A 144,179-nucleotide genomic window follows, 5' to 3' on the forward strand; every position below is an offset into this window, starting at 1 on the left:
GTAAAAGATCCTACTTCATTTATTCATCGCAAAGAGCAAAACATCTAACTGGACCCCATATGGAAGACCAGCTTTTGCAGCTGAATATGGGTTATCCAGTCATCTTCTTTGATAGAAAATGAAACAAACAAACAAAAATTAGGCACTGTATAGGCCTACAGACGAGCATAATACGGAGGGTTGGTTGACACTTTCGAGGAAAAAGAAACACGATTTCGACTATTTTGAAACTGATACATGAGCATTTTATACGTGTTGTTTGTTGTGTATTGCTGTCTTATTGATTTAATTTTGCGGGACTATGTGAGATCATTGTGTGTCAGTTTGTCTTAAATTGATGAATTGTCATCATGTGGTTGGTGTTGGGGCATTGCAGTATCATCAAGAAATATGATTACTAGTCGTTGTGTTGTTTGGATGCACTGCTGATTGGACATTGCAATTTGAAATTTATTGAGATGAATAACAAAGAATACATGAACAGAGAAAAATGTAGAACATGTAAACAATCCTAATTACACTATATGCAAGCATTCATTGGTTGTGTTGGCCCTTTTTCCTTTCTTAAAAGTCTCCTCCATTTTCCTCGTTAAATTGATTGCACGAAGTAGGAACTTGATCGCCTAAAAATGAATTTGAACGCTTCAAGCAAGCTCATTGGGGCTATCACGTGACTATCGCATGAATTTGAATGCACGAGTAGGAAAGTCGGTGCTCGCATTTTGAAATTGAATGGCCAATCGTGAATTTGATTTCACGAAAACGAAATAGAACGCTCATAAATGAAACTGATCGCTCGGATTCTGAATTTGAATGCCCCAATATTTTCGCGTGCGTGCGCTGCGTGAATTTGAATGCACATTAATGAACTTGAGTGACAAAAGTATAAAATTGACCGGGAAAACCTATATTTCCCCATAGAGATGTGTGTTAAAATTCAACATTCAAAAAATTCTGTAAAATAGCTGGGAGAAATGAGATGTTTCATCTTCGGTAACCTGAAGAAGTGAGATACACCCTTTCATCCATCAAATTTCCAAGGGGGGTCCTTCAGCTCAAACTCTGTCCAAGGGTTCGCAAAGCCGGACTTCGAGTTCACTGCTTTTTACTCAAAACATCACATAAATCATTTCCTGTACATGCACCCAGTCAAATACAATCCCTTCAAATTCCATGAGAAAAGCTTTCATCTTCCAACCACAATGCAGTTTCTACAGTAATTCATGGTCAATATCAACAGCTATTCAGTTTTTGCCAAACTGCATTTCTGATTTTTAATAGATTTTTTTTTCTTCATTCATTTTTAGTATCTTTTTTACGATTTTGTGATGCAGTCAGGGACATTCCATTATATTTACAGGTGTGAGCCCTATACTCAAGCGTGCCAAGTGATCGTATTTTTGTCCGACACGACAGACAGTCTCTTTCCACCTCCCTGCTCTCAATAGATCATGATCACAAGCGATGTTGCTATTGAAAACAGCGCGTGTCATGTGTTTACCTCTCTTCAATCTGACGTCATCGCTGGGATATTCACCGAAGATATACATACCAGCATAAAAAAAGAAAGAAACGAGAATAGAAACATGCATGGTATTGTTCATCATTATATCAAGTAACACGAAAACATGTAAGTTGATCTCAGTGTACATGTTATATGAGAGCGTGTGTTCTATACTGTCTTTTGTTAATCATATTGATACTTAATTTAGCAGTGATTGAAATTATGACGTCATTTACAGAATCTTGGTTTGGAAAGTTTTCATTTTATACCCATGCTATCTGAGCCTGTAAACATTATCATAAGAATAATATATGGCACATATCTAGATATTCATTAGATCACGTAAGTGATATTGAGGGTGTTATAAATCAACACAAGTCAAGTGCACTTACATTACAGATATCACATAGTTTCTTTGATCAGTCCGTGAAGAAAATGATCGGCGTACTTTAACACAGGAATGATGTGTTGTTTGATAGTGCGGAGAGGAAATGCGACGGAAATGAGCGGCAATAGATTTACGAGTGCAGCTGATTTTTCAAGTACCTCGCGTTATTTTATCTGATAAAGTCAAGGAGAATTTATGCAGCTTTAGGCGCTAAGTAATTTTTAACTTTCAAAGGCCTTTAGTCGTGATCCGACAGTACTGATACTTGAGGACGCAAGATGGAGGTGGCCGTAGCGAGCAGTGTTTATGTCCAGTACAAGAGTTATATTACATGTAGAAAACACTTTGATCTTTCGCTGCGACAGAGAGTGTGCAGGATCAAGACATATGTATCTATTTTGATCGTACACTGTATTTTGTTATCTATTTTTACACCACCATAAGCTAACTTGTTATATTATGTCTGAATCATTGTTAAATTTAAATATCATGAGTTGACTCTCTGTCCATTTTTTTATCATTTCGTGCAGTACATGGACAATAAAGCAAAACTAATATGTGACGCTATCGTGTTTGGCTCTTGTCTGGTTGTTGGTGTACGATCCGTGCTTGCTTACGTGTTTATGTGTTGTGTTGCCCATTTTAAGATGTGATTTGTACTCCTTCGATTACAGGTACTTATATACGTACTAAAAGCATTGTTATACGCGGCCGATTATGTTCTCGTATTTGTCGCAGTTCTGCATCTTTTTTTTTTTTCTAGTGCCTGTTTTGTTGAAAATCATACACAGCAAAAAAACAAACAAACAAACAAAAAACAAACAAACAACAAAACAAAACATAACAAATTAAAAAAAAAACCAACAACACCAAAACGTTCCCACGGAGCTCCATATCATACCGTTCACAAGTTCAGGAGTTGGAACCATACGGTTTATGTTTTTTCTTCTCTCAACATATGACTCCAATTTTATACGACGCGAGCTTTGGGAAATGGTGTAGCTCAATCAGAATGTGTAATGCCTGTGTCTCGCTCTTCCTCTCTGTCTGTCTCTCTCTTTTTTTCTCCTGCCCCCCCCCCCCTCTTGGCTCTATTGAACGAATATGATTCACTATTCCAAGTCATTGAAGCTTCTTCATTATTCTTGCACACGTCTGCCTCCGTGAACCTGATGAACACGTACACTAGCAGCAGGAGTAAACATGATTCACCAGAAAATTGTTTTCATTTCTTGTCCGTCATATTTTGGTTTGTAAGGAAGTCTGATACCTATCATGTTTCGTTTTCATATATAAACAGGAAGAAATTCTAGTTTAGAATGAATTCAAAGTTAATCCTAACGCAATGCATTTGTCTCCAAATAAATTATGATTTTGATTTTCCTATCATTATTCAACTATCCTTTGTTGGCGGCGATCATACCAAACTGCCTGTAAAAGAATTACAATGTGATCTACGGGATCGACTAGCCATTCTGAAAATAGCTTAATTCTATTTAAATAAAAAAAAAAGCTAATATAGAACTCCACAAATGTCATTCTTCGTAAAAATTATGCATTCGGCTACTTCTTAGCAGGTATCACAAATTGTTGTCGTCTTTACTAAAATCGAACGTTGAAGGCACATGGATTTAACTATAAAGGTCAAACGTCAAGTGAAAATATTTTTTCTTAACATATATCTGTATGGGAAATGGTTCAAGGTACTTTCATGGAACTAAGTGAATATGCATGTATTGATGGGCAGAGATTGTTTTGGAAATATTAGGGTTAAAGGGGATTGCTAGTAACTGATCAGTGGGAATCTGTGGGAATGCTGAGTGATGATTGTTCCAATCCTTGTGGGATTCATTTAAGAGTACATTATATATCTATTCTTGTGTGAAAATTATTTGCTTCAGAATGGTCTCATATTCAAGTAATGTGCAGTTTAATGTTTCCAAGTAAGCGTCCCTGGTCAGTGACGGGGCATTAATCTGCACATTACTTGAATATGAGACCGTTCTGAAGCAAATAATTTTCACACAACAGTAGATATAATGTACTCTTAAATGAATCCCACAAGGATTGGAACAATCATCCCCAGCATTCCCACTGATTCCCACTGATCGGTTACTAGCCATCCCCTTTAAAGGTCAAACATTAAGTGAAAATGTTACAATTCCAATTTGTTTCCCCTCATATATCCGAAAATGGGTTAAGGTACAATGTACATTCATGAAACTTAATGAATATTCATGTACTGATTGGCAGTGATTGTCTTGGAAACCATATAGGGTCAGCGATCCACGTCAATTCAAACTTTCATTATTTTTTTTTTTTTTGTGTATGCAGGGCCTGAGAGTTTTCTTTCTTGTTTGAATTGTTGTTTTGTGTTAGCCTGCGTGTTATTTTGATTTTGTAATTTTGCATTTGTGTTTTTATGTAATACTGTGTATGTATATTTTTCACTTTTGTAAAATCATTTGTAATTCAGCCTCTGGCTGCGATCAATGATTTGTTGAATAAAGATACCATTAATAATAATACTGAACTTTAAAGATGCATATATCGTGACTTAGTGTCGTATTTTGTGGCTCCTCAGATATATCGCTCAAAAACCATCTGTTTTCAATTATATAAAGTTTCCCTTGCAAATCGCTGGCACTATCATCTCTTAAGGCACAGAAGATCATGAACTGTTGATAAATTACTGACCGATAGAGCTGTCATAGACATTTACGACCTCGTTTTTAGTTTGAATTATGCGTTTTGTGGTCAGTAGAGTAAAGATATTTACCAATGACATCAGCAAGGATTAACTGGAAGGTACCACAAAAAAGTATATGATACATATAAATACACAAAATGCCGTTTTTTTACCTATCTCACATCTCGATGTTCGAGGAAATTGCAGACAAACATGTGGCCGGAAAAATTCCATTATATTGTTTGCACTTACGTTATAATTATACGCTCGAACGCGGTGAGATCACCGCGACCTCCAGTCTCTACCATTACAAGTGTCTGTCATGAACAATTTGCATATCAATAACGATCAGTTCTGACGCGGACTGGTACGAAGGTCAAGTGTATATTGTCGCACAAAAACCGAACCAGAATTTTTGTGTGTGCACACTCTGAATGTGATTGATCATGCAGTCAGCACTGTGAAGACAAACGCACACTCATACCAGAGCTGACGTGTCTCTCTGATTTTGCAGTAGGCTTCCAAGCAATGTCAAAATGTCTACATGTCTGAGTGAGATGAATATCAAAATCTCCCTGATAAGGGTATTGTTTTTGCCCATTGCCCATTACCCGCTGACATACATTTAACATTCAAATGTATCCCTGATTACTTTGTAGAATCTCCCCGACTCGTTCGAACGTGTGAATGTTGGCGGTGCTGTCGTATACACACACGTACAGAGACATAATTTATGCGTCTGTGCACCGGGAGCTGACAGAATAAAAGGTTGTTTTTTGGGTTTTTCTTTTCTTTTCTTCACCCCAAATCATAATGGGGGTTGTCAGTGGGAACGCGTTCTCACGGAGAACCTCATTATGTTGCCCTTTACAGTCCCACTCCGGGGGAGCTTGGTCGTTCCATAATGGTTCAAAAGGAGACAAAACTAAATCAAAACGTCCTGACAAAAGACCCTGACGTCACGCCTTTACGGGTGATGAACTTGCCTTTATTTCATGGCAAGCAAAGCATGAAAAGAGACTCAGTTTGTCACGCGATGGTACAGAGATACTGGGAAAGAGCCCCTCTCAGCTGAGCAAAAGCAAGTCTGTTGTTTTCGTCCTGTGCTATTCTCGGTCAATACGTCATCATCTAGTCTACAGACGCAGTCCCTTTGATCTCTGCAACTGACAAAACAGTAAGAGCCAAGCTGAAACGAGTGCTTGTTAAATAGGCCTATATAGTAATTGACGGTCATTTCCTTTGATTAATGCAATGACGGAAAAACATTTTCAAATCACAGAAAATTCAAGTAATATCAGAAATACGAAGGGGAAGTTCTCATTTGATGCTAAGTCTAATAATTCTGAGTTAATGTCAAACAGATTCATAGTCCTTTAAGAGCTTTATGAAGTTAAAAACAAACTTAAAGGACAAGTTGAGGAGACTACTACAGCTTGTGAGTCATATGCGTACAACAGTATAAAGAAAATGTAAAGAAAATTCAACACATTTTCACTTATTTCGCATAATAATAGAGCACTTGAATTGCCTCTTTCTAAAGGCAGGGGGAATAATATTACCCATAACATTTGTCGGTAACGAGTCGGGGGAAACTTTGAATGTACTTTTTTCAAAAGATGAAATTTTGTGAAATTCTCTTTATATTTTCCTTATATTGTTGTACGCATGTGACATCTAAGTTATTCACACACTGCAGTAGTCTTCTCATCCAGCGGTTACTGCACAAAAACTTCATAAATTCATAACTTTTGAACGGATTGTCCGATTTTCCTCAAACTTTCAATGATGTGTTCTACTAATATTGCTACATTCTCTCAATCCTTATGTTTATGAAGGTGAACTTGTCCTTTAAGTCTGAAAAACAAACACACACAGAGTTATGTATGATTCTTAAGTTTGATTTGGACTTATGTTTCACTTCGCCAAATGTTTTACACAACAGGGCCCTGAAAACTCCTGCAAATATGCACAATGATTCTGTGCCTTCGATTTCATTCTTTTAATTAATGTACACATTCATTTTCTTTCTTCGAACCATCTACTTTGTAATGCGTAGGCCTATATTGATGTTTTCTGTAATATTATAATAACTATAACAATACATTTGCTATATGAATGAAATAATGTTGAAAAAAAATAAATTGAACAAAACCAACAAACCATCTTCATTGAAAAAAAAAAACACAGACAAAGATTAGATCTGCATACCGAGAGGTACATCGAATAACAGGATATCAAATATATGATTATGTACATAATACCAATATAAAATTATATATGTGTCCGTCCGTGTGTGTGAGTGTGTTTGTTTGTCTGTACGTAAGTGTCAGAACGAGAGAGAGAGAAGGACAGAGGGAGAGATGGATGGGTGGGTCGAAGGAGGGAGCTTTGCGACTTTTTATTTATTACTGAAAACGTGCGTGTTAAAGGTCGCCACGGACTTTGTGGTGAGAAAGCTTTTCTATTCATCTTTGTGTAATGGGTTTCGCATATGAGACTAGGTTCTGTTTATGGCGCTATGCAAATTAGAACGTACCATAATGCAGCGCGATCAATTCAATGACGTCATCACTCTTTCCCAGTAGAGCCTGGACACTAGACTTCCTCGATCGAAGCGCCAGCGCTAGTACTGTTTTGATGCAGCCCAGGTCGGCCTATATTATTCTCAATCTGCATCATCGATTAGCGACATCGCTCAAAACCTTGCAGTCGTTTGTCTACAGTAAAGGTATGTATTTTAATTCCCATTCTCTTCTATTCTGCTTCGCTCTGACAGCAGTTCGTGATCTAAGTCTTCCGCATACAATGTACAATGAAACGATAACAAATATAGTGCTCTGGACGAGAGGTATTTATGAGGTATCTCTACATGAAGAAGTGTGTCTCGATTAATGATGATGTGTCCTCTTTCTCTTAGTTATGATACCGACATATGATCAGGGTTCTATATATGTATATATATATATCATATATATATAACATTTGTAAATGTATATGTACAATGTACGTACTGCATTATTATGTGTGTGTGCTTGTATGTTTGTCAATGTAGAGAGAATAATATAAGATAGGTTTAGAGGATCATAATAATATTATGTTGACATGTAGGCTACGTCATATCATATGACTCCCCTGTTGCATGTACACTCAAATAATCATTATTGGATTATGTTTCTGGTTGAAGTGGAACTGCACCCCCCCCCCCCCTCCTCGTGTTCATTGCAATTAGTTGATAAACGACTACAGTACTGTTGATACGAAATCGTTTACATGTATTGATTATACTGTATGTGAGAAAAATATGAGAGGGGATATGATTGCGCATGGAAGTTAATGTGATCAAGACTTGTGAAATGAGAACATCATCTTTGTATTTATCAATTGAATATGTCCTTTCGATTTTGTCACCTTGCTGTGCAAACACGGGAAAATTTTGTTTATTACATTTTTATCAAGGTCCGATCAAGAATATGTTTTCACCATTTACGTGCATGCAAGTCAGCTTCATCATGCGACTAACTGTATGTTAGATACATACTTACCTAGAATTATACAATACAAGGCTGATGTAAAAATACTGACTTTCATGTCATCCCCTCAATACTTTTCCTACCTGTCAAATTATAAATAACACTCCCAAGCCATACACATTTCCTTTGCCTCTGGCATCAGACATGACTGAACGAAATGAAAAGAAGATGACTATTCTGCGAAGATAACTAACGGTCTTTTTCTTCCTCTTACAAATCATTGAAGAATAAATATATGAATTGACAAAATGTATACTTTGCATAATATGAATTACTTTTTTGTTTTGTGTGGATGAAATAGATTGAATTGAATTATAATGAAATGAAATGAATCGGAGTGAACAATTGAAAGAATTGACTTGTATTTGAATAAATGAATTGAATTGAAATGAAATGACGTAAAAGTAAAGTGAAATGAAATGAATTAGGGTGACTAATTGAAAGAACTGATTTGCATTTGAATAAATGAATTGATTTGAAATGGAATTGAACTTAATTGAAGTTGGATTGGATTGATTCTAAGGTCAGAAAATCATTCCCATCACAATTGAAACAACGCTAGATTGTTTTCTTTCTGTTCTTATTAATGTCTCATTATAATATATGCAGGCAGATAACTGATCGGAAATGGAGGACAAACAGAGACTTGTGGAGGATCCTCCGTCTTACGTGACCTCCGAGGTTCCAGTTAATACTCTTCAGCAGACAGGAACGAACATCCCAGTATACCAACCCCAGCCGGGTTACACCATTCAGGTAGCTAATCTATATTTTATATCTGTTATTTTTCACATGTACTTGTACGTTCTCACTTACATTTTTGTATTCATATATTGTAAATATGTTTGTACTCTCATACCCCGAGAGGGGGTCGATAGGGTCAATAAATAAAATCGTACAATCTTACAATTATGTCGCTCTCACATCAATCTTTCTAACGTTCTCTTGAAAAGAGCATGCACATCTGCATAATTATTCAAATATTTACATAATGTATTATTCTCTCAACATTTTCGTGACGGGAGGTTTTGGCGACGGCATTGTTAAGTTCAGCCACCACTTTGCACAGATTTTTTTTTTTTTCTGGGCCGAGTTACAACCGTATGTACATTTAACATGCAGGGCATATACACTGAATGTAATCATGCTTTAGCTGCGCTTCCATTTGAGTGTTTCAATTGTTTTAAGACATAACGAGCGGAGTCGGAGAGTTAGGTGCATGGTGCACGTTTCCGCACAGCAACAGAACCTATACATAAATCCGGCGGGCCAATACATGCCGTTCGCTTCGCTTACGTATGCAGGTCATGCGCAGTATGCTGTTTGGGAATTCGCCAAAGCCTCACATACATCATCTTGCCAATTATGAGGACAGCCTCATCGTCACATGCTGTCCTATGATCAGCAAAATAACATGAACTGCAGGTGTTTATCGGTATCACACCTGAAAGGGAATTATGTCATCCATTAAAGCTGATTATCCCGATGCAATACCGCAAATGCCGCAATTTGAAGACACAAACAAACAAGGTTTTCCTAGAATTTAGAGACGGCGACCTACGTACATTGTATCATGTTTTATGTCGGCGGCGATTAACAAAACATATTTATGCTGCTTTTAAGCATTAAATCAATATCAATGAGGACTTCGGAGATTGGGTATTTCATGTAATATATATCATATTATGTTATACATGTATATATATATATATATATATATATATATATATTATATATATTTCCTTCCATTAAAGAGCCTACCTCAAACCCTGTACCATCTTTAATTCTACGAACATGAATTCAACAGGGTTTTTTTTTTCTCCTTAGCAAATGCCGAATGCATGAATCATTTCTGGTTAACATATTTCACTTCTTTTATCTCTTTTTTTCACGCCCTATTTGTGACATTATCTACTGGCGTGAGACCTACCATACGATTTTCCCTATAGGTTTTGGGAACATAGAATATACACTGTATGGCCAGGTATGATCTGGACCTGAGAATATAGTATAGTGATAACTCAATAAAAAAAAAAACACACATTTTTCTATAGATTTTACCTGTCGATTTTGAAAAATTATCATGATTTCAAAAATTTTCCTAAAAACGATGGACTGGGTATATAATCATTTCAGAGCACTTCCAATTCCCTTTTGAGCGATTGATTTTCACCAAACTTAGCATTTATTTGTGGAATGCACCAACACCATAAGCAAGAGTAATTTTGTCGGTGATTATGATGAAATTAAAGGTAAAAATTGAAAGTCACATCACGACCAAATGACTGAGATCAATCTTTTTCTTTTGCTGGTAGTTATATTATAGGTTTATTAATCTTGGACTCCACGAAAGAAGAGATCTATCATGTAGGCCGAGATAAATCTGAAATGAGCTATCCACCGTTAACATTGACACGTGTCATTTTTTTCGTTTTGTTTTGATACTTCACCATTTATTAATGTCTCAATTATGTCTTGTTCAACACTGTTCATTTTGTATATGATATTACAGTTTCGTAAACAAAAACAACCAAACAGCAATCTTGCTATTCCGAAAGTGAGTGCTCGCTAGTGAAAACCGATAAAATCGAAACCGAAAGTCTTTGTAGGTGCTCAGGCCGCCCATCGAACAAATCTGAAAGGATAGATTTGGAATTCATGCACAGTCACATTGCTTAGGTCTGAATTTGAACTTTGAAACCATTAATATGGGTGTCTTAAAATAAATATGAAAGCAGTATACAGAAAATCGTGTGACTCAAGTCATCCTAAGTAGTGCTTCAACGCAGGAATATGCATTCGCACAAAACAAAAGTGGATGATATTCTTTTTCGAAATATTGGCCCGAAGACACACCCACACACCCACACACCCACACCCACACACACACACACACACACACACACACACACACATATATATATATATATATATATATATATAATATATATATATGTATATAAGTATATAGAATGAACAATATATCAGGTTTAATGGGCAAAGACTTTTTAACATTAGATATGGCATACATGACTTGTAGAAAGAGCTTTAATTTTGATCTGACGTTTCAATCGGCAAAACTCTCCGGGATTAAAACAGGACAAAGAAAGTAAAAGGTGAAGATGAATAACCGACAAACAAACAATATCAGGCTTCCTTAAACACAAATGTCTTCCCTGTATCTTCTCCCCACACCCCAGAATGTTGCTGGGCCCGCCCAAGCTCCGGGATGCTGTGACTGCTGCATGGGCCGCTCGGACAGGTTCTCCATTATGTCCGGCCGCTTTACTGGTCTCATCCAGCTGATCTCCGCGATCCTGATCGCCGGCCTGTTCGCCGCCGCCATCGTGGTCTCCGAGGAAGGGTTCTATGCCGAATACCCTGGCTTTTGCGCCGATATCGCAGGCGCGGTCATTGTGAGTTTGGCTGTTTCATTTTCTGCGATCATGCTAGGTTATACACTTGCATAAAAAGGGGATTTTACCCTGAAAGAGAAAGAGCTCCACATGATCAAATTTATTTTGGAATAATTGTGATGAATCACGAGAGCAGCCCAATATACAAAGCAAAGTGAATGTTAGTATACTACATAATATATGTTAATGGCCAAATTTGAAACTTTAGTGACGAGGGAGATTCCGCCCACTTTACGCCTTTGATAGAAAGGTATAAAAACATTGATCATCATCGTCATAACATCTTCATCGTTCAGAATACCCTTTGAAAGGAGTCAGTAATTGTGAATTTCTAGGATCATCATTTTGAAGAATATATAGCCGACACAACAATATTTCTGTTGTCACACGTTGTAAATTTGTGCGGTCTGAGCTCTGTAATAATGAGAAAGGTGTGTTACACAATATCACCCCATCTTTTCTCTAAATGGGGAGGAAAAGGACAGAGAAAGAAAAAAAAAGATTGGAAAGAAGGTGCGTAAATGGGGGGTTATGCTAACAGTAATAAGGCGGGAGTGCTGAATGACGTTGTCTTTTATCCTCTGACATTGTGTGTCTGAAAGGGATGTTTACTTTGTGGATAATATAATAGTCTGGTGAGAATTAGAAGGCCGTTATCACAATTATGGCAGTTTGGAATGTTAGTATGACAGTGTAGAGCTCGATCTCATCTGCGTTATGATGCCAATCTTAAATTATTTTCATTTCAGTAAAACATCAAACCCACAAGGGTGCTATTTTTACCCTATATCTAGAACGATGCTTATTAGTATCCCCACCACCAACAAGATAATGTGGTCGGTCTGCACACGTATTGGATCATATCGTTTTCTTTTCCTTCTTTGCCTGTTACCGTCTGTACTTTTTTTTTTCAAAATCTTATTGATTGTTATGACTACGAAAAAACAATGTACAATCTCTCAACTTGCTTAATACATAGACGATGCCTGACTACTGTCTTTGGCTGAATACCAATCTCATACAAACATGTCTAGCCAGCATGTCGCGCACCCATTGAAGCTTTTCTCATAATTTTGTTTGTGCGGTGTGTTTTTTTTTTCTTTCAGCTGTTCTTGCCAGCTGGCATCATCGGCGTATGCACAAAGAACAAGGGCAGCTGCGCAGTAAGTATTTCATGATCCCTCCTCAATTCAATCCAGTTCAATTCACATAAGAATTTATTTCCAATGTCAAATTCTTTCAGATACAAACAATTACAACAAATCAAAGAAACATGATTTGAAACATGAAATAAAACATACATCTGCAAGCGGAGGAGAGAAATTAGCAAGTGCATAATCTGTTTGAAACTATTTGTCTAAAATCGTTACATATTGATTGAAAAAAAAGTACGTAGAGTTTATTTTCATATATTATTTTGTCAAAATATCATGTTGCACTAGCTATATATTCTTTACAGTCGTAGTCCGTCCGAAAGTTGAAAAGAAAGAATTAAGCAAAGTTCTTCTTCTATCTTTAATATTAAAGTCCGGCATCCCTAAATAACCAAAATTCTGAATATCATTAAGTGTTGAAGAAATGAATTCTCGTCATGCTATTTTGAAGAAAAACAAATATCGGAAACTCATGTGGGCTATTATCACATAAATCATTATTATCATCAATTAGCTTTTGTTGTTGTAATAAGTGGTATATTGCAGTGTAGTTGTAGCAATAATATTTGTAACTATATTGTAGTAGCAGTAGTAGCAGTAGTTGTAGTAGTATAGTAGTAGTGGTTGACGCAGATGTAGTACGTGTAGTGTGATTACTTTTTTTTTTGTAACTAGGAGCTACAAGAATGGTATTCTCGTCTAAAGAAAATTAATTCACTTATACTATAGTACTTCCTTATAACATTAATCCATTAATTTCAGATCGTAGCCTACCTTGTGATGTCGATCCTGGCCGCCATCCAGGGAGTCTACGTCGCTCTCGTGCAGGGATCAGCGGCGGCATGGTACTCGTTCCACAATGTGTGCCCGGATTACTCCGATGTCGTCTATCCCAGCTCTGAATTCGAGAATGGACGTATTGTGGACGTTGGTTGGGGATCCTGCATGTATCAGCTCAATGTGGTGGGTATCTATGTTTGATTTGCTCAATTCGTTTGTTTGTTTGGTTACTTTCCTGACCGATACCATAACGTATGGAACTCATTCATAGATTAATGATAATGATAATAATAATGATATTATTATTATTATTATCAATACTAATCAATCAAAATATTATTTTTCATTATTATCATTATTATTACTACTACTACTACTACTACTATTGTTATCACCATCATCATCATCATCATCATCATTTTTAGTAGTAGTAGTAGCAGTAGTAGTAGTTCCAGTATCATTATCATCATAATTGTTATTATAACTATTATGATTATTATTCATCTGCAAGAAACAAGAGCCTCAACTCGCATTTAACACTCACACACAAAAAGCTAAGAGCACACTCCGTTATTTAAAGAATAACCTATTTCAAGCCAACAGAACGAAGTAAATGAATATTTGAGAAATAAGCAATCATGCAATTCGTCATCAATGTACTGGCAAAACTGTTCCTTTGGGGAGTATATTCTGGTTAGCAGCCCCCCTGCTACATTTGAAGGGTTTAGGACAACACGAAGTTACGTTCTACATGTTTAATAATAATATTTGTAAAGTAGCATAGCAGGAAAAGGAATAAACAGAATAACGCGGTATCGAGATTATCCGAGGTTTCAAAATTTGATTAATTCAAATGAAACACAATGTTAACACTTTTCACCGAGCGCTATAAAGATGTCAAAAGAGGCACTAGCTATGGAGAGCCAAGTTTAAGAAGAGTAAAAAGAAAAAGAGAAAGAATAAGAGAACAAGTTAATGATTGATAGATACGCAGATACATGGATAGATACAAAATAGCTGATAATACGGATAAATGTAGGGAAAGCTGGAGACCGCCAGAGCAGGAGACAAAACTACATAGAGAAGAAGTGGGAGACGGGGGGGGGGGGGGGGGTGGAGGAAGACAATCAGGCCCGAATTCACGAAGGTGGTACAATCTTTGCCCATGTTTTAAAGCGTGGACAAAGACGATAGGTGTGTATGGGGGCGCCAAGTGTCGCATGGCCTATTTTGTCGACGAAATGAAAACATTTCGTAAAAAAATGGGCCATGCGACACTTGGCGCCCAATACAAAAACTACGGTCTCTGACCATGGTTTACACCATGGACAAAGCTTGTACCAAATTCGTGAATTCGGGCCTTTGAGAAAGATTTCGAGAGACTAATAAGAGGTGATCTTCTTCGACATCAAATCCGCACAAAACAAAGGCAAATCGACTAAATAGTGTAGAGATGAATCAGGCAAACAAGATAAGAAAAGTTCCATGGTAATCAGACTTGGAATGATTATTAGAAAGGTAATTATGGAAGTTGAAAGTTTCACAACATTTTATTTGGAAACATTTTACATGCAACTATGAGGACGTCTGTTGAGAATGAGAAGGGCGTTTAGTTGTCTTGAACACTAATATGGCTTTAGTGACAACTTACCGCCCTTATCATTCTCAACCGACGACTGGAGGTACTGTCCTTACCAGCAATCCTTCCATTTACGTGAAGGCCCACCAGCCTACATCCGCCTTTGGGAAAATTTTCCTCTATTTTAGTAAAAGCGTTCTGTGAAAGCATTTTTTTTTTCTTGAGTGAAAGCAACTCGCAAGAATTTATTGTACTTTTTCTAATAACCCGAAAATAATGACTTCTCCAATAAAAGGAACTGTAGTTCGAAAATTATCGACTAGAATTATAAATTGCAAATTTCGTGCACAACCATTAAACGTTATTTTGCATGTTGGCACCTTTTATAAAACCGATAACGACTGCGTACGAACAATGCTGTGTAACGCAGATACACTCAAGAATCCACGCGCGGGTCTATAACTATGGCAACGATCGAACTGGAAGAGTGATTTCATACGAAGAGGATCCTTATGTGTCATTCACGAATTTATTCCGCGCCATTAACTATGTGCGTCTGTCATTCTCTGTCTCCCCTCATCTTGTAACTACCGAATCTATAGATTTGCCTATGTGATTGCCTTCCTGTATAGTTCATGTACACTGTACCAGTGAATCTGCCTGCTTTTCTATGTAGAGAATTTGTATGTTTATTATTGACTCGTTAATTCTTTCGTGTTTTTGGTCATTTTAATATCTTTCATTTTTTCCCAATATCTTTTCCGCAGTGTCTCGTCGTGATCCACTCTCTCAGCGCCCTGCTCGGCTTTGTCGTGTTCATCGCCGCCGTCGTCGGCGCTGCCTTCTCCTGCAAGGGCCTGACCTGCTGCTGCTCCGGACAGCAGCAGCAGCAGCCAGCCCAGACAGTCCTGGTGAGAAACAAGCCACTAGTTCAACTTTAAAGGCGTTATTTAAAAATTGCAGATGAAGCAATAACCCAGCTTTAGTGCTCCAGTATCCTAAAATGTGAGTTAGGGATAAAAACAAGCAATGGAAAAATGTTAATCAGTATAATCAGTGCTAAGTTTATTAAAGATACAAAATTTGAACAATAGTCACAATAAAATTGTTCATAGAATAAACTGTCTGCAGTTTTGGTTTAATGATGATAATGATATCTCCTTATATTCTAACCTTTATTGTGAAATTCTTATTATGGTAGGATGTTTTGTAACTGACCTATACACATATTAAATGTAATAACTTGAATATTTTCTAAATAACTGCTCCCAAAGGTACACAACTCTCATTAGGAATGAAATTGCAGAGACGCCCTCTCGTTGAAAAGTTGAACGTACAAGATCGTTTCAAAAATGGTAAAGTTTAAAGCTTTTGCACATAGAAGGCCATAGGGTCCCTACTCTATTATGTTTGAACTGGTGAATCTTTGTATTTAGGCCGCTATGTGACTTTCGTCATATTATTTCCTAGTCCGTGAGAGTTAATAATTTATTATTTTTCCTTTTCTTTTTGCCAAAGGTCTACGCCTATGGTTCTGCACCTATCGCAGCTCCAACCCAAGGTAAGAAATCAGAATTGGCGTTATATTATACATTTTCTTCTTTTTCTTTCTTACCACGCGCCTTGATATTGCAGTTTAACATAATCGAATCAAATTAACTGCATCAATGATCATGCTTAAAGAATTATAAATTAATTCATATATTGCAAATATATATATATATATATATATATATATATCATATGTATATATAATATGTATGTATGATACATTAATGTCCTTTTGATACAATAATAAGATTGCTGAGAAAAGACACGGGTATTTGATTAAATACATTTTCTATGATTACAACAGTATGTAGAATCGTTTGCCTCCTTATTCCGATGCATTGAAACACCTGTAAACTTAAAGGGTGTGTACAGTTCTGGTCGAGGTGAGGATTTAGCTTTTAACGTTTTGCGAGATATTCAGAAACCACACTATAAGATGTCAAAGAGCATGCAATTCTAAGGGGTATCAAAAGTTTATTTGATGAAAATCGGTTTTGAAATGGCTGAGATATCCCAAACAAGGTGAAACAAAGATATCCTAACTAAAGGCGTGGCCTGTAGTCTTTTATTATCACCACTTTTTTGGATATCTCAGCCATTTGAAAACCAATTTTCATCAAATAAATTTACATGCTCTTTCATATTTGGTAAGAGGTTTCTCATTATCTCACTTACAAATGTAAAAAACATGAATCCCCACCTCGACCAGTACTGTATAGCCCATTTAAAAACCTATAAATGTACTAATGTTCATATTTATGTTAATATTTCATGTAAATGTCTATGCAATTATCTTGTTTGTAATAAGACTAATATACATTATCCATCTTGTCTTCTCAGACTCCAGCCCTGATGCCTCCAAGGCCTAAACCGGAATCGTCGTCAGCTTCGCAGGAAATCTTCTGCATTGTTAGCTAGCTCGCGTGTAAATGGCTTTTGTAACATCACGATTCTGACATAAAATACATGATTGCAGTTTTGTGCCGTTTCGGGTCTTTTTCTCTCATGCACGCAGTGATATCTATACAGTGTACTTCTCTTTTGTCTTAAAAGACATTACACGAATGTAAAGCGCATCGTATGTATTTGGTAGTCTCTGCTTCATTTGATTCTGTGATAGGATAATGTGATAGGATAAAACTTATACGGCCAATAGTATAACTTCCACTAACAAATTACTCTTATTAAATGTATTGCAAACCATGTCTTTCTTTGTTGTACTAAACTCTGTTGATAGACAGCTATCACTTTTTATGTATTGCTGATGTATATGCTTATATTGCTCATCGTTAAGAAGCACAATCAGGCACAGTACATTCTCCAAGCGGAGAGATAATGCGAATCTTAAAAATCATTCCCATGTTTTTACATTATGTATGTACTTTCTTTGTGACACCACTAATTTTCGTTATACAGTTTCGTCATACAGATTTGATAAATGGGTCGCTTGAAAAAAAAACACACAAATTGAACACATTTTCTTTTAATTTTTATCAAATTTCAAATTTCAAATTGCGCATTTCTATTGGCGTGCATGTGCAGGTCTTAATGAGCTCTTCAAGTTAATATCTTAAAGTTTAGAAATTTTTATGCAGTTCATTCTAATTTTCGTACATAGATTCTCTTCACATTGCCCACAAAGAATAAGAGTTGCAAAAATGCCGTTTCTAATAGGCGAAAAGGCTGAAAAGTTGAACCAAGTTGTTCAGAACTTCAAAGTCAAGGCTGCAGTTGAAAATAGTGCAAACAACGCAGTCAAAAGTGAATTTATCAGCGTATTGTCAGTTTAGTTTAAACAATCATTACTATAGAGTGAGACACTAACAAACAAAACCTGTGTAAGGCAAAGTAGATTAGAAAAATGATTATTGCGCGGGATCAAAAACTATTTACATAAACCCAAAAGAGGTAGTATCAGAACAGTCGTTATTGCTGTTTAGCAGGTAGAACATTATTCAATGGTAATGTCACAAAGTTTTTATTATGTCACGAAGTTGTAAAATGTAAAAAAATAGTTTATAGAAGAAACCTTGATTAATTTGCTTCATTCAAAAAAAAAAAGCTAACATTCCGGTTTCTCATATTGAATTGTGTGTAGGATTGTAAAATAAACATTAAACAAATTGTGTATGCTTTTTGCTTTGTCATAAGTTTCAGCAAATAAATTATATTCGTATATTAAGAAATACACCTTAGCATTTTTTTTCATACGTTGTAAACTTACTCTCATAGCGTGTCTTTGTGTGTGTGTGTGTGTGTGTGTGTGTGTCATGGCGTGTACTTTAGACAGTTGCATACCGAACATCTTTCCAAGCAAAGTTTTTTTTTTCTTTTCCGAATGGTTTGAGCATAATTATTCACATTGCTTAAAATAAACATGTGGGTTTTTTTTTCTTCTTTCCTACCGCGGACCAATGCAAATCGGACGAAATGATGATCCTAACATTATATATATATATCATATATATCTGATATTGATACTTGTAGTCATCTTTCGAAAATGTGTTTGCAATCTTTTTTCTAGACCAAATCTAATTTCTTCTGAACTATTCTGTTACGATTGACGTGCTTGCATCACTCTTTAGAAATTAATACATCTCTTTATAACTGAAATGTTACGTGACATCGTTCACTCCGGCAATACGAATCGATTTCTTTATTTCTTGGATACTATTTTGACATATTCCTTTTTCCAAGTTAACAAAAGGTGTTCATAAATTTCATCTGATAGAACTATTAAATGACAGATTTTCCACTGTATAAAAGTGAATACTTCCTATATATCCAAATTTTTCTCTGCATTTCTAACAAAGTCACTTAGGCTTTACTTTTGACAAACTCAAAATATTGCTTCCACTTTAATGCCCTCTGCGTTTGTTAAAAGTATCTATACAAAAACAACACTTCTATGTGCTTTTTTATACACCCAAGCAAGTTAAATTCATCATCTTGAAACCACCATGCATGTACAACAATAGTAGTTTATTTTGTGTCATTCCACTACTCCATGAAAATGATACCAAGAAAATCGTCTATAATCAGACATTTTTGCACTGGTGTAGGGGAAGGGATTGTCAGATTATGTTTGAAAGATTATATAAAAGGTGATACAAAAACAATTATGATTTTATTTCGTATCATCCTTCCGAATGGAAATGATATTGAAAAATCGTGTATGTGAATAAAGCGAGTATTTTTTTATACCGATGTAGGGGATTGGGTCGGCAGATATATTCCGTAAGAATAAAAATATGTTTTCCCATTATTGTTTCTTCCAAATTAATGTCAAATTTTTGTTTCAACGTTTTTTTTCTTTAATGTCCTCACTTTTATTTAGATATCTTATACCTAATGAAAGGAATAAATTTCATGCCAGGCATGATTCTAGATTTATCTTAGTGTTTGACATTATTAAATCACTTATCGTCATCATAATTAGGCCCTACGTTTTTTATTTGATCTTAAATTTCATTTTAATGTTCTACATGTCAAACACAAATACAATGATACAATCGATAGAACAGAAGACAAGGTCTTTATCAAACAATATGTAAGAAGAACGTTAAAAGGAAAGAGCTGAACGTCCAGGAAAATAAAGCAAGAAGACAGAAAGAATTAAAGCAAGAAAAAATAAGGAAAAATAGGTAAGCATCATAACATACATCATAATTACAACATATAGATATTAACCTATCATTCACTTTGAAGATTCTTCGTCATTTGAAAAATATATTTACATAACAGTATACAAAATGTACATGATATAATATGACATTGACATGAATAAATCTGTTTATAGAAGAACGAAAAGCGAACCCAGAATACCTAACACACAGCAAATCTAATAAAGGAAATACATCATGGGTTCCTAAGATTTGTGTTTGTTGTTCGTGTTTTTAACTGAGGGCACTGCAAAACATACAAGATGTGTTTATCTTTTTTATATAGTTGTCCTTCCATTTCCAACAGCTCACCCATTGTTTAATAATGCCATATAACTTAAATGAAGTCTAAATTCTGCTTCTTTTATCACATAACGATTTGCCTACAGATATCAATATTTGAAATATTATGTCTTCATGTAATCATGTTGTGTTTATGATTGTATATAATTTTGTTGGTTATATGAAAATAAATCAAAGGTAGTTGCGTTGTGTTCACTCGGCAAGTTTCCAGGTGTACAGGTTGTTATACACGTGAGGAGATGCAGGGATTACCAAATAAACTTTGATAATTCCTTTATTTTCCTTTGCATAAATAATGTACGATGCAGACTATGTAAGATGTACGATGCACGATGCAATGCTATGCAGGGGTCTAGGGCAATTACCCCCTGGGCAATTACCTCAGGCCCTTCCCCTGACCCTAACCCTAACCATAATCGATACTTTATCACCAACCAGTATTTAGCCGGGGGTAATAGCCCTGATACGTTTCGCAGTATTCAACAACTGTGTCGGTTACACCTTTTCAACTTGCATAAATGATAGAAAAAGCACTCAGTTCAGAAACTTTGAGAGCGAGTATGTCATCTCAGTAGACTCGCTGTGTGGTGCATCATAAGACCTCGCCAGATGCAAGATAGTTTCTTCACAAGCAACGCTAAACATTATGAGGAAATTATGGTGACAACGCAGTGTAACAATGTATCATGACCACGCGCTGATGACGTGAATGCATTAAAAAAGATATGGGTATAAACTATAATGCCTATAAAAAACAATTCCTGCAGACAACAATATGTAAACACTGCACTTTTTGACTGGTGCTGGGGAACAGACATATCATATGTAAATGCACAAAGGTATCCTTAAGTTTTAACATTATAAGTTATATCATGACATGCGTATCAACGTGATAACAGTCACGTTGCTCGCATGTCGCTGCTCGCACCCCTGCTCTCACAGTCATGGCTCAACCGGGACCACGCAAAACTTGTTTGTCTCAGTAAGAAAAAAGCTACTTGTTTCCGCATCTTACGTCTTGGTGACTTTCCTCTGACCGTAAGTAATCAGTTAATGGTCAAACTTCAACGCCATCCTAACACTGAGTTGGTAGGACTTCTTGTATAGGGACATTCGGAGAAAAAAACACTGTTGCATCAGTTAGTTGGAATAATGATAACATTTCGCATAAAGGCGAGATGATTATAAAATGTTGGGATGCATCGTCACGCGACCCGACTCGTGGTTTTGTTTTCTCTTTTAATATTTCTGCTGGTACAAAACTATAAGAGTTTCATACCGAGGTACTTTTCTGAAAATAGTTTTGAGCAATTCAGTGAAATTGAAGAAATGCCGGGCAAAAATATGGAAGATGACGTCTTTCACACGGGATAATCTAATTGGGGATCGGCTTTAGACAACTTTCTATATCCAATTGTGCAGAAAACCTCTTTTCATCAATATCGGACCGGGAATGAGGAAGTTTTCGAGTTTCAACATTTTACATGCTTTTCGCGTATTCAAATACAGAGATTTCTATCGTCATTACCACTACACATTAGATGAGATGGTGATGATGCCACTAACGTGTCTAACAGTCTAATGTGGTCATTTGCTTTGAAATAGCGTTATCTGAGGATTGCTCGACAGCTGTACGAGGTATTGAATACAAATATCAATTTTCAATGACAATGAGGTTTTCCGAATGTAATCAATAGTGCATAGGTTAAACAATGCCATTTATACTGTCTTTTCAGATTGCCGTCGAAATTACTGTTATTCAGCATGTTCAGTGGAGCATAATCATCGCAGGTACTCCGTTGTATGAGGAAATCACCCGACTTGCAGACGAGTACACCAAAAAATATGGCCACCATGTTAGATAAAAACATACCCTTAAAACGTATGGACAAAGGGTCATGACTCTGGTACCAACTTATATGTTTTTGGGGTCAAGGATTCCCATAAATTCAACTGTAAGTGAATATGAATCGCTTCATCCTACGTTTTGGCGGCCATTTTAATGAATAATGGCTGCCATACAACAGAAAATAAATATTGTATATCTTCGAACTCAAAAGATATATAATCACGATTCAAGTGTAAAAGTATAGTTTGGGGTGAAGGTTTTCAATTTAATGATGTTTTAGCAAAGTGAATAGGTTCATCACATCCTTTGTTTAGGCAGCCATTTGATAAATATGGCCTCCCTCCAGTTATATAGCATACGAGTGTTATGAAAGCGGGATGCCCATTGTGGATTGATTCTGGTGTAAACGTTTGTTTTAGAGTTCAACAATTACTTGTTCACTCATTTTTAGTATTCTAATGTGGAACATCTGGGCATAGTTAACTTTGGAAGCATTTTGGAAAATATGCTCAACTTCCTTTATAGGATTTCTGTGTGTACAGTATATGTGAAGGTTACAGCTCGTTATTCCGAAGGTTAGTTATTCCGAAGGCTCTCTATTCCTAAGATTTATTATTCCGAAGGTTCATTGTTCCGAATTTCCTTTTCGGATTAACCAATCTTCGGAATAACGAACCTTCGGAATAACGCCACAAATTTTCGGATTAACGAACCTCTAGGTATAGGGAATTTGCGTGTTTCGGATTAACGACCCTTTGGAAAAACGAACCTTCGGAATAGCGAACCTTCGGAATAACGAACAGCACCCATATGTGAAAAACATGATCTTCACAATTTCATGTCTGAAGTACATATTTCTCAAGATTATAGTTTCTAGAAATATAGACTCTCGCTTTCTCTGGTCCCTGGACCATGGAATGAAAATCATAGTTCCCAACCAATATAGTACATCTGTTTTCTTGGAAATATGACACTAAATTGAGAAAACTTCTAAAACTTATTGGGTCACTTTCATACATCAAATGTAAACACACTACAATAATGTATGTCTGTAAAATCCATGATTGACCAGGCTGTTCTGATACTTATAACTACACTGAATCTTATACATCAAACGATAAAGTAAATATAATAGGTATTTCATATACGATACATGTTTATAGGTTTACATCTAATTGTAATTTGCAGCGTAGTGGGTAAACAATCGGCCTCATGAAAACAAATCAGATCTTCTGCCAAAGTTTTGTATCCTATACCAACATTATTTCTTTTAGACAAAGCTGGACATGATAGGTTTTTTTGTGTCATCATCTTGACATATGAATATGATATGTACTTGGTCCAATCTGTTTCTTTCCTGGGAGCTGGTTTCTCGGTTAATGAGCTTTGCTTTTGAAGCCATGTTATCCTACAAATAAACCCAATTACCAATTACTTAAAAAGATAATATTTTATGTAAATGTGCTTCACAGAGGTAAAGCAAAAAACTTATGTGTACATTTTTTTCTAGAAATGTGACAAACATTTTCGTTAAATGGATTTGTGGTTGTGAATTTTACCTTTTGATTTACAATAATTTGTAAAGAACAAGAACAAGGAATTCAGATAATCTGTTTCTATGTGTAGTTCTACTCTGAATACATTACTTGTTATAGTTGATCTATGCATTAATTTTTATCAACAATTTTAGCCTCTTGAACTTAATTTCACCCTACCCCTACCCCCAAAAAATTATACAAATATATATTTGATGCATTTGCCATTTTCATATGGAATAAGGATTAAGGATTCATAATTCAAAAGCAACTTCTACAGGTAAATGGACAGTGGGCATTTCAACGCAATTTTATAACGTAACAGCGCCCATCCAAAATATAAAGTACAAGAAAAATTATGCTAATTTATGAATTTAAGGAAAATCTCAAAGAAATCCAAATTTTGGGGTTCATAATTATTGGAAGATAAAATTGCAGAATGAAATATTCAGTATATCGATCTTTCTACTTACCGGCACCAGTAGAAATACTGACGACGTTCTCTAAAGCGCACCTGCCTCTACATAATTATGCATTAACGTTCATCACCGCTTATCAATGGATGATAAGGAACAATAATTGTTTTGGAATGTCAGAGCTCATTCGATTCCTTTATATGATTCCTTATAATTTTGTGTAACAGATTTGACAAGGTCATACTATGAAATAATGAACAAGAACTGAGAACTTTAGAAATCAATAGGTCTTATAAGACTGCAATAATCATGTTTTTGTGGCTGAAAACTATGACAGTACACTTATTGTACTCTCCTGTCTATGCATCCAAAATTGGGGGGAAAGTCTTCTATCCCATTCTCACCATTGACTCTACCTAACTGATATTCAACATAATTATCTTTATAGTATTCCAGGTAAGCAACAATTGTACTTATGTGATGTTCAATACCTATACTTGAATGGTGAATGTGATAGAGGTATGGTCAATCAACAACAATCAATGAACAATAAAGAACTAAACGCCGCAACAACAAAGGAGGTTCATTTACCAATAATAGGTGAACGATTCTTGTCAATGGGACAATACACATGGCAAGTGAGGGTGTACATATTTATATAATATATATATGGTGGCCCCTCAGAAAACGGAAACGAATATTTTTTTTTTCAAAACCAAAACGAAATTGTCCAATTTGGTTGAGTGCTTTTCTTTCTAGACATGTTTTTGTTGATCATTGATTTCTTACTTTATTTTATCAAAGCTCAGCAACGGAGACTACCCAACAATTGAAGATGAATTTTCGACAATAATCTTATTCAAGCATTCCACATTGTGATGTGCGGCCTCAATTCTTTGTTAGTCTCCCAAGGAAGTGGCTTTTGTTCGATGCTGAAATTTGTTGAATTGAGCTAAGAAATTTACGCTCGACCCGTCTTTACAAAAACATCTGTAGAATAAAAAATACTCAACCAAATCGGATGATTTTGGTGTCATTCTTCTTCTAGATAAATTCTCTATGACTTTATGTCATTCACTTTTGCATAAAGTAATGCAAATGTGCAAATTATTTGCGAAAACTCGCGTTTCCATTAATTCTAGGCCACACTGTATATAATGTGCGTGTGTGCGCGCGCGCGCGCGCGTGTGTGTGTGTGTGTGTGCATACTCTATGTAGTCCGGCAGTCATATCTATCAAATTGGACCTGAAAACGAGATGTGTTCGTTCTATTCATCAGCAAATGCTTGTTTAAAATCATTGACCCAATTAGTTTCAAAGACGTACAGTATGGTATATATTGCGGTGGCCATGTTTTAAAATGGCAGCCAAAACGTATAGGATGTGATGGTTGTATACACGAAAAGATGTATCCATTTAAATAATTGAACCTCAAAAACATATTTTTCTACCAGAATCATAAAGATGCATCCATTGGTTTTAAAGATATATGAATAGAATGTAGAGCGGCAGCCATGCTTTTTTTCAAAATGGCCGCTAATAAGTAGGTTGCCATGGTTTTATCCTCTCAAAAATTATTTTATTGGAATCCTTGACCCTCAAAACCTATACTTTGGTACAAGAATCACGACAATCGGACTTGTAGTTTCAAAAATACTCAGCTTTGCTATATCACATGGCGGCCATTTTGAAAAATGGCCGCCATGGCCGCCACAGGCAGAATCAGAGCGGCTTCCATATCAGATATGACTTGTATTGGCATCATGTACATGTGTACCAAGTATGGTGCTTTTACCATAATGTGCATGATTCAGCCTATATGTGCTCTATATCCGCTGGACTATACCACAAAGTGTCGGCTGAGATGGAAATTAGATATTAACAGTTCTTGATTATTAAAAAAAAAGATTTTGTGGTCAAAGGGCAATCAATGGTCAAAGATCAAGTGAAAATGCTCACATTATGGAATACTTGCTCTCTGAACGACTTAAAGGAAATCAAACCCCAAAGAGAAATGTGGATTGAGTGAGAGCAGAAACATTCGTAAAACACATCAGTGAAAGATTGATAAAAATTTGATAAGCGATGAAAAAGTTGTGAATTTGTAAAGTTTTGATGATAAAATCGCTGGATGAGGAGACTACGAGAGGTTATAGTTTTGGTCAATTTAAAGAAAATATAAAGGGAATTTCACACACACACACAAAAAAAACATTTTTCATAAGAATTACTCATTCCATCAACTTGATAGGGTATCAATTATTCCCCCTGCTTTCTGAATTTTTTTTCTTTTTATTGTTATCCTCACAAGACATCATAACCTCTAGTATAAGTCTCCTCATCCAGCGGTTCCAACACCAAAATTTAAAAAATTATCAATTCTGCATCGATTGTCCAATTTTCCTCAATCCTTCACTGATGTGTTTCTACTAATGTTCACTCAATCAACATTTTATTTCCCTTGCGTTCTGGTTTCCTTTGAGCAGTCCAAATGAAATCTGGTTCAAGGAATGCATAAACGCTAAAGACATTTCGAGTTTTGCCATTCAACTGTCAAACATGTCATTTCAATTTTTTTTTACCAATCATGTGAAACTGTTGTCTCACATTGTCAAGATGTACTACAGACGTATGGTATAGGAGAATAGTACGATATGACGGAGGCATATCCCTACTGAAAGAACACAGTGTCCCATAGTGTGTTCACAGTGTGGTCACACAGTCGACTACGTGAAAACGCTCTAATTTAACAGTATGGATATGATTTCACATTTTGGTTTGGTTTTAACAAAGTGTTCACATGGTAATGATCTGTGTCACACTGTAAATTGATAATTCACAATGTGTTCACACTGTTAAAGCGCAAAAATTCAAACAGTGTGAAGAGATTTCACATTGTGTTCACACTTTGATCCTCACACTGTGGACACTGTGTTCTTTCAAGCAGGGATATCAGTCGCCACAGTTTTTTTTTTAGTTTTTTTTTTTGAACCATTATACCTCATGATACAGACAGGCAACTCTTAAAATGGACGAAGATCGTAATTTTCTGGAGGATTACCAGATCAAAGTTCGTAACGATTCTTTGCAGCAGGGAGGGAAAAACACCCAGATGCGCAGCCCCGGGCAGAAGGTCACCTTTCAGGTAATAACCGTTGGGGTACCATAACAAGGAGCGTCACCTTTTGTAGCTCCTCTTTTGGTCCATCCTCAAGGATGATTCAAGAGACCTATTCGGAGGGTGCGGTATTATGCATGTGAAAGCTCATTTACGCCCAAGACAAAGTCCCTGAATTTATTCTTCAGGTTTGTCCATGTTGTCATGCCAATTTTTGTGGATTCATTAATTGCACAAGCATTGCCTCTTTGTGCTGTCGGTATGATCATCTACCAACATTGACTGTAGACTGTACATACGGCCTATAATAGCGGATGATGTTCTGGCAAAAATCTTGAGGAGTATTGCATCTTTTTGGACACGAGATAATTGTTACGTGGTTGTTACCACTGGCCTAATTATTGAATCATAAAAAACATGTATCTTCGATGTCTTCTCTGCCACACGCAGAATGCTAAAGTCCCTTTCCATGACGCAGTGTGCTGCAATTGCTGCGTAGGCCACTCGGAGAGGTTCTCTATCCAGTTCGCCCGACCAACCGGAGATATCCAGTTCGTCTGCTCGGTCCTGATCGCCGTCCTCTTCGTTGTCGCCTGGGGAGTATGCCCTGATTCAGGGGAAATGTTTTTCTACGACGTCGTCTTCGCGATTAGTGTGAGTTTTTATTGTTTGAAGACACTATTTTATCAGTGTGATGGCTCAATGGATTATTGTCCTTTGCTGATTGAGATGCATGATTATTTTGAAATACATGAAGAAAATCCAGGACACAAATGTTGAGAATTATGTTATCCCTATATCAAGATATCGATATTAAACGAACAATTTTTAACGTGGTATAATCAGTGTGCTGATTGGTGTAGGTTTCGAAGAGTTAAAGTGTATGTTGCTTCTACAGGAGCGTCGATTGGGGCGAGGGAAGGGTTAAGGTAAAGGATAAGGTAAGGTTAATACAAAATAAATATGAAATCAAGTTTATTTCAAAGGTCCGTTATTCCACAACACGCAAATTCCGCATACCTTGAGATTCGTTAATCTGAAAATGAGTAAAGTTTCTTTGATACGTTTACATTTGTGGCATTTTCCCGAGGGTTCGTTATTCCGTAGCTGTGGAATTCAAAACTTCTGAATCACGATAACCCATTGCAAAACTCGGATTAATGTCCCTGTGTGAATGTCACTTATTTCACAATATTTTTCAGTTACCGCTCACAGAAAGCCAGATTATGCATTTTCCTGACTGGAATAGAATTTATTGAATTGAAATTGAAATTCATATATCGAATTGGAAACTCTGCTACTATGTAGGAACATACCATACAACCATCTTTTTTTTCGCTAAAATTCCTGTTGATGCAACATAAAAAGGATTCTTCATATGCTCACTTTTCGGATATACAGATTCTTCGTAAGAGACGTTTATTCTAAAGTGCCATGTCAGTAAGGCGTTTACATCTAATAATAGAACATCATTGAAAATAAAAACACACGGATGAAAATTGTCATAAGCTTTCAAAATAACTGCTTCTTTGAGAAAAAAAATATCTTTTATCACCAGAAAATGTCCAACTCATTCTACCTAATATAACATATAATATAAAGATGAATACCAACACGTCTTCACTGTGCAAGTTATACGTGGCATATATCATTATATCGTGTACACACAGTAGGAACTTTGGGTTACTGCATTTTACGGAGGCATACGCTGCACACGCTCAAAAAGATGTATCGATTACAGTTAGAGGGAAAGAGAACAAAAGAGAGATTTGAAATGATTTCATTTGATTTGATTCCCTGTAGGAATGGACACAGTGTCCCACAGTCCCACAGTGTGAAGCACAGTGTGGAAGTTTGTGTTGTTTATTTTTCCCTCCATAAGCTGTTCCTCCCTGCTGGTATCATCGGCATGTGCACGAGAAAAAAGGTCGACTGCGTGGTGAGTACTATGAAATCAGCTTCTATGTTACTTCTATCACACGGACTCCTTACATTTTAATAAGGAACAGGGCAGACGATTTAAAATATAATTGTTTCCTACCTTTTAACTGGCTAAATAAGTGTGTGAAGTGGTTTGTGCCTCACTTTTCTCTGAGAATCAATGTGTTTTTCATCGCTAATGCTGACGCGTTATGTATTATGCTATATTGCATTTAATTGCATTAAATTCTCTGTATATACAGAGATCAAGAACGAGAAACGCAATGTTAAAACCAATGCAAGAAATTCTCTGGAAGAAAAATCTAACCAAATCAGAGCCTTTCGTGGTTCAATCACAAAGACAAATTATACGTTAAGACGTTTCAACTTATTTGCGGAAATCAAAATGAAGTTGTAGATTTAATTCATTCATTAAAAAAAGATATACTCATTCATAAATCTCGTTCCTGGTATGCATAACGGCTGGCAAAATATAAGTGAATTCATTGTATTTGTTAGCAAATTGTTTTAATATTTCAATGATCTATTTTTATTCATATTCGACCCGATGTTCGCAATACTGATTGCTGAAATAATGCAATTTCATAGATAATATCTATTTGCAATATCCTATTTTACATTTTTTTATTTCCTAAATCAGTAACAGAAAGAAGTTATTCTAAAAGAAATTATTCTAAGTGGTTAATCATGTTAATTGTTTAACAGTGGGTGCAAAAGTGGGTATGGTACCAAACCAACCGGTGTAAAACTTTTATTACCAGCACACATAACCCCTCGTTTAACACTTGTATCATACCATTTGGAATGAAAAATGCTATTAAGGACTGGTCCTGTTTCTTTTATCATAAAAGTGATTATATTTTGTTTAAAAAGTTTCCATTTGATGCCACTTCTAACCTGTATTTCTACAATTTTCAAGAAATTGGCATTTGATTGACTAATGTTTTTCAACAAAGTGTAATGCTCCGCATGGGAGTCTGGATATGGTCCTTGTCATAACTGTTGTACAGACTTTGCTGTTATTGAAGCTGATGATAGAGTTGAGCACAAGTTATTGAAGAAAGTTTCTAGAATAGGGAAAGCATGACGTGAAAATACAGTTAGATATATATATTTGCGTTAAATACTGTCCCGTAACGCTTTATCTGGTCATATTTGTTATTGTTTTTCTCAGATCATAGCTTACCTGGTGATGTCCATACTGTCCGCCATTACTGGAATCTCATGCGCTCTGTCGCATGCACTATCTATTGCACTGAACTGCTGCCGGAATCAACGTTACATCTGCTCACATGAGGTGGGAATGACTGGGAAAATTCCCGAAATATTTGTTTGGTTGTTTGTTTGTTTGCCTGCTTTGCTCTTTAATTTATTTACTTGTACGATCTCAATACCCGTCCATTAGTATTTTTTGTTCGGCCTCGTAGACATAGATTTTTATTTGTCTTAAAAAATACAACAACAAAAAAGAGCATCAAGTCACAGTACCAGTCCTATATACAACCTATGGTCCCAAACAAGATATCTACGCGTGACATCTCGGACATGGTCGCGGCTCAATCGACATGCCAATGTGAGCAACATTATTACTTTCCTATCGATTTATCAGAGCAATGTGTTCACAAATAAAAGTATATTACATGAGTTCAAATTTATATTTCATGATATTATGTTGCTTTTTCTTTGTTTTTCCAAACATGATAACCCTTCAAAGCAGACTAAAAATTTTATATCCAAATGCTAAAAAAAAAGACAAAAGTTCATGGACTCCTAGTGAATAGCAGCCGGTTGTTCTCTCCAATTCACTGCGTTGAAAACGACCTTTACTCATTCTTGCGGGCTTCCGAACTTCCACCAGACTGTCCCTGGTTGCCTTCAGTTCTTCATTCTTCTGTATATTTTTCTGATATGATATCTTTTCTGCAGCGCATTTTGTGGATTCAGTTTGTCATGGTCGTGGTCAACATCATCGAGTTTATCGCTTCAATCGTCGGCGCTGTCTTCTGCTGCAAGGGCCTGTCCTGCTGCCGCTCTGGTTCGGACCGACCAGTCCTGGTGAGAAACGGGCCGTGAGGTCCTCTTTTATTAAAGCAAACACAACCAAAGGTGTGTGGAGTGAGGGACGCTGAATTGATAATACGGTCTATTGCTGAGTTGCGTAAGGTCACGGGTTCGAATCCCATTTCGCTTCATCAATGTGTAATGGTTGGTCGAATTTGTTTGCGTCCTTCATTTCAAACGATTGTAAAAAAGTAAGGTGAACACGAACTCGGAAGCAAACATTAGATCTTTGTTGATAGCTACCTAAGGAAAGGGTGATTCATTTATCAATATTGTCCTCTCACAAAATAATAATAATTGCTGATGATGATGAAAATAATCATGATAATGATAATGATAATGAAAATGAAGACGATAATGATTATAATAATAATAATAAAATCTTTCCAACGCAGCTACCTCAGCAAAGAGAGGTACTCTAAGGCGAACACAAATAAGTCATCGCTTTATTTACTTTCTGAGAAATAAGAATTGTGATCTGACCTGAATGAGATCTCAGCAGTTTGTAAAGAGAGAAATAGTGACAATAGGGGAAAATATTTCTCAGAGTAGACTGTGTATCAGATGACCATTCAGTCCATACAGGATAATAATTACCAAAATTCTAATGCATTATCATTGAACCCTTGAATCTACGTTATTTTCATCAAATATTCATTGTTCCAGGAAGCTAATGTTGATGTCATTACTCAATTAACATTGTTTTTTAAGCTTCAGGGATACTCCTGTAACTGTGCACATGCCGGAGGTTCTGTGCAAGGTAAAAATTAGAGCTGATTACTTATACATCTAATCCCTTACCATTTTACTTTTGGGTACCCGCAGTTGATGTTGATACCAAACGTCTTGCTACGAAATGCGTTTGAGTCAAATCAAAAACATCAAAGTATCGTAGAAAGGGGAAAGAAACAAAACCATATGTTTTAGATATGGATATGTTTATATTTATGTGTATATACATAAAATGTATAGCAATCCTGATGATGTAAATATTTTGAAACTCAAGGACAATGACTACAGTGAAAGAAAAAATATGATGGTACTTCTCATTATACGATCGATCCTTTCTGCGATTACAGGGTACTGGGGACCCTTAAACTTTTACCTATATCCTTACGTCGATAAATCTTTATTGACTAATGTTAAAGGAAACCCAAACCCAAAACGAAATCCACAAAAATGTATTTTTCATGAAAACTACACATTTCATCAACTTGATACGGACATATGTTAAGAGAAGCAATTATTCCCCCTGCTTTCAGAAAGCGGTTAGTCAAGTGTTCGTTCATTATGCTAGAAAAGTGAATTTTTGTGGTATTTTCTTCATGTATTATTTTCTTTATATTCTTGTCAACACATACGTCATAACCTCCAGTAGTCTCCTCATCTAGCGGCTCCAACACCCAAAATATATAACTTGTGCATCGATTGCCCGATTTTTCTCAAACTTTCACTGATGTATTCTCCTAATGTTGCTGCTTTGACTTAATCCACATCACTCTTTGAGTTTGGGTTTCTTTTTACAAACTTTGTATTTGTTTATGTTTTTGTATAGGCCTATCTGCGTTTATGTCGATTTATGTATAATGTATGTCATTCGTTCTCTGTCTTTTATCCTCTTAGAGTCTGTCCCGGTTGAGACCGTTGTCTGAAGAGGAATTATCATTTTACTTATATTTTTCTAACAATTAATTCAATTTACATTGGTATTTTTGTATCCCTGGAACCCGCGATTGCAAGCTTAGCTTTCGTGGCTCCCTCATATTTCACGTGTTATTGAGAATATGTATATGTGTTTGCTGACACACTTCCTACTCGCGAACCGTATTACATCATATTTTGTATCTTGCTTGTTTGTATCTTTTTTGTTTTTACTTGTATGTGTATAGATGTCAAGTGAAATATGAAAATAAACGTGCTGGAACTGTTCATAGTCGTGTGTCGAGTGTAAGCCCAGTGCAGTTTCACTTATTCAATTCAATTCAATCATCAGCTTCACAGTAAACCCTGCTGAAATCTAAGTTATTATCGATTATGCTTAAATCGTTCATGTTCAAGTTCAAGTTCAAGTTCACGTCGTGCGTTATGAACGCGAATGTTTTAGTTTTGGGTCTTTGTCCTGAACACATGCTTTAAACTCGTATTAGATTTAAGTATCAAAAGTGTACAGTGATTGCCAACTTTGAAAAGAGAGACAGAAAGAAATAAACTCTGAGTGTTTCAATTTTTTGTTTTTGTTTTGTTTTTTGCAGGCTAAAAAAATGTATACGGGTACCTTAACAATGTCGCATTGTAAATATTTTGTAATGTATAGATAAATTATACATTATCTTTTTCATGTTACCTCCAGCAGTTTATTCAGTGAAGGCATAAGAACGGCATTGAAATTTAGCAAGTATAAACAAAGATGTTTATTCTGAATGACCTGAGAATTTTCTAAGCGTGTAACAAAATGTACTCAGTGCTAAGAGTAAACAGAAAAAAGACAACAGGTATGAATCTTTCTTTTTTGCCCCTTGGTGAGTTGACCATTGTGTCAACCCAGTTGATGAGTGATTATTATTTCACCAGTGGTGAATAGATTGTAAGTTGACCACCCTGCCATGTCTTGTTTACCTCAGATATTTTTTTCCTTCTCTTTCTCTTCATTTTGGACGTCTGGCGACTAATTTATCGCGTAAAGATTATTTGGAATTGTAAGTGAGAGCTTAATGCGGTTAGAAAGAGTCACAATTATTGCTATTCAGCAGTTTTATCATAGGGTCAGTCAGTATGTTATTTCACGGTGAGTTCATTGTTCGCCTGTAGGTTAAAAAAAATAAAAATGTCGAGTTAACATGTTTTGCTTCTTTATTGGAAGCAAATACTTTACTAGAGGCAGTTATCGTAAATTCATTAGGACTGATATTTCAGTGGTAATAAAAAAAGAATGATAATTTCAGGAAAACAAAAACATGCCAAATCCACTGCGTGGACGTACGATTATGTTCCAGCTGTCGACAATGAGATTACAGATACACAAAATTGCTCTCGATTGTAAAGGGTCCGACTCTTTAATCCTATGCTTTCTCTTTTTCAATGAGTATTATAGATTTATCAATGAGATTAAAATGAGTGTTTTCACGCAATCAATGTGTACATGACTGTTGCTCCTGTTTTTAGTTTGTTGGTTTAAGGCTCTGTGTGCGTGGAAACAAAATCGAAATGTGCATAAAGTGTCAATGTATGACGCATACGCCTTAAAAATACATGTACTTATGCTTGCGTTTTCACCCGCAGCTGCAGGTACCCACATATTTTGTGTTGTGTGCATGACGGTCTTATTGGCTTTCTTCTATATTCTTCATTTTCTAATATCTGTTGCATCCTGGTGTGTGCACGCACGACGCTATAGGTGTACTTACCTGCATGGAGTGTGTGTATGCATCATTGCGTGTGTCGATTTCTTGTCTTAAAACGTATACCACGCAATCCTCTGTTGTTGGTGGTGTTTTTTTTTTAGGATTTCTCCAACACATATTTTGATTCAATACATTTCACTATGCCTATAATGTATTATATTACAAGGGTTAGTCAAATACCGGTTTGTGATTGGCTAGCTGAACATAGTCATGTGATGGAGGTACATTCGTTATGTTCGCCCATGGGTGAACATTCTTGTACTGTGCTCCCATGGGAAAATATATTAACGTAACAAATGACAGAAGGCCTAGGACCGCGCGCACAGTGAATTTGGCTCTGCGCGATCGAGCGACGCGATCGAGTGCGTTGTGCCGGTGGGTGACGGTGACGTGTTTGACGTATCTGACTCACCCATATAATATAACAGATTATGACTTTTGTTGTCGGGAACATGTACCAAACTTTCGTCTCGGGATTGATAACTTCCCTCAATAGCATTGCAAACCCTTCGGGTGGAACATTCGGTATGTTCCCTCCCCCGCCAGTCATCATCTATATAATATAGGTTTTCCCGGTCAATTTCATACTTATGTCACTCAAATTCATTAATGTGCATTCAAATGCACGCAGCGCACGCACGAGAAAATATTCGGGCATTCAAATTCAGAATCCGAGCGACCAATTTCATTTATGGGCGCTCTATTTCGTTTTTGTGAAATCAAATTCACGATTGGGCATTCAATTTCAAAATGCGAGCACCGACTTTCCTACTCGTGCATTCAAATTCATGCGATAGTCACGTGATAGTCCCAATGAGCTTGTTTGGAGCGTTCAAATTCATTTTTAGGCGATCAAGTTCCTACTTCGTGCAATCAATTTAACGAGGAAAATGGAGTAGACTTTTAAGAAAGGGAAAAGGGTCAACACAACCAATAAAGGCTTGCTTATAGTGTAATTATGGTTGTTTACAGGTTCTACATTGTTCTCTGTTCATGTATTCTTTGTTTTTCATCTCAATAAATTTCAAATTGCAATGTCCAATCAGCAGTGCATCCAAACAACACAACGACTAGTAATCATATTTCTTGGTGATACTGCATGACGACAACGCCCAATCACCAACCACATAATCATGATAATGACAATTCAACAATACATTTAAAGACAAACTGACACACAATGATCTCACAAAGTCCCGCAAAAGTAAATCAATAAGACAGCAATACACAACAAACAACACGAATAAAATGTTAAAGTATCAGTTTCAATATAGTCGAAATTGTTTTTTGTTTTTCCTCGAAAGTGTCAACCAACCCTCCATATTATGCTCGTCTCCATAGGCCTATACAGTGCCTAATTTTTGTTTGTTTGTTTCATTTTCCATCAAAGAAGATGGCTGGATAACCCATATTCAGCTGCAAAAGCTGGTCTTCCATAATATGGGGTCCAGTTTGATGTTCTGCTCTTTGCGATGAATAAATGAAGTGGGATCTTTTACGTGCATGAGTTGTGACTCTCTTACACGTGGGACCTCCATTTTATGTCCAATCCGAGGAACATGTGCCTGTATATTCCTATTTGCTATACTATAAGCGCGAGTTCCAAATTGTCAATGAACAGGTGGACCTCTACTGCAAAATAAATAATCATCATAAATCCCAATATATTCAAAGCCAAATGAGAAACACATGCATACACGACCCCAAACTACCTAAATTCAGGACTTCTTTTAAATTGAATGCAGTTATTTGGAACATGGTTACCTATTCACGAATTTGAATGACCGACGAGATTCCGTCGCCAGCTTGACATGAATTTGACTGCTCATTGATGAAATGCGTGCTCCTCTCGTAAATTTGAATGCTCCGATAGTGAAATTGAATGTTCCGATAGTGAATTTGAATGCTCCGATAGTGAATTCAAATGCTCCGACAGTGAATTTGAATGCTCGGATAGTGAATTCGAATGACCGGATTTTGAATTTGATTGCTGATTCAGTGCTGCGAGCGTGGAATGCGTGAAATCGAATGCTCGGAATAGGAACTTGAATGACAAAAGTATGAAATTGACCGGGAAAACCTATACTAAAGGGCCAATGCACGCTCACGTAGTTTATGCGCGCCCGTTTGTATGGCTTTGAATACTGCAGCTTGTGAGCATGTTGGGAGTGTCCAAGTTTAAGTTCATTATTAGTTTTGTTGTTGTTTTTTGTGTGTAAATGATCCACATCTGAAAGTTATTCACGAATAAATATCCGCCTCTGGGCTTGAATATCGGCGCATACTAAACTTGGTGAAACAGGGTCCATCTTTTTTAATTGCAGTTTATAACATGATTAAATGAAGTGAAATTTATTGTTGGTTGGGATGAATTTTCTGATTCGTGGGTGTCAAACTACTACTATATTTTATGTGAAACGCAGCCATCAAGACACCTCAATAGTAGCTGAGTTACAGGATTTGTCATGTAGGCCTTTGATTGTTTCCGACACGATATAGCTCTTTATCACACGTCGTATGATAGGTGTAGCTATTAGCTTGGAGTCGGTGCCCGAGAAAACATTATGGAGATTTTAGTTCTTGGTTTAAAAAAGACGGGAATTAAATCCCAAACACCGTGAATGGCGTAAGTGCAGGAATTCATATAGTGTTTTAAGGTGATCGCCCTTTTTTATTATACTGTTACGACTATTGATCATCCCCATAGTTATCTTTGTCATCATCACCATCCTCATTCCCTACACCCGAATAATCAATACCGTGTCACTCCCGCCTTTCTCATGGAATGCTACATTCTATGACTGCGGTGAATACTCACGTCAATTGTAAATCCGAGATGCACCTCCTTCCCACACACACACACACACATACACACGAAAACACCTACACCAGAGTATAGCTTTATGAGTCAAGTTCCAACAGGCCGTAATTGTTCAAACAATTGTCAGTTTTCTATTGATGTAAAAAGAAATTTTACAGATGCATTTCTGCCCTTGATGGTCGATGTTCGATGCCGCCGCACGTCTTGCTCAGCAATCTGAAGATTTTGAGCGTTTGCATGACGTTGACTATATTTTGTTCATTTATCTGTAATCTAATTTCATGACAAAATGTAAACAAAAGAGTCAATTCCGTCCAAAAATCCCTGCAAAAGTGTAAATCAGTGTTGTACAATGTGAAATTGATCAAAACCGTACCATCCTGGATAGCCGGTTTTCTATTATTTTCGCTTCATTCCATAAATAAAACTGATATGAAATAATCATCTTCACGTATATTTCTTTTTATCGATAGACATGATAGATATATCAGATTATTGCCCGGGGATGACCAGTAGAGTCATTTTCATTTCTATTTCATCATCTTTTGCGAAATTTCTGTTTGCGCATCTCTGTGTCTTTACCTTTATGTACCACCATCATTATCATGATTAAGGATAGCGAAATGTAACAACCGTCACAAGACATATCTTCCCTAAAAAATGGCTGGTGATTTACAATGCAATAAGTCACGATTCATTTGCCTTCCTATCGTGCGCGGGGATTCCAGTTTGGCACACATGCTTATCTTCGAGTGGCGGCGTCGAACATGTAGCAAAGGAAATAAGACGGTTGTGACTCCACTTTCTTGAGCCTTCTTGTCTACACACAATATCATCTTTCTCGCCGCTACCCGAGGTTTCAATAGAATAAGCAACGGCCCCCTGGTACCTCCGGTAGACAGATAAATGACATTCACTGAAGCGTTTATCTCACGCGCCGATAAATCTCCACAGAAGATCAGTGAGACTCTCATCAGAATTGGGGCTCGTGTTGCATGCTGCTGCTGTGTGTATTTCTTCTATACGGCCCGTGTATCTATTGCATTCGCAGCGAGCAATCAACGCATCACGATTCGGGCGTGGGCCCTATAAGCCGATCTGTTGGAAAGTAAATTGGCGACTCAGTACCTTTCGCGGAAGGCTTTATATTCCAAAAACAACGATCGTAAAGTGAGTACTGTGGTATAGATATATTTGTAGAAGTTACAGTTTCATGATCCATAATAAGAAATGGAGTATCACACTTTATCAAGGTTATGTCTAGTCTCTCAATGAGAAACGCAACAAGAAGAGTGTACAATCAGGGATCACCACCCTGATACAATTAATGTGCGGTCGATCGTGGTTGCCGTACGTGTATGTAAATGCTGTTAAGTGTAGGGGTGTATAATCGGTGAGAATCATGTAATATGCAATCAGATCTTCCTGCATAGAGAAGACTGTGGATCCTCTGTTAATGACTGCAGCTTAGCTCAGTCTGTTTTAGATTATATAATTGTGACGTCATCCAGATCTACTGTCAAGTGTCAGTAAGTTGTACAAAGCCTAATGTATATATGTTCATTTTGTTCTCATCAATGTATTTAAATTATGCGTACCATCGACGTAGATGTAATTATGGAAAGAGTTCCTTATGTCCCCCCCCCCATTAATTTGCACAAAATAAATTACAATTTTTTTTTCTAATAATAAACTAGATAAAGGTTATGCTAGGGTTATGTCTCAAAAGAAGTCTTCCCATAAATGGCATAACCTTTATTTAGTTCATTATTTGTAAAAAAAAAAATAGCAATTTAGTGGGGGAGACATAAGGAACTCTTTCCGTGATTATCACAGTACTACATTAATAGGCTCTGGCTCTCAAAATTCTGAAAATAACGGTATTCTTATGACTGAGAAACATTTCCTCAATAAGCCAATCGTGTGTTGTAGGTCATTTACGAGCACTAGTTTTGACTAAACTTGGGGCGGGGATTCCTATAGGCCTACGTAGATAGGTTCATAAAGGGGCATAGGCCTAAATCTAAGGTTTGTATGTGTATTTCTGGATACTGAAACGCGAACATAGACGAGAACAGAACGTTTGCGCAAGAAGTTTGATATATTGTTGACGGGAGAAAGCATAAACATCACACGTTCCCCTTGAATCTTTTCCAAAGAACGGTTTCTTCTTTACATTTCTTTAACACTTAGATAAATTATGATGTTATTATAATTTGAGGCGCGTCATTCACATGTGAATATTTGAATATATAAACTGACATAAAAAGACTTTTGTCAGACCCCGTGGCATATATTCCACGCTGTGCAATATTTGTGATTTGAATTTATCGCTTCACAACACACCATTAACATCATTAATGGAGTATAGTCCGGTATTGACTTCATCAGCTTACGCATTCCGGAACTATTTCGTGAGATTTACCTAACATTTACCAGTTCATCCTGAGGAAAATGGAAAGTTCAATAAGTTCCATAATCCATGTCTTACAGCGAGCGGACTAAAATGTCATCCCCTGCGTTCGTCTGGTTGTACCAATAACAATAATTGCTGAACATTTTGTAGAATGGCGTCCTGGAGTTACGAGGCTAACCAGGCGCGGATTCTGACACCACAGAAGTCTTGCACATTATTTCGTACTCCGTTAATTGTTGTTTCTCTTTGTAAGTGCTTGTGCTTGTAGTTTTGGCCTTTTTACTTTCAGAATGTACTGTATGCAAACATAGTCTCGTCTACTCAGTGAAAGCTGACAGTCTCGAATAACAAACCCTTGCACGGTATAGAATATATGCGTAGGCAGTATGTGAAGGTCGGCATCGATCCAGCTAAGATGGCTTATCGGAGCGGAGGGTGGTACTGTGCTGTATACGTTATTAAAGCCTATGGGGCACACACACAAAAGGGTAATTCCAATGAATGGAGATTAGTGAGAACTCTCTTTCGAAGGCAGCGCTTCATTGAATAGGTAACAGACGTCTTTCCCTTACAGGCCGTGTCACACGAGCCTTGCGTGCGACTTGCAAAGAACAATTTTGACTACCCGGAGGTCCCCGTAGATGATCCGCAAATGACAGTAGGCCTACCTAGCATGTATCTCAAAAGTAGTCGCCCAGAGGTGCGCACGCATATTTTTTTTTTACCCGCAACCGTGTTTAGGCCCTGTCACACCTTTCCGGGCAAGCTACTCGGGCTTGTTACGTGTAGGGATTTTCTAGCATACCGGACATTCCTGAGGGCGGAAAAGGATTTGTGCGAGTCAGCGCATGTGTCTTACTTGCTGGACGCGTTATACTTGCGAGTATACTGTGTGACCTTTGTACCAGTCGCGTGGGGGCTGACAACTCAGTGAAGGAATTCCTCTAATGGAATGGCTGAAATCTCACAGAATTTCACTATCTTGGCTGCATACGGGACTGCGAAGTACCTGCGTGGGAATTGCCTGGGAAGTACTGCCGCTATTAAAGGGTCTCCTACTGGCGTTCTGCGAGGACCTCTACGGGCATTCCCGCGACTCACCCGGAAAAAGTTTTGGTCAAGCTCAAAACTTGGCTGCGGTTAAATCGGACTTGCGTGAGCACCTCCGGGCAACTACGCGCTATATACTGTCAGGTGCGGACCAACTGCGGAGAGCTCCGGGGAGTAAATTTGTTTTCCCCGCAAGTCAAGCCGCAAAACTTCCCCCCTACGGTATGACAAGGCATGAATGAAAATTGCAAACATTCTTGTTCGCCCGCTGAAAATCTTCTACGTGCTGGAAACTACCTCCTCGCCACAAGCCCGCGCAGCTTGCCCATAATGGTGTGACACGGCCTTTAAATAGTTTTTCCTTCAGTGATCCGTGACTGATTTCATTCCTTTTTTTTTCCGTACATACTTGAGAGCGTCATGCCACGAGGGTAGCCTAACTTTGTTATGAAAATACACGAATGAGAATTCATGTATTTTTGAGATTTGGAACAAGGAAGCTCAAGTTGATGGAGGAGGGGGGGGGGGGGGAGGGAGAGGGAGAGAGATGAAGCACTTGGCTCTCGACATGCACAGTTGAGGTTTAAACGTGGTGGTCATTTGTTTGGGTGTCCGCAGAATTGACATATGCGCTGTTAAAAACATACCCCGATCTCCTCTAGTTTAGAACATCTTATTACAAATTTATCGCCTCTTCATGCATACTTATAAAAGCTTATGCATTATGTCTTGTATGTGATATTCAAGCCACATGGGGTTTACAAAATGTACGCAGTATACTGTATTTCGGTCAACCTTAATCTCTCAAGTTGGAAAGGACAAGGGAATCTGAACCTTGTGTATTAAACAATACCGTTGTCGTTACGAATTATCAGTATCATTGTCACCTGGTAAAGAAGAACTGATAGCTGAATAAAGTAACAGAGATGAAAGATAAAAGGTCAAGCTCGATTGTGATTGAGTATTTAACTACAAAGATTCAATATAATCTGGTCATAACTTCTACAAGGAAAGTATACAATAGGATAACTATGTGCTATGACGTGTGCAATAAAACGAGATATATTCCATTATCAATCGGAGACCTTGACAAGCGCGTATCCTGTCTTCGTTCATCCCTGGTTCATCTAAATACACATGCATGAAGTAAGTGAAGGGGATAGGTAGGAGAAAAACAGGTAACAGCCCGTTATTCTCAAAGTTCGTTATTCCGAAGGCTCTTTAGTCCCAAGATTCGTTATTCCGAAGGTTCATTGTTCCGAATTTCATTCTCGGATTAACGAATCTTCGAAATAACGAACCTTCGGAATAATGCCACAATTAATGTTCGGATTAACGAACCCTTTTTCATTTTCGGATTAACGAATCTCTAGGTATAGGGAATTTGTGTGTTTCGGATTAACGACCCTTCGGAATAACGAACCTTCAGAATAACAAACAGCACCCGAAAAGCAGAGCGACTGCCAGGAAGAAATAGAACCAGTCAACTTGTTGGGTATTGGCTGTTGGGTAGATTTGATGGGTTTGCAGTGCTCGACCTCAGCGGTGACCCGGATGCCACTGGCCAACTAAAAATCGAGGCGGAAGTACCAAGTGAAAACGCCGACGAGGCAGCCCAGATGTGACTGCCTACTAAAAAATCTCGGCTGGCCTGATGGGTAAAGTTGGTGGATTTGCTGGGCTCGATCCTATACAGCGGTGGCCCTGGCCTCACTAATCACCTGAAATTGAGGCGGGCCACCTAATATCGGCTGCCCGTGGGGTAAATTTGGAAGTTTGTGTTGCATGACGAAGGACGCGATCCTTTTGCAAGTTGTGTCAGGAACGATCGCGTATAAAGGCGCAAGGGTGAATTGCCGGAGCACCACACTGGGCATTATATCAAGCACCCATAGTCATAATCTCGTTTTGTCACGTGTGGCCATTAAAAAAAAAAACCTATTCGTAAAATATACAATAATATTGAGAAAGCGAGATATCACTAAAATTTCATTTATTTATCGCTTCACTATCATTTTAATGTAAGTGATCGTAAGTCAAAATAATTGTACGATACTTATTTTCATTCTTCACAATGCGCTCTGTAACGATGAGAGAAATACGCTATATGCAGGCAATAAGCCATCCTTTGTTATCTTATGTTATTCTATATACGTATATTTGATTTGTAAATCATATCTCTTAATGAAGTAAAGTAAATACATGAGTTAACCAAAAGAAAGTGAGGGTGTGATGTGAATACCTCAAATAGTGATTCATTTACACTCAGTCGGAAGTCTTGAAAATGGTTTATCGTTTAAATAACTTTCTTTTCTTTCTGCAGTCGAGCAAAATGTCCCAGGCTCCACCAGCATACAACGTTAATCAGCCACTGCCACCACAGGGGCAGCCCAGTCCATACCCACCTGCACCACAGGGCCAGGGCGTGGCCTACCCACCACCTGTCATGCAAGGTCCTCAGACGACGGTGTACATGCCCCCGCAGCCCAGCACTGTTGTGTATACCGCACCAGCTCAACCAGTGCAGACAACATACGTCTACCAGGTTAGAACTTTAACATTATCACGTATTTCGCCACATTACATAAGCATCACTTAATTCACACTCATCGTCATTTTATATGCAATTATATGTATATATCCTTTGCTCAAAGTTTTCACCACTATGTATATATCATATATATATATATATGTCTATATATATATGTATATATATATATATATATATGTGTGTGTGTGTGTGTGTGTGTGTGTGTGTGTGTGTGTGTGTTTGTTATGCCATAAATCAGAGCGGCTGTTCTGGGACTACAGCTGGAAAGTTGGACCTTTCGACACTTGGTCTTCTTCAGCTTTATTGTCTGCATACAAACACGGATGGGATAAAAGCTTTGAGCACTACATGACACGAAATCAACCATAACGAATTAATTATAAGTGATTTCAACATAACGGCTTTAATTGAAAATAATAAACATAAACGATTGAAGTAGTTATGCTGTCAATAAACTTTGTTCATCTATAATATAAGATAAAGAATATTAAACACAGTATATATATATATATATATATATATACATATCCTCAGCAAAAAAGAAGCAAGTAATCACTTCTGCAGGTTCATGATTCTCTTAGATTATTTGCTTAGTAGTATTTTATTTACCATGTTAAGGATAATGTAATTGGCTGTCAACCTAGTAGGTTAATTACCTAGTAGGTTAATGAAAAAGGAAAATTTACGCATGAGTGAACACACTCGTCTTTCTCCTCCTTGGCATAAAAGTAAAACATGCAACAAAAATATTATCCAGGAGTATGTGCTCTTCCATTTAATAATGAAAACAAGCAGCAAATTGAAAATAATAAGAAATACAAATTAATTTGCCAAAATCAACCTATGATCTCTATAATGTCTCTGTAACCCTCTACCATTAAAGAAAGATAAAAAAGTGTGGAGGAAAATGAAATATCTTCTGTCAAATCCTCAAAAGACATAAGAGAAAAACTTATGCCAACAAACATGGTAGAAATTCGAAATGTTATTTCCAAAGTAATGAAATTTGAAGTAATATTTGGTTCTTGATTTTTTTTCTCATGCATTCTTAAATTCCTTAATCAGAGGATGAAACGAAATTTTGTCAATTTTATCACCTTTGCAGCTTACTCCCTATGTCATTTAAAGCTTGAGTTGAAAAAATTCTTATGTTCCTTTCAGTTTCCTCACTATGTTTTGTTTGAGAACATAAAGAGAAACAAAGGAACGGAAACTTGTTTTTCTTGCTATTTCATTCAAGCCTATCATTGCGTTAAATTGGTCTTTTGTTGTCATTGCTATCTTTAAGAGCATTTGCAAATGAATGTCAATACTTTCCTTTATATAAACCCACCAGATTGAGGGCCAATTTGATAAATTTTAATATCGTATATGACACAATAATTTTTTATCAAATCTTCTATGAAAAATGTTAACTGGAAAAATGTTTACTTTCATTGTTGCTGAGTATATATATATATATATATATATATATATAGATATAGATATGTATATATCGTAAAGTCCATACTCTCTTGTAAGAAAGTATCGGTGCATAATTAACCCTCATAAAATTAGAAATACACTCGGGTTTAAATTATTTTGTTGGGTAGATGGTTATAAGGTATTGGTGATCATGTATTGTTTATGTGTAGTGTGGGACTGTGTACTGTGAATGTACACGTTTCTCTTATGAACACGAGCTATGATTAGTTTCAAATTGACACATGATGGTTGCCTATGGACGAGAAGAACAGTTGTATTTTATCAAAAACAATAATACAGGGCAGCAACGATGGATGCTGCTCAGGAGAGTCGGAGCGGTTCAACGCAAAGGCCGGGTTGGTTACCGGAATCATCCAGCTTGTTGTAGGGGTATTGAGCATCATTCTCACAGGCGCCTCCTACGCTTTTGCAACGTACAACGCCAGCTATGGCATCTGGGGCTCTATCATTGTGAGTGTCGTGGTCCATGTTCTTTGTTTGATTGTGCAATGTGAGATGAAATGGGATGAGGTGAAGGCAAGAGAGGAGAGGAGAAGAGACGAGATATGGGATGAGAGAAGACGAGGGGAGAAGAGAACAAATGAAATGATCTGGAATGGGAAGAGATGAGATGAAAATAGATCAGGTGAGATGAGATGAAAGCGAGGTGAGAAGGGAAAGAATGAATTGAGATGGAATGAGAAGGGATATGGTGCGAATAGCTGAGGTGACATGAGATGAGTTGAGGAAAGATGACATGAGATGAAATGGAATGAGAAGAGATGACATGAGGTGACATAAGATGAGAGAAGAGGAGAGGAAATGAATTAAGACGAGATGAGATGAGGTCAGGTTAGATGAGTTGAGATGATATGATATGAGATGACATGACATGAGAGAGGAGTGGAGATGAGTTGAGATGATATGATGTGAGATGAGATGAGATAGGGCGAGGTGAGAAGAGAAGAAATGAATTGAGGTGAAAATGAGAAGGCATTAGGTGAGAACAGCTCAGGTGAGGTGAGATGAGTTGAGGAAAGCTGACATGAGAGGAAATGGAATGACAAGAGGAGATACGATGAGATGAGATAAGGTGAGATGAGTTGAGATGAGATGAGTTGAGATGAGATGAGATGAGATGAGATGAGATGAGATGAGATGAGATGAGATGAGTTGAGTTGAATTGAGGTGAGATGAGATGAGATGAGTTGAGTTGAGATGAGATGAGAAGAGAAGATGAGTTGAGATGAGATAAGATGAGTTGAGTTGAGATGAGATGAGATGAGTTGAGGTGAGCTGAAAAGAGTTGAGATTATACGAAAGAAGAGAAGAAGTGAGTTGAGATGATATGAGATGAGAGAGGTAAAGAGAATATGAGAGGAAATGAGATGACATGAGTTGAGTTGCGAAGAGGAGATGAGTTGAGATGTGATGAGGTAAAGTAAGTTAAGTTGACTTAAGATGAGATGAAATGAGAAGAGTTGAGATGAGCTGAAAAGAGTTGAGATTACATGAAAGAAGAAAAGAAGAGTGCCAAGAGTAATAGAAAATCTGATTCATTTCATGCTATTTATGCCAATGATTAATGTTAATGTGAACGAATTTCTTACACAAACCTGTGGACTTGTAATTTGTCTAGTAGCCAGAGTGTTAATCGAATCTACTAACAAAAAGTTTCGCAGAATCTTTGATTAAGAAGTGTCTTCTTTTAGATGCGTGTTTGAATGTCCCCAAATATTAGATCAGTAATTGGTTGAAGGATTTTTTTTTTCAAGAATACGTAAACGTGGACAAACCTTCCCATTTTACTTTCTTTTTTTCCTACAGTTCTTCATTCCAGCTGGAATACTTGGCATAGTGAGCAAGGGCAGAAGGACCGCCTTGGTAAGTTAGATCGAACTCACTCGAAGTGCCTTTTGTTTAACAGACTGTTTTGATCATGTTTCTTTGTGCGTTATTGTTGTTGCTTTTAACATTTCTTTTCCCATCCTCCTTTGAAGATTTTCCCCTCGATATATCATAGACGGAAAATGATTAACGAATACATGCGGTCATGCAACGTAACACATTTTTCATCAGGGTAGGATTCTGTTTAAATCAGGAAATTGATATCAAGATAATGTGGTCCATACAGAGTTCTCTCTTTTTCTTACAATTTTCAGTAATATTTACACTTTTCTAATTTTCCGTTTGTCTGTTGTTGTTTTTTTCTGTGTGTAAATTGATGACCCATCTGTCTACCTGTCTGTCTGTTTTTTTTTTCTTTTTCTCAGATCATTTCATACATGGTGATGAGCATCCTTGCCACCTTCAACAGCTTTGGAATGATTGCGTACGAGTCAGTGGCCGCCGCTGTCTACGCGTACATTTCCAGCTGCTATACCTACTTTAATGGTTTCTCGTGGATCAGTAATTGCGATAGTCAACTGTCCACGGTGAGATTATAAATTGTTGTCCCTGATCTTTCTGTGCTGTTGCATCTTTTTTTTTTCCACATGCGAGTCTTCAATAGATTTCAAAGTCAAACTGGACTGATATCGCAAGTGAAAGCTGGCGACACATCGTCTGTATCAATGAAAGTATTTACAACAATCAAAGTTATATTTTCTTTTTTGATGAGGTGAAAAATATGTTTGCACGATTTTCACATAAGTATGGTCCACCTCACCTCATCCCGGAAATAGTGCTTTAAAAAAGAATCGCTGTAGTTATATGCTTTTAACGTCACTTGCAGAGAATCCTGTGTGTGCCCTAAAGGTCACCATCCAGTCATATCTCATCGATCTTCAAAGAAAACAAAACAAATCCTCCATGCACCTGCTTATTGATCTAAGCGATATTACCAAGCTTTAGATCTGTGACCCGAAAGGTAAGACAACACTACTTAGACAACATATATATATATATATATATATATATATATATATGTTTTTCACATGCGCGAAACATTGTCCAACATGGGAGAGTACGTCGTCTTAGCGTCCCCGTCTCAAATTTAAGATCGCTATTCACGAGAAGGGTGCATCGAAATGACACGTCGGACAGCATTTTCCTTGAAGCAAACGTCATCAGAGGAATGAAACTTTTGAAGGGACAATCGAGACAATTTTCATGATTTCACATCATGTAGGACATAAACCAACAGCTCCATATAGATTTATGGAATTATAGTGACCCTTGAGAAGAGAAATCAATCAAGACTCTGAAAAATCTTGAACAAATTAATTGGAACAGTCTTGATGACATGAGCCTCACATATTTCGGAAAAGTAGCAGTTTAAATCCATTACAATACTGCTCGCTAAACAAGTTCACCTGTGCAAAATCTATGCATGCCTTCTTCTTTTGTTCTGTTCCTTGAGCCCCAACTCATGCATTTTTATGGTGAGGCTGCCATTTCATCGTCCTTCGCAATTCATCGCAAATCGTTCACTGCAATTTGGTATTAATTTTGAAAACATTCTTATTCCTCACTCCAATCACAATAAATTCTGAAATACTGTATTCAGTATTACAAATTTATAGATGTTCTAATGTGAAAGTGTGAAAATCATCCGGAAGTCTCATTTTAAAAAGTTATGGGCCTGAAAATAAAATGACATTTCTCTTACTTTAACTGCTCACAATTTCACTGTGTAGATGTTTGAAAGATTTCGAAATTTGAAAGAATATTTCGAAAGAAAGAAAGAAAGAAAGAAAGAAAGATTTCGAAATTTGAAAGAATATCATGTATTTGAAGTTTGTTTATCGACTAGCTGAATTCTGCTGTATAGATGCTTTGTATATCTCAAGCTTGGGTGTATCTAAACTTCGAAGCCGAGTTTTTACAAGAGTAGGCTCCTTTTGTTTTTTGCTGTATTTCTCGTAGATGATGTTAAGTAGATGATGTCCGGTGATCAGGAGGTCGTAGGTTCGAATCCTGCTCGAGTATGTACGCCCATGATTTCTATCATGGCTACTACTAAAACACTTATCAATTCAGTGCTTATTTACGTCGAAGTAGGGCAATTTGTCAATCAGCTGCAATGAAAACATTTCGACGGAAGAATTTCATGAATTTGAAATTATACATGGTTTTGAAACTTATTCAGTGGCAGGAAGTATGCAAATAAAGAAATCGGAAAATTGATAATTTCATTGCTGTTTTACCGTAGGATGTACAGTTGTATTCATTTTGTTTTCTTATGAACTAGGATTTATAACCAACTGAGTGACTGTGAATGCAAATACCTGAAATGTCGGGATATTATGATATATTTTCTTTTAAGATAGAGGTGGGTGGCAACCAAGAAGGTTGATGAGGTAGCTGTTATTTCCTTTATTTCGTCCTGGACGATAGTTTTATGTCATGGCCGAAGAACAGCTTTCCTAAAGCAAATTGCCGTGATTAAATGAAATAAACTGAACTGAACTGAACACAATTTCCTGTCATTCATTCTTTCTTCCTTGCTTGCTTGCTTGCTTGTTTCGATCAGGGAGCCGTCGCCGTCCACGCCGTGCTCGCCATCCTCGCGCTGGTTGAATTCGTCGTCTCCATCGTCGCCTCGGCCTACTGCTGCGGAGGCCTCGCATGCTGCTGCGCTGGCCAGCCTTCCACCGCCACTACCGCAGCCACGGTAGGAAATAATATAATCTCAAAATTCCGCACGCCAAATTTATAATTCTGTCCTTTTTGTCACGAGATGACGTGCATCGTTTGTATTTCATAAGCATTGTAAAACCATACTGGCAATAGCACGTTTTCATGCCCTAAAAAAAGCGCCTTATTTCAGGCCGCGACAGGAATCGCATCCAATATTTCGAAACTTCTACCATGTTTACAGTGTGAACAAAATACACACACACACACGCACACACACAAACAAACAAACAAAACAAATTATCTTGCGCGATTCGGGTCGCGATCCAAGTCGCAACAATTTGTGTGACGCACCGCGACTTCATAAGCACACAATTATTCATGTCCATGCACAGGTTACCCCTTCGTTAATGATTGCGACCAAAGATCGAGTTTTAAGATAGAAGGATAAATCAAAAAGATGCGACCCTGAACGCAACCCAGATTTTAAAAATCTTACAGTGAGAAGTATGACAGCCAATTTGAAAAAAAAAAATCACCCTCGTGTTACTGATTATCCATGGTCTTTCCTGTCATTGCAATAATTCATTATCATTCTTTTCATTTAATGCAGACATACCAGGCTCGGCCCCAGGATGTGGTCGTTACAACTGTGCCAATGCCAGGTAATTACAGCTTATAGCTAATGGATTAAAAAAAAAATAGCCAAAGGGAAGATAGGAAAAGCACATTATTTTGTGAAACTCCTGGGCCCTGTTGCATAAAACCCTTACCGCTGGATTTACCGTTCCTTTCTAGCGGTTTGTCTTCAAATTAGCGGTAAATTGTATAATCCTTGATGCTGATTGGCTGTGACGCCTAATTTTGACGGTAGTTACCATTGAAATTCAACGGTAAGTTTTATGCATAGGGCCCCTACACAATCATGTTTTTTTATTTCTTGGCACATGAGTTGTTTTACCCACAACCTTGCAGTGGCGGATCCATATAGAGGGTCTACCGGGCGCGCGCCCCCTCCTTATTTTTTGGTTAAAACAAAAGAATGAAAATGAAAGATTGGATGGCGTGCCCCCTCCCCCCCCCCCCCCCCCTTTAATTTTGCAAAGGCGCTTCCCATTGGCTTTACGGAATTCCTGGGTTGGCCCCTGCCCTTGTGGACCATGTTAGCGACATTTCTGTCTCTTGTTAAGTGTGATATGATGGCATTACGAGCCAGCCTCACACCCATGTCAATATGTATGGAATGTTCCGAGATATTCATTTCACCGCAAAAGTGACGTAGAGGGTATCATAACACAAATAAACATGCATTTGGATTTCAGGGCCCCTTTAAGCAGCGTACTCTGCTATTCGTATTACATTCACTGGGTCTGCGTTTCAGTGAAAATATTTTGTAATCGTTGCAAACTGGGTCGATTGAAGATACCATAAGCTGTGAGTTCTACGTCCACTGGCTATATGTCAATGCAATCAATTGTCAATTTCCAATGATTACAAACGTACTATGAATAGGACTGCAACATCCTTTGCGCGAAAACTTTTTTTCGCAAAAAACAATGGAAATAAAATAATGCACATCACAAGTACGTTGTACAGTTTACCGCTGTCTGATGATTGCTGGTTTTCCTTGGTTCATTTCAGCGAACGACCAACAGTACGCCAAGCAGTAATTGTCTTCGACCAATCGGATCGGGCACTCGGATCGGTCGGGTTAACAACATTACTGTTTTTTCCCCCCGCATCGTGTCGTCGCGATATCACTTCTAATGAAACCACAAATACGATTCATGGGAAAACGGACCACATTCAGGGAGCAGGAGGGACATTATTGTCCCCTTCTTTTACTAACCTTTCAGAATACAGCCTACTTTTCATATTACGCAAATATCGCTTATTTTCAGTTATGAAAATCATTTGGAGTGTGACTTAATGTAATTACATTAATGATACTAAAACAATTATTGGTATGATATATTATAAATGAGAAAATATGATGTTACAAAACTTTACAAGGCAAGAGGGAATACTTTCGGCTTTTTGGAGACAAGTTCCCATTTACGGCGTTGACCACATTAAAATTTTGTATATATATTATACATATTGTAATGCTGTGACGCTTCTTTCCTGTATGTGTAAATGATGATATCGTAATGCAGATATCATGGATCATAATAATGATCTATTATTAAATCTAGATTGTTCGTAATCTTTGGGGGAGGTTCCTCAGGTAACACAAAGTGTGTGGCAAATATCGTCTGCTGTCTATGATAAGTCATTTACATCGGGAACCACGTGTGGTCGGTATCTCTCGTTTTCTAGCTGTTTTGATTATACTTGTCAAATAATACCATTAGCCTATACTATGGTTATCATACTTGATCATTGTAACCGATGTAATGCGTGATTATTATAACATGTGCCATTATGTTTTTATATTCAGCTGTAGCATTCGTCAATGTATTTTTTTAAATGCTCATTAAAGCTTTGAGTCATTGATTAGACAGTGAAGAGTGTATATACGCAAAAAGGGTTATATCTACTTGTATCAGTTTCAGATGTAAGGGATTAAAGTTGCTAAAAAATAAAACAAATCAATTAAAACGTAACATGAATTCTTCATATGATAATTGTGATAATATTTTAAGAAGGAAACAAGGGCAGTAAAATTGAAAATATTATATTTTTCTATATTTGATGTTGATCTTTTTTTTTGCATTCAAATTCTTCAACCGTTCATTTTAGACTTCCATTGTCACAGGATGTGGCGTTACGCTATAGGAGCTGACGTCACAAACATGACATTGAATAGCTTCTGACGTATGGTGGTGGCAGTTTGGGGAGTAATAATGTAACACTACAGTAACGAAATTACAGACAAGCCATCCAAAGTCTGCTGTTATACTTGTGGTGTCATTTATGCAGGTAAATTAACACAATATGATATATGTCTACCCAATATTTTGGATGTTATGTGTATTTTTGTATACATTATGTACCGCGTATCATTAAAGATTTTTGATGTGGAAATTAAGCTTTATATGTCGATGTAAACGGTCATTCGGAATTAAAATTGCCATATCATTAGTTTCCTATTCTTATCAGCCGGTTTTCAAGTACAGTGATGTACGATGTATTTCCTAACAATGCTGGGATGTACAATGTGTGATGTGTATGGTAAGTGCTTTTTCAATGGCTTTCAGCCTGTTTCTTTGATGAATTTTTGTAGTCGCGAGTTTCTCAACGTTGCGAGTTTCTGATTCAAATGGGAACCCAAGAACCAAGGATTCGCTCGGACTGATCAATTGACAGAAAAAAAGACATCGTTAAAATAACGAAAGAATGGTTTATGTAATTATAATACACGTATAAGTCATGTCAAAGAGAGTTCCGTCGATCCAGACGAAGCTTCTTTCAATTCCTGAATTTATTCCGTGCTCTTAACACTAGAGCTTCCTCAGAATATCAGACAGTGTGCTGGTGACAATGGTATTGTCAGTAATAAAAATGTTTATGTAACGGGTACAAAATTCATGACATATTGCATAAATACAAACATGTTCACGTAGATATGGGTATGGTTTATACCCATGTTAGATGATAATACAGTCACATGATCAGAGTATATAATCACTTAAAGGCTTTGGAATGATATAAAAGTCATACGTTAAAGTTGTTGGTGATGAGCTGTGTGGTTTTTTTTTTTTCCACAAAGAAAATTTATTCATAAATACATTCAGGTACAAAATAGAATAATGTCACATGCAGTACATAAAGACAAATGATCGAAAATTGACAGGTTACTGCGAAACAGTTAAATAATGTAGATACGATTCCAATTAGTATTAGATACACAACCTTTGGTTTTCTCAGACATATATTCGTCTACTTTCTTTGCTTGTTTTAAGAATTGACAAAATTGGCTAAAATGTAACGATTTCTTTTTATTTCTTACAGAAAATATGAAGTATTTTGCGTACAAATAAACCACGTTGTAACATTTTGGATTTTCAGTCGAACCGAGTATAAAGGAACTTTTAGTAATTTGAATTTCTACGAGCTGTGTGTTGGTTACATGGCGCGCCATGGCGTGACTGAGTGTGTGGTTAGGTGTCGTTTGTGGGTAGAGGATGTACCTGTGGGTTGAGGGGAAGGGATTTTTATACGCGTTATTCTTCCACATTAAGGCGTCGGGACAGAGAGTTTGGATCCTATAGGATCATAAGAGATTCCGAGTGTATAAAAGTAGAATACAATTAAAAAATAGGGTGTGAGGTGAGGTGGGGTCTTGATCAAGTACAGATAAACTGACTTTTGAAGATAGAAAGCTTCTTTAAAGAAGCATTTTGAACGTGTCCGATGTAGTAAACAAAAACAGACTCCAGTGTATTTCTCTGCGAATTCCTACGAATCACTTTGAATATAAAGAACGTCAAACACGTTACGAGCTATTCTATTAATAGGAGGCCCAAAAGATAGCAACAGATGTGACCGTATTTTCAAATTTCGAAATCGTTGGGCATCCGTTGGCTCGGTGCGCTCTATTGTCAAGTGACCTTTATTGATATGATGATGAATACAACTCTTCGTATAGAAACCAACAACGGTCTCCCGCATTGATGATTTTGCCCCAGCGGCGCTGTTTAATAGGCGGCATGAAAATGTGGCATCAGGCAGATGAATCGCGTGTTGCACGTCACATTCATCAACTTCTTTGGCGGGAGAAAAATGAGGAGGCCCTGCGCGGTGTATGTCGTAGTCTATTGTCATAGCTTGGAATATGGAGCCAAGTAGGAGCGTGGGTAGCAACAATAGTGTTCATATTGCTCGGTGCGCTCTATTGTCAAGTGACCTTTATTGATATGATGATGAATACAACTCTTCGTATAGAAACCAACAACGGTCTCCCGCATTGATGATTTTGCCCCAGCGGCGCTGTTTAATAGGCGGCATGAAAATGTGGCATCAGGCAGATGAATCGCGTGTTGCACGTCACATTCATCAACTTCTTTGGCGGGAGAAAAATGAGGAGGCCCTGCGCGGTGTATGTCGTAGTCTATTGTCATAGCTTGGAATATGGAGCCAAGTAGGAGCGTGGGTAGCAACAATAGTGTTCATATTCCGGGCCTGGTAAAGCTGTTTAGAACTAGTTTCCATGTCAATGAATGTCTATGACATCGCGCTTTGGTATATGGTATTCGATACGTGTAGACATACACCCCTGGATGTGTCATGTACAAACGTGAAACTACAGTCACCACTCTTTAGTATCTATTAAACTTCATATTTATCACAGGGAGAGAAGAATAATACGTGATAGTTGTTTTTTTTTTCTTTTCCCGTGCCTTCTCCACAAAGGACCGGGTTTTCCTCCACGTATAGTTCTTTTTGGTAACCTTTCGGAGAGATTCTCTCTCAAAAATTTTGAAGAACTAGGAAGCCACTTAATCTTGTTGGTGGCATAATACAAATCATATCCAAAGTATAATGTAACAACCCATCAAAACGAGTCATCGCCAGTCTGTAGAAGTCTGCAGAAAACAGCAGGTGAAAGGTCACGAAGGTATAATCAAACTCTTAAGGTGGAAAAAAAAAGAAATCCGCTTCTAAAACAGATTTGCCGATGAGGTTAAACTCTTCTAAGATGAAATACAGTTTGTGTTATTTAATCAAGCTATACATTCAGACACTCTGAATTAGAATTTGGAATGCTTACGACGTGCGACCTTGTCAACAATGAATTTTTGCTCTCCTTTCGTGACAACTTCAGCACTTATGATACAGGATTCACTTATAACGCCTCCCTAGGTCAATTTACTGGGTCGCATGTTACTGTCCTTATCATGCATAGTTCGAAATTCAAATGTGTTATAATCAGGGCAACTCTCACTCATTGAGAGTGAGACTCACTCATTTTGGTCCTTTCTCACTCTAAAACTTTATTTCATTTGCATGCATTTCTATTGATCTCGCTCATTTTGACTCCTAAATTATAGCATTGGCCTATAGGAGTCTCACTCTCGACTAGTTTCCAATGTTGACAGCCCTGTATAATGTGTGTGTGTGTGTGTGTGTGTACATGTATGTGTGTGTGTGTGTGTGTGCTTCATTTGTTCCATTTTATGTGTGTTATTAAGGAAACACTAAGGAGCTTATGGGCAAGCTTATACTGGACCGACTGGGTTAAACCCCTCCGAAGGACTTATACGTAATAAGAATAACGTGCCCTCCTGTTCTCGTGTACAGATGTGTCTCGTCACGCTGTATTATATTATATCTTGATATCTTGATACACACATCTATCGGCTAATGCTTTTTATCAAAACACACAAACAGAAACCGAGAATATCAGTTACCTTTTGATTTTTAATTGTTCCCAAAACAAAAAGATAGGGAAAACACAATAAATTGTACACAAGGGCACTTGAGCTGGCGTATTAAACTCAGCTGACGAAATGCACACAGTAAAACATTTCAAATATCATTACTGAGTCTTGACATGATAGCTTAAACCCAATGATGATGATGATCTTATCAATTAAGGACAGGAATGCAAGAAAAGAAAAAGAATAATATTTCTAAACGTTTCGCTTCCAAACAATATCTCACCTATATAAACCGTACAAACACAAAGACACTTTTCACGAATGTAATACAGGTTTTTTGCAGTGTTTAGATAAACAATCTTGAAGCAACATGAAAGAGAATCGTTTAAACACTCACAGATCTAAGGCAAACCAGTGAAATAGGGCAAGTACCTTGCATCAGATACAGTTCACTTTTCAAGTGCTCTAACATATTAAAAATCACGTACATCATACTGAATTTGTCGAACAGGTGATTAAAGGTATTTATGATGTATGTGTTTAGTTATCGAGATAGTGCATCAAAATCGTGAACTCCCTCATTTTTCTCCAAAAATCCCAAAATATGTACAGATTATCACAAATGATTGCTATTTTATGCTAAGAACGGCTATTGTAGATTCTTTGATATCCAGTACATATACATACGTACACAAATAATGTTTCTGCATTGAATGAAATGTGAATAATGGTCAATACTATTAAAAACAGTGCGGAACTGATTCTGTTCTTTGATTCCTTTTATCTGCTTATTTAACGCAATATGTTTCAGGTTAGATGTAGGTCTTTTTATCTCAACGCTCTATGACACTTTTCATTCCCTGTGTAATCTAGAAATTTCTTTGACTGGTCTTTGACTGAGAGTTTGTCTAACATCTGTCTACACGAGGAATTGATTCATTTCTACATCTCCATGGTCAGCATCAGTGAATACATTTGATTGGATAAATCAAGAATTAACTGGTGCTCAAGATCTGCTGAAATATTTTGAATTGAAATAAAGTAAAAAAAGTAATAACTAAAGATACACTCTACCGCAAGGAGAACTTCCACACTGATTGGTCAGCCAAATTCAAATGCAGCTAGTGAACCTTCCAAAACAAAACATGTCTACCTGTAGCTTTAAAAAAAAATTGCTTTTCTAATGCCGAACAGAATACATAATATCTATTCCATTGAAGTATGACCAACTTTGTTGCATTTGCATTTCTTATCGTTGAAGCTTATTGGTAACGAATACGAATCATTTGATCTACTTATTGAATGTCTGTTACAGCACGTCAGGCGATGACATGATGCCGTATAAAAACCAAGATTGTTTTGTTTACTTCAGCATTGAATGATGCTAGGAACCTATCTGAAAGAAGTACACGCACGTCTAAACTAGCATGAAATCATAACTTTTTTGTGTACTTATGCTTACATGTATGTAAGAAAAAGATTGAGGAACCCCCACGACTTTATCATAAATATAGAATATACAGGGGAAACGGAATGTTACAGGAGGTGGAAAAACAACAACAATGTAATTGCACACTATGTATGTACTAGGAATGTACACTTTAAAGGGACTGTACAGTACTGGTTGAGGTAGGGATTCATGTTTTGAACATTCCTAAGTGAGATAATGAAAAGCCTCTTATGAAATATGAAAGAGCATGTAATTTTAAGAAGGATTCAATGTTTATTTGATGAAAATTGGTTTTCAAATGGCTGAGATATCCAAAAAAGTGCTAATAATAAAAGGCGACATGCCCCAACTTTATTAGTATCTCTTTGTTTCACCTTGTTTTTGGATATCTCAGCCATTTCAAAACCGATTTTCGTCGAATAAACTTTTGATACCCCTTAGAACTGCATGCTCTTTGACATCTCATAGAGTGGTTTCTGAATATCTCATAAAACGTTAGAAGCTAAATCTTCACCTCGACCAGAACTGTACACACCCTTTAAGTAGTGTATTTGGCCCCTTACTTTACAGTGGCCTCAATGATGGCGAAAAGAAGACTTTTTAACTTCGTATATGATAGTGGCGCTAAACACATTTGATTGAATAATACCCCTGTAGCGGTAAATAGTCATTCCTGAGGGACCTTTACGATCTTCAATAGAAAATGACGAAGTAACTGGAACAAAGACGAACATCAACAAGAAAATAAGAATTGTTTCCCTCTTTACGTAAAAGTAGCTATCGGATTATGTATAATAATGTCGTGATCTTTGCCATTATCATCAATAAGAAGAAGCTCTAAACACAAATCTGCAGTCATGCAGGTTGGCCTGTTTATTTGACCACTTTCATTGACAAATCTTATCCATTTCAATGAGACATTCAATTTTCCTTCATAATCACTTCAACTTGGAAAAAGTGCAACTTGTCATTGTTGTCTTTAAATATTATGTGCTCAGTCAAGCATATAACATTTGTCAACACAATCGGGTACAGACGGAAACAAGAGTTCTCCTTTCATCAAAACCAACATTTCGCTGTTCATAGTTGACAATTTATGAAATAGCCCTCTACAACCTTAAGTTGGTTTTCCTTTTTCTTTTATGCCACCAAGTTTTGACCGTAGGTTTAGAAAAGATTACTCTTCCAGATAAGACAAACTTTAAAGAACAGAGTAGGAAAGCCAACTGACTAATTTGGTTCACTACAGAGAATCCTAGTTTGCGTCTTTTTTTGCTGGTTTGTACTGAGCGGTCACATTTATTTTCTACATTTCCTGATTACTAACACAATTCAAATCAGCGCTACTACTACTACTATTACCATTACTGATATAAGCACAATTGTAAGAGGGGAAAAACGTTCTGTTCCGGCTGGAGTAGGGCTGACGCTGGCTCCGATCACAAAGTCTAATGGAAAAATATAAGACAAGTGACGGACATGAAATAAGTAACTTTTAAAGTATAGGCATCTGCAAATACTTATTGTGTCAACTACTTTCCGTCGTGTATAAGTTGCCTTGACAATTGTGGTCAACCAAAATTAAGATGCGATTAAGTATGGGGTATGATTGCTCTTTGTACTTTGGTGTGACTGCTTTTTATATGTTATGTGTTCAGAGAAAAGTGAGTTCAGGATGGTATCTTTTAATAAAGGGTCAATAGCAAAAAGTTATGTTAGTGAGGCGTCGGCAGTGACGTCATAAAATGTGTCTGATTGGGTAGAGAATGTACTCAGCTTCTTCTTCTTCTTCTTCTTTTTTCAAAATTTCGCGTATTTTGGGTCGATTTCCTAGTATCAACCGACTACGTTAAAATGCACATAGCGTAAAGGTGCAGTGATGTTCTCAGGTAATTCAAAGGATGAGCACCTCTACACTAACTTTCCCTTTAGGAGGATTTATTTTTTGCATGCAATATACTTCAGTATTTAAGCTCAAGTGTTTAAGCCTTAGCATACTTAACGATATGTAAACTGATATATCAAAGCCAATTTATGCTTGGGATTTTTATGTTGTGGCATATAATCGTGTTTGAACAGAAAACCTGAAAATTTCAAGAATTTAGGTAGTAACCATATGGCAAGTTGTAAGGCTATGACATCATCAACTCGCTATTTGCATAATTCATATCGACTGTTCTAGAACTATCTTCGTTTAAAAAAAAATCCTTCCCAATTTCATAACTTCTTTATTTTTCATCTGATTTCAATCAGATTTTCACTCTTGAGTTTGTTGAACGTCACTCCGTCTTTTCGGACTAACGTTTGTCTTGTCCAAAGTTCCCCTTGAAAGATTAAGGTCACTCAAGTGTGCTGTTCACAAATATCAACCTAAGCCCTAACCAAACTTTAACCCTATAGCAAAAGCGACGCCTGTACCCAAAATATGATCTAGTAAAACTGCTAATACAGTTGCATTGCAGAAATATCAATGAAGACATGTTTTATTTCCCAGCGAAAGCAACACCTGTACCAAAAATATGATCCAGTAAAACTGCTAATACAGCTGTATCTCAATTTTGGTTTTACTTTAAACCAGCCGCCAAATTTTGACAGTATAGAATGAGAAAAGATTTCTTTCGCAGATAAGACAAGCTTTGTAGAGAACTTGAGTGTGTAAACCCATGTGACTAATTTTTTTCCATTATTTATCTGGGCGGTCTTGTTTTTCTTTATTTCTTTTCCAAGGACCGATCTGAATTATACTACCGGAATTCCCATAAAAGACGCTGCAAATAATTACTGCTACTACTACTACTATAATATTTAAAACGATTGCAACAATGCACAAACTTTTTGTTTGGGCTGGAGTTGGGCTGACGCTTGACCCTATCACAAAGTTTAAAGGAAAAATATAAGACATGTGACGGACATGAAATAAGTAACTTTTAAAGTATAAATGCATCTGCCACTACTTATTGTGTCAACTATTTTCTGTCGTGTAACTTGCCTTGTCAATCATGAGCAACCAAAATCAAGAGGCGATTGTGTCGGCAGTGACTGGGGTGGAATACTGATGTACTCAGGTTTTATTTGTTTGTTTGTTATTATAGGTTTTCCCGGCCAATTTCGCACTTTTTTCATTCCAATTACTAATTGCTGCATTCAATTTAGCACAATTTAGCCTAGACGGCATGTTCGGTATTTCAATTTTATAATTTTTTCACTCAAATTCATTTTGGAGCATTCAAATTACCTTTTACATCATTCGAATCAGCACTTTTTCAGTTCAAATTCGTAAGACAAGCACCATGTCGCAAATCGTTCATTCAATTTAGCACGATATAGTCACGTGATCACGTAAACGCTGCGCTCGTTCATTCAAATTCATTCTTGGGCATCCAATTTCGCATTTGCTGCAGTCAATTTAGCAGACACGTTTAAGCTTTTATTCTGATATCACCTTTGCAACAGTACTTTCAAAATAAGTGTATGTGTTTATAATGTTCGATAGCATTATTTCATTCACGGATACATTGATCTTAAGTTTGTTTTGTCAATAATTGGGAGAAGGAGGTGTCAATTTACATGATTATTTCTTTCATCTGCATGTTTCATTATTTTCATTTGGTGGGTGCTAGATTGCGTTAATTATCATTAGGAATAAATAAAAGTTCTTGGATCAGCTCTAGCCATCAATTTGTCAAGGTTATTACCCTCAAATGCTTCTATGATTCTTTCCCTGTTTTCTTGAGAGATACGCCTGTATCTAACTCGTGCTGCCATGACTGGACATAAGAAAGTGAAGTGAATCTATGGTACTGGTGCAAGCATGGCATGTATAGTTCTGATAACATGTATGGAAGAAGAGGGGCGTTACAGAACAACAAACTTGAGTTATTTAGGGTCAACGATACCTTTACTATATACTTAACAGTGTGTGGATGAAACAAAAATTCACATTTAAATACGTATAAATCACGGTTCTCACCTTTTCAAAATAGAAATAACATTACGCCAATTTGAATGAACATGTTTGGAATTTGACTGCCCATACGCGAAATTGTATGACTGAAATACCATTTTCCGCCAGTGCTGGCGAATTTGAATGACTGAAGAGCACGTGCCAATTTGAATGCCCGTTTTACGAATTCGAAAGGCACATGTGCGAATTTCATTGACCGAAATGCTAAATTGAACGAACAAGTTGCAATTTTGAATGACAGAATGTGCAGTGACGAGGATTTTCGCTAAATTGAATGAACGTTTTATCAAATGGACTGACAAAAGTGCGAAATTGGCCGGGAAAACCTATATTTTTTTTCTACTATCGCTTATTTGGGTCGATTACCAAGCGTCAACAAGGTTGGCTAAAATGTAATTACAGACCACGTCGAGGTTCTATAATGATATCAGGTATAAGTTCAAGTGAGGAAAGATCACCTCACCACTGACTTTCTCTTTGGTATGATTTTCTTTTTTTTTTATGCAGCGTGTTTGGAAAGCGTTATTGACTGTTTTATTTTGTAGCTTTGATCATTGATAAGGCATTCTGAACACCATGATCTTCTCACTTTCAAACATATTTACCTATTTCAAAATCCCATAATGGTGATATTTTTCAGAGATCATGGGATCTGTTGTTTATATGCACACGTTATATTTACGAAAATTAGAAAACCATCTCATGGGCACCGTTATCAAAGCCCCAGTGCTATTTGCATGACAAAATCAATGTTTGTCTTGCTTTTGATAGGGTTAACTGCGTATAGCATGATGCTTAACATGGAACTTTATACTAACTGGCATAAACATGGATTAGGGAGGACTGTTTTGTATTGAAAACAAGCAACAACGAAATATTTAAATCTTTCAATATAATCGGTAAACGACAAAGAAGTAGGGCAAAAATGCGTTGTCCAACCCTTGATAATCATAAGGAGAACCATAAATCTTGCGCGACATTTTACTTCAAAACTATATACATGTATTTGATTTGCTTTTTTTTTCTCAAACACATAACAGTGCTTAAGAGGAGAGAACGACAAATTATACGCTTTAATAGGGTTCAAAATATGATACCATCAAATCAAAATTTTAAACACCCTATTGGTAAAAGAAGCAGCCCATATAACCTATGGTAAATACATGAAAAACAAAATAAAGATATATTAATGTTTGCAAATAACTTTATGAAATGTTTCCGTACTATTAAAGAGTGGATATTGTTATCACCGTGTTTTACTTTGTACACTTCAATTTCAGATTTATGAGAATATATTTTGTATCGAGACTCTTTTATTTGGAGACCTTCTGGCTGAATGTATACTGGCAAGAGTTACTGAGGTCTCATACGTTTGTTTTCCTAATATAATTGTCATATTCGAGCAAATTTCTCAACAAAATGGACTACGGAGTTAAAACTTCAATAAACGCAAGAAAGGATCAAATCTAAAGGCCGTGTCACACCGTTCCGGGCAAGCTACGCGGGCTTGTGACGAGGAGGTAGTTTCTAGCACGTAGAAGATTTTCAGCGGGCGAACAAGAATGTTTGCAAATTTCATTCATGCCTTGTCATACCGCACGGGAGAAGTTTTGCGGCTTGACTTGCGGGGAAACAAATTTACTCCCCGGAGCTCTGCGCAGTTGGTCCGCACCTTACAGTATCTAGCGCGTAGTTGCCCTGAGGTGCTCATGGAAGTCCGATTTAACCGCAGCCAAGTTTTGAGCGTGACCAAAACTTTTTCCGGGTGAGTCGCGGGAATGCCCGTAGAGGTCCACGCAAAACGCCAGTAGGAGGCCCTTAGCGGCAACACTTCGCAGTCCCGTATGCAGCCTAGATAATGAAATTCTGTGGGATTTCAGCCATTCCATTAGAGGAATTCCTTCACTGAGTTGTCAGCCCCCATGCGACTGGTAAAAATTGTTCTTTGCAAGTCGCACGCAAGGCTTGCCCGGAAAGATGTGACACGGCCTTGAAGGCTGTGTCACACCTTTCCGGGTAAGCCTTGCGTGCGACTTGTGAAGAACAATTTTTACTACCCGGAGGTCCCCGCACATGACCCGCACATGACAGTACTCAGCACGTATCTCACCGGTAGTCGCCCGGAGGTGCGCACGCAAATCTTTTTACCCGCAACCATGTTTAGGCCCTGTCACACCTTTCCGGGCATGCTACGCGGGCTTGGTGTGTGTGGGGATTTGCCAGCACAACGAACAATTTCTGAGGGCGGACAGGGATTTGGGCGAGTGAGAGCATGACTGTGTTTTACTTGCTGGACGCGTTGTACTTACTTGTAAATTCTACTTGAGGGTATACTGTGTGACCTGTGTACCAGTCGCGTGGGGCTGACAACTCAGTGAAGGAATTCCTCTGAAGGAATGGCAGAAGTCCCACAGAATGTCATTATCTTGGCTGCATAAGGGGACTGCGAAGTACCTGCGTGGGAATTGCCTGCGAGGTGCTGCCGCTAAGGGCCTCCTACTGGTGTTCTGCGTGGACCTCTCCGGGCACCCCGAAAAAAAAAAAAAAAAACTCACTCGGAAAAAGTTGTTTCTTACCTGCTAGACGCGTGCTACTTATCTTCTACTTGCGTGTATTCCGTGTGACCTGCGTGAGAGCATTGAAACCGATTCGTTTTCTGTTACGAGCGACTTACGGTTACTGAGAAGTACCTGAGTTAGAGTAGCCTGCAAGGCGCTGCCAATATTAAAGGGTCTCCTACTGCTGTTCTTCGTGTACCTCTGCGAGCGAACCCCCACGACTCACTCGGAACAAGTTTTGAGCGTGCTCAAGGCCTTGTCATACCGTATCTGGGGACGTTTTGTAGCTTGACTAGCGGGGAAACAAATTTGCTACCCGGACCTCTCCGCAGTTGGTCCGCACCTGACAGTACCTAGCGCGTTTCTCTCCTGTAGTTGCCCGGAGGTGCGCACGAAAATCCGATATAACCGCAACCAAGTTTTGAGCATGACCAAAACTTTTTCCAGGTGAGTCGCGGGGATGCCGGGAGAGGTCCACGCAGAACACCAGTAGGAGGCCTTAGCGGCAGCACATCGCAGGTAACTCCCACGCAGGTACTTCGCAATCCCCGAATGCAGCCAAGATAATGACATTCTGTAGTAATTCTGCCATTCCTTCAGAGGAATTCCTTCACTGCGTTGTCAGCCCCCACGCGACTGGTACACAGGTCACACAGTATACCTGCAAGTAGAATTTAAGTAGAACGTGTCCAGCAAGACACAAAACATGCACTGACTCGCCCAAATCCTTGTCCGCAGTCAGAAATTCTTCGGTAGGCCTATGCTGGAAAATCCCTACACGCAACAAGCTCGCGTAGCTTGCCCGGAAAGGTGTGACAAGGCCTAAACATGGTTGCGGGGGGAAAGATTTGCGTGCGCACCTCCGGGCGACTACGGGTGAGATACGTGCTAGGTACTGTCACCCGGAAAGGTGTGACATGGCCTTTACTTTAATTTAATAAAGTTAAAATTTGGCTCCGTTTTAACTTGAAATTTAAGTCTCGGATGGCATCGCCGTTCAGTCGCGGAGCCCACTGATCTCCATATTATATATAACTATCAGTGGCGGAGCTTGGTCGAAACTAACCCCAAAAGCTGCATTGTTTCTTCAATGAGACACATTGAAAGAAGGTGTCCATGTCCATTACCGGCCTTCTACGGGATATGCCATTTACATTTGCTTTGGCAAATGTTTCGGAAAAAGCGGTTTTAGCAACAGCAGAGAACGCAAATTCGACGGGAATCACTCGACGAATAAGAACAGAGTTTATAAATATTGAATGCATTAACCTTTAGATTAAGATTAAAGTTTGCGTGTACCTTTTGCAACCATGAAAAGTATAGATTCCTTTCATAGGCTGGTATATTGCCGAGGTAGGTAATTCAGACATTTCCTCAGGACAATAAATTTTGAAACTTCTTTCTAATGGAGGGACAAATAGTGCTGTAGATTTCCAGTAACTTATTCGGACCTCAGAAAAAAAATCCGATATTCTCGGTACAAACAGGTAGGTGCTAGAGAAGGAGATGCAACTCCTGCTCTCCTTTGAAGTCATGCGCGGCACCGCCGAGAAGTTATGCGCTTAACTACAGGTGGAAACCAGGTGCTTTGACAAAAGAGAGCATCAATAATCAGGACTAGCGCTCTAACATCTAGAAATACCTACCCCTATTGCAATTCGCTCTCTCTTTTATAGTCCACGGGCCAAGACCCCGAAAAATGGGTTATTGGTACTGTTTCCAACGAACTATCTCCCGTGCGCTTCATCGCGTCTTTGAATGTGCGAACGGCACGTTCTGCTAGGCCGTTAGACGCTGGGTGATATGGGGCCGACTTCGCGTGTGCGATTCCATTTTTCTTCAAGAAGACGCTGAACTCCGCGCTAGCGAAGGCGGGACCATTGTCGGAGACTACTTTATCTGGCAATCCGTGCGTTGCGAAAAGTAGCCGTAACTTCGCTATTGTCGACGCTGTCGTCGTCGAACCAACTGGGATCACTTCAAGCCATTTGGAGTACGCATCGACCACGATGAGGAAATATTTCCCCATGAACGGCCCAGCGTGGTCAATGTGCAGGCGTGACCATGGACGATTTGGCCACTGTCATGGATGAAGCGGTGTGGGTGCCGGCATTGTCTGATTTTCCTGGCAATTGCTACACGATTTCGATGTACTTTCGATGTCGTGATCCATTTTTGGCCACCACACAAACGCTCTCGCGAAACTTTTCATCCGAAACACGCCTGGATGTCCCGCGTGGAGCGTCTCCAACACTTGCTTCCTTCCCTGCCTAGGAACGATCACCCGATTTCCCCAGAGCACACACTCATCTAGCATTGATAGCTCATCGCGGCGCACATGATACGGCTTCATGTCGACATCGACGTCCTCTCGCTGCTCAGGCCAACCGCGCTCTACGTAGGTTAACACGCGAGACAAGACCGGGTCACGGCGCGTCCACTTCCGAATGTCGGCTGTAGTGATGGGCGATGATTCAAGCGTGTCGAGGAGGAGCACTGTTTCCGCCGGCAACGGCACCGTGGGCGGCACATCGGCGAGTGGTAGACGACTGAGAGCATCGGCATTAGCGTGTAATCCTGTCGGTTTGAAACGGAGTGTATACTCATAGCTCGCGAGAGTGAGGGCCCAACGCTGAATGCGAGCTGATGCTTGAGCAGGGATAGGGCGGTCCTCGTTGAACAGGCCGAGGAGGGGCTTGTGATCGGTGACGAGCGTGAAGTGGCGCCCATGCAGGTAAGAATGGAAGCGTGTTACCCCAAACACACAAGCTAAACCTTCCTTCTCGATTTGCGAATATTTCTTCTCGGCTTCCGCAAGTGTTCGCGAGGCGAACGCAATCGGCTTTTCTGACCCGTCTTCCATGCGATGCGCGATCACCGCGCCGTATTGCGAGGCATCACAGGACACGACCAGCTCTCGGGTTGGATCATAATGTACCAAAACTTGTGATGATAACAGCAGCTTCTTGGACGAGTCGAATGCCGTTTGCTGAGCTGAGCTCCATTTCCACGGTGTCCCTTTCTTGAGGAGGGCGTACACAGGTGCTAGCGTGGTCGACAAATTCGGGAGAAATTTGCCGTAGTATGTGAGCAGCCCCAGATAGGCTCGCAGTTCAGTGACGTTGCGGGGTGCAGGGGCATTCGTGATCGCTGTAACTTTACCCGAAGTCGGATGCAGGCCTTGCTCGTCGATGGTGTGACCCAAATACTCAACCGACGGCTGCATGAACTTGCACTTGCTTCGCTTCAAGCGCAGCCCAGACTCCTCCAGCCGCCCGAGCACCATGTCGATTGTCGAAAGATGGTCGTGGTCATTGACCCCGGTGATGAGGATGTCATCGAGGTATACCGTGACGTGGGGAATATCGCGTAGCAAATTCTCCATTACCCGTTGAAATATGGCTGGGGCGGACGACACCCCAAACGGGAGCCTGTTGTAGCGATATAGCCCCTTATGTGTGTTGATCACTACGTACTGGCGTGAGTCATCGTCGAGCTCGATCTGCTGATACGCTTGGGACAAATCCAGCTTCGAGAACTTTTGTCCCCCTGCAAGTGATGCGAACAGGTCCTCAATTCTCGGGAGTGGGTACTTGTCTAATTTCGCTACGCGATTGACTGTCATTTTAAAGTCACCACAGATACGAACTGACTGCTTATCAGCTTTCATCACGGGCACTATGGGTGCCGCCCATTCCGAAAACTGGACTGGTTCGATTACCCCATCGTGCTGCAATTTCTCCAACTCCTTCTCCACCAGGTCCCGCATCGCATACGGCACCACCCGTGCTTTGCAAAAGCGGGGCGCTGCATCCTTGTTCACGTGAAGCGTGGCTTGCAGACTTGTGAACTTGCCCAATTCCTCACGAAATACCGCGTCGTGACGTTGCAGGATGTCGTTGACGTCGGTTGTGGCTGCGGCGTTCATGTTATGCACACTTGCCCAATCCAGCCTCAGCTCATGCAGCCAACTTCTACCAAGGAGGCTGGGACCATCTTCTTTGACCACGATGAGCGGGAGCGTTTTCACCTGGCCATTGTGAGCGACGTGCACCTCGACCATGCCCACGACTTCCAATTCGTGGTTGGTATAAGTCCGCAGCTTCATAGTTGTTGGGCTTAGTCGTCGTTTAGGCCAATATGTCCGGAATGTCGTCTCCGACATGAGCGAAATAGATGCACCGGTGTTGATTTCCATTCCGACCTCTTGGCTGTCGATATTGACTTTTACTTTCAGTGGGGGCACATTTGACTTGCCGTCCACTCGATACAGCCTGAGATTGCCGTACTCCGCTGGTGGTGGAGCTGAACTCTCGTCCGCCGATTCCGTGCCGGCGTCATCGTCGTCCGCTTTTAACGCTTTCACCTGGCCACTGCTCTTGGGCGGTATTCCGCGTCTTTTGCTTAGACACACGCTGCTAATGTGTCCCCTTTTTTGGCAATGATGGCAATTGCTGTCCTTGAACCTGCACTTGTCAGATGTGTGTCCGCCCTTTCCACACCGGAAGCACGTTCTGGCCCTGGCTTGTTTCGGCTGAGGCGAGGAAGCCATTTGGTGTACTTCCTCCCTTGGAGCTTGCGCCGTCTGGAGGTCCCGAACATTATTGGCAGCCATTTCGATGCTGGTGGCGATTTCCACCGCCTTCCCGAGATTTAAGCTCTTCTCCGCAAGAAGCCGACGTTGGATGCGGTCATCCCGCACGCCGCAAACCAGGCGATCACGTAGCATTACATCAAGCGACGTCCCGAAATTGCAAAACTCTGCTAGAGAACGAAGTGATGCCATGTAGCCCGCTATCGTTTCATTATCCATGCGAAACCGGCTGTTGAATTTACATCTTTGCACTATTTCGCTTGGAATCGGGCAATGATGTGCGTTCATCGCTGCCACGAGATCGTCATACTTCATGGCAGAGGGCTTGGTTGGGGCCACCAGGTTCCGTAGCAATTTGTATGACGAAGGCCCAATGACTGTGAGCAGTGTCGCCTGCTTTTTTCCCTCAGATGTAATGTCATTGGCTTTAAAATAGAGGTCCAGCCGTTCGACGTACTGCGACCATTCCTCTCTCCCCTCCAGAAACTCCTCAATTTTCCCGATGAGAGCCATCCTATACAGTACATGTATAGGTGCATTCGAAAAATATCCTCGTCGCCAGTGAAGTGACCTGCTATGAGCACAATCAAATAGAACACGATCGACACACTCGGAGTTAAGAGAGAGATTGACTTTATTGGAAGAGCTGCATTCAGCCAACGCTCGAGACAGACTGACCAAAACACTGGACTGCCTGGTCATAAATACGTCGGTACATTGCTACTACCAGTATGGTGGTCCACCATGATGTGAGGACACCTGTCTCTTTAATCCCTCCGATATACGAGTGATGTGATATTAAGCCCTCTGGCCGACAGAGCTCAGACACCCTGTCTGGTCCGAGTCTAGCCTGATTACATAATATACTACAGGTACCACCCGAGGTGGCAAAACCTTTTGGTGTCATTTTGTTTGTCGGATATAGATATGCTTATCAAGCTATGATAGCATTTCCAAATGAGTAGCTTAGTCATAATAAATGAATTTTTAACCAATTTGGTCTCGTTTTTAAATCCCTATACTTCTGAATCGAAACTAAACCGCTATACAAAAAAAAGAGCACTGTCGTCTGTATGTCCACAGGTGTTCTGTTGTAAACGCGGTGCGCTTAGTCTTTATGCAAGGCAGCGAAGGGAATATCCAAAGGGTTAAATTTTAAACATATTCCAAAGCAGAAAGACAAACGTGTTAATTATAAAACCCCTTCAAGGCTTCCTTCGAAGATCCATGTGAGTTCAATCAACAACACCACCAAATCGCATTTAAGTTTCATCCGAGAAATGAGGAATACAGAAGACATGTCATTGTCCTGATTTAACGGATTTTTTGTTACATTATTTCTTTATGTTAGAGATACTGACAATGGCTTGAAAAACAACGTTGAATGTCCGTAATAGAATGATAAAGTTTAGTGGTAATGTGCACAATAAATGTCATTGCTGATTTCAATATAATAATGCTGTGAAAAAAAAAAATTGCAGTTTTGTGACCCACAGTGTATATTAAGTAATGGACTGAAGAATAAGACCTATTCGTATCTATGCATGAAAAGTAAGATAATTTCTGATACAGTTACATTTTGCTGAAAAAATTGCTTTAGATAAAATCTTTTTGCAGAGATATTCAGCATCAGATCACATGCATTTTCTAATGTCAAAGTCGTCTCTAACTGGTATGTTAAGGGTAGCAATTACTTCCCCTGCTATCTGAAAGGCGGTAAGTCAAGTGCTCTTTCATTATGCTAGAAAAGTGAAATTTTGTGGAATTCCCTTTATATGTTCTTTATATTGTTGTCCATACAACGTCATAACCTCTAGTAGTCTCCTCATCCAGAAGTTCCAAGACCAAAACTTTAAAAATTCAGTACTTTTGCATCGGTTAAATTATCCGATTTTCCTCAAATTTCACTGATGTGTTCTACTAATGTTGCTTCTTTCACTCAATCCACATTTCTCTTTGGGTTTTGGTTTCTTGTAATATTCAGAAGACACTTTCATATCCTTGATTGTTGGACTTTGGGCATTTTGTGTTCAGGGAACATTGACCTTGGAGTACGCAATAGTGCCTCCCATTCTCACCTGAGCAGGCGGGCGTTGTTCCTGTCCAACTGGCCGTGTTATTCGTCCGCCGACAGGTCCTAGATGATGATCCGTTATGGAGCTGATGACCGGTGAAGCACATGTACGTACAAGTTGAATCCACATTATTGATGTCGGAGCACGCCACGTGTCCATTATATGGTGCCGACAGAGATGGACAACGAATCACTATCGCGGAAATAACAAACAAACACACAAACACAAACACAAACACAAACAAAAGAACATAAAAGTGACTCGAAAGAAAACAGGATGTTGGAGACAGGGCATTAGACGGGGAAAACATCCAGAAATAGGTAAACATGTCATACGAGCATTCACATGTACCGAGATTGCTTAAGGTCCAGTTTACCCTTGGAAGCAGTGATAAAAAAAAAAAAAATGTTCAAGATATCGCCTTTCATGCATATATGTATATTGTAGGTCTGTTGTACCACAAAACATCCTCTCATATAAAATTTTCACGATATAGCCTAAAATATAAGATGTCAGTATTTATTTAAATAAACCGTAACTGTAGACGGTTTAGTCTAAAAAATTTTATTATTACTATTGCTCACATTTTGTATATTTAACAATACTTAACATCGATTTTACTGATTCCAATTTTCACAGTGGTTTTTTCTATCCCTAACTCACATTTTAGAACTAATTTAAAGTACTAATGCTGGGATTTTGTTTCATATGCATATGCTAAATTATGCCTTTAATTTAAAACACGATTGTAATTAAGCGACGAAACGACCGTGTGGATATAAATCAACTCCAACCGTGTTTTGGAGGTTGCGATTTTTTGGAACACGTGCGGACAAAAGAGAGACGGAGCAACCATGGCCTTGACTGGATTCATAGACGGCAAAAAGCAAACAAACAAAAACATGATAACATAACACCCTCCTGTCAGACATGGATATGGTCCCTGGCGAAAGACTATTCGCAATCCGCAGAAAAGGCTAGAAAATATCACGGCATGACCAACGGCTGTGATGTCCACAGCTGAACCTTCGAAATTAAAGGTATTAGCCCACATTTGTAAACCTGCAGCAATTGGTCTCATAGTTAGCATGGAGTTTGGGTATGATTGTAGTAACACCTGTGCAAAATTTCGTTCCAATTAGTCCATTACTTTCATAAAAATAAAAGAAAATGCACCGTATGCATGCGTATAACGCTCGCTAGCTCCGGTCCACGCACGTACTACATGCATGCGATACATGTGTAAGTTACATGTACGTAGCTAGCCTGCGCTCGTAATTCGATTTTGGGTCGGGTTGACCCGGTTTGAAAATTGATTTTAAAACGATGATTTTCTCTCTTTTATCGAATGGTATAGACAAAGAGCAACATGTGAGGTATGTTACTGTTATAACTTGTACTTGAAGTCATATTGGACCTATTTTATGCAGTTTTGATTTTCGTGGGTTTGCAAATGTGGGCTAATACCGTTAAGGTGGTAGTTTTTAATAATATTCGTAAATTCAGCTTTTATCCCTGGGGACCCCACGTCATGTTCGTATACACGCGGATGTAATCTCATCCAAGTCTAAAGATCCCATAAACAATACAGAAATTTTATACTTCAAATTTATAAGGTGAAACACCCTAACGAAATTCTTCGTATGTAGACTGACTGTTTTAATTTTACTTTAGGTTTTGGTCCCACGTGCAGATGCGGATTTAACTCTTTTCAACTCCCCTTTGTTCCCCCTTTGTATGTTTGAAGAAACAGAATAGGGTGTCTTTTTATTCATTGAAATGCCATCATTGTCACAAACAAACAAACAATGACATGTAATGGAAGCAGTTATCACACTTACCGACCACCTTAAAACGAATAGTACAGTTTGCGTAGTTGCCTTCATTATCCGTAGCACGATACTGAACTTCGTGGGAGCCCTCGGGAAATGTAGAACCGGGACTTTCCCCCGACACTCGACTGTTGAAGTTATAAAACAAGATTAGTGTTCGGTTTTCGGGAAAAAAAAACACAAACAAAGAAACAAACATGATACTAGTATGATCATGATGATAGTCAGCGAAGCGTGAAAATGACAATAACCTTTCAACAATGATTCTCAGTTGACATTGTCTCAGCAGCTTTGCTGTTACACGCAGGGGCGGATCCAGGAATTCTGTAAGAGGCGCCTTTACGAAATAAAAGTGCACACTCGAACCTTCCCCTCCCCCATTTCTTTCTTTTTATTACCTCCGCCAAGGGGGGAGGTTATGTTTTCGTTACCGTTGGTTTGTTACCTCCGCCAAGGGGGAGGTTATGTTTTCGTTACCGTTGGTTTGTTTGTTTGTTAGTTCGTTCGTTCGTTTGTCCGTGTGCAAAATAACTCAAAAAGTAGTTAACGGATTGAAATTAAACTTGCAGGTAAGGTTGAGAATGACACAAGTAACAAACGATTAACTTTTGGTAGTGATCGATCCGAGAATTTTTGGGGAACTTATGAAGGATTTTTGATATTTTGGCAGGTAGGGTCAATGAACTTGGGAGTTCATGCTGTGCGTATTTGAGGTTTGCATGCGCGCACTAAAGCGCGTGCTCTATTGGTTTCTGCTAGGGCGAGGCGCGCTGTGCAGCTGAGGGTTTATGACGTAACAAAGGCTTTTATATTGGGAAATCGGGCGGCTTTCAGCACACAATGCAGTACGTGTGGGTGGATATCGCTGATCTCTGTGGAAGAACAAGATCAGGGGCCCGTTGCATAAAACTTACCGTTGAATTTCAATGGTAACTACCGTCAAAATTAGGCGTCACAGCCAATCAGCATCAAGGATTATACAATTTACCGCTAATTTGAAGACTTACCGCTAGAAAGCAGCGGTAAGTCCAGCGGTAAGGGTTTTATGCAACAGGGCCCAGTGCGGGTGGAAATGGGCTGCATGCTTTGCGGAGGTCTGCGCTCAGAGTGCTTCTCTAGTTTAGTTGGTTGGATTGTTCTTTCGTTCGTTCGTTTGTCCGTGTGCAAAATAACTCAAAAAGTAGTTAATGGATTGAGATGAAACTTGCAGGAAAGGTTGAGAATGACACAAGTAACAATCGATTAACTTTTGGCAGTGATCCAAGAATTTTTTGGGAATTTATGAAGGATTTTTGATAATTTGGCAGGTAGGGTCAATGAACTTGGGAGTTAAGGTTGCGCGTATTTGAGGTTTGCATGCGCGCACTAAAGTGCGTGCTCTAGTTTCTGCCAGGGCGAGGCGCGCGGTGCAGCTGAGGGTTTATGACGTAACAAAGGCTGCTATATTGGGAAATTGGGCGGCTTTCAGCACACAATAGCCGGGTTCACACGTACAAAATAGCGGGATGACGATCGCGATGCACATCCCGAGTTTTTTTGCGAGCGTCCACACGTACCAAATTAGCGGGATAGCGATCGCGATCGGTATCCCGCTAATTTGGCGAGCGTCCACACGTACCGAATTATCCCGCTAATTGCCGATAGAGATAACAGCAAAGCCTGCAAACTGGGTCACACAGCGCCCTTCTCTATCACTGCCTGCGCGCACTTACCTTTGTCCATTGTCTTTTACGCGTCAGTGGTGTGGTTCGCGCGCTGTTGTTATTGTGCTCCAAAGAGGGGAAGGACCTCTTCGCAGAGGTCTCGCTGTTGTGATGTGCGCATTGCATGATGGTATATAAAAATTCGAGATTCTAATCCCGACCGTTCACACGTACCAGCGCGGGGCCAATTATCCCGCTAATTGACGAACCAGCGCAAGATTTCTTGGGATTAGCATCGCGATGCTTATCCCGCTAATTTTCGGGTTTTTTTCTGTCCACACGTGCAACTCGGGATGACGATCGCGATGCAAATCTCGAGATTTGTATCCCGCTAATTGGTGTACGTGTGAACCCGGCTAATGCCAGTGCCGTATATAAAGAGAGTCTGGCGCTTGGGGGACTAGCGTGTACGCGCAGGCGTCCCAAAGGCGCAAGGGACATCCTGTCTGCAATGCTTGACCTTTTTTTTTTCTCAGAGAGGGAGAGAGAGAAAGGGGGTAGGTTGGGGGAAGGACATTCTTTCATTCCAACCATGTTGAACAAAGCCAACTATCATGGCAATCATTCTTACACATTCAAGTAGACACAAACACAGTGGTACATAAACATGATAAATAATAGGCATAATTCCTTTATAGGAATATTATGATAAATTGCAGTAAAAAAAGAAGTTACAGTGAGCCGTGTCATTAACTGTCACCAGACTGTATGCTATACATTATATATTAAGCAAGTTGTCCAGGTAACAAGATTGCTGTATAACAAAATGATATATAAATTTACAATTCTAGCTGTGCACAGACGATAGACGAATTCCACAATTGTTAATGATTCGCACGTACATAACCATCAATTACCATCCTATTTACTCCTATGTATAAAACTGGCATGAAGGCCTACTAGTAATTCAAAAGGAATACACCTATGTACAATGTACAACATGACAACGTCATCGATAAGGACGTATTAAGGTATGTAAAATCATCTCAAATTGTTTAAACATAATTTAAAGAGAAAGATCTGAAATTGAACTAAGCACAAGACAGTACCTGGATTACGTTATGAGGGATATCCTCGGTGGCATCCGCACCAAATTAGAACTATATTGCCATGATCATTGAATAGATATTAAGTAAGTAAAAAAAAACCCAAAACAAATGAAAATGTCCTATACTCTTAACAGGTCTGGAGTACGTCTTTCCAATGTTACACGACAGTTTCACATACTTGGTAGAAAAAAAAAATGGCGGGTTTGTCACAAAATTTAATGCGTCGAGTGTTTAATTCCTTAAACTAGGTGTGAATGGATGGACTTTTATTGTTAAAGACTCGTAGACTGAGCAAGTATTAAGGAATTTGAGCATTTTCACTTGACTAATCTATTTTTATAACAATTCAAATACTTTGAGCGGTCATTTTAAAAATATGGGGAAAATCCTGTCATGTTAGTATTTCACTTGACCTTTGACCATTATAGCCAAAATCTTTCCGTACGTGTCATTGTGGAGTGATGGTGGCATGCAAATACTTTTTTTTTAATGCATTGGGTAATCCCCAAGGTATGGAGGAACTGTGCAATAATATTTCAACAATAGATCACACTTGTAGATAGGGGCCTAGTAGAATTTCAACATTTTCCTGACATGGATCCTTTTGACCTGTAAAATGAATCTCGCCTGGAACAGACACAAGTTGCTACTCGATGACCAGTTTTCTGGCCGCACTCTCATTTCCCACTTTTTCCTTCCTTTTGGATCTGCTTTCTCGTCGCACTCCGATTTCCCACTTTTTCCTTCCTTTTGGATCTGTTGGAAAGCGGTGTGCCATTACACTTGTGCCAGGTCGTTTCATGCAACGCCATGCTGCGCAGGAAGGCATGACGAATCTTCAGTTTATCGCGGTAAGATAATAATATCAAAATATATTTCGTGTATACCTTCTACTTCAAGAAAGTAGGCAACGGCAATGACAATTATTATCCCCACTGCACCGTGACCAATACTGGGGACGTCCTAAAGGCAAACAATATTAGCGCGTAGCTGCGCGAAATGAACAATGGGCACTGCGTGTGAGCTATGCTCGCCCCGAGTAATTGACTTTGGTAACGACATGGCGCCTGTAGATCATGGGATCAGCTTTTGACCAATCACAGGCTTCAAATCTCATAAGCCGAAAACCGAGTTGGCCAAACTCTCTTTATATACGGCACTGCACAATGCAGTATACGTATGGGTGGAAATCAAAGACGCTTGCTACTATCTTTGGTGGAAATCACTGATCTCTGTGGAAGAACAAGATCAGTGCGGATGGAAATGGGCTGCATGCTTGGCGGAGGTCTGCGCTCTCAGAGTGCTTCTCTAGTTTCTTTTGTTTTAACAATTTAAAATCCTATTTGTTTAGCAGTGCATTCTGAAGACCAGTCCCTTTTGAAGACAGACTTTCATGCTCTTTTTTTTTTCTGCTTCTTCATCTTCTTCTATTACGGTGTTGTACTTGCATCTTCAGTCTTTTTGCTTCGATTTAAAGCGCCTTGAGCATTTAATTAAAGTGGAGAATGGCGCTATAGAAATTGTATGCATTATTATTATTATTATGAACGGAAAAAAATAATAAAGGGGGCGCGCCCGGTGCGCCACCTTCAGGATCCGCCTCTGACGCGAAAATACACACAGCATAGTCGAATAATAATAATGCTTCGGCATAACACTTAAAATTCGATTCTGTTTTTCCAATCATATCAATTGTGTCAATATACTGTAGATTCCTGTTGACGGAGCAAATCGGATGGAGGGGTCTGTCAAGGGCAACATCGTCTTCCAATCGTAAAAGAAAGAATAACAATGACAAAAGTGTAGGTTGTGCGATCCCCTGAGACAGGGCGGAGACTAACTTGATGTGATCATCTTTGTATCCTATAAAGCAATATTTTGCACCTTAGATTTTGTTGAGGGGTTAGGAAATAGTAGATACAAGGGTCAGTATCATTCCCATAATTTCTCTTCCTCCCTTCCTCACTCTAAGCCATGTGAATTAGTGAATTTAAGACAAAATGTCCCCAAGTTATGAAAATGCGTTCAAAGTGTGTTCAACGTTCATTCCATGCCTATATGAATTAGGGAACCTACAGCTTCCCAAGCGTATAGCTTAGGCCCCATCATATTTCTGATATTTACTCGTGGCATTCTCAGATGATATGACCATACATTGTGTCAAGTATGTTGTGTTTTGTTTGTTTCTTTTCTTCTTCAATCAACAGACATTATTGTATATCTTGTATTCTTGTTTTACTGTCAAATCATTTTGTAATCTCATCATTGAGAGAGTGGAAGTATAAAAATAAACCTGAACTTGAACTTGAACTTGAACGTGGCCTTAGATATTTGATAGTTTAAAAAACTTATGCAAAATTGATGTACCTGTATGCTATGACAGGTAGGGTGTCCTAGAGAGATAATGGAAGTGAAGATACTAATGATAAAGACAATGCTGACAATGATGATAACAGTAATCAAAATATTCGTAAAGAGTGGATAAAGACCGAAGAAGGAAACAAGAGAATGCGCAAATGTGGTCTTCAAACCTGACAGAAATGAATTCGTCCTCAGCAGTTGGTACACTCCAGGTCACAATTTCACAGGTGCGTGTGGTGTACTGATTCCCGATGTTTCCGGTACAGTTCTTGAATTTTGGACTTGCTCGGTCTGGTCAAAGAAGCAAAATATGCAAGTAACGAAGAATTTAAGTAAAATGCCCCTCTTTTCAGTTAGATTTTACATGATACATGTAGATTTCTGAGTTAGCAATTATCATTTAATCTATTGGACTCCATTCCCACCAGCGAAAAGATTTGTAATGTTTGGGTGGGAAAAATTTGGAGTGACAAAAAAAAAAAAGATTAAACAAATAATCATCAAAAACGAAACAAACATAGAAATAAACAAGAAGCATAAAAGAAGTAGGGAAAAACAAGACGTATGTAATTGATGGATTTTTTTACAATTGATCGTTTTGCCTTCTAATGATCTACCTAGAGGAGTAATGCTATCATAGTGAGATGTATAGATCGACAACTGTCATCTGACATGAGTAAAATTTTAAAAAATGTATGATTCAAGATCCAAATACGTGAATGTTTGACAATGCAACCCTTCCTATCTACTCTTCAATTGGGTCCAGAGTTAGGTATTTATTTGGTTTTCAGTGCAAAATGCTTTGTTCACTTGTTTTGAGTTCCTGTCTTTGTCACTGGCATTAAATACATATAACGTGGGAAATCAGTGTTTGGGAAAACTGAATCATCACTGTAACGATAGAGGGAAATTTTGACAATGTGTAATTGTTCGGAATTAAAATTAACACACCGGGAAGTCCCGATGGATTGTTTACAGCAGCCCTATTATGCAATAATTGAACACCATGTTTGCACCTCCTTAATTTCGGCGTGAACGGTTCTACCTGCCAGACCCGAGGTGGCACGTAACTACTGTCACGATGTAAGCCTACATATTTAAATGGTGGCGGGAACTGGCATGTGCTTACTGTGCATAAAATGACAGGATGCAGTGGTTGACGGTAGGCCATTTTAAAGAACGATTTAGGCTCTCCAAGCTATGTACGTACATATGACATGTATGATTTCAGTTTATTGATACCTCTGGAAAGGTGGTGTAATCATGACATAAATCTTCGTACTGGTAAAGAAGGCAGTATTCAAGTCAATATGACTACTGTGTTATGATAAAATCGGGCGATTTAATAGGCGGCGGTTGGAGATCCACTCATACACTCTCTGATGCCATGTCAGTCTCGATGTAAAAGTTAAATGGTTATAAACCTGGCTAAACCGACTAGCTTGCATGAAGTATATTCAAGTTGCGATTCCTACTTTGTAAAGAAAAAGAAGCCATAGATTATACGCAATCTATTTTCGTAAATATACGCTCTCCTTTTCAGTACGATTATCTAATTTCCGAGAGTGATGAATATCTCTATCCATTATTATTATCCAAAGGTGGCACGTTCATGTACAGTATTTAAAAAAGTCATAACCGTTTAAATCTTCAGATGCACTGAAGGAAAATGAATTACATTTTTGTAAGTTTGGTAAATATGTACTTTTTAAGTGAACACATTCCCAAGCTCCTGATGCAGCTCAAAATCACAACTTCCTGGGACATTTCTTCGCTATATTCATGGATACATATCTGAAATATGAATGAAAAAAAAAACCAACTCAACAACAACATGTGTTTTCGTGTTATAATCCATCCGACTGCGCATGAGAGGGACCAAAGGGCCAATGGTACACCCTCCTTTTTAAAATCCTTTTTATTTCTGAAGACTGCGGCAAAACTTCCCCACTCAATATTACAATGCCATTCACTCTGTTTGTTTCTTCGGGTCGTCTTCTGATCTGATCCCGCCCTCTTGAAAATCCATGAGTCTTTGCGGCCCCTGTGGATTTGTGCATTTGTGTACATGCTAATAGGGGTAGGGGCGCTACGGCATAAGGGGCTGTACATTGTTTGGGGCCCACTTTCGATCTAAAGAATAGATCTACTAAATAGGCCTTTGCCTCATGAATGTCTGGTCTAATTATAGACTAAGTGAAGTCTAGACCTTTCACTTTTAAACAAGTTACACAGATTTTATATTACTTAGATCTAGACTACATTTAGATCTAGACATCTAATACTTTATTACTAGGCTATTAGATCTTGGCGACTTTTGTCTTTGTGACACGAAATTAACACGTCACGGATGATATTTCGGCGATGTCCAACAGGATGAAGTTGATATACTCGTAGATAACACATCAACTTGTTAACGTACGTTAGAGATGGCACCATATACACTAACCGGTGACACTGACACTGACAGATCTAACGACTACGTTTAGACTAACGTTTAGACTCGCCATCTCGGCCAAAGACAAAGTCAATACAGGGCTAAGTCAGTGTTACTGTTATGTGTACTAGGACTCAAGAGTCCTGATTAAATCAGTCGATGGACATTTCTTAGGAAGTCCTTCGATTCCAAGAATAAAAAGGGTGAAAGAACAAAGGGAAAAAAGGAAAGAAGAAAGGACAAAAGATTATGTATGGCTGCTGTGGAAATCGACAGCGCCACTGTATCACTATCAATCACGCGTAATTATGTAAACGCCATTTGGTTGGGCCGCATTCACAAGTTTTAGGGGGAAAAAGCCCCACCGCTGTGCTTAGATACTCCACTCGAATTAACGTTAGACATATCTAGACACAGTACGGTACTAGGGCTGAATTCACAAGTATACTATAACACTGCACTGTACAGGAAAGCCACCTAACCTGTCATACTCGTAGTGTTTAGGTAGTAGCAATCAGTCACTAGACCACATACTGTCATAGATGACATCTACACCAACGCTGCACACTGGCACTGGTCCGACGGTCCCTGACCAGGAAAAATCACTGTTGAACACTGACCAGTAACTTTTTCAGGAATGGACAAGTAAAAATTGGGGGGAAAATGGGTGGACTCTACCTACTATTAGTATTACCACTAGTCTAGATGTAGATCTAGAGCTAGACTATAGGTGTGGCGCTCCGACAAAATGAGTCATAAGTCGCACGGGGAGTTTTCCCGTAATGAGCCGAAAATGAAGGGGAAGCACTGCTCGGGTCGAAATTTTTTTATGACGGATTTTGATTCCTTGATGTTTTATCTGTTTGTACAGAAAATTTCAGCGTGTAAAAATGAGTACAAGTGTCCCAAATCACAGTTTTTCTGAGACAATTTTTTTCGGTTACATTTTTTTCGAACGCTCGCCTTTGCGTTGCGTTTCGCACCTATTGTTCTTGCCCGATCGAGACTCCGCCTCCGTTGCCAGGGTGTATGCTAATAAGGCATTGCTCTTGACCCCATTAAAGACAAAACATTTAACAAAGCATGGTGCGCGCGGCGGCGTCGGCGGCCAAGCGGCGAGGGCTTTAGAATTACGCAATAATAGTGAGCTGACCGAGGCTATCGATTGCATGACCAGCGAGTTTCGTGTGATACATGCACTCCATTTCATGAAGTGGTGATTGATGTGACGCACAAATCGCGCTGAAAACTGAATTTCAACGAACGATCACGCAAAATTTATGATACTTTATCTATGAGCTAATACAATTTTCACATATCGAACTTGAAACCTCTTTATGCGTGTTTGTACTCTTACAACGGTTATTAATTGGCCTCATTAATGACTTCATTCAAATAATCATAACTTTCGTTCCCTGGTATGTGACTTGCTGTTTTAAGTTCATCTCTGGAGATATAGTAAGGCCTAAGTTGTCAATTATTCTCGTTTTTATAAAGTCGACAATGCGTGTGATAATTCGCAAAATGTATGTAATGCGTACTATTATTTCCCTGGTTAATAAAACTTATTGCCCTATTTCTTATGATGGTTTGGGCCGTGACGGCATGGAGAGAAATCGGAAGACAAACATTATTAATGCCCAAATAGCTCGTGTTCCCTTTGGAGGATATTCTCACCCTTGTCATCTGTGTATTTATTAGAAGTAGGATCTATTTGAGAAAGGGACAGAAAGCTGTGTCGCTACTCAAAAGTGTGCTTCTTCATTTTTTTTAATCAGAATGTTTGTAATGATAGCTGTTTGTCGTGTATTGCGTGTATAGCTGACATGTGAGAGGTCAAGTCTGCAAAGAATTTGGCTAACAGCTTTGCGAAGTAGCAGCGCTAATTGCCCATTGAATTTTGTATTCTGAGGAATTTCGAATGAAAGAACGCGGACGACACTGTTCACGCTTTGTATCCGAGTAAACCCTGCATCAATAAAGCCTTAAACAATGAAAGGTAAACTTCCTGCTATCAAGGGGTGGATAATCACGCAACCAGTATTCTTTTTTCGCCATTGATAGTAGAATCAGTGACGGAATGGAGCAACAGTGCTGGAGGATCGGCATTATGTCTGCTAATTTGTAAAAGAATTTTTCAGTCCCCTTTTATGTTCAGAACCACAGTCAGGGACGCCAACTTCCCTATCTCCTATAAAGCTATCGTTACTATCTTAAAACGTGAATTTTATGAAAGGTTAAAAGTGATCGCGGAATCAGTTCTTCTGCTTGACACATGCAGGCTTTTATAATAGTATACCAAGCTTACCTGTATAGAAAGGGCGGGGATACACACTTATCGCAATCATCCGGATTTGAGAGTGATACACTCTACTACTTTTCTTCATCTTTCCCCCGACAAAGACCATGGTAGTTCAAAACAAACAAACAAACAAACAAACAAACAAACAAACAAACAAACAAGCAGTTGCATTATATCAGAACGTACAGAATTTTTGTTTCATGTATGTATAGGTCATCTCTTGATGTATAGTAGGCATTTGTTGTCGTTTTTACAGCGTTTTCTAATAAATGCCTATAGCGAAAACCCAACACAACTTTTATCAAGGAGGGAAGGGAACTTAAATTTAACTGTAACATAGTTTACACAAATCAGACATGTAAATAAGGCAATCATATACATCCGCACGGCCGAGTGTAATCTCTTACTTTGATTATCAACATGATCGCCTGCATTTACGTGTTTTTTTTCTAATTTCTTGAACTTTGCCTCATTTTCTTTTTTTTTTTTAAACAATTGCTCGAAACATTTAAAAATCGTAACACAGTCTGCTGTCCCACAACATAATATTCCATTTGATTTGCCACTTATTGTTGGTCGGGTGACGCCAAATGGTGGAATCTCGACCGATGATACACGGCATTTTGTTTGTTGGTTTTCGTCTCATCGCTCAAAAGAATTTTGACTACGATTACAGAGGTATCATCTACAAGACATAACTGATGGTTTACAGAAGAGATCATCAATTCAGTAAAAATTAGTCAAGTCATGAATTCACTTTACCCATCATGTCTAATCGACCTACGACATTGTTTGGGTAACCGCGCTTTTTTATTCTCGTAGTTCAAACTAATTCTTGACATAATCAAAACAAATAATTCTTTATAAAATTTCTCAAAATACTCAAAAGATGGCCCAAGTCAAAACTTTCTACAAAGTTCCCCCTATGACGATGACTTCGATTGCGTTTTGAACTTGTATCGAACTACTTTCAAAACAGCTATTACCTTTATAGTTCGATTAATAAACAGGTCTTTTGAATTCATAACCAACATTCGTAATCGTAACCATACAGTAACATAATACTGCATGTCAATAAAAGTTGAAAAATGTAAATGCTATAATAGTAGCGCAAGATAAATGAGTAAGGATTATCTTCATACATTCTAATTGCTAAGTGATGTCGCTACGAAAATGACACACGGTTTGACGACTGCTTCAAGCAAATTAAAAAAAAAAGGGAATGGGATATACTTCTAATGATAGTACCACGCCGTACAATGCATTTCACTGTATTTGGTAACGTTTGGTTACGTTTCTGTGCGCTTTACGTACGGAAAATAAAAGGCAGATTGATGCTATTAACATGCTAACACACAACGCATTCAAAATGTTTTTTTGAAATACACCGTGTACTAATGTTTTAGTATACGGTTTGAAACTTTTAATTTGCGAGTCCTTTATAAAGTTATAAGCAGGGTTATTACATTATCAAGCAAAAATTAAAGTATTTAGGGATACGGATTAGCGCAGAAGACTAACAGTCCTATATATGGCGATCGTTCGCAACAGAAACAATCCTCTTCAATAGATACAATGTAATTCTGTTTTCATGAATTGAAAGAGAAACGAAAAGAAGTCAACTTTTTAACTTCATTTAGATTTCTCACCAATTGAACTTGATTTGATCTGCCACGCACGATCGCTGTGTGTTCTATTAATTTTATTAAAATATTATTTAATCGGCGTGCTTGTTTTTTTATGCAGAATGTCACAGGTAAGTTTAATTCATTAAAGTTCATAATGTTTGTACATATGGCGTATTCGTTGTTTTGTATTTGTATCTTTATAATATATCATGTGTCCATTATCTGATTCTGACCACGAAAATATGGCGACTGTTTAAATGCGGAGCATGTACTGGAAAACTGTAATGTCTCCTGCCAGTATAGACAAACTAATTTCTAGTCTATCCCCGCTTGAAATGGAAATGAAATTTAAAAAAAAAACGAAGTTCGACTTTCAGTAGATTTCAACCGTTTTGTATAGTGCCTGATTCATGTAATGGACACAATTCTTTATCACATAAGCAATCACACAACTTTCGGGAATAGATGTGCGTCTTAATGATTGTATCTCATGGAAGAAAACTCGTCTCCTTGCCTGAATTTTAGCTTTTTCCTGTTCAAGCTTGCGTGAAAAGAAATAGTTGAACATCAATCGCAATCATTGAGAGAGGCACACCCTTAAAAATAAGTACAGGAGTACTGAGACGCACTACGAAATAAAAACGGGCCTTTTATCACTATTGACAACGCATGACATTGAACTGTTTTTTTTTTCTTGGGGGTGGGGGGGGGGGTAATACACTTGATTATTCTGAAGGTTCGTTAATCACAGAATGAAATATGGTTCACTATTAGCTTAGGCTCGTTAACAAGAAAATTAAATGCGGTTCCTTTCCGGTCATTGCCGGTGGTTCCTTTACCTGAAGTAATCAAGCAATCATTTTTTCTAATACGGTTTGTGAATACAAAACGAAATGAAGAAGGCCCAAGTATTAATTCCGAATATTTGTCAGTATTATTATCTATACTCCACTTCTCAAATGCAGAAAGATTGTAACTGCAAATGTGATGTTAAAAAAAAAAACATTCAGCTTAAGCTACAAGTTAATAGTTTTTTATATGCTATGGTATTACAAAAGTGACTAAGAATAAGAAGTATATTTATGATACAATCATTGTAAACCCAACGTGAAGCTGTCAAGCCTATACATCAACCTTTGCTTCCGATACGTATAATATGTGCAGCATTGGCAAGCGTGATAAGCGATAATTACTGTGCACGCAACGCCTATAAAGGAAATGTGCCTAATATGGCGGGAATTCAGAATGTTACGGCTGTATACAGCTGCGGCAGAACAGACGCGAAAGCAGTCTTTGATGCTCTGCAACATTACGACCATGTGCGTAATTTGAGGGTTTTTAGTACACGCAAAGAACACGATCTCAAAAGACGACTATCGTTAATTAACTTCATTGACTTTTTCTACCGATGCTGTCTTTTGAACCCCCGCCTACAATAGGTTCTCGGGTTCTATTTAGGTATTGGTACTTGCATACTAAACGCATCCTCTTTAGTTTCCATTGACAACAACATTGGAGGAGAATGGAAGCGAACGCCCTCGCTACAAGACGCTTCTCGTAAGACGCATTGCGTGCCCGCCTACAATAGGTTCTCAGGTTCTATTTAGGTATTGGTACTTGCTAAACGCATCCTCTTTAGTTTCCATTGACAACAACATGGGAGGAGAATGGAAGCGATCAACGCCCTCGCTAAAAGACGCTTCTCGTAAGACGCATTGCCTGCTTTTTTTTTTTCTTTTTACTGTTTCCTATTGTTTGTGAGTTAAAAACTTGCGGCAAACCACAACGCAGCCGACACACAACGCGTACCGACTCATTCATGCGGCGGCAGCGGCACGGACACAAACGCGCCGAAGTTTACATTCGGGCTGCCGTATTGGTCAGAATCGTTAATGACAGACCTGTCCTGCGATTGGTTAATTATCTTACATACCCAAGCTATCGCCTTATATGGTAGTGCGTGCGATGGAGCGTAAACGCCGTCGCTAAGCAGGACTGCTGTATTGTTTCGTCCCGTGAAAGAAACAGGTTGTGAGCTTGAACGTAGCCTGAACTTTGAGAGCGATTTTCTCCGTTATTTAGAAAATGGACTTACATCATAAACGTAGTTTATATTCGTCTTTATGATCTATAGGGATATCGAAATGAGTTGTATTACATATCAGTGTAAAGCTTAGAGTCTGTAGAATTCACATATAGGCATAACTGCGATTTCATTTTTTGCGACTTTTGACTCATTCCGACGGAGCGCATCACAATTAGACTCTAACTGTGTTAATTTGACTTGGTCTTAGACTTCAGCTGATCTTAGTTTTTAGTAACTGGTATTACAACTTTTACAAGTAAAGTCTTAACTTAACTGTTAGACTTCATAGTTAGACTTGAAAGTTAAAGTCTAACATGTCTAACTTTATTCTTTACTCTTCCTTTGAGTTTTACTTTTAGACTTTTTACTTTTTTTATAGTTTAGTAGGCCTACTTTGTCAATCTCATGATTTCATTTTCAACTCAAGTCAAGGCTTAGCCATGAGTGTCTTCGAGACTTTGACATCTTGCATGTCTTGCACACAGACGTTACGACTACAGTACTCAGTAGTCTCAGAAGTAACGACATAAGTTGAAAAGAAACTATGAATAATATTATTTGGGATCTAACACCGCTAATTTGAAATTGGATGGCGTTTACAGACTAGGCTTTGATAAGCATCACGTGATTGGATACATGGGACTGCACTCTACCGCAATTAATGGTTATGGTAGTCCAACTGAAACTGTTATTTTGAGCATGATTTTAATAGGATTATAGCTTACCATTCACTTCACTCGTGGACAGTGGGCTGGCTTAGGCCGTCATTCATCTTTCAGAAGGTTTGGTTCTCACTCTAAGATCTGGATTAGGGCCAAAACCTAATTGTAGGCCAGTACAGTAAGTTGAACAAAGCTCAAAATAATGCGTGCGACGGTTCGTAAAACCCGCATTGCACCCACGTTATATCAATTCGGGTTTTACGAACCGGCGTATCTTTATTGCGTCGGTTCGTGAAACCCCTTTTTCTCAATTTCTCGATATTTCGGGTACTGTCGGGTTTTTTTCTTTCTTTGATAAAATTAAGAATAATTGATTTTATGACCTAAAATTTTGGGATTTGGTAGAGTTTTGAAAGCACTTTCATTTGGTACTGTTGTAGTAACGGTAGTACTTACCGGCACTACTGGTGAGTTGCAACTGTAACTTGTCTTGTAGCTCAGTCAGTATGTCTTTCAATCAGGTTCCAGGTCACAACTGAGGGATGCGCGTACAGGCAATCCCTTTTATACCTCCCCTGTGTAGACAGGGGGGTTAGGGTGAAACCGCTAGGGGGCGCTACTACTACATTCCCCCCCCCCCCCCCCGTTTTATAAAACAAGAGGCATAATAGGAAAAAAAACAGCCCCGGCCAAAATAAAGACCCAACTATAACCCCCAAATCCCGCACAACCGGGGATCTCGCAGAGCCCCACCCATGGGAATGCACAGTCTGACCAGCCCTCGGGGGTCTGCCGAGGGCAGTTCAGCGGGCCACCGCCTAGGTCACTCATGTACTGAGTGGAGGTGCAAGGGACCGTTGATGTTGGGAGGGAGTAAAGACCCTATAGCCCCAACTAGCATTAAAAACAACACCTTAAAATAGGGGAAACACCCCTCTCATGGGATGACCTAAGTCCCAAAATATAAGACTGTTCCTATTACAAGGAACACCAATATACAAATAAAAACCGCCAAAGAAAACCTTCTTAAAACAAAGACGTGCATAGAATGCAGCAGAAGCTTAGTTGGCGAACCATAACAAATATGTTGTTTTGGCCACCAAAACTCTCATAAAACCTTAGTGTGTGACCAAAATGAATTAAACACTTCCCTAGCCTAGCATCTGTTTTAAAAAATAAAACTAATAAACCGAAAATACTTAATTTTTTTTTTTTCAAACAGATACCTAACCAAATCTTTCTTATCCTACAAAATCCTATACAAACTATACTTTATCCTTGCGTGGGGGTCTGATCCTCCCATTAGGTTATAAGACTAATATCTAGTGGTGGCAGCCACCACTCTCTTTACAGGTATTGGGCTGTATCAGCTCCAAACGGGCATGGGTGTACTTCTTACACCCAAGAAAGGTGATGGGATCTTCCTCATCGCCTAGTGTCCTAACCACCAGGGAAGCTACTCGCCCAGCATGCTGGGGAGCTATGCAGGGTAAACCCCTACCTGGAAGGTGTGATAAATCCACCTTCCACAATCACAGGAGAAAGCATAGAGGTGGTTTGTTACACCTCTGTTAACACCTTACAGGGGGGTGGCCCTGATATCTATGCATATCCCATCCCTTTCACCTTACTGCATAAGTAGCGTGGGATACTACCAAGCATACCCTGGGTAAACTTAATCCCAAGATCTTTCTCTGGCTGGTGTATCACACCAGTAGTCCTCTTCAAGGTGTTTGGAGGGATGATTGCGCGTTTCAACAAGCACACGCAAGAAGCTCGTCCATATGGTGACTGTTCACCATGCATCATTGGGATGCGAACATTCCCAATTTCTAGCCGTGAATGTTGTAGGTGCAGTATAATTCTATACTTACGGAGGAGATCTAACCCTAACATCATTTCACCTTCGATAGGGGCCACATGAACCTTCGTCAAGAACTCACAACCCCCTAGTTTGATCCGAATGGGGTCTACAATCATACCAGGCATCCTCAAATCACGGCCATCTGCGGAAATAAGCACATCCCTGATCTTTTGTGGACAAGGTTGTAACTTTTCATACACCTGGTGGGATATGATTGATATTTCCGCCACAGTGTCCACCACTGCCTTTAGAAAATGGTTACCTACCTTTATAGGTACTGCAAACAAGGGAGTTGATCTCACCTTGCATACAGCCACCTCATCTAGGGGTGTTTGAGGGTCCAACTCCCTCAAGGGACTCACCCCAAAGGATTTATCTCCATCTCTTGACTGACCTGTATTTCCTTTCTGACTTGAGGGTGCATTGCCTACCTGGTTTACTCCCTCTCTGTCTGGTGACAATATAGGAAATACTGGGATAAATTCAGGCTGGCTACTGCCATCCTCATCTCCAGCACTGTACTGGATATCAGTGGAAGGGTGGCCCTCAGTTGTGCAGGTCGGAGCAGGGCCTAATCCTCCGACCCCGAGGAGTTTGACTCCTCGGTTTTCCTGAGTGGCACCTTCTTGTTGTTAGGTCTGGACATATTTGGGCAGTTCCTTTCAACATGCCCTTCCTTTCCACAGTGGACGCAAAGGGTTGCTGTCCTGGAGAGTTTGGAGCTCCCCCAGGATTACGGGGGTTCTGTCTCTCCATTTGTTGATTCAACTGTTTTCCTAAGGAGGACAAGTTGTCTAGCTTCCTTCCCATGGATCCCAATACGTTTTCCATGGATGCTAGGCGATCCAACCTCTTACTCAGTCGCTCAACAGAGCCTTCTAAATTTGATAATCGGCGCTCCATTGTGGGCAAAGGTTGGCCATTTCGTGTACCTCCTTGACCTAAATGGAAGGGGGCATTTTCCACCCTACAGTCCTGGGCTTCTCCCTCATCTTCTGGGTTGAGGGCCATGGTCTTGACTTGGCGTGGCCTGCCATACACTACTATACGGGAGTGTTGATACCACCGTAAGGCTTCCACTGCGTCGTCTACATTCAGGGGGTGTCGGTCAAGGGCATACCACCCTGCCTCCTTGTCAGTACTCCCCTGGCATAGACGGAGTACCAGCTGTTGCTGCACCGCTCTCTCTGGGACTTCTGGAAATGCGCGACTAGCAAGTTCGTTCAAACGATCCGCCCATTCGCAAAGAGATTCCTCCGCGCTTTGACTGGCAGTGCTGAACTCTAATTGCGCGGCCTCCGCTGGCTCCTGACGATCGAACCGTTTTGCAAAGCGGTACACGACTTCACAATATTTGAGCTCCGGCTCGCGACTAATCAGGAACTCAAAGAAATTGCTAGCCTTGCCCAATAGGCACCAGCATAATTGATCCAAACGCTGGGCCGGGCTCCAGTTTCTCGCATTTGCGAAAGCCTCAAATTTGCGGCAAAACGCCCTCCAATTACCTGTTCCATCGAAGGTAACAGTCTTTGGGAGGTATTCGTAACCCCAGTGGTGTGGTGGGTCCATCCCAGGCCTATCATTGGAGAAGTCATGGGAATCACTTCTCCTGGCAGAGCTAGGAGGGTACCCCTCCTGCCTACCCCACTGGGTTTCATTGTAATCCCATTGCGATGCCCTGCCACCCATACGTGTGTATGAATGCTCTTTGGGTAGGGAGTGAATATTCTCCCTATCTCGGGAGTACTCCCTATCATTCCAACTCCTCCCTCTGGGAGTTCGTCGCTGAAACCTTTTCTGTCCGATTGCTACACCCTCAAATTCTTGGGAGTCGGAGGCAGAGGTGTCATGATCGAAAGCACCTCCATATGACTTCCCACATAGGGTGTCTTGTCGGGATCTATCTTGCTGCACTGAGCAGTGACGCAACTGCCCTGCATGGGAAGATGGGGTCTTCCCTGTTTGATCCTCCCTGGGGGGAGGATATGCATCATGGGGGTACGGGGAAGTCCCCCGAGATTGGACTCCTCCCCTTGATGTCTCAATGGGATCAGCAGTCGCAGTGTCTGAAGGTAAAGACTCTTCAGGCTCTAACTGCGGACAGAACACAAATTTTGGGATGAGATCCTCGATCCCTGGAATGTCAGAGGACTCCAACACGTCCTGAGTGACATTCCCATGCTCATTCCGGAGCTTCAAAATGTCATTGACTTGGATTGACGACAATCCAAGACGTACAAACTCACTACGGGATAAATAATTAATGGGCATCGCCATGACTAGCACCCATGCAAACAACCTATTCACTCAGCGAATATGTTTAAAACAGGTACCAATAACTAAACTAAATCAACATGTACTAATGAAGAAAGGATCTTAAACATATACTCACTAATACTGACCAATGATATGCCAATTACCCCAAGCTGTAATTATCATAATCAGCAACACATCATTTGACACACAAACTATTACTCACTTTAGTTTTTACTACTCAAACACTCACAAAATACTATTCAAAACAAACACCAGATACAATTGTAAACATATATGGCTACTAATTACGAACCTAAAATGGGAAATTACAATTCGTTTCTTTTGCCTGATGTCACTTGAAAAATAATCACAGCTGTTCCGATCTCACTCCTCCCTTATCACAAAAATAGGGAGGTCACAGTAACAACTCAACTTGGGTAAGAGTCAGGAGTCTAGGACCTACAAATATAAAACCAAAACAGAATATGGCAATGCTAGAGAAATAAATCTGTGCTTGCAGAAAACATATATTTATGAAAACACAATCTCTTTACGCTAAAAGTTACCGTACAAACACAAAGGCAGAAGCAAAACAATCAGTCCCAATTAACTTTACCACCAGCACAAGTGAAAAGGACAACACGCAATAAATGTATCATGGGACACACCCAACGCACAGCAGCAATACAGCACACGTCATAAGCAGTAGAAACTAGGCCCAAGTCAAATGTGGTTACGGATACAGAACTATTTTTGTATCTGCAAAACAATCCAAAATGACAGTAAAAGCATGAAGGTTTATACACTACCGATATTCAAAACAAATAGTTATCCGGATAAACAAATCAAAAGTTAACGAAGTAATGTATCAGATACAGTGTACTCACCGGAATGATGTCCTTCAGCACCGCAAAATGATGCAGAATGAATAAGCCAAATTGTAGCACCAGTCAGGCAAAGGACAGTCACACAAACAATTAAAAATTATTGTATAAACGGTTGCAATTCCGCACAGCAAAAGGAGAAATGCAATCCAATCCTCCTATTAAGTAAGGAGAAAATAATGACAGGCCCTCCTCACCAAGAGGAGTGAATGGTGCCCACCAACTTTCTCCCTCCTTGCCAATCGAAAAGAAGGACGTAGCACTCCCTCACGTACGTAGAGGGGGATACCTCCCACAAAAAGTGGGGAAATGCACAGACTTCCGCTGCCGCTAACTAATCGCGGGGCAAAATACTCCCGCGAAAATAGAAAAACACGAACGTTCCACAATTAACAGCTTGAGAGAGAGAGAGGAGAGCACTTGAAAGGGCAGAATAGAGGTAGCAAGAACAGTCAGAATGACAGCAGAAAGTGAAAATGTCGACGCAACAAACAAAGAGAGAATGAGCGCGACAATAGAAAACGCGATCGAGAAAGGAAGGTGATCACGCTTCGAATCTCGCAGGTTGCGAAAAGTAGGAGAGAGCGCGATAGAGAAAACAGAAGAAGAACACGAATAGCCGCGCTATACGAATACACACTGAAAGGGGAACGCGATGCCGGAGAGGTCCAGCACAACAGGCGCGCAGCTCACCGCAGGGAAATACCCTCCCTCCTTACACACGATGGAAGTGGAGAACTGTGCACGCCAGAGCCTGAACACACTGGAAGCTTTGACAGAACGGCTAGCGAGTGCAGTGAATACACCCCGCACACACGAGCTATCCGTCAACGCTATCGCGCGAAATATCAGGCAAGTTAAAACTCGCCTGAACTGGGACACACAGGTATACACAGGGATACAACACGCAACGAATACAGTGATATCACGCAACGAATGGGGCAAGGGAGGTCCACCTACCCAAGCCACCGAGACACACGTGTGGAACGAAACACGTGAAACAATTATGACAACTGTAGATCTAGCACGCAGACGACCACCACGCAAATACACGTAACGCGTATACAGGGCTAGACCGAGATCTAGACCTGGGGCCTGTTTCATAAAACTTGTCATCAGTGACAAGTTGTCATAGATGTGACAAGCTACTGAAATCCTTGCATCTGATTGGATGAGAGCAAATTTGTCATAGAAATGTGGCAGTTGTCACTGATGACAAGTTTTATGAAATGGGGCCCTGGACCACGTTTAAAAAGAAAAACGCACCACGCAAACAATGACAATCGCACTCACAAGCTGAAATCACGCCGAAGAATAATTTCAGCAAACACCATCGACAATCAAACTAACAAACGAAACACGCTTGCAACTAGAACAATCAGGAAAAGATGATATTTCAATGAATTTGGAGCTCCCTGAATACAGGTGGGCCTGGTCTAGTGCAAGATGTCACAAATCACGCACTGTCACTCAAACAATCAACACACTCCTCCTCCCCAACAAGCAAAATTACCAATGAAAACGATTACACCAAGACAAGTAGACAAAACAAGCACAAAACGAGTTACACTACAGGAACAATCGACAAACGTGGACACCGCCAAGCTCCCTCGCGCTGCCAAGAGCTCTCGCCTCGGCTCCGTCGCATGTGCTCCACCCTTCGCGTATCGGTGCGGTATAGGAGTGCAACGCCTGTTGGCGAAAATAATAGCGGCAGCGGAGTCAGCTTAAATTGCGGCTCTATGTCCACGAAAACAATGGCACAGGAAGTAGGACAATTGTCCGTGACGCCACTGTCGTAGTAACGGTAGTACTTACCGGCACTACTGGTGAGTTGCAACTGTAACTTGTCTTGTAGCTCAGTCAGTATGTCTTTCAATCAGGTTCCAGGTCACAACTGAGGGATGCGCGTACAGGCAATCCCTTTTATACCTCCCCTGTGTAGACAGGGGGGTTAGGGTGAAACCGCTAGGGGGCGCTACTACTACAGTACCAATATCTTGATTTTGAAAATTTTGACCAAAATCGAAATAGCGTCGGTTCGTGAAACCACCGACGACTTTATATATTAGAATCGCTCTGCTTTGGATGTCTCAGTCATTCCAAAACCCATTTTCATCAAATAAACGTTGAATTCCTTATGGAATTACATGCTATTTGATATTTCATAAGAGGTTTTTCATTGTCTCACCAAAAAATGTTAGAAACCTGAAATTAGGTCTCAACCAAAACTATACGATCCTTGTAATCTTAATCTTGCAGTACTAAACTGCGTCTTTTCTCTTTATAAAGCAAAGCTTTGTTTCGTGACAACGCGGTTTTGGAACCATTTGCAAAGGACTAGGCCTAAGTATAATGTTAATTTTTAATTGGACGGTAAACAGGTTCTGAAGCGTAAGGTTTCCGTGTTAAGCAAAACTATGAAATCTGGCTACTTTGATTCCTGTAGGCCTATGGGGTTTTTATTCAGAATCTAGCAATAGGCAAGTAATTTAGGCGCAGAGATATTGGAAATGTTGATACCGATTATCAAGTTTAGTCGTTAAGATTTCTTTGTCACATTACGTTTTTCGAAAGGTAATACTAATAGACCCAACATGTAGAAGTCATTTCATTGCGTAGATGTCAGCCAAAGCTAACGAACGTTGAAACTGCAAAAATAGATTAACTAACAAAATGTCTTCTGGGTATTCCCCGTCTCCTTTTTGATGTGCAAATCGCGCAAAAAGCCCCCTTAATTCACTACGTTCTTACCAGCACTATTGAATACCAGTGGAAGCACAAACATGACAATTCCCAAGAACCTTCCGATTGAGGAAAGCACTGTCTTTCTCGACTTGGGCATCATCACAGAAGAGGCCTCTTGAGAAAATTGGACTTGACTAAAGAGCTAGCTGCTGTCACCCTGCGTTAGAATAACAGAAGTGGTCTAGATCAGCGTTACATGCAATGCGTCTCCCCAGTAGTACGTTGTGAACGTTACGAGGATACAAACGTATCATATTGAAGTCTGTATGATAACAATCACGTGAACATTGGGCGCTCCACTAGCACTGTGGTCTACCGTCAATAAGCCCCGTCACAATGATTGGATGCTCAATGAAATAAGGTGTGGTTGCATTTACAGTGCCCTTTTATACGGTATAGGCTTGGTACATTCGGGCAATTAACACAAATGTTCCAATTGGCACAGATGTTCCTTGGGGCAATTGGAACTTTTTCATCCAAAGAGACACTCTGTATCTGTAAAGAAGCCCTAGTTTGCATAATCTATTTTGGGCAAACGAATGTGCAAAAAAAAAAAAGATCAAAAATATATGCATCCCATACAAAAGTCTAAATTAGAAGAAACATTGTAAAGAAAAGGTGGAACAAAGTCATGCAAAATTTGATTTTACATCTATGCAAGCAGAGACACAATTTGCCTAATGACGCAAAGATAGTATGTAAAATTTATGAAAGAATTTCATTATGTTCGCTGTCCATAGCACGTGCATCTCAGCTCAGCAACTCTGAAATTTATGATACTGGTAATCTTGCACAAAATGGTAGTCTTGCCAGAAAATAATGTGTTATTTATAGATGATATTGCAATTGAACAAAAGTCATGATTAAATTTTTGGGTGTTGATATAGATGAATATTTAATTTGGTCTGATCATTTCAGACATATACTGTATCTAATCCCATTGCACGCAACATTGGTGTTCTACGTAAATGACGGTATTATCTTCTGGAGGAAACCTTTTTTTTGTATTGTATAACTCACTCGTTTTGCCCTATAATCCTTATTGCAACATTGTCTTTGCAACTTTATACAGTAGTGCAAATTCAATATTTTCGCTCCAAAAGAAAGCCATGAGTATCCATGCTGGGACTGATTACAGAGCTCACACAGACCCAATACATGTATTTCAAAGCATACAATTTTGAAAGTTGACGACATTAATGTCTTACAGACTGCTACCTTCATGTTTCGCTACAATACCCAACGTTTACCTTCTTAATTTATGAATGTTTTAACTCTCAAACAAATCCACTCCAACCCTACAAGAAATGCCTCCAATATTCATTTAATAAATCCAAGAACTTGTGAAACTAAATTAATTCAAACACCTGTTTCTACAAAAGCGTCACAGTAACATTTAATACATGCTTTCGTGCTTTGATCTCATCACGACTGCCCCCCCCCCCCCCACACACACACTCAGGTGGTCATCCATACCGCATGCGGGTTCCCGTTTTTTCGGGAAAGCGATTTATTTTTCGGGGCTCACCTGTGAACATGACCGTGTATGTTTTGTTGTGTGAAATAGTTTTTTTTTTTTTTTTTTTTTTTTTTTTTTTTAGTTAAGTAAGTCGATAATATGTCACAACTGATTATTCATTTCTTTGTGCATGAGGCCCCAATATTAAAGGACAAGTTCACCTTCATAGACATGTGGGTTCAGTGAATGCAGCAATATTAGTAGAACACATCAGTGAGAGTTTGAGCAAAATAAGACAATCCGTTAAAAAGTTATAAATTTTTGAAGTTTCTGCTCAGTCACGGCTGGATGAAAAGACTACTACAGCTTGTGATGTCACATGAGTACAACGATATAAAGAAAGAATAAAGAAAATTCAACATATCTCCATTTTTCTCGCATAACAAAAGAACACTCGACTTCTCTCTTTCAGAAGGCTAGAAATGTGCACTTTATTCAAAAAGTAAAGTTTTGTGAAATTCTCTTTTTATTTTCCTTATATAGTTGTATCACTATACGCATGTGACATCATACACTGTAGTAGTCTTCTCTTCCAGCAGTGACTGCGCAGATACTTAGAATATTCGTAACTTTTGAACGGATTGTCCAATTTTCCTCACACTTTCACTGATGTGTTCTACTAATATTGCTGCATTCTCTCAATCCTTATGTATATGAAGGTGGACTTGTCCTTTAAGCTTGGCTTACCGGTGATCCTCCTGTATGGTACCTTGACTTTTTCTTTTATTAAATCTCCGTTCTCTGTCACACTGATTTGCTTAATTTTCATGTGCAAAATCAGCCATGAATTATTATGAACCACGTGTATATTTTTTGTAAATGATATTAATAGTTGATTATTTGTACCATACAGGAACATTGAAATGAAATGAAATGAAATGAAATGAAATGAAATGAAATGAAATGAAATGAAATGAAATGAAATGCAGGATAAATCTGGTACAACGTCTTTGGACCATTTCTAAATAGGTCTTTGGCCCCTGCATGCATATTACACTCACGTGCGTCTGAACTGTAATTGTCTCTCAACAGTCAAGTGGAATGCTATATCAAATGATCAAACTCATGATCTTTTGTGCTCGACAGTCATGGGTGCATCTTTCAGTGAGACACACAATCACACACATACATTGTAAACGTATATAAAGGTATTATTCATGATCGTTCAGCCGATCGGTCGGCTGCTTATGGATATTAATGAGCATAACCCATACTGGGAATCCCATTTGCGTGTACAGCCTATCATGGTCTCCCACATTGACGTTTGTTTGTTCCCTAGCAACGATACGCAGCTTCTCTGGCATCACATGAGGGAGGTGGAACTACTGTAACCTTTCTTGCATGTTGTACTTGTATACAGTGAGCGATTCCTTTGGGGCGAGTGTGTATCAGTGCAGACATACCACGCGCCCGTTCGATATACACACGGTACCGCTGTGGCAATATGTATGGTCTGTTGGGATATAAACTATTGATAACGTTCCCTCTACCTGAGTAGATCACACGGTAATCCGGTATGTACCACGAAAGTTACTAATTCTTGAAGTATAAGGTTCAAATCAAGTAAGAACTCAAGTAAGAACTGAATTGAAAGAAAGATATCATTCAGAGGGGTGAAGGTTCAAATGCGAGTTTCTTCACTTTGTCTCCCTCTATTAAATAAATTTGTTAAGATCCAGCTGCTGATCTGTAAATTTAAAAAAAAAAAAAAACATGTCGGAATTTCGGAGCTTGGGGTATTTGTTCCATGTTCATCATGTCACTGCCGGCAACCAGGGACAGCCTGGTGGTAGTGTCGCTGCCCGGAAAGCAGTAGATGACAGATTCGAGTCCCAATGGTTCCTTTTTTCCGACATGTTTGTTAATTTACAGATCAGTAGTTGCGATCTTAACAAATTTAAAGGACAAGTTCACCTTCAGACATTTCCTGATTCATGCAAAAACTGCCATTTTTTTTTTGCTTCCGCCTGAAACGGTCTTCTATGATCACATAATAATTCATTTCTTCAAATGCGAGTTTCTTCACTTTGTCCCCCTCTACAAATTAAAGGACAAATCCACCTTCATATACATAAGGATTGAGAGAATACAGCAATATTAGTAGAACACATCAGTGAGAGTTTGAGCAAAATCGGACGATCCGTTCAAAAGTTATGGATTTTTGAAGTTTCTGCTCAGTCACGGCTGGATGAAGAGACTACTATAGCTAGTGATGTCACATGAGTACAACGATATAAAGAAAGAATAAGGAAAATTCAACATATTTCCATGAGTTCGACAGTAGGTAAAAACAGCCCACGAGTTCGACAGATACAACACGGGGCTTAATGTGTCGGTCTCGTGGACCTTGTTAGCTTTATAGTGTCGAACTCATGGGCTGTAAGACTCCGTGAGCTGTATAACTCATGGGCTGTATGACTTGTGAGCTGTATGACTCGTGGGCTGTATGACTCGTGGGTGTCGGTCTCGTGACGTGCACCCGAACTACCGTGTTAATAGTGAACGCTCTGTCTTTTTTATATACATGTTATAATCATTGGTAATAGCGTAAAAAAATAAAAAAAATCATACGTCTTGACTAGACTTTTGTCTCTATCACTATACAACGGAAATGTTCCAGCTGGCATAGAGCCTAAATAATCACTTAATCAATTGAGTGCGAAGAACTGTGATTATAATATACGGGGGTACATTTTATCTGACTGTGTAAGATCTTCGGCGAGGGAGCGAAGCGACAGAGCAGGGGGAGGGTGTGGAAGGGGAACCTCCCCCCCCCCCCCCCCCCTCCCACGGTAGGGACTTAAAAAAAAAAACAGAGGTCAAAAGTCGCGTTTAAAGAGCATTTGAAAGCAAATTTCTAGGAAATTAAAGAAAGTGAAAAGAAATAGTGCGAAGAACTATGATTATATCATACGGGCTATACCATTATACATTTATGTGACGGTGGTAGATCCTAAGCGAGGGAGTGAAGCGAGCGAGCGGGGGAGGGTGTGGAAGGGGGATATCCCTTCCTACGGTAGGGACTTTTTGTTAAAAAACAGAACTCAAAAGTCGTGTTTAAAGCGCATTTAAAAGCAAATTCCTATAGGAAATTGAACAAGGTGACAAAATTAGTGTGAAGGACTATGATTTTATCATACGGGCTATACAATTGAACATTTATGTGACGGTGTTAGATCACCGGCGATGGAGTGTAGCGAGCAAGCGGGGGAGGGTGTGGAAGGGGCGATACCCTCTCCCACGGTAGGGACTTTTTGTATAAAAAAGGACAAAAATCGCGTTTATAGAGGATTTAAAGCAAAATTCTATGGAATTAAGCATGGCGAAAAAAATAGTGTGAAGGAGTATACGATCATAACATACAGGGGTACGTTATGTGAGATCCTCGGCTAGGGAGCGAAGCGACCGAGCGGGCGAGGGTGTGGAAGGGGGTATCATGGTTGGGACTTTTTTAAAGAACAAAGTTTAAAAGTCACGTTTACAGAACATTTTGATTCAAATTTCTAGGGAATTAAACGTAGTAAAGCAAACATCACTGCGAAGGACTATCATCATAACTTACGAAAAGTGTTCATTTTACTATATGTACGGGCAGAGCAAGCGAGCCTCTTTCATTTTAAAAAAAAAATGTATGATTCAAGATCCAAATACGTGAATGTTTGACAATGCAATCCTTCCTATCTACTCTTCAATTGGGTCCAGAGTTAGGTATTTATTCGGTTTTCAGTGCAAAATGCTTTGTTCACAATGTGTAATTGTATGGAATTAAAATTAACAGACCGGGGAGTCCCGATGGATTGTTTACAGCAGCCCTATTATGCAATAATTGAACACCATGTTTGCACCTCCTTAATTTCGACGTGAATATAAACGGTTCTACCTGCCAGACCCGAGGTGGCACCTAACTAACTGTCACGATGTAGGCCTACATATAGTTAAAAGGTGGCGGGAACTGGCGTGTGCTTACTGTGCATAAAATGACAGGATGCGGTTGACGGTAGGCCATTTTAAAGAATGATTTAGGCTCTCCAAGCTATGTACGTACATTTATGACATGTATGATTTCAGTTTATTGATACCTCTGGAAAGGTGGTGTAACCATGACATAAATCTTCGTACTGGTAAAGAAGGCAGTATTCAAGTCAATATGACTACTGTGTTATGATAAAATCGGGCGATTTGATAGACGGCGGTCGGAGAGCCACTCACACACTCTCTGATGCCATGTCAGTCTCGATTTGAATGCGAAATGGTTATAAACATAGCTAAACCGACTAGCTTGTATGGAGTATATTCAAGTTGCGATTCTTACTTTGTAAAGAAAAAGAAGCCATATACATAATTTAGCTCCTCTGTATTATTCATTGTAGTATGTTCTGTTGTACTTTTGCTGTACATTGTACACAGGCAATGAACAAGAAAATACTTGTATATATTATCATATTTATGTTTGTACATGAATGTGTATATGTACAATGATGATACAGAAACCAATAAATCAAATCAAATCAAATCAAATCAAATCAAATTTTCGTAAATATACGCTCTCCTTTTCAGTAAGATTATCTGATATCCGAGAGTCTTGAATATCTCTATCCATTATTATTATCCAAAGGTGGCACGTTCATATACACTACTTGAAAATAGTCATAACCGGTTGAATCTCCAGATACATTGAAGTAAAATGACTAAATTTTTGTAAGTTTGGTATATATGTATTTTTAAAGTGAACACATTCCTAAACTCCTCATGCAGCTCAAAATCACAATTTCTTGGGACATTTCTTCGCTATATTCATGGATACATAACTGAAATATGAATGAAAAAACAACAACAACAACAACATGTGTTTTCGTGTTATAATCCATCCGGCTGGGCATGAGAGGGACCAAAGGGCCAATGGTACACCCTCCTTTTTAAAATCCTTTTTATTTCTGAAGACTGCGGCAAAACTTCCCCACTCAATATTACAATGCCATTCACTCTGTTTGTTTCTTCGGGTCGTATTCTGATCTGATCCCGCCCTCTTGGGAAATTCATGAGTCTTTGCGGCCCCTGTGGATTTGTGCATTTGTGTACATGTTAATAGGGGTATCAGGGCGCTACGACATAAGGGGCTGTAGTGTTTGGGGCTCACTTTCGATCTGTTCTGATAACATATCATACGGGGGAAACTCGATATAACAACCACGTACTGCTATATCGAGTTATCGGTTATGACGAGGAAATTTCCTCGGTCAACAATTTCCTTCTCCATAAGTCTATGTACAACTCTACTCCATAGCGAGATCAGCTGTTACGAAGTTACTGCTACAACGAGATAAAGTTTGTGATTTCCAAACAAAGAAAAACAAAATTAATCAGACTTGTTATACCAAAGAAAAGTGAAATGTCTTCGGGTAAAGCTTGAAAATATAACTGGCAGTCTTACCTCCACGTGAAAGTTGTAAGAGTGAAGGGGTGAAGTGATGAAGTGATAAATGTCTGCTGCCTCGGTTTAGTGTTCAATTGGGTAAATCCTTCTGAAGCCTAAGTTTCCTCATCGCTTTTAGTGGTATGACTTAGTATGACTTTCTGCCGTGACAGGTCATCATTTATTTGCACCACTGAATTTTCACACTAGATCGTCTTATCGGTATTGTTGCGTTTCTCTCACGACGTGTCCTCAAACAAAATAAAGTAACTATATTCTTGACATAAAGCAATTAGTTATAACAAAAATTTCCACATCGACCGTTTTGCCTTAACTTGGCTTAGGCTTAAACATGACAGCATGATATTACTGCATTTTTACATTCGCCGTTGCCACTTGATATTCGTAAACACAACCAAAAGAGGCTTTTTGGCATAAGAAATTACATTTTAATCATTTGGCTGTCTTGATGTAGTTGTGATAACATTTGTTTGTCCAGCAACTTATCACGACAGCCAGCATGATATGCCAACCTCCCTGTATATTTCTTTGTTTTTTATGTCAATCATTTTATTTCACTTCTAATCCTCAGCACCTCAGCTTCGAAGGATGTGAAATGCATTGCATGTTTCCCCCTTTCCCTAAGCTGTCCGTCAATATACACTGTACATTTCTCATCTCGTCGTTATACATTTAAATAAAAAGAGATGTAGATTACCTCTTTACATTTTGGGCAAATCCCTCAGGCTCAAATACGATAGATCTTTACGTGGAATGTCATTTCAAAAAAAAAAAAATCTGTTTTCAATGTTTAAACAGACATTATTCTACGTGCTTTCTACATGACCAGGGCTGTTTCGACATCGCAGAATGTATTTGTATCACAATTTAATATCCTCACAGCGCTTTACTATAAACGCATGAATATCTGTAAAGATAACATCTTGGAAGTACGAGGACAGGAAATATTGATCAAAACATTAAATGTCATCACTGTGAATTAATTGTACAATTTTCATCGTACTTTCACTTAGTGTTACATCAATTTTTATGTATTCGCTGAATGCAGATATATTTTTGACGAACTATTCCTGAAAAGAAGATAATTATGGTGTACTTAAATGGATGGTACAGTATTGGTGGAGATGAGAATTGGGCTTTTAACTTTTTGCGAGATACCAAGAAAACACTTTTGAAAAAGTACAGAGAATACCATTCTGAGAGGAATTCAAAGTTTATTTGATGAAAATCGGGTTTGGAATGACTGAAACATCCAAAAACAGAGTAAAATAAAGCGATCGTAAAAAGTGTGGGTCCCTCACTATTAGAATCGCTCTGCTTCAGATGTCTCAGTCATTCCAAAACCTATTTTCATCAAATAAACGCGGTTGAATTCCTTATGGAATTACATGCTATTTAATATTTCATAAGAGGTTTGTCATTATCTCACCAAAAAATGTTAGAAACCTGAAATTAGGTCTCAACCAAAACTTTACGATCCCTTTAATCTTAATCTTGCAGTACTAAACTGCGTCTTTTCTCTAAAGCAAGGCTTTGTTTCGTGACAACGCGGTTTAGGAACCATTTGCAAAGGACTAAGTAGAATGTCAATTTTTTATTGGACGGTAAAGAGGTTCTGAAGCGCAAGGTTTTCGTGTTAAGCAAAACTATAAAATATGGCTACTTTGATTCCAGTATGGGACTTTTATTCCGAATCTAGCAATAGGCATATGATTTAGGCGCAGAGATAATAGAAACGTTGATACCGATTATCAAGTTTCTAGTACGGTAGTTAAGATTTCTTTGTCACATTACGTTTTTCGAAAGGTAATAGAAGTCATTTTGTTGCGTAGATGTCAGCCAAAGCTAACGAACGTTGAAACTTGAAAAATAGATTAAGAAACAAAATGTCTTCTGGGTATTCCCCATCTCCTTTGATGTGCAAATCGCGCGAAAAGCCCCCTTAATTCACTACGTTCTTACCAGCACTATTGAATACCAGTGGAAGCACAAACATGACAATTCCCAAGAACCTTCCGATTGAGGAACGCACTGGCTTTCTCGACTTGGGCGTCATCACAGAAGAGGCCTCTGGTCGCACCATCTTGAGAACACTGGACTTGACTAAAGAGCTGCGGTCACTCAGCGTTAAGATAGCAGAATTGGTTTAGATCCCATGCAATGCGTCTCCCCAGTAGTATGTTGTGAACGTTGCGAAGATACAAACGTATGTATATTGAAGTCTGTATGATAACAATCACGTGAACATAAGGCGCTCCACTGTGGTCTACCGTCAATAAACCCCGTCACAATGATTGGATGCTCAATGAAAAGGTGTCGCATTTACAATGCCCTTTTATACGGCAGGCTTGGTACATTCGGGCAATTTTAACACAAATGTTCCAATTGGCACAGATATTCCTTGGGGCAATTGGAACTTTTTCATCCAAAGAGACACTCTGTATCTGTAAAGAAGCCCTAGTTTGCATAATCTATTTTGGGCAAACGAATGTGCAAAAAAAAAAAAAGATCAAAAATATATGCATCCCATATAAAAGTCTAAATTAGAAGAAACATTGTATAGAAAAGGTGGAACAAAGTCATGCAAAATTTGATTTTACATCTATGCAAGCAGAGACACAATTTGCCTAATGACGCAAAGATAGTATGTAAAATTTATGAAAGAATTTCATTATGTTCGCTGTCCATAGCACGTGCATCTCAGCTCAGCAACTCTGAAATTTATGATACTGGTAATCTTGCACAAAATGGTAGTCTTGCCAGAAAATAATGTGTTATTTATAGATGATATTGCAATTGAACAAAAGTCATGATTAAATTTTTGGGTGTTGATATAGATGAATATTTAAATTGGTCTGATCATTTCAGACATATACTGTATCTAATCCCATTGCACGCAACATTGGTGTTCTACGTATTAAAATGACGGTATATCTTCCGGAAGAAACTCTTTTTGTATTGTATAACTCACTCGTTTTGCCCTATAATCCTTATTGCAACATTGCAAAAGAAAGCCATGAGTATCCGTGCTGGGACTGATTACAGAGCTCACACAGACCCAATACATGTATTTCAAAGGCATACAATTTTGAAAGTTGACGACATTAATTTCTTACAGACTGCTACCTTCATGTTTCGCTACAATACTCAATGTTTACCTTCATAATTTATGAATGTTATAACTCTCAAACAAACAAAAAAATCCACTCCAACCCTACAAGAAATGCCTCCAGTATCCATTTAATAAATCCAAGAACTTGTTAAACTAAATTAATTCATACACCTATTTCTTTCAAAAGCGTCACAGTAACATTTAATACATGCTTTCGTGCTTTGATCTCATCACGACTGCCCCCCCCCCCCCCCCCCACACACACACATATAGTTTTTTCGGGGCTCACCAAGGACCGTGTATGTTTTGTTGTGTGAAATAGGGTTTTTTTTTTTTTTAGTTAAGTAAGTCGATAGATTGTTACAACTGATTATTCATTTCTTTGTGCATGAGGCCCCAATTGAATAAGCTCGGCTTACTGGTGATCCTCCTGTATGGTACCTTGACTTTTTCTTTTATTAAATCTCCGTTCTCTGTCACACCGATTTGCTTAACTTTCATGTGCAAAATCAGCCATGAATTATTATGAACCACGTGTATATTTTTGTAAATGATAATAGTTGATTATTTGTACCATACAGGAACAATGAAATGAAATGAAATGAAATGAAATGAAATGCAGGATAAATCTGGTACAACGTCTTTGGACCATTTATAAATAGGTCTTTGGCCCCTGCATGCATATTACACTCACGTGCGTCTGAACTACTCTCTCTCAACAATCAAGTGGAATGCTATCTCAAAATAATGATCAAACTCATGATCTTTTGTGCTCGAGAGTCATGAGTGCATCTTTCAGTTAGACACACAATCACACACATGCATTGTAAACATATAAAGGTATTATTCATGATCGTTCAACCGATCAGTCGGCTGCTTATGGATATTTAATGAGTAAACCCATACTGGGAATCCCATTTGCGTGTACAGCCTATCATGGTCTCCCACATTGAGGTTTGTTTGTTCCCTAGCAACGATACGCAGCTTCTCTGGCATCACATGAGGGAGGTGGAACTAACCTTTCTTGCATGTTGTACTTGTATACAGTGAGCGATTCCTTTGGCGCGAGTGTGTATCAGTGCCGACATACCACGCGCCCGTTCGATATACTAGTACACACGGTACCGCTGTGGCAATATGTATGGTCTGTTGGGATATAAACTATTGATAACGTTCCCTCTACCTGAGTAGATCACACGGTAATCCGGTATGTACCACGAAAGTTACTAATTCTTGAAGTACCAAGTATAAGGTTCAAATTAAGTATATGAACTCAAGTAAGAACTGAACTGAAAGAAAGATATCATTCAGAGGGGTGAAGGTTCAAATGCGAGTTTCTTCACTTTGTCTCCCTCTATTAAATAAATTTGTTAAGATCCAGCTGCTGATCTGTAAATTAAAAAAAAAAAAAAAACATTTCGGAATTTCGGAGCTTGGGGTATTTGTTCCATGTTCATCATGTCACTGCCGGCAACCAGGGACAGCCTGGTGGTAGTGTCGCTGCCCGGAAAGCAGTAGATGACAGATTCGAGTCCCAATGGTTCCTTTTTTCCGACATGTTTGTTAATGTACAGATCAGTAGTTGCGATCTTAACAAATTTAAAGGACAAGTTCACCTTCAGACATTTCCTGATTCATGCAAAAACTGCCATTTTTTTTTTGCTTCCGCCTGAAACGGTCTTCTATGATCACATAATAATTCATTTCTTCAATTGCGAGTTCCTTCACTTTGTCCCCCTCTACAAATTAAAGGACAAATCCACCTTCATATACATAAGGATTGAGAGAATACAGCAATATTAGTAGAACACATCAGTGAGAGTTTGAGCAAAATCGGACGATCCGTTCAAAATTTATGAATTTTTGAAGTTTCTGCTCAGTCACGGCTGGATGAAGAGACTACTATAGCTCGTGATGTCACATGAATACAACGATATAAAGAAAGAATAAGGAAAATTCAACATATTTCCATTTTTCTCGCATAACAAAAGAACACTCGATTTCTCTCTTTCAGAAGGCAGGGGGAATAATATTTCCCTTAACATACTTCAGTAGCAAGTCGAAGAAATGTGCACTTTATTCAAAAAGTAAAATTTTGTGAAATTCTCTTTTTATTTTCCTTATATAGTTGTACGCATGTGACATTATACACTGTAGTAGTCTTCTCTTCCAGCAGTGACTGAGCAGATACTTACAATATTCGTATAATAACTTTTGGATGGATTGTCCAATTTTCCTCAAACTTTCCCTGATGTGTTCTACTAATATTGTTGCATTCTCTCAATCCTTAAGGTGGATTTGTCCTTTAATTTGTAGAAGGGGACAAAGTGAAGAAACTCGCATTTGAAGGAATGAATTATTATGTGATCATAGAAGACCGTTTCAGGCGGAAGCAAAAAAAAATGACAGTTTTTGCATGAATCAGGAAGTTCGAGTTGACCAATAGATTGTTCAACAATGTTCTCGAATGATAAATGGCTTAGGTAGAAGGTTTAAAATCAGTGACACCAATATTTTAGGTGAGAAAGCAAGTCTACGAGATCAAAGCTGATAAAGGGGTCACAAAACGAAACTGCATTTGCGAGCGAAAAAAGGTACATGATAATCTCTATACATTTATGTGAGAAATAGATTTTGCCCGCCTAAAAGCATAGGTATTGAAATGATGTAGGCCCTACGTCGTTTCATTTGGCCCCTGTGAAGGGCAATATTGTACCCTCAAGAAACGGAAATAAACCACCCATATAACTTTTGTTGTATTCAGTTTATATTAATTATATAAAAAACGTACATCAATAAGTTAAATGATTGAACATTGATGTTGATGTAATAAAATGTTTTGTCCATGTTTTATAATATTGGCAAAATAATGATGCCTCTCTTTGATATGTCTTACAAGTCATTTAAATGTTGTTTTCGTAATTGTATTTCTTAAGTGAACAAAATTCTCTAATACATTCTCTAATTCACTACATATTTCATTGGAACAAATAAACGGTAATGTATAAACAAAGATAGAAGAGGAAAATGGGAGGTATAATTACCTATAGGAAGAGACTCGTATATTCACAAATACTCTTTTGGGGCCTTTTAATACGGCAAATAAGTGATCAATTTAGGCTACAAGCTTGAACTACCGGGGTCATCCCACTAGACCGACACCCACGAGTCATACAGCCCACGAGTTCGACATTGGAAACAGGTCCATGAGTCATACAGCCCACGAGTTCGACATTGGAAACAGGTCCATGAGTCATACAGGTCACGAGTCATACAGCCCATGAGTTCGACAGTAGGTAAAAACAGCCCACGAGTTCGACAGATACAACACGGGGCTTAATGTGTCGGTCTCGTTGACCTTGTTAGCTTTATAGTGTCGAACTCATGGGCTGTAAGACTCGTGAGCTGTATAACTCGTGGGCTGTATGACTTGTGAGCTGTATGACTCGTGGGCTATATATGATTCGTGGGTGTCGGTCTCATGACGTGCACCCGAACTACCATGTTTATTGTGAACGCTCTGTCTTTTTTATATACATGTTATAATCATTGGTAATAGCGTTAAAAAAATTCATACGTCTTGACTAGACTTTTGTCTCTATCACTATACAACGGAAATGTTCCAGCTGGCATAGAGCCTAAATAATCACGTACGCAATATAATGGGGGGGGGGGGGGCACGGCATCCATTTGTAGAGATTTTCGTTATATTACCATAGCAATAATGACGTCTGCCGAATGTGATCATGTGTTTCAAAGAAGTTCTAAGTTCAAAATATGGGCCCCAAATTTATCCACCGATCCCACACGGTTCACCATAAAAAGTAGAAACTACATTTCCCAATTAACTTAGTTATTACAAAAACTAAGTTTATCTCTCATTTCTGGAGATTTGAAAAGATTCCTTGATTTGAAAATTTGGGGCTCGGCATCCCCTCCCCTCAACCTCCATTCTTCACTGTGTCCAGCATAAGGGAGAATGATGCCTATTGTACAGATACATACTCCATTACACAAAAACAAATACCTGTCACATTTGGTGAAAAAATATTACAGTGTACCACGTTTTCTCAAGAAGAAGTTGAAAATATGAAAATTTGACCCCAATTTGTGTAATGCAACGATGAATAGTGCCTTTTCGAAGTCAGTTGTATCATGTTGATTATTGGTTTCCCTCACTGGGACTTCACCCATTCTTTTTGCTCGTGGGACAAAAATGAAAACTTTCGTTTATGGTTCTAGGAGAAGACATATTTAGTTGTGGTCGAACACATCTTTAAGATTTGTTATACGATCACACAGAGTACTTGTGCCGATTTGCCCAGTTGTGCAATGTGTTTATAAAAGCACGTTATTCCGCCTCGACTGGTGTAAAAAGACCCTCTTCATTATTTTCAGAGAAATAGTAATTGAGTGTCAGTACACAAGTAAGGTTTATCCACTAAAACCTTGCAGAAAAGAGAGAGAAACAAAAGCTGCACTCAGGACCCATAACAGCTGAGCTAGAGCACACAATTTATACACTATTACAACATGCAGGTGCGTGATGTGTGTGTGTGCGTGTGTGTGTGTGTGTGTGTGTGTGTGTGTTAGACAAGGGGTGTTAGAGGTGCTAGACAGGTGTTAGACAGATGTGTTAGACATAGGGATCCACTGTCTCCCTATCTTTTATTGTTTGTTAGCGATTGAAAAACTGGCTAGGGTAATAAGTAAAGATGATGATTTTAAAGGAGTTCAGTTCGGGGTATATGACACTATAAAGGAAATATTGTATGCAGATGATATTTCCCTTTTTGTTAAAGATAAAAGATCTATTGAAGTACAGATTATTTTCGAAGAAATTGAGAAAATTTGTGACCTTAGAGTTAATAAAGAGAAGACTATTTTTTTGTGAGTATGCGGATGGGTATGATTAAAATTTTGTGATAAACCTGATAAACTGTTTTTTGAAATTTCGTTGAGGACGTTAAAATTTTGGGTGCTTATTTTCTTTGAATGTTAAGGTTAAAGAGGATTTGAATTTTAAATAGATAGTAGAATTAAAAAGTTGTTAGGGTGGTGGAAAGAAAGGGATTTGACACTTATGGGGAAAATACACCTGATTAAGATAATATATGCATTTTCAAAGTTAAATTGTGTTCATCACTTATAGCAGTTCCATTCACAGTGGTTATTTTCTGAAAAAGAAGAAATAATTTTTTACGGTTTGGAAAATACCGAATTAAGAAAAAAATAATGTATTAGGATTGTGTTTTTGGGGGTTAAAAATGACGAATTTCTGAAAGCACACCATATAAATTATGGTTAAAGCGTCTGTTGTATGGAGAAAAGAATGCTGGATGGAAATTGTATTTCGATTATTGTTTTAGATCAGTCGGAGGAAGACTTGTGTTTACATTTGATTTTGATTGGTCTATTCTGACATTGAAGGCTTCGACATTTTATTTGAAAATTACTAAGGCTTGCCAATATAGAGAGTTGTAAAAAATTTGAAAGAGAACTTATAAATCCAATAAAATTTATTTGTAAGAGGGAAAAAATTATAGGGATTTGCGTGAGCTCGGTATTTGTCAGCTAACGGAATTTTTTTTTGAAAATGGAAGAGTGAAGTCCGTGGAACATTTTAAAAACCTTGGTATGAAAAGAGAAAAGTTGATTAAGATTAATAATTTTATTAATGTAATATTAATGATTTAGGGGATGTTTTAACGGAAAAAAGTCGGTATGTAGATTTAACAACTTTTGATTATTTCCGGGCAGAAAATAAATTTCAAAAGTATACGTTCCAGACAAATATTTGAATATTTTGTCAAAGATTTACAAATTTCATTAATTTTGCAGCAAAGGGATAATTGTAATAATTTTTATTTTAGTGATAAAGAATTTCGAGCAATTTTCTTAGGCCGCAAATCTCCCTTATGCTGGGGGATTCTACGAAGGAACAGCTTTTGAATTGCATTTTTGTAACAGACAATTTATTTTCTTCAGTTGCGAGTTTCTTCACTTTGTCCACTTCGCACCTGCACCCCCCCCCCCCATAATATCTTTTTTTCATTCAAGTTATGTTCTTTTTGCAAATTGGAACTAGAAATGTGTATGGATCTATTTGTTTAATTGTGACAATGTTAAACAGATGTGAAAATTTGTTATTGAGTTTTTTATTAGTTAGAGAAAATAAGAGATATGAATTGGCGGGGAATACTTTTTTTTGGGAATTTCGGATTTTCTGACGTTTGATAATTTTGCTGGAATATATTGTTTTTAAACATATTTTTGAAATTGATTTACCAACCGTAGAAAAGTGAGTAAAAGTTATTATGGAACATAGAGAGGAGAAAAAAAAAATTGCATTAAAGACAGGGAAGATGTATTTGCATTTATGGAAATGGGAAAGCATAAATTCATAGTGATTTAATATTTGGAGTGTTTTTCCTGAATGCTGTATCACATTTCCGTATTGACCTTAATACACGTACCTCATGCTATTGTATGTGTTGCATACTCGAGTTCTGTTTGCCGTGTTTGTTATCTAATGGCCCGGTCCCACTGGCCGTCGGACACAAAGCGTATGCAGAAAGGACACTGCGGACGAGCAAAATTTCGGGGGTGGCTCCATCCGCTTTCATCCGCTCCAGAAATTGACAAAATTGGCGAAAATTTGCGAAAACAGAACGGAAAAGAACGGACTTGGGTCGTATGTAGCGGGGATGTTAAACGGATGTTCATCGGAAGCCTAGCGGATGAAAGCGGATGGAAGTGGATGACAGCTCCGAAGGGGTTACCGGGGATGATTGCGAAGCGGACGCATAGCGGAAAGAGCGGATGCAGAGCGGATGAAGCGGATGCATGTATACTTTGTACTACGTTTTGATTTTCGTTGATTGGAAATAAACTATGTTTGAAGTGATGTTGTACTTTACTATTATCTGGGGAATAAAGGACTTTTGGACTTCTGGAAAAATGTGGGATAGGGGAGCCTCCGGAATTACGCTGGCAGTGAAACTATACTGGGACTGTATTGTCCACCATCCCAGCTGCCACACATATTATGAACCTTTATTATCAATACAATTTGTTCAGCCATCAACACATTTTGAATTAAACAAAGCTGTTTATTAATGCCCTATTCATTGTAGGACACCACAACATACATTCAACAATAAACAGCTACAAGTATACAACAACATTGTAGCGCTGTGTTCTTATGGCACAATCTCATCAGTCTTATGTAACAGTCTCAAGGAAGCATCCATTCTAATCATCTATTATCCTGTCTTGCCACTCCACTGATCCAGCTGGGGAGTTGCATCAGTGTCTCAGGAGGTTGCGCTGCTTCTTCGCTTCACGTGAAGCTCTGTTGTGGCCTTGTACAGCCACAGTGTCAATCAGGTTAAGTCCTTGCCTCCATTTACCAGGATCCATGTCCCCATTCCCTTGTTGACGGTCGACAAGTCTGTTCTGCAACACTGGGTAGCGGATGCGCATGAGATTGTGCAGGATGCAGCAAGCTTCCACGATGCTCCTCACAGTCTCTGGGTCATGCTGCATGGTGATGAGATGTATCTGGAACCTGTTAGCCAGGATACCGAAGGCGTTCTCCACCACCCATCTTGCCCTGGACAGCCTGTAGTTGAAGATCCTCTCTTCACGGGTGAGGTATCTTGAACTGTACGGCTTCATGAGGTAGGTTCTGAGGGAGAACGCGTCATCACCAACGATGAAGTAGGGCACATCATATGTGTCATTGGGAAGGGGGTCAGAACCAGGAAAACCCATGATGAGGTTGCGTTCCAATCCATCCTTGAGGTCACTTGCGTTGTATATCTGGGCATCTGAAGCGAACCGTTGCCTGAAGCATCGATGTAGATGAACTTGTAGTCAGCATCAACCATGGCAAAGAGGATGATACTGAAGAAGCCCTTGTAGTATGGACCCTGAGTTGGCTGGAGCTTTGCAGGCCACGTGCTTCCCATCTATGTCTCCTACGGTGTGAGGAAAGTTCCACCTCTGATACCAATCTTCTGCAGGTTGTTTCTAGCCTTGTTCAGTGGTGGGGCACCTCAGGAGCTCGTCAACGCATTCTTCAACGATGGCCTCTACCACTTCTCTGACGATTTTGCTGATGCTGTTGTGTGGCACCCTCCATGCATACTGCATGTTTCTGTATGTGGTTCCAGAGGCCAGGTGCCGCAGAGTCAGGGCCACCTTCAGTCCAGGGTCCAGGTTGGGACGGAAGTTGATGCTAGGCTTGGTCAACCTGGGTCTCAGACGCTCTACAAGTTCGTTAAACATGGCTGGTGGCATCGTCATGAAGTGATGGAATGCACGAGGGTCTCCATTCCTCAGCTCCACCATCATTTTTACGACATTACTGGTCATACAGTCCAAACTCCATTCTTCTTACGATCCATCCTCGGACCCACACAGCTCTTGGACGTATCCTTCTTCTCCTTCTGTCTAAAACTTGATACAGTCTGAACATGTTGTGGTTCTGCTGTTGAATGAGTGCAGCTATCATATGGAGTCTTTGATCATCCATGATGGAAAACAATTGATGATGTTGAAGACCAAGACCAAGGGTGATGAGGCCTGTACAACACGGCTGCTCGACTCATACTGAGATCCAGATGATTTTTCTCCCCCTTTTTATACAAAATATCGGTTGTTGGCTAGGTGTCCTTCTACATACTCAAAACATACTCCAGACATCCTAGATATACGAGATACATCCCAGACACAAACGCTTTGTCCGTTTTAAATACTTTATATACGAGATGCATACGCTTACATCCTTTCTATTTCCGTGCTATTAACGATGTAGAGACGTTATATGTACCATATCTTTCCTCCCTCTTTCCGTTTTCAGCTGCAGCGGATGTGAGTTGCGAGGATGCCCAGAGGATGCAGAGAGGATACAGCGGACGTTTAACGGATGATAACGGACGTACGTTTGTTGCTCGTATATGTCGCGGATTTACATCGTACACGGCGGAAAGTTCATCCGTTCTAAAAGTTTTAAGCAGCTTAAAACTTTTTGCGCGGATGAAATCACCATGGACGGATGCTCGATGGATAGAGCGTATGGAACACGTATGCGATGAGTATACAGCGGATGCGTAGCAGTTTCCAACGGATGGCGAGATCTTTTTTACGCTTTACATCCTCTTTGCATCCGTAAGTGCAGTGGGACCGGGCCTTAAGGATACGAGTGTATGTATGTGCATGAGGGGATATAAGGAATAAAAAGGATATTCGGAATGTAGATATACTGTAATATGCATAGTGTTGGTGTAGTATTATTTTAGATATTGTGCGTATGTGCGTGTGTGTGTGTGAGAGGGAAAATGTGTATATTCGTGAGTGTGTGTGTGTGTGTTAGTGTGTGTATGCGTGTGACTATGTGTGGACAGCGATGAGTTTTAGGTAGGCAAGGTGATTGTTGGGGGATTGGTGGTTAGGGTTGATTTAGGGACGTATAGGTTATGATTTTGATGTAATAAAAAAAAATCGTTTGATAAATTCAAGGATGTTTTATAAGATTTTAGTTTACTGAGGTTCTCATGCCATGCTATCCTTTCATCTGTCTATGTTGTACCATTAAAGGAGACCTCCGCATGATTTTCAGATTTTGTCATTTGAACAACTGTAGATTATTTATACTGAGGACAGAGTTTCAGAATTTGTAATAATTTGGACGAAGAATAAGAGTATTTTCAAAATTTAGAACACATTGCAATGAACAAGGATGATGACATGGCAGAGTCACCATAAGAATGCATGAGTTGGGGCTCAAGGAAACAGAACAAAAGAAGAAGGCATGCATAGATTATGCACAGGTGAACTCGCAAGCAATCGGTATTGTAATGGAATTACACTGCTACATTTCTGAAATATGTGAACCTCCTATGTCATCATCCTTGTTCAGTGTAATTTGTTTAAGGTTTTTCAAAGTATTGTTTCTCTGCTAAAGAACCACAATAAATTCCACAAATCTGTACATAGAGTTGTCGATTTATGTACTACATGATGTGAAATTATGAAAATCGTCTGGAATGTTCTTTTAAGCAGGCCTGCATGTCATGCTGTGATTTCATTTGTACGTCTTGTGCGATTAAAATTTTTAGTATTCTTTAGTTTGATTACGTTGATTACGTTGAAAATTAGTATTCGTTTCATTGTGAAAACAATGGTGACATCAAACGGAATTCCAATAAAAATATCTTTCAAAAAAAGTGTGTGTGTGTGTTTGTGTGGAGTGTTGACGTAACAGGCTGAACATCAGAGTGTGGTAATTCCAAGTCGGTCTTACAGTAGGTTAATGATGTAGCGAAGCATAAAAAAAGTTCACATAAAGAAATACCCCATTTTGATACAGCAACAAACAACAACAACAACGCTCTTTCACGCGTATTTCTACCCTTGGTTTTCTTCATAACTGCATCTGCTTGTTTTCTCTTTCCCGTTTACTAGCATCCATTTTCGTGTAATGATAGCATTCCTCATATTCACTGAGGGAGCTTTTAGCCATTCGAACTAGTTGTTATCATAATTGAAGGAAACACGGCGAAAATCTTGATATCACAGGATTGAAAAGCTGTAAAGAAAATTTCACATGATGTAATTAGGTGATACGCTATCAGCGTATCACCTATTGTGATTGTCAAAATCTCTCTTTATTTCTTTTTATTAGGTGATACGCTATCAGCGTATCACCTATTGTGATTGTCAAAATCTCTCTTTATTTTTTTTTATTCTTCTTTCTTTCTGGACAATTTTGTGTCGTCAATATCTCAACAATGACATTACGGAATGACATGAAATTTTCAGTCAACATGTCTCATAACAATATCTAGCCACAATAAGGTTTTCATGACAGTAACATATCTATGACGTCATCTAGGCGCCATTTTGTGATTTTCGGACCTTGTCACATGATCGATCATAACTTCATAACTAGATGTCATTTCTGCATCATTTTCGGTGGACATAAAGTTCAGGTCACGCTCTATCTTACTTTTTAACGCTAGTTACCCAGGTCTTCATTACGCGCGTCTACGCGCGCGTCAAAATTTTAAAAGGCTCAAAACGACTTCCCAATGGGAAATCTCGAAGTTTCAGACAATTTTAAGCGTTTCAAACATTTTCTCGCGTGCGCGTCCGTCCGCGCAATTTCACGCGCAGAGGGCGTAACCAACATGAAAATGCAATTTTTTTGACTGATTTGGATTCCTGATACTTTGAGTAACAATATCCACTGATTTCCGATCGATGTTGACCTATAACAAAGGAATGCACTGGCGTCAAAGTTGAAATTCCGCGCGCGCGTCTTTCTGCAAATATAGTGAAAAAACATGTCTTTGTTTATTTCGCCATAGCTCTTTAAATCGTCCGTTGACCCGATATTTCTATTGCATATTACAAAAGCATATGAATTGTAAATAACATTCCTAGTATCAATATTGCCAGGAAAACGCGATGAAGTGATCATATCGTCATTTTGAATAAAAAAAGTGGAATTGATTTTTTTGAGGTACTGTTTCTGACATTCATTTGCTCGTATCTCTGTTGTTTAAGCTCAATATTATCCCAAATTCACATATGTTGTCCTTTAAACATTTGCCTTTCAAGTCCATGTCATGGTTTTGAAATTTGATGACGTCATCATACTTTAAATTGTGATTAAAAGTAAAGATGCAAAATCGGACAAGTTTACGTGTTATGTCTATGGGAGGTGATTTTTTTTAAAAGCATGCATTGACTTAACAACGTTTAAGCACCTTTATCTCAGCTGATTTTGCTTCATTTCCTCTGAAACTTTAGTATGTTGTAGCTGAGACAATAAGCTGCAGTAATCATGCATTTTATTCTTTGAAATCTCCTCATCAGATTGACAATTTTGCAGTTTAAAACTGAAAATGAAAATGGAATGTGGACAAAACGATTCCTCATGTATCTTTCATATACATAAGTTTACGTTCCCCATATTTTCTCGTCGAGACGTATGGCCGAGTGGTTAAAGGCGCCGTCTCAGAGACGTGAGGTTGCGGGTTCGAACCCCACAAGATCACGAAACAATTTTTTTTTATTTTACTTTTTTTTCTTCAATTTGTATTATATATTCGTCCATGTAGAAATCACGTTCGTATATAAACGCACCTATACACACACACAGACACACACACACGCCATATCCCTCTTTTTTGTGTGTTGGAGACCACATTGCTTCGACTGCAGCAACATTTTGCAGGTTGACTTTGTCAAACCGATCATAGTATGTAATGACGACGACTGAGGTGTTGTACTTTGAACAATTGTCTTTCAAGACGATGTCATTGTTTTGTAATTTGATGACGTCATTACACTGAAAATTGTGATTAAAGGCAAGGTATCAAAACCAGCCGATTATAGGTTTTATGTCTGCGGGACGTATTTTTCCCAAGTTGCCAGAAATGGCATAGCGACCTCAGTCGTTACAAGGCCGCTTTTCCGTCTAGCAATGCAATAGATGTTCACACGGCCACGTTAGTTGAGTGGGCATTGACTTTCCCCCTGTTATATCTATACATTGTTTTTTTTTTTTTTGTCTTACCATTTCCGTGGATGACCCGTGGCCGAGTGGTTACAGAAACGGTTTCGCATGCACGCTCAATATAACTTCAAGGTGCCTATATCACATTCTTTTCTTTGTCGATCACAGATGACTGTCATCTGATGACCACAAGCGTATCACCTAACTCGTCCTCAATGTGACGAGTTTTCATGTCTCGTTCTTCTTTCTTTCTGGACAATTTTGTGTCATCAATATCTCAAGAATGACATTACGGAATAACATGACATTTTCAGGGAACATGTCTCATGACAATATCTAGCCACAATAAGGTTTTCATGACAGTAACATATCTATGACGTCGTCTAGGCGCCATTTTGTGATTTTTGGACCATGTTACATGATCGATCATAACTTCATAACTAAAGGTCATTTCTGTATCATTTTTTGTGGACATAAAGTTCAGGTCACGTTCTATCTTACTTCTTTTGATGCTAATTACCTAGGACATCATTAAGTGCGCGTAAGCGCGCGTCAAAATTTTAAAAGGCTCAAAACAACTTTCCAATGGGAAATCTCGAAGTTTCAGACAATTTTATGCGTTTCAAACAATTTTGCGCGTGCGCGTCCGTCCGCGCATTTTCGCGCGCACAGCGCGTCAGCAACATGAAAATACACTTTTTTTGACAGATTTGGATTCCTGATACTTTGAGCAACAATATCCATTGATTTCTAATCGATTCCTACAAATAACAAAGCAATGCACTTGCGTCAAAGTTCAAATTTCGCCTGCGCGTCTATGTGCAAATATAGTGAAAAAACATGTCTTTGTTTATTTCGCCATAGCTCTTTAAAACGTCAGGTGACCCTATGTTTTTATTGCATATTACAAAAGCATATAAATTGGACTTGACGTTTCAAGTATCATTATTTCCATAATTACATTATGACGTCATCATATCGTCATCTGAAATCAAAAAAGTGGAATTAATTTTTTTGAGGTACTGTTTCTGACATTCATTTGCTCGTATCTCTGTTGTTTAAGCTCAATATTATCCCAAATTCAGATATGTTGTACTTTGAACATTTGCCTTTCAAGTCCATGTCATGGTTTTGAAATTTGATGACGTCATCATGCTTTAAATTGTGTTTAAAGGTAAAGACGCAAAATCGGACAAGTTTACGTGTATTGTCTATGGGAGGTGATTTTTTTAGAAACCATGCATTGACTTGACAACGTTTAAGCACCTTTATCTCAGCTGATTTTGCTTCATTTCCTCTGAAACTTATTTATGTTGTAGATGTGACAATAAGCTGCAGTAATCATGCATTTTATTCTTTGAAATCTCCTCATGAGGTTGACAATTTTGCAATTTAAAACTGAAAATGAGAATGGAATGCGGACCAAACGATTCGTGATTCATCTTTCACGTACATAAGCTTACGTTCCTCTAATTTTCTCGTCGAGACGTATGGCCGAGTGGTTAGAGGCGTCGTCTTAGAAACGTGAGGTTGCACACGTACGGGTTCGATCCTCACAAGAGCACGAAAGAAAATAATAATTTTTTTTTAACTTTTTTTCTTCAATGGAGTACTACACCTTCGTCCATGTAGAAATCACGTTTGCATGTAAACACACCTATACGCACACACTCACACAGTATACCTTTGTTTTGCGTTGGAGACTGCATTACTTCGTCTGCTGCAAAATTATAGTTTTGCAGGTTGGGCTTTTCAAACTGATACAGTATACTGTAACAAAATGAAATTTGTTCATATCAATTCAGTAACACAATGTAGTCGTGGTTACTTTGTGCTGATTTATACATGTAACAAGCTATACATTGTAAAAAAGGTATTCAGTCTTCTGTATTGATGATTATTTGTCAATTAGTGGTTTTTGTGGAGTTTCAGATAGTGATAAAAAGTATGGATGATAAGTGCAGCGATAATTTCTATAGTTAGTTCAAAGCTGTGTTACAGATGTTTGATACATACATTTAGCATTGTGTGTGTGTATATACGTGTGTATACAGGTTGGCCATATGACACATTCTAGACAATTACTCTTAATTGATTAGCAAACGTGATCAGCTATGGAACTGAATATGGTACTAATGTATGATGTTAATGATTCTAATTAAACTGTGACGAGTTTAAAGGGATAGCGTAACTGTGTGTAAAAATAAGGCAATTATAAGGATATTTTAGGGCAATTTGATAACCATGCCTATAATAATTTCATACAGGTACTAATGCCTCCCTCATATTCATGTGATAGATCGTCATGTCAATAGCAAACTGACAACGTATGATGAATGTGTTATATATTGAACAACTGTCTTTCAAGTCCATAACGTTCCCCATATTTTCCCGTCGAGACGTGTCGCCGAGTGGTTAAAGGCGACGTCTCAGAGACGTGAGGTTGCGGGTTCGAACCTCACAAGATCACGAAACAAAATACTTAGCTACTTTACTGTTTTTTTTCTTCAATTTTGTATTACATATTCGTCCATGTAGAAATCACGTTCGTATATAAACGCACCTATACACACACACAGACACACACACACGCCATATCCCTCTTTTTTGTGTGTTGGAGACCACATTGCTTCGACTGCAGCAAAATTTTGCAGGTTGACTTTGTCAAACCGATCATAGTATGTAATGACGACGACTGAGGTGTTGTACTTTGAACAATTTTCTTTCAAGACCATGTCATTGTTTTGTAATTTGATGACGTCATTACACTGAAAATTGTGATTAAAGGCAAGGTATCAAAACCAGCCGATTATAGGTTTTATGTCTGCGGGACGTATTTTTCCCAAGTTGCCAGAAATGGTATAGCGACCTCAGTCGTTACAAGGCCGCTTTTCCGTCTAGCAATGCAATAGATGTTCACACGGCCGCGTTAGTTGAGTGGGCATTGACTTTCCCCCCGTTATATCTATACATTGTTGTTGTTTTTCTGTCTTACCATTTCCGTGGATGACCCGTGGCCGAGTGGTTACAGAAACGGTTTCGCATGCACGCTCAATATAACTTCAAGGTGCCTATATCACATTCTTTTCTTTGTCGATCACAGATGACTGTCATCTGATGACCACAAGCGTATCACCTAACTCGTCCTCAATGTGACGAGTTTTCATGTCTCGTTACATGTTGTCATTTGGGCAAATTTACGAAACGTAGCTACAGCTGGCCAAGCCATCCACTATCTTTTTTTTCTAAAGTCTCCTCTTGTCTATTGCCCTGTCACAGTTTATGTCACATATTAGCATGATCGTAACGTATCTTGAACTGAATTTCATTTCTTGAGTTGTCGGGAAAGTTGTTAGAAAGTTATGAAACTTTAGACTTCGCTAACTTTTGTAAAACAGTTCGAACATTTGAAGAAAATTCAAACTTTCTGCTACAAAAATGTTAAATGTAATATCATTCGTGGCCGAATAACTTCAAAGTAATGAATAGTTTGATATTTAGTAATTGTGACTTTGGCATAATAGCACTTTAACGAAATACTGCATTAACAGTTCAAGATGTGCAAAAACTGCATATGCAAGTTGTGAAGAAATGCCATCATCAACTCACTTTTTACATTTTCGTACGGAAAAGAACTGTTTTTATCTCCAGATGTTGATGACCCACTTCTTCAGATGCGAACCAAACAAATCGATTTGATCCTTGGCCTGGCGCCGATGGTTATCAATCAAACGTTGTATCCAGGTTCGACTGCTGTCTTCCGCTTTGGAATGCTTATGACGTGCGCCCTTGTCAACTATAAATTTGGTTACCTTTCGTGGCAACTTTAACGCTTGTAATAGAAGGTTTTTTTATGACACCTCCCTACGTCAATTGATCGCATGTTACTGTGTCTTTATCATGCATCGTTCGAACTGTAAATGTATTAAAATATGTGTGTGTGTGCGCGTTCGTTTGTTCTATTTTATGTGTGTAATTAAGGAGACACTTGGGAGCAAGCTTCTGCTGAACCGACTGGGTTAAGTCCCCTCCGAAATACTACGTAATAAGAATAACGTGCGAACTCGTGTACAGTTGTGTCTCGTCACGCTGTATTATATCATATCTTGATACACACATCCATCGGCATAATGCTTTTAATCAAAACACACAAATACAAACCGAGAATATCAGTTACCTTTCATTTTTAATTGTTCCAAAAAAAAAAAAGACAGGGAAAACACAACAATAAATTGTATATAAGGGCACTTGAGCTGCCTATTAAACACAGCCAACGAATTGCACACAGCAAAACATTTCAATTATCATTACTAAGTCTTGACATGATAAAGCTTAAACCCAATAAATCTGTCTCGCATGATCTTAGCAATTAAGGACAGGAATGCAAGAAAGGAAAAAGAATAATATTTCTAAACGTTTCGCTTCCAAACAATGTCTCACCTATATAAACCGTGCAAACACAAAGACACTTTTCACGAATGTAATACGGGTTTTTGCAGTGCTTAGATAAATAATCTTGAAGCAACATGAAAGAGATTCGTTTAAACACTCACAGATCTAAGACAAACCAGAGAAATAGTACAAGTTCCTTGCATCAGATTATACAGTACACTTTTCAAGTGCTCTAACATATTAAAAATCACGTACATCATACTGAATTTGTCGAACAGCTGATTAAAGGTATGTATTTGTTAGTTATCGAGATAATCCATCAAAATCATAAACTCCCACATTTTCCACTGAAAATGTTCCCAAAATATGTACAGATCATATTGATTGCCATTTTACGCTTGGAACGGCTGTTCTAAATGATTTGATCTCCAGCACATATACACACATGCACAAGTGATGTTTCTGCATTGAATGAAATGTGAAAAAGTGTCAATACTGTTAAAACAGTGCGGAATTGACTCTGTTCTATGTTACCTCTTATCTTCTCACTACTCAATCGAAAGATTACAGGTTAAACGAAGATCTTTTCATCTCAGTGCTCTATAACACATTTCATTCCATGTGTGATCTAGAAATTTCTTTCACTGACCTATCATAAAAACCAATATATAATTCGTTGTAGCGTAGCCTTACCTGAGAGTTTGTCTACCATCATCTGTCTAAACGAAGAATTGATATATCTCAATATATCCATGGTCAGCATCAGTGAATACACTTTGCTGAATAAAGATTTAACTGGTGACCAAAGAAATTTTGGAATATGTTGAATTGCAATAAAGTAAACAGAAATAAGTAATCATTGTTTTATTCCAATGGGAAACTTGCACACTGATAAATGCCGCAAGTGAACCTTCCCAGACATTAATGTCTACTTGAGCTGAAAATATATTTTGTTTTCTAATGCTGAAAAGAATACTTATTCCCTTAAAATAAGGCTCACTTTGTCTCATGTGCATTTCTTCTCATTAAGGTTTATTGTTAACAAACAAGAGTCATTAAATCTACTTTTTTGTTTGTTTACAGCACGTCAAGACAGTAATGACATGAATTACCATTTTTATCTTACGCATAGAATGATATAAGGTCATCTATTTGAAAAGAAATTTAGGCAGTGATGAGTTTGTCCAAACTGGCCAGAAATTATGTTTTCTATATTGATGTTTATATAAAAATAGGAATAAGAGTAAACTCCACTTCTTAGCACCTCGAGCAACTTACATACAAAATAACGACCAAAGTTGCAGGTTTTGCGTTTTGTAAAAATACAGTATGATCAGCTGATGATGCTTTCTAGTAATGACGTTGTGTATGTCATTACCGCAGAAAGATTATTGGGCCTAGAAGTTACGAAAAATAGCATTACATTCTCGATCTTTAAATCCTATACTATTTATTTCACAGCCAATATGAACACAGTTCATGTTGCCTTTAAATGGCAAATACTATAAACTAAAGCTCAAGCTAACACATGATATCTGAAGAACAGTTCTCTTTTAAAATTCGTACTTGAACTCGTCGACTACAAAAAGCATCATCAAATCGGGGGGAAATCTATACAAACCACTGTTATCTAGATTCATATGAACAACTGCTTTAATCGATACAGCAGCACCAGCAACAGATGCAAATCAAAATCCCTACAAGTACGATCCCTCCAAATACTCCGAACACGATACGCAAAATGCGGTCCACATTAATTGTTTCGGCAGGAGTTGGGTTGACACTGGGTGCGATCGGGTCGACACTGGGTGCGATCGGGTCTAATGGAAATAGAAAGGCATGTGGCAGACATGAAATAGATAACTTTTTAAGTATGTATATACAACTGCTTATTGTGTGAAGTGTTTTCTGACATGTAACTTACTTTATTAATGTTATAAACAACCAAAATCAAGATGCAATTATGACAGTATATAGCATATAATGTTTGCATTCTACATACTGTCGTGCGTATTCAGACAAAAGCAAGTTCAAGATAACATACTAGTATGCAACAGCAATGACAAAAATAATTCTAGTGAGTTATCGACAGTGATTGCATAAATCTGATGAAGCAGAGATATGTATACACGCACACCACACACCACACCCACACATCCCCACACACATTATATAATATATATATATATATATATATATATATATATATATATGTATAATATGCAGCACAAAAAAAGAAAGCAAACACTTATGCAAGTTTATATTTCTTATAAATATTTGGCAAAAAGGTTAATATATTATATACTATATGAAAGGTAATTTAACTTGCTATCAACCTGGTAGGTCAATAAAAAGGGAAACTTTACGCATAAGTGAACACGTTTATATTTCTCTTTCAAGACATAAGTAAATATTGCAAAACTGAACAAGTTCTCATCCATGCGTAAATACTCTTCCATGTAACAATTAGAACAAAAGACAAATGTAGCACACTGAATTAAGTCAGTAAAAATAAACCTGTTTACTCGATAATAGTCCTTGGAGCGCATGGATAAATTTCTTAAAAGTTGACAATATTGGAGGAAAATGAAGAGACTTATGTCAAATATATTTATGTTTATACATGAATGTGTATGTACAATGATGATACAGAAACTAATAAATCAAATCAAATCAAATCAAATCACATCCAGATAATTCAAATTCTTGAAATTCTTCCGTCGAGATGTTTTCATTGCAACTGATTGACAAATTGCTCTACATTGACGTAAATAAGCACTGAATTGATCAGTGTTTTAGTAGTAGCCATGATATATAAAAAAAAAAATCAAGGGCGTACATATACTCAAGTAGGATTCGAACCTACGATTTCCTGATCACCGGACAGGCGTCATCTCCACTATACCACCGAACTTTCGCCCGACAGCAAGTGTTAATTGGTTCTAATCCTTATAGCATGCAGTGGGTACTGCATAATTATTCAAATTCATGAAATTCTTCAGTCGAGATGTTTTCATTGCAACTGATAGACAAATTGCCCTACATCTACGTATAAGTAAGCACTGAATTGACCAGTGTTTTAGAAGTAGCCATGATAAAAAATAAAAAAAAAAACTTATTGGCGCACATACTTATACTCGAGCAGGATTCGAACCTATTTCATTCATGTCTCTCCTTGTGTTAAACTGGTCTTTTGTTTTCATTTTTAAAGGCACTTTTAAGTGAGAGACGAGATGTCAATTTCTACAATTTTTACCTTTGTGCCTTGGAGGACAAAATCTAATGTGTTCATTCATGCGTAAAGTTTAAGACTATTGTGCAACTTACGCAAACAGAAAAACTGACCAGAATGAATATTATTTATTAGTGGAAAATTTCTGTTTGCGTTCGTTACATACTCAAAAAGCTGCATCACTTTGGTGATCCCTCGCATTTATCCCAAGTTGAATTATCCTTCGGGTTTATGCCAGGTTCAAGTGCGTTCGTGTTTGTCATACACAAACACACTGTTATATATCTTCTGACCATTCGAGCATTGAGAAGTTAGGGTTTCTGGGACGAACGCTGAACTAGGGTTTTCTATATAGCTCAGTCGTGACTAGTCGGTAGAGCACCGGGCTAGCAATCCGGAGGTCTCGGGTTCGAAACCCGATGGAATCCCATTTTCTTTGCTCAATTTTTCACTATTATGCAACTTGTGACAAATTCAGTGTTACTTTACACTTACATTTCAGGAAATATTGTTGACTTTTTTGGTTTGTAACCTTGATCATCAATAGTTAACTTACAATACTTTGCTCTTCCCACTTTCGTATACAGTTTAATAATTTATAAATAGCAGAAAGGTGTCATGTCCCCTAGATCTTGTGACGTTACAAACTTGCACACGTTATGCTCACAAAAATTGGAAGACCTTCTCAAGACCATAGTTTTTAAAGCAGCAATACTAAATCTATTTTCATGACAAAATGAATCAATGTTGGTCTTGATTATCATAGGTTAACCTTTGAACATGATGCTTAAACGTAGTAAACGTGGTATATTGAATGACTGAAACATGGCTTTAGTAGGACTGTTTTTTATTCAGAACAAGGAACAGCAAAGAATTGTATAGTTTATATAATTAATTTATATAATCTGATAAAGAAAAGAATGAACGCAATCAACTCATCAAATAAATATCAGAGCTGCCATGGTAACTTGAAAGGTCGGTTAGTAACACTTCCACAAAAAAAAGGACATGAGAAAAAAAATATAAATATCTTCAGACAAAAGTTTGCTGAAATGTGAGATGCTTCAAAGTGTCACATTTATTGCAATTACAGAATCCTGACAAATGCTCCCCCTTGGCACCAATATTAATTATCAGCAGTTTGCCTAGACCCAAAAAGCATATTAGTCACGTTATGGTTAGTTACATTATAGTTTTTCCAGGGTTAACTCCTAAATCATGGAATTACCCAAATACGTTTGTTAAGCTCTGTCTATTAGTCTATAGACTAGTAGACATAGCCTGTTACTGCTAATCTATCAATTTCAGCTATCCAAATCAATTAAAAGAATTAAATTATTACTATTATGCATCATCCATGCTGGTTTTCTTCGTTATTCTAGTATCCCGATGCATCCGATCGTTTACCCCCAGTGCTTGGATGTGTGTGTGTGTGTGTGGGGGGGGGGGGGGGGGGGGTTACGACGCATTTACGTGACTGGAAATATGCCTTCCACATACCAACGTATTCCTAAGCACCACACATACACATAAATACACACACACACACACACACACACACACTACTGCCGGTGTAAATGGAAAGAGCACCCCCCCCCCGGCAATTTAATTTGATTACTATTATCATTATTATTATCATTATGTTATTTATTGTTATCAAACTTATAGCATTATTTTTGCATTTGCATGTTTCTATTCCATGTAACAACCGAGTTCAAATTTGTACAACACATATACATTGAGAAATAACCAACAATTAACTACTGCAATGTCTTTCTTTGTGTCATGAAACTACTTTTTTATCTTTTTACATTATAATTAAAAATTTAACAAGAGTTATAATGTTTGATAATTATAAACAAAAAAACACTTCTTTGTAGTCATTTTCGAGTAAATAGCGTCCAATCTGTGCGAATATAGCTCTTTAAGCTTCTGTTCTTACTGTAAATCTTTATTCTTTCATCATTCTTTCGTAATTCTGATCTGATTTTCACTCTCGATGGGTCTAGATGGGGGATTGAAGAATCTCTTCAGAGAATCGTAATATTAATCAGTCATGTTATTTTTTGCATCTTTTTTTTATCTTCACTGACTGTACGCAATTTAGCGCAGTCAAGTTCAGCTTCCTGTCTTTACAGTGTAAGACCGATGTAAAATACACTCAGCAAAAGAAGAAAGTAAACACTTTTTCCAGTTAATATTTTTCATAGAAGATTTTGATAAAAATCGATGTGTCATATACCATATAAAGGATTATTTAATTGGCTATCAAGCTGGTAAGTTCATACAAAGGGAAATTTTACCCATGAGTGAACACAATAGCTTTTGTCATCTATGGCAGAGAAGTAACAACTGCAGAGTTGGACATAGTGAAATTCATCTGCCAATGCCCTCCAAGATAGCATTGATAACAAAATACCAATTACAAGGAATGAGAGACATGAATGAAACAGCAGAAATAAGTTTCCGTTCCCTTGTTTCCCTTTGTATTCAAAACAAAAACATAGTGGGGAAACTAAAGGTGGCACATAAGTATTTTCCATCAATTCAAAGTTTAAATGACAGAGAAGGAGTAAGCCGTAAAGGAGATAAGATCGACAGTATTTCTTCATTTTAACTTTTAATTAAGGAATATAAGAATGCATGAGACAAAGTCAAAAACTCATTTCAAATCATTTCAAATCATTTCAAATTTGCTTAATTTGGAATATCGTTTCAAATTTAACTTTCTTTGTTACCACGATGTTTTTCTCATTTCTTTTGACTACGGATTTGACAGAAGATTCTTCATTTTCTTCCATTATTTTGTTTGCCTTTCACTCTCTTTGGAGGGTTACAGAGACATTATATAGATCATATGTTGATTTTTGCAATTTAATTTGCATTTCTATTGTGTTGAATTTGTCTTCTGTTCTCATTATTATTAGGAAGAGCTAATACGCTTGAATAACACCTTGTCCATTTTGCAATTTTTACTTGTGTGCCTTGGAAGAGAAAAACGAACGCGTTCACTCAAGGGTTAAAGTAGACATTTCCATTGACCTACTAGGTTGATAGCTAATTAAATTGCCTTTAACATGAAATATAAAACACCATTTTTAGCCAGATAGTCTATGAGAGAGATGAACTTGAAAAGTGTTTGCTTTCTTTTTTGCTGAGTGTATAAGTGTGGTTGGCCTCGGAAGTTTTGTTTTTTTTTTTAATAGGGGATACATATTTGTTAAATCATTGATTACCTCGGCGTAATGAGAGGTGCTTCATTATCATAACCATTTTATCTTTAAACAGTATAGATGTAAGAGACATGAGCTGTGCAGGATATCAAAGCTTTTGTCCTCCTATATTTTTGTTCATATTCCCCCTCTTTCGTCACATAGTTGAATTGTGCAAGCTCTGAGCAGGATGAACGGTACACAGGGGCGTCACCAGCTTTTTTTTTTCAAGGGGGGTGCGTTTTGACACTAAATGTAACGAGATTTTTTAGACAGACATTTGGAATTTAGGAAGCTCTCGATCCCAAGACTTTAAGTTTATTTTTAAGGGAAACCAGGGAGGGGAAAGGGCACCTTTTGCTTGTTTTGCTTGTTTTATCGACTTGAAACAGTCCAACTTGTTTAAGGTAGCATTACATTTTGATGTAAATTGTTATTGAACAATGTGCCTATAAAATGATATCATTTAAATAAACTTCTTGTATTGATTCTTACACTGATGTCATGAACGCGACCGCGCCCGAGCAAGCGGAGCGAGCGAGGGGGGAGGGTGGTGTTCCCCTCCCCCCTCCCCCCCCCCACGGTGAGAACTGAAATTGCATTTTGTTGTTGTAAATGGTGCAATGAGATTTGATGAATGTTTTTGCTTGTTTTTTCGACTTGAAACAGTCCCGCTTGTTTAAGGTAGCAGTATATTTTGATGATATTTCCATGTTTTTTTTCCTTTCTCCACCTTCCAGCTAATAGACCCCCTCTGTCTGACTGAAATGCCATCCAATATAAAGCCAGAGTGTAGACACGCATGTTATTTGCTTCTTTTATCGACTTGAAACAGTCCCACTTGCTTAAGGTATCAGTATATTTTGATGTAGATTATTATTGCACAATATGCCTATAAAATAGTATCATCTATATAAACTTCCTGTTTTAATTTTTACACTGAATATCATGAACGCGACCAAGCAAGAGCGAGGTGGGAGGGTGTAGGAAGGGGTGTCCCCCCCCCCCCCCCCCCCCACGGTCAGAACTTTTTGCATTTTGATGTTGTAAGTGGTGCAATTTGATGCATGTTTTTGCTTGTTTTATCGACTTGAAACAGTCCAACTTGTTTAACCCTATTAAGCCCAAGCTATTTTGACCCCTCGTAGGCCCAAGGGGGCGGGGGGGGGGCACATTGTGCCCCCCCCCCGTATAACTTTTTTATTATTAGATGTATCATCGTCATATTTGGCACGTGGGTAGAGTAACTCATACTCTACATGACCGTACATTTGAATTTTCACAAGGTCACCCATGGAGGGCGCTATTTACAAAAATATAAAGAAATACATAGGAAATACATGTATGCTAAAAACATTATTTTTCGGTATAATTTCTTTATCCCCATTATATTGTCTTATTATTAGACCAATCATATTTATATTTGCCACAAATGATAAGCAAGTGGAATTTTATTATTTGTTATGTTTGAAATTTCTCAAGGTCACCACATGGGGGCGCTATTCATATCAACATAGTGATACATTATGAGACCTGAGATGAAATGTTTGGGATGGGTACATCCATGTATCTAGTTATGACATTTCATATTTGTATAATAGTGGAATTTTGAGATTGCAAATTGATAATATGATAAACTAATAATATTAGAGGCATAACTTGGGTGAAGGAATCAAAATAACTCAAAATATAAGGGCAATCTGTAGAAAATATTATTGTTTTCAATTATCTCTATTATAGCTATTGTTTTATGCCTTTGTCACATAAAAACAAAGGAAATAATAAGAAAAACTTTCCAGGACCATGATTACTTCAAATTTTGCTTCTTCAACAAATTTCAGCCAAGAAACACCCATTTCATACACTGTAATGCTGTTAAATGAAATGGGAACAGAAAAAAGATGCAACATCTGACTGACATGGTTGTCAGTTTATGGTTGCCATGGCAACCAGCAACATCAAGTATAGCTAAATTATATATCAAAATGTTCGCAATAAGATTTTAGGAAAATTCACCAAATTTGGTTGAAATCGGATTAAGGACGAAGGAGTGGCAAACGAAAATCTGGTAGGGGGGCACAATGTGCCCCCCCCCCCTGGGCTTTGTAGGGTTAAGGTAGCATTACATTTTGATGTAAATTGTTATTGAACAATGTACCTATAAATGATATCATTTAGATAAACTTCTTGTTTTGATTCTTACACTGATGTTATGAACGCGACCGAGCCCGAGCAAGCGGAGCGAGCGAGGGGGGGGGGGGGGGGGGGGGGGGGAGGGTGTGGGAGGATTGTGTCCCCCCTCCCACGGTGAGAACTTTTTGCATTTTTATGTTGTAAATGGTGTAATTTGATGATGGTTTTTGCGTGTTTTTTCGACTTGAAACAGTCCCATTTGTTTAAGAACTTAATGCATTTTGATGTTGTAAATGGTGCAATTTGTTTTATCGACTTGAAACAGTCCCATTGGTTTAAGAACTTGTTGCATTTTGATGTTGTAAATGGTGCAATTTGATGCAGGTTTTTGCGTGTTTTATCGATTGGAACAGTCCCACTTGTTTAAGGTATCAGTACATTTTCATGTAAATCATTATTGAACAATTTGCCTATAAAATGGTAAAATCTAAATAAACTTCTTGTATTAATTCTTACAATGAATATTATGAACGCTGTCTGTTAAGCAATCAAACATAAAAAAGCATGCACACGGGGGTGAACATAAGGGGCATTTCTTCTCCCACACGAAGGCGATTTTGTATTTTCAGACAAGAAATTCAGCGATCTGGTGCAAACTTTTGGTGCAATACTTTTTTTGCAACATTTTTTTCCAGCCCCCTCCCCAAAATAATAATTTAAAGAAATAGGTTGTTTTTTCCATTGAAGTGTTAATGGCTCTTATTCCGAGTGTGCATCATCTGTGTGTATGTCCAAAGTATAGTGATGTAGAGCTTAGGGGGAGGATGTGGGAGGGGGTATCCCCCTCCCACGCTCGACGGAGATTTTGAATTTTTAGAATTGAAATAAAGCGACCTGAAGCGCACTTTTTGTGGAAAATTGTCATTCCTCATAGTGTACTAAGTCTATCCAGAAAGGACAAGGCAATGGGAGGATGACAAGATACCTCTCCCTTATTCGATTATATTTTTTCCGCCTTCCAAATCCCCGGTCAACATTTTTTTTTTTTTTTTTTGGGGGGGGGGGGGGCGACTGCCCATTGCCCCCCCCCACCCCCCGGCTACGCCAGTGGGAAAGGGTTAATTGAAAGGAGATAATATCCCTTCCCCCACGACGGAACTTATGCATTTTTTTAAAAGTAAGGTGGCAGATCTGGTGCACACTTTCGATGAAACATTTGTAAATCTGTCAATCTAAAGGTGTATTAAGTCCATGGAAAATAGACAGAACGGGGAGGGTGTGGGAAGGGGTACCCACTCCCACACGAGAGAGACTTTGCTTTTTAGAATTGAAATTCAGCAACCTGCCACTTGGTGCACACTTTGGGTAAAATAATTGGACAGTTTTCTAACAAAAAAGCAAGAAAATCATTTCATCTCGGGAATTATGATTATGTGGGGTTGGGGCAAATGGTGCGCTTGCCCCTCCATTTCATGGGGGCAATTTTTTTGTGTCAAAAACCAAGAAAATCTTCTCATCTCGGAAATTATTAGTTAAGGGGGGGGGCAAAATTATAATATGCTTGCCCTTCCAATGTTTTTATGGGGGGAATTTTTTTTTTTCTGTCGAAAAAGCAGGAAAATCTTCTCGTCTCAGGAATTATGGGTGGTGGACAAAATGATAATCTTGCCCCTCCAATTTTTTTCTTTTTTTTATGACGCTAAGGCTCGCACTTGGTTTTGCATTATCAATATGGGTTGGTCAGAAGAAACGTGCTGTACATAGACGGTATACTTGTAAGTAGCACACGCACATGTATGCAAACGTGTAGGTGCTCCGTACCGTATACGGATGTACAGTATACGGTCGATAAATAGTAAAGCCCCTTTTACACTTTCACGGATTGCTTCACGGATGACCACGGATCGTCATCCGTGATGTTCCGGCATGCAAAATATCGATTTTCCTCTCAATACCGGTGTGAATACGATCCCAACTGGATATCTACACGGACAGGTACGGAGACTACAAGGACAAGTACGGTGCCTAAGCGGACAGACTAGGAGCGAACGCGGACCACAGCGGAAACGATACGGAGCCAACACGGATATTAAGGAAGAGCACGGATGCAACTTGGTCCCTTCGCGGTCTTTACACGGATGTCCCTAAAATGTTGACATATGACATTAACTTTTGCTTTTGATACTTTATTATTCTCGGGCAACATGCCTCCAGAGCTAATAACAAGCACACAAGAAAATCTACAGCAGCCTACATAAGCCTTGGCTTGTCGACATCAGGCAAACCTCTTCTTGCAAACTCTCATTTTGCGGAAACATCATGACATAAACAAAGCAAAACACACACACACAAAAAAAAAAACTATCAAGGAAATGTGTGTGGGTCACTGAAGCTTCTCAGGCTACAATTATTCGAACAGTATGAGGGGTTGCTGGCTGTCCTGATGGGGGAAGATGTGAGCAAATTTCATGGACTTTATGAGCTTATATTGGCAAAATACACGAATTTCTCATCCCGGATGGAGCCGATGCTAGTACGGACGTCCCGATGTCTTCACGGATGTACCGGAATGAGTACGGAGGCAACACGGAGTAGCCGGTGCCTACAAGGAAGGAATACGGCGGCAACAAGGAGTAGACGGTGCCAACAAGGAAGAGCTCGTATTGATTTTCATCCGTGATGTCCGGGATGAAAAATTAAGCAAGCTTAATTTTTCCCGCGGACATGCCGGTAGGTCAAGGATAATGCCGGATGACTTCACGGAGTCAACACGGTCATGCCGGAAACAGTACGGAAGATCCCGGATCGACGATCCGTGGTCATCCGTGATGGTATACGTGAAAGTGTAAAAGGGGCTTAAACACTGTAGAATACTAGCAGATATGTATAAAATCAGTGCTGCCAGAGGCCGGGTGCGAATTGTTTTTGCCCACGAATTTTTTGTCCCTGGTTAAAAAAACAAACAAACACACACACACACACACACACACACACACAAAAAAAAAAACCAAGAATAATTATTTTGCGTCCGGCGTTGAGGTCGCTCGCAGACTGAAGTGGTGATTTTTTATTTCTATTTTTTTTTTTGGTCTGAAGGGGGGTGCGTTCGCACCCAACGCACCTCCCCCCCCCCCACCCCCCCCCCCCCCCCCTGGTGACGCCAATGGTACATAAAGTCCCTGATTCGGTGTTTACTTAAAAATCATTCGCTGTCTATGACCGATTGTAGGATTTTTTTTTTTTGTCACGTGTCTGTTATTTATTGTTCATGATGCAACCAGCCACTAATTTTTCTCATTTCGTATTTTGGTACTTTGGTTCTTATGTGTCAAGAGATAGAAGCCAAACTTTCGCATACTTTTGAATTATTATGGATTTTCTCATGTCGTCAATGACAATTAATTCTTTTACTTGTAGAGGAATCCATGATTTTTTTAAAGGAAAATTTAATGATTTTCATAAGAGAGGTGATGATATTATATTTTTACAAGAGACCCATTCTCATAAAAAAAGATGAAAATATTTGGTCTACACAATGGGAAGGTAACGTATGGTTTGCGAGTTACACCTCCAACAGCAGGGGAGAAGGGAAATTAGTTAAACCCTCTCAAAAGGTAACTATGAATTATTCTTGGGAGGACCCAGAGGGAAGATTTTTTGTTTTAGAGGTTGTGATAAGATTGATTTTTTTTTTTTTTTTGGGGGGGGGGGGGTGGGGGTGGGAATTACATGGAAAACTAGAAGAAGTAGGATCTTCACACCTGGTAGTAGCAGGAGACCTGAATCTGGTATCAGGCTCATTAGATTATTATGGTTCTAAAACACACCACTCTAATATTCAGTCTCAAAGAGCCTGTAGGCTCTTCATGGAATACTCTAATTGGTAGATATATTATGGCGGAAAAATCACCTAAACGAGAGGATTTTTACCTGATACCAGTCAAACCCTGTTGCTTCCTCACGTTTGGATTATGTACTAATTTCTACAGATTTGATTACCAATGCTAAAAATAGTGATATTGTTTCTGGTGTAGGGTCAGACCATTCAGTGGTTTCCTTGCAATTACTGCGTTATGAGTCTATTCGTTGTAAAGGACATTGGAAGTGTAATACTATATGCTCCTTAAACATGACTCGGATTTTGGTTTGTTTATAAAGGAAAAAATTAAAAAATTTAAAGAAAACCATATAGACTCGGATTGCAATCGAAATATTATTTGGGAAGCATTTAAATGTGTACTAAGAGGATATTGTATAGAATATAGTGCTAGGAAAAAAACGTCAAAAATATAAAGTTAAAGAGGAAGTAAAGATAAATTTGAATATGTGAAAAAAAAGATTCATCAGACATTATAACCATTCATGGGGATGGAGCTCTAGATCAATTAGTAGAATTAACTAAAGAATTGGCGAGTTATGAAAATGTTATCACGTAAATGGAAGATAAAGAAACAGCAGGTCTGATAGTGAGATCAAGAGTGAGGGGGTGTATAGAGGAAGGAGAACGCAGCACAAAATACTTCTGTAATTCGGAGAAAAGGGATGGTGAAAAGAAAGAAATTCGTAAACTAAGGTAACAAAACTACAAAACAAAAGAGGAAAAAGGTGAGGTATTGCTAGAATTACAAAATTTTCATTCTCACCTCTACACTTCTGAAAATGATCAGAACTCCTTTGAAAAGATGTCAGAATTTTTGAATATAATATTCCCCAGATAGCAGAGACAGATGGAACTAAACTAAATGCCCCAGTGATAAAATCAGAAATTTGGGCTATTTTGAAAGCAATGAGGTCCAATAAAACACCAGGATTGGATGGGCTTCCGGTCAAATTTTATATTGTTTTCTTTAAAGGACAAGTTCACCCGCATAGACATGTGGGTTGAGTGAATGCAGCAATATCAGTAGAACACATCAGTGAAAGTTTGGGTAAAATAATCCGACAATCTCTTCAAACTTTATGAATTTTTAAATGTCTGCGCAATCACTGCCGGATGAGAAGACTACTGCGGTGTATGATGTCAGATGCATACAACGATCAAAGGAAAATAAAAAAAGAGAATTTCACAAAATTTACTTTTTTAATAAAGTGCACATTTTCTCAACTTGTTACTGACGTATATAAAGGGCAACATTATTACCCCTGTCTTCTAAAAGAGAGAAGTCGAGTGACCTTTTGTTATGCGAGAAGAGTTAGAATATGTTGAATTTTCCCTGTACTTTCTTTATATCGTTGTACACATATGACATCACAAGCTATAGTAGTCTTTTTATCCAGCTGTGACTGAGCAGAAACTTAAAAAAAAAATAATTATATTTGAACGGATTGTCCGATGTTCCTCAAACTCTTGCTATGTTTTACTAATATTGCTGCATTCACTCAACCCACATGGCTATGAATGTGAACTTGTCCTTTATCATTATTATTTATTACATTATTGATCTATTGTTAGATATGTATAACTTCTCATTTACAAATTCTTTGTTACCGCAATCTTTGAGACATGGTGTCATAACGTTGCTACCAAAGAAAGATAAGGATCCTTATTTAGTGAGGAATTGTAGACCTTTATCACTACTGAATGAGGATTATAAAATGATAGCAAAGGGTTGTTGTTGTTGTTGTTTTTTTTTTTGCAAATAGATTAAGATTGAGTTTACATACCATAATTAAGGAAGATCAACAATTAGCTTCATGCCAGGTAGAAATATAAGTGCTAATGTTCGGACCATTGTAGGCATGATTGAATATGACATATTGAAGATACCAGGAACGATTTTGCTTTTAGATTTTGAAAAGGCATTTGACAGGGTTGAACACAATTATTTTTTTCGAAATTCTTAAGAAATTTAACATTGGAAACAACTTCATTCAGTAGATAAAAACTTTTCATAAAGAGAGGAGTAGTTTTGTGAAGAACTATTTTTTTTTCAACAATCAAATTTCCATGTCTAGAGGTATTTTCCAAGGTTGCCCAATATCCTCACGACTTTTCGTTTTAGCCATAAGTTCTGGTATTGCTATTCGTAGCAGTAGACATAGTAAAGGTATACCCATTGGGAATTATGAAAAAAAAAATGGTTGAGTATGTATGCAGATGATACAACAGTATTTTTGAATGGTGATGCTTAGTCTTTCCAACATTTATTTGAGTTGTTACACAAATTTGCAATATTCTCAGGATGTGAAAATTCTGAAGCTGCACACATTGGATCCTTAAAAGGGTATACCTTTTATCCTCTTCAGTTGGAAGGTTAACAATGGAAGAAGAATTCATTTAAAGCATGGGTGTTCTCTTTTCGCTAAATACAAAATCTCTGTATGAATTAAATTATGTACCCAAAGTACTATACGAATAGAGCATATAATTAATCGTTGGAAACAAAAAAAAAATACTTTCAGGAAAGATAGCTGTGGTCAAAGCATTGCTCTTACCTCAGCTGACTTTTATGTTCACTGTGCTTTGTTTACATATACCTCAGTCGTTCTTCAAACGACTGAATAGTATACTCTTTAATTGATATGGAAAAGGGGTAGAGATAGAGTGAAGAAAGAGTCAATGTGTAATGTTTATGATTCAGGCGGTTTGCGTATGATTGATCCTTGTGTTTATGTACAGGCTCAGAAGATGACATGGGTTGCAAAATCCTTCTACATCCTAATTATTCAAATACATGAAAACACATTGAGCAGATAATGGCAATGAATTTTCATTAACATAGCTTAGTTTTATGGAGAGCAAACGCCCCAGGTTGTGTTTTGAAGAAAGCTTAAGAACTCTCAATTTGTTGAAACCTTAAAAGTATGGTACATTTATAGGGAAGGTATTGTGAAAGACCTTGGTCTTTCACATTTTCATTTACAGAATTATATATGGTGAATAAGAAAGTGAATGTGAAGCAGCCAAACAAAGAGTCTTTCCCCAGTGGTGAAGAGGAAAAAATCTCTTTGGGAAGAGCAACATCATCGGTGGAAAGTAGCTGCTTGGCGGAGGTCTGCACTCTCAGAGTGCTTTTCTAGTTTCTTTGTCTTAAGTTTTATATCTATAGATGTAGATTTCAAGGTTCAACTCCGTATTTTGATGCATTCATGGCTTTAGATGAGTATGAACAGAAAACTGAATATGTTATAGCACAAAAGAAAGGTAAATTGCAATGTCATTTGAGGAAGTGGCCCATTCTTTTGTAATGGTTGATCCTCTACTTTCATATATCTCACAGACATCCATGTTCTTTTGTCATTCCATTATGGCAGATTATTTAAGGTGACTTATTTTAACAAAACCCTTTTTATTGCTATAGGCTGGTCATTTGCACATAGTTTATTTTGTTTTGTTTTGTTTGTTTTTTGGTTGCATTAAAAATAAAGAAAGGGACTAAAAAAAAAAACCAGTCCCAAATTCGATTTATCGATTAGAAAAAAACATATGGTGAAAGTTGATCTTAAGGGTAGCAATTATTTCCCGTGTTATCTGACAGCGATAAGTCAAGTGCTCTTTCATTATGCTAGAAAAGTGAAATTATGTGTAATTCTTTTTATATTTTCTTAATCATTTTTGTTCACTCATACGCCATAACCTCTAGTAGTCTCCTCATCCAGCAGTTCCGACATCAAAACTTTGAAAATTCATCGCCTACGCATCGAATTTTCCTCAAACTTTAACTGATGTGTTCTACTTATGTTGCTGCTGCTTTTACTCAATCCACTTTTCTCTTTGGGTTTTGGTTTAATATTCAGAAGACACTTTCATATCCTTGATTGTTGGACTTTGGGCATTTTGTTTTCAGAGAATATTGAACTTGGCGTACGCAATAGTGCCCTCCCATTCTCACCTGAGCAGGCCGGCGCTAATCCTGTCCAACTGGCCGTGGTCTTGTTTTCCGTCAGCTGACAGGTCCTAGACGGTGATCCGTTATGGAGATGATGACCGGTGAAGCACATGTACGTACAAACTGAATCCACATTATTGACGTCGGAGCACGCCACGTGTCCATCATATGGTGCCGGCAGAGATGGACAACGAATCACTTTCAAGGAAATAATAAACAAACAAACACCAAAACAAAAGAACCAAAAAATGACACGAAAAAAGACAGGATGTTGGAGACTGAGCAATAGACGGGGAAAACATCCAGAAAAAAGGTGAAAATATCATATCTACGAGCATTCGCATATACGCGGAGATTGCTCTAAGTTTAAAACACGATTGTAATTAAGCAACGAAACGACAGCGTGAATAAAAGTTAACTCCAACCGTGTTTTGGAGGATGAGATTTTTTTGGAACACGTCGTGCGGAAAAAAAAAAGATAGACGGAGCTTCCGTAGCTTTGACTGGATTCGTAGAAAAAAACAAACAAACAAAAAACATTGGCCGACAATATATCACTCTCCTGTCAGAAATGGATGAGGTTCCTGGGGAAAGACCATCCGCAATTCGCAGAAAAGGCCAGAAAATATCACCGCATGGCCAACGGGCTGTGATTTCTACAGCTTTCCCTTCGACTTCAGTTTTTAATCATATTCGTCAATTCAGCTTGTGTACCTGGGGACCCTCGGTCATGTTTGTATACACGCGAATGTAACCTCATCCAAGTCTCAAGATCCCATAAACAATACAGAAAATAGGCTCCAAATATATAAGGTGATACACCCTATTGAAAAGCAGGCGGCGCAATGAAGGCGCAACGGTTATACTCGCCAACTTCAAATCTTCGTATATAGGCTGACTGTTTAATTTTACTTTAGGTTTTGGTCCCATGTGAAGATGTGGATTTAACTTTTTTATCATATCAAGTCGATTACTAACTCCCCTCTGTTTCGTATGTATGAAGGAATACGGCGTCTTTTTATTCATTGAAATGCCATCATTGTCACAAACAAACAATGACATGTAATGGAAGCAGTTATTACACTTACTGACCACCTCAAAACGAATAGTGCAGCTTGCATAGTTTCCTTCGTCATCAGTAGCATGGTACTCAATTTTGTGCGAGCCCTCAGGAAATGTAGAACCGGGACTTTCCCCGGATACTCGACTGTTGCAGGTATAAAAACAGGATTGTTGTTCAGTTTGCGGCAAAAAACAACAACAACAACAACAACAATACACAAACAAACATACAGACAAAATACTAGGATAGTCAGCAAAGCATGAAAATGATCCTAACATTTCAACAATGACTTTCAGTTGACATCGTGTCACCAACTTTGCTTCCAACGCAGGGGTGGATCCAGGAATTCTATTAGAGGCGCCTTAACGGACACACTCGCCCCTCCCTTCCCCCATTTCTTTTTTTTTTCTTTTTTTTCTTTTTGTTTAAAAAAATCAAGGGGGCGCGCCCGATGGGCCACCGCCTGGATCCGCTACTGAAACTGTTGAAGTGAAACATTAAATTCTTAATAAAACGCACACAGCATAGCCGAAAGGTAATAATGCTTCGAAACAACACTAAATTACGATTATGTTTTTTTTTTTCAATTGTATCAATAAAGATTCCTATTGACGGAGCGAATCGGATGGGATGGCCTGTCACAGGCAACATTGTCTTCAAAAATCATTAAAGAAAGAATAAAAATGAAAAAAAGTTTAGGTTGTACGCTCCTCTTGAGACTGGGCGGAGAGTAACTTGATTTGATGTTCTTTGTACCCTATTAAGCAACATTTGGCACGTTAGATTTTGCTGAGGGGTTAGGCAATATTAGATACAAGGGACTGTTCCATCCCAGCGTTTTTCTCTTTACCCCTTCCTCACTCTAAGCCTAACAGCTGACCCGATTCTAGTGAATTTACGACAAAATGTCCCCAAGTTATGAAAAAGTGCTCAACAGTTGCTCAACACGGCCTTAACAGTTAAAAAAACCTTAAGCAAGCTTGATAAAACTAGTATGCTATGTTACGTAGGTGTCCTCCAGAGATAATGGAAGTCATTTGTGGAAATGAAGATACCAGTGATAAAGACAATGTCGACATTCATGATCATCTTAATCACAATAATTACAATATTCGTAGAATGGAAAAGAACCGGAAGGAGGAAACAAGAGAATGCCCAAATGTGGTCTTCAAACCTGACAGGAATGAATTGATCGTTGTCCACTGCAGTTGGTTCAACCCAGCTCACAAAATGACAGGTAGATATGGTGTACTGCTTCCCGATGTTTCCGACACAATTCGTGAATTTTGGACTTGTTGCGCCTGGTTAAAGAAGCAGAATTTATGTCAAAATATGCAGTTACCAATAACGATAAATGTGCCTCTTTTTTCAGTTAGATTCTATACTATTTCACCAAGATTTCTGTGTTAGCCGTTACCATTAATCTATTGGGCTCCATTCCCACAAGTGAAAAGATTTGTAATGTTGGGGTAGAACAAATTTGGATTGACGAAAAAAGGATGAAACAAATAGCCAACAAAAAGCGAAACAAACATGAAAATAAACAAGGGGGATAAAAGAAGTTGGGAGACAAACAAGACATCATTTGCATATAAAGAGTAAATCCAAATGACAGGGACAATGGGATAACCCTTATTGTTGTTCTAGATGTATTTTCAACCTTTTTGTAATGTTAATTGAAATCATTTCCAGTTCCTGCATCCATGAATTCTGTACCATATATACTGAACAGCTATATAGATTAAACTTTGTAGGGTCATTTCCCACCGAATTTGCGTGAATATATCATGTACCTACATTTCTCTTTATTTGATGTCTGATGTTTCTTATGTCACTCTGATTCATTGAAATTACGGAAATAAAGAACCCAGTACAATGGTGATGTACATTTTTTATATGAAGGGGCATATTACAACAATTTCTTTTTCAATTCAATTAATTTATTTTTATTCTTCTTCTTCTAAGAAAATATAACACATAATAAATCTGAAATCATATCGTAAACATTCGATTTTGCAAAGGATAAAAAATATGTAGATATGCATGCATACCGGCGAAAAATACAAACTTATGCTTTAGTCATTAGTTGAGAAAAAAAAAGAGGATTGAGAGGTCCACTCAAAAGCAAACTTGTATGTTGTGAACCACTCAAAAAAAATATTATATGAAGTACTAATGTGCAAATACTTATCACAAATATTACTTAATACAGGAGGAACACAAAAGCATGACACGACTTGACAGAACAATCATTTTAAAATTCGCGAAAGCAAAGGATTACGGTTTGAGGTTTACTGCGGTGGGCTTTCAATACCATACTACGACTCAGTGTGATGATTTATGTTACCAAAAAGAAAGAAATAGATTAATGCCTGAAATGGATATTGTTCGAGGTACGAAATGAACCTTACTGTGACTCTGACATTTTATTTGCGTAATACGCCTGCATACAATTTGCATCTACATCAAACTTTATGAACCTATTTTACACAGATCGTGCAATAAAGGAGACCACCGGGTGATTTTCAAACTTTCATTACATTTAAACAACTACAAATTAGTTATACTGAGCACATAGTTTCGGCAATTATAGTGATTGGGATGAGGAATATGAATGTTTTCTAAATTTATACAAGGAAGAACAAGGATGATGGACATGGCAGCCTCATCATAAGACTGTAAGAATACACGAGTTGCGGCTCAAGGAAGCAGAACATAAGAAGGCATGCATAAATTCTACACAGGTGACCTTGCGAAAGGCCGTGTCACACCTTTCCGGGGCGCGTTTTTTTATAGACGGCACAGATTGGGGCATGGCGCGTGTTAAACCTATGGGAAAAACGTTGGGTTAGGGTTTTTGGTTATGGTTATGGTTAGGGTTAGGGTTAGGGTTGGGGTTAGGGTTAGGGTTAGGGTTAGGGTTAGGGTTAGGGTTTGATGGTTAGGGTTAGGATTAGGATTAGGGTCAGGTTTAGGGATAGGGTCCCCGATAGATTTTTAGTTCCCCCAATCTGTGCCGTCTAAAAAAAACACGCTTCCGGGGCTAGCTTTGCGTGCGACTTGCAAAGAACGATTTTTTACTGCCCGGAGGTCTATGCGGACGACCCGCACATGAAATTTGAAGTTTGAACTTTGAACTTTATTTGAACAATTTCTAGCGACCCCTTTCGGAGTATGAGAAATTTACAATGTCTTTGTAACAGTATTTGTAGAATGCAACAAACATGATGTTAACATATATACATACATGTATGAACAAATATAATAATCATAAAGTACATTGAAAACACAATGCAAAGGGATGCCTGACACACGTGTCTAGCACAAAGAGGTTCTATGTAATAGAGTAAGCGCCAAACAGGTTCTATTGACCGATTCTGTGACGCGCTATGTGTATTTTTGGCATGGGCAGCGCCATTACGCGGTGTCTCAGCCGACCCCCCCCCCTTCCCACTCCCCCACCCCCTCCCTACATTAGCACGCGCGCAGAATGAAAAACTGATGCATGGTTGTTTTAGAAAAATTAAAGATAATAAAAAAGAAAATTAAAGATATGAGAAAATTAAAGAAAATTAAAGATATGAGTCAACAGGAGTGGCACAGTGATGTTGAGTTAAACAATCAATGCACTGTTTATAGAATTTTTAAGCAGCAATTATGCTTTGAAAAGTATCTGATTCGTCTTAATGAAAATGATAGGAAATCTTTAACACGTTTTCGTTGCCTTAATCATAAGCTTCCAATAGTGTCTGGGCGTTACAAAGACATTCCAAGAATTGAACGTTTGTGTACCTATTGTTCTCAAAATGATATTGGTGATGAATTTCATTATTTGTTTGTATGTCCCTTCTTTACGACAGAACGTAAAAGATTTCTCGAAAAATATTATAGGAAGTATCCTAACACATTTAAATATGATCAATTGTTCAATTCCACTAAGAAAAAGACTTTGTCAAACATTTCGAGGTTTTGTAAGGTAATAATGTCCTCTTTTAGTTAGTAACTGCACTTTATTATTTCGTTTGATTTAGTTTATTTTATATACCCTTTGCATGATTATTTGCATCAGGCAGTGCCTGCATCGTTCGTAATTCATGTGATAGATTTACATTTGTATAGTATATTATTTATAACATACTTTTATGCAAATTATATTTGAAAAGTATGTTGATATCTTGTATATATTTGTATTATACATATGTTAATTCTTATTTGAAATTTTTCTATTTTGTGTATCTTCAATTGACATTGTACTCCCATACCCCATGAGGGTCGTTGAGTAATAAATCAAACTTCAAACTTCAAGCCAATAGGCGTGTCGTACTGAGTGCGCGAATGCTTGCTTTAGTGCGCGAACCTTTCTTGCGAGTGCGCGAAAAACATGTTGCCCGGGGGTCGGGGAGAGGGGAGGGGGGGGGGGGGGGTCGGCTGAGACACCGCAAAATGAGCTCATGGCTGCGCCCAGTGTCATAAATTGTCTGCTGCCCTCAACGAACCCGAATCGGTCAATATGAAATAGAGTAAGCGCTCACCATTCAGTGCGTACAAATGAAAACGGGGCCAATAGTGGCGCGCGCGCACGAAAGAGGTCGACTACCAGAAGCCTGAACCCGGAAGTGCCTATAGTAATACACGTAAAGTACAGCTTCGAAGATGGGGTTGGGTTGGAAAATCATTCTAATTTTAAGGAAAATCATTATTTGTCCATATGCCTCCTGATTTTATAAGAGAGATACATTCCCAACACAGTATACGTGTTTTTATGAAAAAAAGACTAGCTCTCTAATGTGTCAAATATGTGCCTCAACATGAAGCCAAAATTGCCAAACAGGCATTCATGCATTCATACTACATAATAAAGATTGCAGAAAGGTACAGCGTATACTCTTTGGTGTGGGAGTACTGATTTCACATAATATATGTCAGTTAGAAACATCAGACACACATACAGCACACACTCTCACACACATACAACATACAATCTATCACACACCCACCACAATCACACACACTCACTACAAACACACATGTACGCACACACATTAGCACACCAAGCCACATTCTTTTTTTCAAATTCCAACACACACACACACACACACACACACACACACAACACACAGTGTGTTATGTGTGTGTGTTTGTGTGTGTGCTGGAATTTGAAAAAAATGTGGTTTGGTGTGTACATGTG

The 144,179-nt window shown here is 38.5% G+C and overlaps 3 protein-coding genes and 1 long non-coding RNA gene across 4 annotated transcripts in view; 1 reads left to right on the top strand and 3 right to left on the bottom strand.

Moving 5' to 3' along the window:
• The first annotated feature begins 7,172 nt into the window (after positions 1-7,172).
• LOC139719977 (uncharacterized) lies at positions 7,173-17,664 on the top strand. Its single transcript, XM_071631356.1, has 8 exons — positions 7,173-7,312; positions 8,724-8,870; positions 11,315-11,530; positions 12,637-12,693; positions 13,447-13,647; positions 15,811-15,954; positions 16,562-16,604; positions 17,435-17,664. Exons 2-8 carry the CDS (start codon positions 8,742-8,744, stop codon positions 17,461-17,463), a joined length of 819 nt encoding a protein of 272 aa, XP_071487457.1. The 5' UTR covers positions 7,173-7,312; positions 8,724-8,741; the 3' UTR covers positions 17,464-17,664.
• Positions 17,665-58,160: 40,496 nt separating this feature from the next.
• On the bottom strand, positions 58,161-88,773 carry LOC139719984 (sushi repeat-containing protein SRPX-like). Its single transcript, XM_071631361.1, has 6 exons — positions 88,689-88,773; positions 88,136-88,285; positions 77,840-77,960; positions 72,566-72,684; positions 70,728-70,916; positions 58,161-58,981 (listed from the first exon to the last, which is right to left on the bottom strand). The coding sequence occupies exons 1-6, from the start codon at positions 88,771-88,773 to the stop codon at positions 58,866-58,868; spliced, it is 780 nt and encodes a 259-aa protein (XP_071487462.1). The 3' UTR covers positions 58,161-58,865.
• A 23,136-nt stretch (positions 88,774-111,909) lies between these two features.
• LOC139719985 (putative nuclease HARBI1) lies at positions 111,910-112,959 on the bottom strand. Its single transcript, XM_071631362.1, has 2 exons — positions 112,661-112,959; positions 111,910-112,450 (listed from the first exon to the last, which is right to left on the bottom strand). The coding sequence occupies exons 1-2, from the start codon at positions 112,957-112,959 to the stop codon at positions 111,910-111,912; spliced, it is 840 nt and encodes a 279-aa protein (XP_071487463.1).
• Positions 112,960-138,727: 25,768 nt separating this feature from the next.
• The window catches only part of LOC139719978 (uncharacterized), a 9,597-nt gene continuing 4,145 nt past the window's right edge, over positions 138,728-144,179 (bottom strand). The window contains exons 2-3 of the long non-coding RNA XR_011710142.1: positions 140,166-140,292; positions 138,728-139,135 (exon numbers count right to left, since the gene is read on the bottom strand). This is a non-coding gene — a long non-coding RNA (uncharacterized lncRNA). The remainder of the gene's footprint in view (positions 139,136-140,165; positions 140,293-144,179) is intronic.

Source organism: Diadema antillarum, unplaced genomic scaffold (assembly GCF_040938485.1).
Source record: "Diadema antillarum isolate AM-2024a unplaced genomic scaffold, OU_Dant_1.0 scf00000118, whole genome shotgun sequence".
Classification (NCBI taxonomy): Eukaryota; Metazoa; Echinodermata; class Echinoidea; order Diadematoida; family Diadematidae; genus Diadema; species Diadema antillarum.

Coding starts and splice junctions, on each gene's coding strand:
- LOC139719977 (XM_071631356.1), top strand. CDS start 8,742: ATGGAGGACAAACAGAGACTTGTGGAGGATCCTCCGTCTTACGTGACC. Junction 13,648..15,810: donor GCATGTATCAGCTCAATGTG/GTGGGTATCTAT, acceptor TCTTTTCCGCAG/TGTCTCGTCGTGATCCACTC. Junction 15,955..16,561: donor AGCCAGCCCAGACAGTCCTG/GTGAGAAACAAG, acceptor TTTTTGCCAAAG/GTCTACGCCTATGGTTCTGC.
- LOC139719984 (XM_071631361.1), bottom strand. CDS start 88,773: ATGCCTGGTATGATTGTAGACCCCATTCGGATCAAACTAGGGGGTTGT. Junction 88,286..88,688: donor TCATGTGGCCCCTATCGAAG/GTGAAATGATGT, acceptor CACACCTTCCAG/GTAGGGGTTTACCCTGCATA. Junction 58,982..70,727: donor AACAACGCCCGCCTGCTCAG/GTGAGAATGGGA, acceptor TTTTTCCATTAG/ACTTTGTGATCGGAGCCAGC.
- LOC139719985 (XM_071631362.1), bottom strand. CDS start 112,959: ATGATGGTGGAGCTGAGGAATGGAGACCCTCGTGCATTCCATCACTTC. Junction 112,451..112,660: donor TGCGTTGACGAGCTCCTGAG/GTGCCCCACCAC, acceptor TCGATGCTTCAG/GCAACGGTTCGCTTCAGATG.